The following is a 109,698-nucleotide window of genomic DNA, read 5'->3' on the forward strand; positions in this document are numbered from 1 at the left end:
ATTGTCCATAGTGTTACCAGGAATGTTTCCGTTCTATGGTACAAATTCAAGCTCGATAGTTAACTACGTGAAGCATATGCGATATCCATGAATGGTTTTGCTAGTTGGGTGACTGTAAGTCGGAGAGCGGGAAAAGTCTCCTACGGAAGGGTGAATGGCGTGAAGACAGCCCTCGAAGCTACCCATCGCTAGTCGTGAATTGGATTGAGCGACATCCTGTTCGAGAAAGTCAAAGTGCAAAGCATTGCGAGATGAGTGCAAGTAATATACAGATGAGCCGAAACCACGACTTACATTTGGTTGATAGGTTGTATGGGTCGCTCCCATCAGGGTCACTCGTACCATACATGTCACTGTCAAAAAAGGGAGGGATCAGAACTTCCGAACTCAAGTCCACACTCTTTGTAAAAAGGATGACATAAAGGAGCTCACTGGACTGGACAAGCAGCAATGAATGTAGTAGCCATCATGAAGAACAAGACCATAACTCTTAAAGCTGCCATCTCTCGATCAATTGATTGACAAGACGTAATTCTTAGGAATGGGAACAATGGGTTTAACTACGAGTGTCGATGGATAGGAAGGAAAAGAAATGTTCTTGATTGACCAGTCAAGGTCATGTGCGTCTAACGCTGACTTTATATACTCCAAATTTCCTCAAGTCCAGACACTATGTAATACCACATGCCGGTTTCCTAGGTCAAGATGACAAAGGTAGTCTTTACATCATCACAGCTTTCGACCTCGACGCTGTCACAGTCCATGGACTGAAATCTAGGAGTCATTTCACAGTAGCTTAGTTGCCGATGGCGACGCTTTTGTCAATGTTGAGCGTAGGTACGATCAAACTCAACTCAGTCCTCTCGCTGGAGCAGTTGGTACGGTCCAGTGAGAGGAACTGCAAGTTAGGCTTGAGGTACGATCGATCTTGGTTGATGTGATCTTGACTTTAAGCGCAAGTTGCCGGCGTATGTACACACATACCCCAACTCTTTTAATTTCTAAGAGCTGTTTTATCAGTGATGACACCGCGGGTATCATCGAGTCTCAGGGTTTCAGGAGGAGGTGGCAGTGGAGCGACTGGGTAGCGTAGATCCACCATGATGACTGTCGACGAACGCTTGAGCAGCACCGGTGTCGAGCATTATACATGCTCGGAAACCACACAGGTCTCAAGTATTGCAGCTTCTGATGATCATGGCAAGGGTCAGGTCAAAGAAAACATACATACACCTCCAATTTCAAGACAGTGTTTGTATTTGCTAGCGCCAGTGTTCAAGCTTGATTGTGAGTATCTACCAACCAAGGTTCGAGTACGACATGGTGATGAGTTCCAGCATCCATGAATGTGTACAGACTTGGAAAGTTATGCTGGTAGCGAGTGGGAGAACTTCGTGAAGAGTTCTCCATATTTATGCAATGCGGAATGCAAACATTTTCCTCATCCACGCAAACCAGGCAAGCCGTCGGCGGCGGTCCTCCCGTAAAAACTTATGCGTGGCATACAAGTGTGCTAGGACAGTCGGACTAAGTCCATTCGTATTGTAAGATGCAGTATATAAATATGTCGAGCTCATAAACTCCACATAGAATGGAAGGTGGAAAATATGTACAACTGAAGTAATGGAGTAATAAGATCAAAACAAAGGTTGTAAACAGGGCTGTTGCGATGGACTTTGTTAAGTTAGGTAAACAGCTATCGAAGAGAATTGTGAATATGGCTGCCGATTTGCCAGGAGTGCTGGTTCACACACAGTTGCCACTGGCATCAGAACAACGCAGGTTTTGTCCGTTCCCCAGGGGAAAGTTCGGCGGTGCACTGATAACTAGTCCATTTGGACCGCATTGAGCTAGTCCTGAGCCAGTGGGTGAAGTAGTACCGGGTGGATATATCAGTTTATCATCGCCGATGTACGCCACAACGCCTTGCGTCGAACAGATTGCATACTGAAATAATATGTATGGTGAGTTCAGGACTAATGATTTCAAGGGTTAGGTAATGTGACTTACTGAGTCCGCATTCACAGCCTGAATGAGCAGTAGTACCAGACCGACAGCCAGTGTACATAAAGTCTTTGTTCGGTGCGAGGTTGACATGAAGTTGGAAGCTTGAATAGTGCTCTGAAAAATGAAAGCAAATGACCATGAAAGATCAGAAGAACCCAAAAAATCTCAGATTATAAACAAGGCGAAAACCAGATGTGGAAAGGATATTCACCAGAGGTAATGTGTTCAATGAGAATGTAAGATGAGTATACCTGCTTGAGAGTAAGACGAATTACCGAGGGGATGGAGAAAACAGCGAAGTGAGATACTTTCAGGATGAAAAAAGCCTCGCCGCAGGCGGGCGTCAGCGTGGGACTTTGTCAAGCTCAGATCACTTGTCAATTTGTTCGAAAGATCGCGCAATTCCAACTCCCAGGCAAAGACCTAGAGGCTGGATGATCTACATCACATCCAGAACTGATGTTGATTTCGAGTGATCAACGCTGATCAGCTCTTTGTTCACAGGAGTTCAGTGGCTCGGTCTACCTCGGTGCATACAATCCCAGTAGGATGATATAGGGTGTGTGATCTTGATTGATCCGATTCCCAAATAGAAAAACGATCAATGGATGGTGAACATCAAAACTTTGCTCAAGTCTTTTACCACCTTGTTTGATTAACTCTTGAACCAATACATAACAAAGATCTCAGTATGGTTTGAGGATCAGTCAAATTACAATCTTGCCCCCCAAAAAATAAACAGACTTTGTTTATCAAGAATAATAAGATCCAACTTCAATTACAAGGAGTAGTATCCTCTCATTCAGTCCTTAAAGATTTCCTTTATTGTTTTGTTTGAGATTTTATGAAATTTACATACTTTTTCTTGTTAAATATATAACTCATAAACCCCCACCAATCCTCTTTCAGATATTGTATATTTCCAAACCTCTTCGTGTCCATATATACCAAATAAAAGGCTATGATTTTCACTGGCAAGGAGAAGCTCATGGAATTATTTCTTTAAGAATAAACTTGATTTGATATAACCTCTTGTATTACTATGTGAATCAGATTGATTCAAGAATTTTTATCTATGTTTTACATGAGTTGTCAAAGGTAGTATATTTAATTGTGTTGTCATGTTCATGGGATTTAGTGATGATGGGTTTGAATTTGATGGGTACAAACAACGGTGGCTCGCTAAGCTAAGCTAAGGATTTTCGCCACCTTGGCTTAGCTTAGCTAGAAGCCGCTAAGGAAAAATCCGCTAACGCTAAGCCATTAGCTTAGCGGGCGTAAAATGACACCCGCTAAGCCAATTAATTGGCCGCTAAACCGCTAATAGCGGCTTAGCAACCCTTTTTTGCACGTAAAACATGTATTTTTTTGATAGCTAAGCTCCCGGCTTAGCTTAGCGCAGACCCGCTAAAGGAAAAATCAAAATCCGATTAGCTTAGCTTGAATGCGCTAAGGATTTAGCGCTAGCTTAGCGACAAAAAATCACTAAGCTAATGCACCGCTAAGCGCTAACTTAGCTTAGCCGTGCCACCGTTGGTACAAATGTAGACATATTCTAGTGATCAACATGGTATTTGCCAAATTTATCATTATGGCATTTCTTCATCGTAAATAAAGCTTTACTATTCATAATATCAAATTATTTACTGTGATAGAAAGTCACTTTGTCTGAGGCTTGTTGGGCTAGAGGTACATAGAGTGAAGCCGCAAAGTGGCCCACATAAAGTGTTTTTTTGTGCATTACTGAACAAGAGACTGAGGAAAGTGAAATAAATCAAGAAACCCAAGTTATCAAAGGAAGATAAGAAAGCAAGGGTTAGAGTTGAGGAATAATTTGAACTACACCACAAGGTAACAGTTGATGGAACAATTTCAATGCAGTTGGAAATCCTTCCCAAATTCAAACCAAGATTGGAGAAGGAATCAGAAAGGATTTCAAGAAATTTAGTTCAAGATAGACAAAGGGACTGTTTGGATCAGATGAAACCAAAATTCCCACTTACTTTGGAAATACGACAATGCTGACATCCGAGAAAGTTTACTTGAGATCAAAATAAATGTGAATCTGAGGTTGAAGGTAGTGAAAACTGTCCTGTGCTTACAACCAAATGCCATCATTGTATGACATGTATCATGAATAAATTTGGGAAGATGTATACATTAAGGCCAGTTCAAAGGCATGAAGACCAATCAATGATTTCACCAAGCAGTGGGCTTGTTTTTTTTCACTAACCACTTTCCATTTATTATAATTAGGAGGGTTGATGGAGTTAGAAGATATTCAAGATTTGAGTCTTAAGTATACAGCTGACTCCCTCAAAATCCATATCCCTCTGATCCCATACTTTTGGCTAACCCATAGAAATTTGGGTCCATAAAATTTATGGGCAGGTAAAAGTGGGGCAAAACCCATACCTCACACATTTTTTTTTCAGGAAGCCTAGGTCAAAAGCCATAACCAAAATTTGCCAAAGATGAAGATTTGTGAAAAAAACTGCATCCTTGTGTATTTTTCAGCATAATCAGTCTCAAAATGCTTCCAAAATACCTTTCACATTTCAGTGTATCAGATATTGAAACAGATTTCAATGCCCTACAAACAGAGAATAACAAAAGACTCAAGCCTCTCAAGCAACTTATCAGCAAAGGAAAAAATTATCAGAGGCAGATGAAAGATTCATAGACTGTGCTGGAAACTTGATAGATGAAACACTTGTGTTGAGGAAGATCATAGCAGAAGCAAATGTGGCTAAGGCTGCCAGTAAATTCAACAAAAATGAGCTGAAGAGACTTGAACTTTTGGCTTTGAAATCAATCAGACAAAGGAAGCAGTGATTGCCAAAAAACCAAGTAAGTTGTAACCTTCAGCCTGTAATTGAGTTGTTCACTTGTTGAAAAGATGTGTTGTTCAATGTTTTAGGCTCCAAGAAACGTGTAGCTGAGGAAAGTAAAGGAAAAAATAACCCACCAACAAGTAAAAAGAATAAAGCGGCAAAGGCTCAAACAACTCTGGCTCAGTTAATTGAAGTCCTTGATTGGTACAAACGGAATGGTTGTAATCAATTAGGGTATTCAAAGTTGTTCTGGAAATTTCCCAAAGGGTTTTTCCAGAACATCAGAACCCTTCTGGCATTCAGGAAAACACGACTCACAACTCGCAGCCGTCCTGATCAAGTGATCAACTGATACCCCCACCTCCAGCCAACCAAGCAACCCTTGCAAAAATCCAATGATCAGACCTTTCACTTTGGCCTTTCAAAACCTTGGCCCTTCAGATTTGAAGCAAGTTTTTCAAACTGAATTGAAATGATTGTTGTTAGTCTTGTTTTTCTTTTTTGAAACAATCATTTTTAGTCTCATTTTATTTGTAGTTGGCTTTTCAAACTAATGTGAAGGTGAGCGTGATGATGTGATGAAGTAGCTGATGGTGATGTGGTCGGGTGCTGATGTGAGTGGGGATGAGGGTCAAGATGCTTGAGTTGGGCTGTGTAACTCATGGGGTTTCTGGTGGTTTCTGGCATTTTGGAAGTGTGGTGCATTCAAATTTGCTGAATGACAGAATGCCAGAACACACCAAAAAAGAAACTTCTGCTATTCTGGAAAAACTCTTTGGGAAATTTCCAGAACAACTTTGAGTACCCTAAATCTAAGACTGCACAACACTTTGCTGCAATCTATCCCAAGTTGAACATCAAGCAAACACTCATTTCAGAATGGGTCAGAGACAAGACCAAGATTCAAGGGAATCATTGAGCTGGTCACACTGGACAATGGTGGCTCACTAAGCTAAGCTAAGGATTTTTGCCACCTTGGCTTAGCTTAGCTAGAAGCCGCTAAGGAAAAATCTGCTAACGCTAATCTTAGCGGATTTCTGCTAACGCTAAGCCATTAGCTTAGCGGGCGTAAAATGACACCCGCTAAGCCAATTGATTGGCCGCTAAACCGCTAATAGCGGCTTACACTACGCCAGATTTCAAATTTACCGCTGAGTTTAGAAAATTGAGAAGACATGGAAAATTATATACAAGGCAGAAAGGGTCAAAAAAGTATGGAAAAACAAGGGTTGAATTCTCCTGTGTGTGCCCATCATATTGCATATTTTTACACATTTTTACGGCATCAGTGTATATCAGGTCAGAAACTCAGTTTATGGCCAAATCTGGCAGTCATGGAGGCATTAACCTTGCAAGACCAACAAAATTGTCAATTTTGTGTCAAAGTCTGTAATGGCTGCCCATTCTGGAAGCTACATGTTCATTTTACCAGATACAAATTTGAATGAGTGGTGTGTGTCCAAAAATGAATGAGGTACAGCAATCACCGTCCCCATCAGCAAAGCTAAAAGAGCTTCTAAATCTTTTCTGCAAGGGTTTTATTCATCCAGATGAAAATTGTAGATACAGTCTGTGGCTTTCATATTTTGCAACTGTCAAATGGATTGAAAGAAAATTGTTGTATTTGTGATTGTTCAAAAGTTTCTGCCCAAGCCTGGGTAGTTTTGGACAAAATTTGAGTTTCTGACCAAATACAGCCCAAAATAAGTTCTCTTTGGAACATCTTCCAAAGTCGAGGTAAAAATATGCAAAAATATGCAAAATGATGGACATCACAGGCTGATTCAACCATACTTTCTTCAAATTTTTCCAACCTCTCACGCATTTCTGGAAATTTTCTACATCTTTACTTTTCTAAACTCCATGGTAAATTATTGATTTGGTGTAGTGTTAGCAGCCCTTTTTTGCACTTAAAACATGTATTTTTTTGATAGCTAAGCTCCTGGATTAGCTTAGCGACAAAAAATTGCTAAGCTAATGCACCACTAAGCCCTAACTTAGCTTAGCCATGCCACCGTTGCACTGGATCTCAAAAGAACACAGCCCAGCATCCACACGTTGATGAAGCACTTCAAGCCTGGGTTCAACAGGCTGTCATTGCAGGCTTAACAATCACAGGCAATGTGATATGATCCAAGATAATCAAATAAAAAAGAAAACATATCAAAAAACATCACACAGGATGATCATAAAAGACCACAACAATAACAAATACCAAAACATAACAAATGTAACCATAACAGCCATAATGTAATATTTGATAATCTCCCATCTCCAACACAAAGTGACTGGCCATTCTTGTCTCTATTCCAACAAAGAATTTTTGTCCATTCCAAACTGGTTTCTATTCTTTAAACTATGATTAAAAAATACTTGCTGAAAACTACGCCCAACGCACCTAATGGCACCTTAGACCAGTCTTTCCAGGTTGACAAATAGATACAACCCCAGCCAGAGTTCATAAGATGTTTGTGAATACTTTGATCTAATAATACAATTTAGGGTTTCCCAATATTTGTTTATCTTGATCTAATCAAATCTTATTCCAATTCACAGAACCTAAACCTGATGTGGTGAATTCTAATCTGATCTAAACATTTTTGAGTTTCATCAATAGTGGGACTGGCTAGATTCTGATACTAATGGTCCATAGGACCCAGGGACCCCCCAAAAAAAATTTCACTGGCCCAACATTTGGGACCCATACTTACGCCACCTACTTAGGCCCTTAGGTACTTATCTTGTGTGTCTAAGTACCTAGGTTACGTCTCTAAGTACCTAGATTATGTCCTCTAGGTTTTAGCTTAATTCTTTACAGTCTTAGCTTAAGTTCTTATGGTCCTACCTTTCAGCTCCTCAGTGTGAGGGATTAGGGAGCAGAGCAGCTCTTCAAGAAGAACAAAATAAAAATTTGAAAAGATCAGTTAGCAAAAAAAACAATCACAGGGTATAGACAAGAAGTATGAAAAGCAGTGACCAAGTGCAAGCAATTCCAAGAGTGTTTGTGTAGGGTGTGTGGGATGATTGATGGTGAAGAGATTGATAATTGTAAAGAGCATGAGACTGTAAAAACCTAATATAGTAAAGATCAATTTGAGGTAAAGATTGAGTGAAGGTAAAAAAAGGAAAAGATTGAGATGATGTCAAGATCAATACAATCTAACAAATGAGTTGATTTATTCAAAGTGTAACCATATTGAGAGGATGACAAGAATAAGGAAATGTAATGATGAACAGGAAAAAGTCAAGAAATTAAATAGAGCAAGAAAATAACCAAAAAGTGATCTTTACATTTTCCAATTCATGCAAGCTTTGGTGTGGTCTTGTAAGTAAAAAAAACTACCCATAATTCTTTGTGAAGGTTTTCCACTATCCTCTGTATCAGCTATGTTCCGTTCAATGAACTTGATTCTCTCTACCTGATGGTCTTGTCATTTTTTTCTTGGCTCTCTTTTGCTGCTTGTTGAGCTGTCTTTGCTACACTGACTGCCAATCCATAGTATATGTTGAAATGTCAAATGATGCAGTATCTGATGAGAAAATGCGGCAGCATGTCCTTTAAGCTGACAAATCTGGATTTTTCTTTGATTTGACCAACAATTGGAACTAGGGCCAGCCCTGCGTAAAGCTGTAGTTGAAACTAGCCTTTATGCACTGTAATCTCTTGTAACTTGTATAAACCAGTCAAACAAATTCTTTGTTTCCTGTTCTTCAATCATTCTCTAGCTCATCCTAAAGATCCCAAAATCTATAACCACCAAGCTCAGGTGTTATTGACAAAGTAAAGGCAAAAGATCAAGGGGTCAGTACAAAAACAATCACATATATTATCAAATAAGTGTATGTACTTAACAGAACCATACAATCTTTAAGTTTAACCTTTCAAAGGTATATCACATAATCTAAAACCATATCTGATAAACTTCATTTTTTTTTGGTTAAGAAATCCCCATCACACTTCTTAATTTTTTTTTCCTCTTTTATCTCCAGTTCTTTTTCATTTTTTAATACTTCTTTTTACATCTTTATTTAAAACTTTTAGGAAACCTTTTATTAGTTTACTTTTCTTTACACTTATCTAAAGAAAACAATATCTTATTCTTTATTATTTTTTTAAATCACATTAAATCAGATCAAGTCACATTAAATCAGATCATCTCAAATCACAAAAAAAAAACACAAAATCACAAAAAATCACAAAAAATCACATGAAAACCCACACCAAAAAACCCACACCAAAAAACCCACATGAAAAAAAACCACATGAAAAAAAGTAAAAAGAATCATAAGAAGAATTTCTATACAAGCCATTTAAAAGTAAAGTTTTCAATTTCGGGCATTCTTTCCACAAATCAATAGATTTTCTTCTACTACTACTACTAATTACTACTTCTGATTTCCTTGTTCTATTTATCTTTCCCTTTCCCTTTCCCTTTCCCTTCCTTTCTTTGTTAGTTTACCTTTCGCCTTCAAAAAAATAAATAAATGAAAAAAAATGAAAAAAATAACTCAAAGGAAAAATGACTAAAAGGAAAAATGACTAAAAGAAAAACAGATAACTAAAAGAAAAAAAACTAAAAGAAACACAAATACCTCAAAGAAAAAAAAATGATAAAAAAAACACACAGATCAATAGTGAAACGAAAAAAGAAGAAACGAAATAAGATAATTATAAAAAGTGTGAGAAAAAAAAATCATCATCAAATCTTTTTGACCTATCTATATAATCTTGATTTCTTCTTTTGTTTCAAATCTAATCTTTTATCAAAACCGAATTACAAAAACGAAAAAACTTTTTCAAGACCCAGTCCTTTTCTGATCCCTAGCAGCCTAAACCAAAAAAAAACCAAAAAAAATCAACGCCAAACCTCTCTCAAAACCCCCCTCTCTCAAAGAACCCCTCTCTTTCAAAAAAAAAGTTAAAAGCAAAAAGAGAGACAAACTCTAATCAATGGACCAAGTGATCTTAAATCTTCAGAAACCTTTAAAAACGAATGTTTCAATAAACTCAACCCATCGGGTCTTCTATCCGAATCGACTTCCAAAGTTTCCCACAAAAATGATAATAAAAGTTTTGAATATTTACTTTCATCTAACTTTGGTGTTCCATTAGTTGCAATCAAATATAATGCTCTTAATGGATTATCCGCCAAATCTGATTCAAAAAAAAAACCATCAATCAATCAAAAAAAAACCGTTTTGGGATTCAGTTGATCATCGCTTACATGGTGGTTCTCCTTCTACCATTTCTATACACATGATTCCTAATGACCAAATATCCACTTTCGGTCCATACTCTTTTCGTGTAACAACCTCTGGTGCCATCCAATAAGGTGTTCCAACCATTGTAGTTCGTTTAGCAGATCCTTCATTAATCTGTGCACAGAATCCAAAATCGGCTACCAAAACCCCAACCCAAAAAGACGAAACCATGAATTCTTGATTTTTGATTTCTGATTGGAAATATAGTCAAGATCGACTTACTTAATTTAATATCACCTTTTAATGATAACAAGACATTATCACTCTTAATATCCCGATGAATCACTCCATGAGCATGTAAATGATTCAAACCACAAATCACTTCTCTACAAACCGCTGAGATTTGTCCTTCAGACATGATATTACAAGTCACTACGTCTGTTAAACTACCTCCTTCCATATACTCCATAACGACCCAAAGTTCAATGGATTTCACCAAGAATCCATCAATGAAATTCACAATGTTAGGATGTGATGATGATTTCATCACTACAATCTCATTGATGATTAAATCTTTTTTAGGTTGTTGTGAAAGATTCATTTGTTTGATGGCTACTGATTCATTAGTACCTAACTTATATGCTGTATAAACTCCTCCTGATGCACTGTTAAAAAAAGGTGTTCATTAGCTTTTCAGTTCCACAATTCATACAAGCTTTTTTTCTTATGAGAATCTCTTCAACGAACCCTTGTCCGATCTTCACCAAGTTTCGATACAGTTTAGTAGGATCTGCATCCGTACAGATCGCTCGAAGTCGATCGATGATCTCTTGATCTGAAACCTTTGGAGCTTTTGCTTCTCTTTTCCTTGCAGCAGAAGCCGGAGGATGTGGTTGAGTTTGATGAGAAGTAGTAGTTGGAAGAGGCGCAGATCCGGTGGCTTTCATCGAAGCAGCTTTAGCTAATTTAGATGGAATGATTGAAGATGATGATTTAGGTGTCGGAGGAGCTGCTCGATGTGGATGAGCTGGTAAGTTATGGAGTTTGGCTGGACTAGGACATGCATGTGTGTTGGTGGATTTAGATCGATCGAGTAATGGTTTGGTTAATGGGATCGGACTCGAACTTGCTTCGCTGACTTCTAGTGATGTAGGTCTTGTTCGCGAAACTGGACTGGCGCCTCTTGATGCTTGTCGCGATGGAGTAGTGGATGATTTTCTTGATAAAGTTTTTGTTTTAAGAGGTGGAATAGGTGCAGATCTCTGAAAAAGCAAAAAGAAACAATCAGAACTCCATCAATTTATAAATTCATGATGATAATATAAGACTAACTGGGTTTTCAAAGTTAACTTTTCCATTCTTTTCAATAGGTGATGGTTGATCAATCTCAACTTGTTGATGACCAAACTTATGCCAAACATCATCAAATTGAACTTCACCATCACCTTTAGTTGCATCTTGATAAAACGCTACAATATCTTTCACAGCTTGAGGATGAGCTTCTTGTTCTTGTTTTGAAATCCCAGATTCTTGTAATCTAACTTGCCATTCTTTTGGTAAACCCGTAAACTCTCCTGTATTTGAATTAAATCCTACATGTGTTAGATGAACTGGATCATATGGTGCTGAGACTTCTACTTTTTTTTGATTTGATAATAAATCTATTGGACCATATATGAATCATTAGTGAGTGTGTGTTTTCGATGATTTGAGGATGAGTATGAGAACTTACCATTCATTGAGCTTACTAATCCACCAAAGACAGTCTTGATGGTGTTTTGATTTGATCGAGTTGAATTTTTTCGTATAGTTTTATCTTTATCATTCGAAGAAGTTGAGATTGGATCATGATGATTAAGATTAGAAGAAGGATTAGATTGATTGATAGGATTACTGTTCGGATTAGAATTAGGATGGATCGAATTCGAAGTCTGATTAAGATAATGATTTGTAGTAGGTAAAGCTTTTTGATGATGATGATGATCATGATTGATGATTTGATGATGATTTGAATCTGAGAGATTATCGAGTTGAGAATGATCAGCTAGATAGTAAGCAGCAGCAGCAGCCGTGTTTGGATCTGATAATAAAGAAGTTGAAGTTTTATCATGATTGGTAGTGTTTAGAGTTGAAGATGAATGATCATTCCAAGGAGTGATTGAGATTGAAGAATTGATTGAGTTCTGATTAGGTGATGAAGTGTTGGATGATGAGTTGATGGAAGAAGAAGAAGAAGATGAAAGTGGATTTGATGAAGAAGATGAAGATAAGTGTGGATTAGGAACCATTTTGATTTGATTTGATGGTTGATGGTTAGTTGATAGTGGTTAGTTGATGGTTGTTGTAGTTGTATGCTACTTCAGTCTGTTTACCTTTCTTGGTTAAAATTCCAATTCGATCAATCTTTCACTTTTCAACTTTTCCGATTCTCAATTCATTCATTCTAGAACTTAACTACCCACCCCTAGCTTAAGCTCACATTTCTGACTTCAAACTTAATTCCATTCATCCTTGATCCACCACTCAAAACAGACATCATTGGGATTCATGACAACGCTGATCCTCAACGATTGCTTACTCGCACATAGAAGATATCAAAAAACCAAAACTAACAAAACATCAAATATTTACATGAAGAAGAAATAAAGATGATTGAGAAAATTGATCGGTCTGAGTGATCCTTGAGCTGGGTGTCATACAAAAGGGGTTCTCAAAGTTGGCCCGGTTTCAAGAAAACCCAGTTGACCCGGTTGCTTTTTGGCAGTAACCTTGTGTATCGAGTTGACATTTGTTGACAGATCACAGCCAAAAAGTCAACTGGGTCAACTGGGTTTTTACAAACCGGGCCTACTTTGAGAACCCCTAAAAAGCTTCAAGAAGAAAACTCAATTCACTTTCGACGTAAACTTTTTAACTTATCACTCTACTATCTTGGAAATCTGAATGAAGAGAAACTAAATCCAGTGACAATTTATGTAAAGTATTCCATTCCAAACTATGAAAGTTTAAGATGATAAGCTTTTTGTTTGATATATAGACTACAGTCGCCTCTCAGATAACCGATACACCTCAAAACCGATACTCTTGGAAAACCAATAGTTTTTCGGGCAAATATATTTTATTTGCGGTAAATTTTGTCGAAAAACCAATAAACCTGTCATTTCCGATAACCGATACTTTTTTTTTGGGTTCCCGGGTATAAAACCAATAATTTAGTGGGTCATGTGACTTGTGGTTACGTTTCTTTTGTATTTTTTTTTCTTCATAAGTGGCTCTCAAACCTGCCCCGGTTTTCAAAAAACCCAGTTGACCCAGTTGTTTTTTGGCAGTAACTTTGTGTATCAAGTTGACATTTGTTGACAGCTCCCAGCCAAAAATTCAACTGGGGCAACCGGGTTTTTTGAAACTGGGTCAGGTTTGAGAGCCACTATACTACAGCCATTCCGATATTGCTTGTCGCTCCGTTTTGAAAAAGAAAAGTTGAAACCTAAGTTTTTACTCGATAAAACTTCAAACTCAGCTGTAATTCAAGGCGATACAGCCAAACTTCAGGTTTTAACCGGTTAAAACTTAGGTTTCAAGCTCACAAACTTTTTCTTTTCAAAAAGGTGCAACAAGCAATATCGGAATGGCTGTACATTTTTCATTGCAGAATCTTCACTTCACATCAACATTCATAAGTTCTACAATAATGCTTCCCAAAGACCTTTCCAAGTACACAATCTCTCAGATTGAAAAAGGGTTTAAAACCTTGCAAACCGAGAATGATGCTCGGTTGAAACCTTTGAAAGAACTAATCAGCTCAGGAAAGACACTCACCGAAGCTGATGAACGGTTCATGGATCAATCAGCCAACTTGGTTGACGAGTGGAGGGTGATGAGTCGAATCAAAGAAGTTGGTGATGTTGCTCGCGCCGCCACCAAGTTCAACAAGGAGGAGAAAGCGACATTGGAGGTCCTGATCCTCAAGGCTGACCAGCCTGGTCCAGTGTATTCAAAAGCATTGAATAATACTAGTGAGTCTACATACTTTTAACTTACAGTGTCAACTTCAAGCTCACCCAATGATGGATTGAACTTTGAACTTTCCTTCCAGAAAAGCGTAAATGTACGGACCCTTTACACCCAAAGCCTTCCGCCAAAAAGAAGCCTACAAATACAAACAATAAAGACGTAAAGAAGGTCAACCCGACCCTTTCTCAACGAATTGAGATTATGAATTGGCATCACTCCAATGGGGGGATACAAACCAAGACTGCAAAAAGATTCAAAGAAATCTATCCCAACTTACGATTTGGACAGCCTCGGCTTTCGGAATGGTTGGCTGAAGAGACAAGGATGCGTGCGGATTATAATTCTGGCAGCGGTGTTCATGCCAAGCGAAAAATTCTAACCGAGCATCCCCAAGTGAACCATGCACTTGAGACTTGGGTTACTCAGGCTGAACATTTGGGTCTAATCTTGACTGGCACAATCCTACGTGTGATGTGGCATTGCTTTGCAGACCTCTTCAAGATACCAAATGAGGATCGACTCAATCTTTCTGAGGGATGGTTGACAAGCTTCAAAAGCCGGATAGGACTACGTTCGATTAAACGTCACGGCGAGGCAGCCTCAGCTTCACCTGAAACTGTTTCTGCAGAAAGAGCCCATGTCCGTGCGATCACTGATTCATACAATCTCGCCAACATCTATAACATGGATGAAACCGGCCTTTTTTATGGGTAAGTCTGCAATACCATAGTTTTAAATTTGTTAACAATTGTTGATGTATTTGAAACTTCTGTAGCATGCCTCCCGATAAGGGCTTAGCATTTAATGCAAAGTCCGGGATCAAGTCAGACAAGCGTCGTCTGACGTATGCTTTTGCCACCAATGCTGACGGATCCGATAAACGCCAACCTCTTATCATAGGAAAAGCTAACAAACCTGTATGCTTTCATGGGAAGTCGGGCGAGCAGCTTGGATTTTACTACCGGAACAATACAAAAGCTTGGATGCAGACGAGCCTTTTTATAGAATGGATCGAGTCCTGTGACCAAGAGCTCAAAATAGAGGGCCGCAAGATTCTACTCCTTGTCGACAACTTTTCTGGTCATACAGTCAACCCAGACAAACCTCTAACAAACATTCAACTTGAATTCTTTTCTCCAAATCTCACATCTCACGTACAACCACTTGATGCGGGCATTATTGCCAACTTCAAGTGTTATTATCGGTCTGAATTCATTAATTATGCAATTGATCGTTACGAGCTTGACACCCCAGTTGGCGAGATCTACAAAATCCATCAACTGGACGCTATGAAACTCGCTTCCGAGGCCTGGTATAGGGTCACCAATACAACAATCGCAAACTGCTGGAAAAAGTCCGGCATTCTGTCAGATCAAAATCTAGACGGATCAGTCAAGATCAGCGATGATAATCCACCTTCTGAAGACTTCGATTCAGACCCAATCATTGACGACAAAGCTAGAGAAGCTTTAATTGCTGACTTGGACAGCCTTGAAACTATGAAGATTGTTCATACACCAAACCGCATGTCAATTTCAAATCTCCTTAATCCAATTGGTGAACACTCGAGTGGGTTAGAAGAATGGACTCCTGAAGAGATCGTTGAAAGCATTCAAGAAGAGATGAAAGAGAAGGCTTTAATTGAAAACACACCACCACCGCCTCGACCAACTCATCAAGCATTTCTGAAAGCTTCTGAGATCATGATGGGCTATTTGGCCTATGAGGATACCAAGGTAGTGAAAGGATACGAGCGGGCTATTAGGGCATCTGTGAGATATTGTCGTGTAGTCCGTGTCAAAGCTGCCAAGCAGCAAACCCTCACAAATTTCCTTTCTCAACCTCGTTTGTAATCGCTCACTCACAAATATATCTTTGTCATAAGCAATAGTTTCAGTGCAATTTAAAATCTATCGGTTTTGACAGAGAATTGACAAAACAGATACTTGGTCAAAACCGATAGCTTTGGTCCCAAATAAATGGGTATCGGTTATCACAGAGGCGACTGTAAACTCCTTCTTGATTGATTAAAGACATCTTTTCTTGAGATCTAGTTTAGGCTCCGTTCGGCTGCGCCATCTCATCTGACATCCAACTAGGCCTTCTGCCCAGTCGGGGTCGGGCAAAGAGATTGTCATCCTGATTTTTGGTGACAGATAATGGTCAGATGGTCTCCAGATGTGCAGCCAAACGGACCCTTAGATATGATCAATTGTAGCACGATTTGTTTCTTATTGTTTTCACTCTCATGGCCTTAGAGGAAAACATCCAATTTGACTTCATAAGTATGTAAAGGGGTTCTAACAAATAAATAAAAAATTGTTCAAACCAAATGAGAAAGAGTAATGAAAAGATGAGATAAAGTATAAAAACAAAAAGAGATTAGTATATGGTTGAATTCACAAGAATATAGAATTTCAAGAATGATGCACTTAAAGGAAACCAGATAAAGATAGTTTAGAAAAAGTTAATCTTTTCATGAAGAATAAGGTTCATATTCTTTTTGATTTTTCAAAACAAGGTTAAGATCATACAACTGATCTCATATGATTCAATTTAATAAAATGAAATGACAAAAAATTGTACATATATCTTTTTTTCTTATTTTCTAAAGATCTTGATCCTTTTCCACATTAGTCTTTTTATAACATCATCAATTCACCATATATCAACTTTTTAAACATCTGATAAATAATCCATTCATCATAAATCTTGAAAACTCTGTCTGTCTTTTGGATTGATCTTATCTTGTAATCATCATAAAGAATTCAAAACCAATCAAAAAGAAATGGATGTTTGGTAAAAAGGTAAACAAATCAATTGGTTCTACATTATTGATTGAGAGTCCAACTTGGATACAGGGTTTCTACAACACCCATCCCAAAGCATAACCAGTATGTATGTACAAACTCCTGTGGTCTGTTTATTTTTGCACATTATCCCACCAAAAAATTTAACCTGCAGCACATGTTGATGGTACCCCACAGAATATATGAAGAGGAGCAGCTGTATTGAGTAAAGTTGGTCTGAAGCAGAGCTTGGACCAGGAGCCAGTTTGGGTCAATGGTCCGTATGGATATATGTAGTTGACCTGACATGATTCCCAAAACCTTTCCTGGTTTTGATAGTTGTGTCACTGTCAGTGTGATAGGATTCAAAGGCTTGGCTTTCATTGGGTTTTGTATACTTCTTTTGGTATGCTTAAAAATACTTAAAACCTCTTTGAGATTGGGCTTCACTATCATGTGTGTCAAGGACCATTTGTCTAGAGCTTAGTGGGCTGGTAGTCGTAGTGGATAGAAAAATGATTGGGGCACCACTCATGTCCATGTACATGAGATCTTCCATTGAACCCATGATGTTGACCATAGCTTCCATCCTCTGTAAAAACAAACTTAACAATCTTGAACCTACAAACATCTTGTTTATGAATTTTAGTGCATGTGAAGTTATGATGGTGGATTTTTTCAGTTTCAATAAAAGCATTGATTATATTTAGAAAATCACTTTTGTTTCCAACATATAAGCTTACCTTCAAAGTTCATTCTGATAATGATATTTTGGCTCCCGTATTTCCAATCCCTGTTCTTGAAATCTTTGCTCCAAAAAAATTGTTTGATAAAGTTCTGTGAAATCAGATCTCTTCTTTTTCTGAGTATATGACACATGAATTCTGATTACTAGATGATTTAAGTAAGAATTGACAAAGAAACAAAAGTAAAAAAATTCTATGTAAAAAATACAAAAAATTGGTCTGAGGTTCAAGAAAGAAATTTTTAAGTTAAATTTGTAAGGAATTAAGCAAGAAGTTTTGTTTACTAAACACCAAAAAGAATGAAGATAACACTGTTGTGAGGGTAGGTGCTCAGGAAGAGGACTCTATGCTCACTAATTGGGCAAAAGGTGGGTAGGATTTCAAGAATTCTTATTCTCTATTTCATGTATGTGGTATCTACAAGTGAAATAAAGAAAAGAAAGGAGAGAAAGGGAATAGAACTAGTAGTCTGTAGGAACAAACCCAGACTGACTACAGTTAAGTGACTCCTTAAAAGGAGATTACAAAATAATAACTAGTATTATTATTAATGAATGAGGGTTGGATCCAAGACCCTCCTTTAATCTTCTGTTGACTGAGTTAAAGGGTGAGATAAAGATCACCAAACTAGTTGTTCTTATGGTCACTAACCTAGGGTTGTTCTTATGGTCACCAACCTGAAAGTTTTTCTTAAGGTCACTAACCTGGGGCTGTTAGAGGTCACCAACCTAGTTTGATTTCTACTTGGGGGAAGTAGAGGATCCAGAGGGATGTGAAGGAATGTATTACTTACTTTTAATCAGGAAGCTGATTAAAGTTGTAAGAAGTTTATCACTAGTCTTATCTTTGTAAGACTCTTGATATTTACTTCTGTAGAACTTTAATATTGTTCTTTAAAAGTGTAGTGTAATAATTGCTTGGGGAAATTCTCTGAAGGCTGAGAGAGGAGGGGTTTATATACCTTCCTCTCTAAACCTAACTGTGGTGATATTTGTGATTATCACTACATTGGTTCAGGGTTGATCATTAATATATGTTAATGATTATTACTAGTAATGCTTAATTACATATACATGTTATGTATAATATGTAATATAAGCATTTTAACTCTTGACACTGAGTTTTGAGGTGTAAATGGTGTTTTGTTACATATTACATGTTGTTTTAAGTGTACATGTGTATGTAATGAGTGTTTTGGTACATTGTATTACATGTTACATATAGTCTAAACTCAATATGTACATGTAATTTAATTTATACATAATATTTTTAATGTTACAAGTTAGTTTTGGGTACATGTATATGTACTCAGGGCTGACAACTGTAAACATGGGAAAATGATGATTAGTGTAGTTTGTCATCAAAAGATCTATCACTGCACACCTGAGCCATAACACCCAAACTACATTATATATGTGCAACAAGTTGGGTAAATTGTTAGCTATCATGTACATACAGTTCTACTCAGTTCCCTGCTCATCTGAATGGTGGATCATATGTAATACCTCCTGTAATTTTTTTCAGTTTGACAAAAGCATTCAAAGAATTCACTACATACACTGACTCATAGTTTTGGTGTGATTCTATTAACTAAACCTCATGTAACACCCTTTTTGTTACTTTTGAATGGCTTTCAGAGTATTACACAAGTAGCTATGGAGGTATATGTAGTCAATTTTTGGGACTGTTTTGTCAAACTGGAAAAAGTTACATGATGTATCACATGTGACTTACTTCTTCAGACAAGCAGGGAACTGAGCCAACCTGTATGTACATGATAGCCAATAGTTTACTCAGCTTGTTCCACATATGTAGTGTGGGTGTTATGGATCAGGCGTGTAGTGATAGATCTTTTGATGACAAACTACAATAATCATCATTTTCCCAGTTCCACTTGGGGATAGTGTATAATGTTTATGGTGTAACTTATTACACTCTGATGAACCATCAATTAACACACTTACTTGAGATTACATGATACTTATTTCTATCCCTGAAGTTCACATGCTGTCCACAATCAATCAATCAAGCAGATTCAAGAAATTGGAAGCTTGCACAAATTCTGAATGTCTTATTACATAAATATTTAGGATAATACTAAACCCAGCCTGGTCCTTGTACTACCTCTGACCACCTGGATTTCATCTGTATCTAATCTTGATCTCACACTATCCCATGGGGCTTGACATTTGGGGTGGTCTGTTGAAATTTTGTCAATTTCATGTTGTGACCGTCTGCTTGTCAATTTGTTGATTTGAGATTTTGTGTCCATGAGAGGCCTGAATCATTTGTACTCCCCTCTAGGGAGGAAGCGTGGTATTAGGGAAAGTTGTAAGTTTAGAAGATTGGGTGGGTCGCCTGTGTGTGTCAATCATGATCCAGCAACAGACAACACCAGCTACGTACCATTGCAAGTCATGAGCAAAATCAAAAAAAGACCCAGTAAAACAAGCAGCTTTGAGAGAGCAAGAGACAAAGCACTCAAACTTTGACAACAAGAGATGGAAGAGATGCACCCACCAAGCCTCAGCAATGTTCAATGTCTATGATGTAGTACATAGCCTATGGACTGATGATGTAAACACACGCACATGGCGGATGCGCAAAAACTTACAACAAACCAATATCTTGATTGAGCTCAACCTGAAGATGGCAAATGTCAGACGTCTGCTAAAGGCAACAAAGCATTAGCCAATGTTGATGTCTTCACAAAGAAATGGTAGTAAGGCCATTTATCAGATGATGAATCATGTCTTTGAGCATATTGAAGTTCATGAACTTCAGACACTTTAATTTCTAACAAGAGAGTCAATGAGAGGTTTTTTATTTAACTAGAGGACAGAAGGATGCTGAATTTCAGTATTAGGAGCCCATTGCTTTTTGACTGATTGCAGACTGGCTAGAAGTCAACTTTCCTAGAAATCAAAAGGGAGGCACTAAAACCCATGGGGTTTGTATAGCAATGGCAAAAATAATGCAAGATTCAACACAGTATGCTGTGCACAACATACCAACCTCATCAGCTGTGATTTCATCCTTGTCTGAATCATGAACAGGACCAGAATCTGGGGAGGTTATGTGTTCAAAACCCTGTGGAGGCTGAGCTGGCATGTTTTTCTTTGCCTGCTAGTTGTTTGGTTTGGTTTGAAGTCTTGGCTTTCATTTGATTTCCCTAGCTCTTTCTTGGATGATTCACACTTCTTATTATAAAGTCTTTGAGCATCTACATCACAGATGTTAAGATTCAAGTGGCTCAATTTGATTGGGCTGGTAGTAATGGATAAATATATTCTTGGGGTCACAGCTTCCCTGGCAGACCAGAGATTACATATATCAGACTGATTGCCTGCTCAATCACCCATGCCCAGTGATCACTCAATGGATCTGACACATGCTCTATCACTTCAGTTCAAGCTAAATTGTAAAATGACAAGAGGTATAACTATCAGGTTGATCACGGCTTTGATGACAGGATCCATATGGAAAGACAAAAGAAAGGCTATAAAACTTTGGAAAGCAAGTATATATCTGTAGATATATCAAGCAACATACATCAAATCACAAATTGATCTACACTTCAAATATACACATATGCAAGTAAAGAAACTCCCAACCTCTCCCATACCCTACTCCATTCTCTTCCTCCTTTCTAAAACATAAAAAAGCCAACATGAGGTTTTGTGTACAAATGATAATTTTGAAAAAAAAAGTTTTCAATGTAAGTCTGCATCAAGTCCTAGGGTTTCTAACTGCTTCTTCAAAAAGGTATTCCATGTATCAACTAGGTTGAAGTGGTAGAGAGCTGCCAGTCTTTGTGGTCGAAGATCAGTCTCTTCCTTACGTGCGAGCTTCTTTCTCATCACTTCCAGTTTGGAGGTCTCCTTCGAAACTTTCAGACGCAATTTTCCACTTTGAAATATCGGAAGAAGCGCATCATATGCCTCTTTGGCACTAACACTCTCATTCACTATAAATTCTCGATGTACCTGTTGGATCTTTTCCAATTCTGTTTCTTTCAATTGTGACATCAATAGAAGTAGCTGAATCACTGTAGCTCTTCCGAATCCAAGGGCTGTGATCAATCCTGAGACTTGTTCAAAGTTGACGCTTCCCCCGATCTTGTGCATAATTTCTCTGGAGACTAATTCAGCACATCTCAAAACTAACAATTCATCTTCGTCACTCATACTACCTCGATATCCTTTAACACCATTCAGCCTCAAAGTTTCTGGTACAACCCTTAATGACTCCTTATCTTTTATAGCCAATAGCATAACCAACCACTCCTTTCTAGAGACAAAGTCGCTCCTCTCCTGAGCTTCGCTCAGTACGTATATTTCACCTATGGTCAAACAGTTTCTGCTTAATCTATAGTAAAGAGAGCTTTGCTCATTGGAGGATGACATCTCGAATAACGCCAGTTCAAGTTTATTCATTCGACCTATGATTTTATAAAGGTAATCTTGCGCAATTGAATGAACAGTTAGGGCTTCTAAAGGGCTGAGTTTTTCATCTTTTAATAGTTTTGCAAGGAGATCTTTAGATCCCTTCCTGATAGGAATCATAAAGTCCTTTGACCTGGCAATTTGAAGCATCTCGATCGCAAGCTGATTGTCTTCCATAGCTTTGATCTTGTCACTTGCCTTCTCTACAAAACCTTGAATCTCTTGTCTCTCCCTTTCAGTTAAAGCAAATCGGTATTTAGTCACTTTGTCCTTCATTCTACTTCTTACATTGCGCATAGTAGCAACCATGGCCTTCGTCAGTGTTGCTGCCGGTGCTGGTTTCAGTGCGCTTCCCGATGCTTGAAGAGGTGAGGGTTCAAATTTCACTTTCCGTGCTCTCTGTCTGCGTAATCGCATCATTTTCAGTTGATCTAAGCCTTCGAGGTCTTTTCTGAGCCTTTCCACAGAGGTCTTCATCACAATGATTGCATCTTCATCGGTACGTTTATCAACTCTTCTGACAAGCTCCTTTACCAAATCTTCAGATCCATCCTTATAGACCCACGGTCTGGAACTGTAAATGTATCCAACGACTTCATCCAAAAAGTCACGCGAGTCGTCATCAAAATCAGGACCCGAATCGTTCTTATTTTTGATCAGATAGAGTTCAGCTTTTTGTAAGTTGATGAAGGTCTCATTGAACCCAACTTTTTCCAAAACTTTTTTCAAATTTTCTCTTTGTATGTCAGATAATTCAATGGAAGTTCTGGCCATATTTTGAAGATCTTCCAACATACCCCAAACAGTGAAAGTCTCATCCTGATTTAAATCTAAATTCCTTTCAACTTTTTTAAGAATCCAATTAGTCTTTGCCAATCTTTTCTCCATCCAATGGGACAAATATTCTTTTGATTTGAGTAAACCAAATCTCTTTCTGCCTTTTGTATCAAGTAATTCTAGTATTATATCAATTGTTGGTTCAAGTGCCACAGAATCAATCACAGAGACTTCAATTTCGTTCCTTGGAGAAAAATTGAGGTTCAGGAGGCTTTGCTCTAAAAGCCGTTTGTGAGAGCGGATGATGGTTTTTGCGTCTTCTGGTAAAATATTTCGACGCATTTGGGCTCTTTTGGTTAGCTCTGTGACTATAGGGTCTTTAAAATCAATGGTGAACTTCTTATATAACGAGATGATAAAGCTGTTGAATCTGTCTTCGAGTCTCAAACCCTCGTCGTTCATGTCCATGAGCTCTTTAAGAGCGATACAGATCGGGGAGCTTCCCTTGTATGTACCCATAAGCTCCAGCTTGTCGAGGTATTGCAAAGCCTTCTTCCGACGAAAATTGGCTGGAGAGAATATCTTCAGCGTCTTCCAATAAATGAATCTTAAGAATCGCGACCAATGAGACAGACCCCCATTTCTCTCGTCGTAGGGAGTATTTGCAAGCCTGACTTTTTTAACAATCTTGTTCCAAATTTTCTGACTCATTTCGTCAGTGAGTTCAACCTGTGTCGCCGCCTTCAAGAACTTTTTCTTGATGTCTTTCTTATTGTTTGCTTCTTTTAAGACTATGGACTCGAATTTACGAGATAATCTCTGATATTCTTCCAATATATCAAGATTGAGTTTCTCATAACTGTTCCGCTCCTTCTCCAGTGCTTCTAAATCAACTCCTATGGTTTCCAGTTCATCAAACCAGCTTTGATGATCCAAACTCATCCAATCTTTTACCATTTCGATCTCGCTCTGATGAGTGAATTCTGCCGTTCGGTCTATCGCTACCCCCGTTTCCGATTTTGTTGAATGTGATTGAAAGAGATGATCCGCGTGATCCTGTTTAAAAAATTGTTTGGAAAACTGGCTATTCGGTGAATCTATATTGTTCGCTTGATCATGCATCAATTGCTCAGAGATCTCTTGTGCCCTGATTCTGCTGTCAGGAATCTTGATGTTGAGCTTAGGTTGTGCGAGGATCAGGGGAAGGCTTAGAAGGAAAAGAGCGTAGAAATGACGATAGCCCAGCATCTCCATCTTGGTAGAAGAAACCATCATGATGAATGATTTGCAAGTGATCAAAAGAGAATGATTGGGGAATTGGATGGATGACTAGATTATTTCATGTGTGCCGCGATGTATGTTTCCTGTGTGCCGCGATGTATGGAGATGACTTACAAAGTTCAAGTTTCCATCAGACATGTATGTATTTCATCATGTGCCATTCCATTCATACGCAGCTACAAACCGGGCGTGAGGAGCATATTTGCCATTGAGCACTTGAACGTAAAGCACAATTGAGCTGGGTTCCTTCCGACCTTGTATTCAACATATATAGGAGTACGAATCTCCGCTATGATCAGTACTCGCAGCCTGCTCTCCAGGCTGCCTTTATTCAAGATCCTGAACAGTCTGGTTCCTCACTGCCAGTGCCAACGAGCGCATCAAAGCCCCTTGCTCCTCGCTAGGCCCCGGCTAGGCCCCGGATAGGGATGAGTGATGACAAATGTAAACTGTGGTGTATATGTAAAATTTGTTTGTTGTACCAACATACATTGGAATTTGTATTACTTTTGCTAAAAACCTTGGCCCGATCAAGAAAAAATAAAACAGAATTAGACCCAGAATTCACCGCAGCAGAGAGAAAAAAGTTTGAGGGTGCTGTCACACGTGGTGCGACCTCCATTCCATTCCACTGGCCCGTCACTCATCTCTTGGGTCTAGTTCACCCTCACATGGCCATCTCTTTTGTCGCACACTCTGGCAAGATGAGCTTGTCAAACTTTTGGTAAGTCACTCTACGTGCTACATTATAAATAACATCTTATTCATCATCTATTGGGGTACTTTCTAACAACCTTCCATATCGTTTGATTCAGATGACCGTCCTCGCAACACAGTCTGATATCAGTGATTGGTCCACCTAGCTTTGTCTCACCATCACCTCACCAGCTCTTCCTTCCCACACTCTTTTGCGATGGGTTTGAGGTGTTGGATTGATTTGTGAAACCTCTCTGTCTGTACTACTCCTCATATGTTGATAACGAGCAGAATTTTTGTTAACAGATGAAAATAAGAGATGAGATGAAGATAAGAGATGACAAGCTTTTATGAAGAAGGGCAAGTTGATTGAGAGGTATCTTACATATCTCCAACCTGTCCGGTGCGAGCTCTGCTGAATACCAAAAGTCTGAGATGAAATAATTTATGAAAGATATCCAAAACGTGAGTGATTTTTCAACGTAGTCGAGATTGTCAGAATCATCGATTGGTCATGAAAAATATCACAGCCAATCAATTCCGATTGATTCTCCTATGAGGCAATCCTATGATTGCAAGCTGAGAACCATCTCAGATCTCTTATGAGGGCAATAAAAGATATCATCGGGCTTCAAGTTATCCAAACCCATTCGATTCGTCTATGGTCCTATGAACAGGATCAAAAACCATTTCAGTTTTCTTGAAGACATTCAAAGTCAAAAATCGATTGGCTTTGCTTAGTCAAAACCAATTGACCTTCCTATCTTCCTATGAGGAAGATTTTGAACAATCTCAGCTCTCTTGTGTCATCTAGAGACTGATGTTTTTGAACAAGACCAAAACTGATCGATCCGCTTGTAATCCTATGAAGAAGATTGAAACAATTTCAATTTTCACACCACTCTTATCTACAATTCATCGATTCTAATTCCTATACAATCACAATCTTTGATAACTACAATTCATTGATTCTAAATGATCAAGCGTATCTTCAAATATCTGAAAACTACAACGATGGTACAATTTGTGTGTTAATTCCGTTTGATTGGATTTGACCTAGTAATTAAAAGATGTGATCTCCAGACATCAAACTTTGACATATTGAATCCAAACTCGAAAGGGTTGAACTTGGGACAGTATGATGGTAGTTATTGGAGAAGATACCTAGAAATGTTGTTGGGGATTATCAGCAAGTTGAATGAAATGCACTGAAAAGACAAATGGAGGGATTAATGCAAAAAAGCGTACCTTTTTCCTTACAGAGACCAGCCATCAATTGTCCACACTGGATAGGACACATTTCCAGGATGCGAGAAGCAGCGGGGGATTGAGTTTGGTGAGGAAAACGAAGTGCTGGCAGGGATTTTGAGAATATGAACAAATTTTGGCGGCAACGGGGGAATCAAAAGGACCGAATAGGAGGGAGATCACACCACATGTGACAGCACCCTCAAACTTTTTTCACTACACCAAATGTAATCTTTACCGGGCGGTAAAGAAAACTACTGACATAGAAAAGTCCTGAGGCAACAGGAAGAGAGCTAAAAATCTGAAAAAATATGCACCTTGTTCCTAGATGTTGGGGCGTCATGATGAGTATTTTTTTGTATTTTACACACAGATATTGGTTTATGTACTAACAACAAACGCTGAAAATCATCAAAAACGCACATGTAACAATACCTGAAATTTGGGTCATGAGTATGAAGACAATATTTTGTGGTCTAAAAACTTCAATAACTTTTGCAATTCTGCTCCAAATAACTCGATTTTTGGTTCATTCAAAAGCTGAACTATTCTCCTTCACACTTCATAATGTCAGTAAGGTTCTATCTAGTCATTTAAACACTCTACATATGTTCAAACAGTTCTGCATGAATAGCTCTGTAGGATCTTTTTTAGACCAGCTACAGATGTGATGTCCCAATGAAAAATGTAGAGGAAAGGCTCACCTTTTTAATGCACTTCAAGTCGAGTGATTTGATTCAGAACTGCGAAAGTTATTGATGTTTGAAGATTCCAAAATCCTGTCTTCAAAATCAAGGGCCAAATTTCAGGTATTGTTACAGGTGGGTTTTTGATGATTCTCAGCCTTTATTGTTAGTACATTAACCAATATCCGTGTGTAAAATACAAAAAAATACTCATCATGACGCCCCAACATCTAGGAACAAGGTGCATATTTTTTCAGATTTTTAGCCCTCTTCCTGTTGCCTCAGGACTTTTCTATGTCAGTAGTTTTCTTTACCGCCCGGTAAAGATTACATTTGGTGTAGTGTTTCTCTCTGCTGCGTTGTGGCTGCTGCGGTGAATTCTGGGTCTAATTCTGTTTTATTTTTTCTTGATCGGGCCAAGGTTTTTAGCAAAAGTAATATCAGAAGTCATGACCAAGCGACCAATCCATTTGTTAAGTTTGCCAATCCATGGTCTCTCTATATAGCTTCAACTTCGGTGCGACCTCTTCGTGGCTGACTAACAGGCCCGCCAGCAACTCCAGTGACGGAAACATCACGGTCGATTCCAAAAAAAAACTTTGACCGGAATGCCCCGACATCCTGCTCGAATTCCGCGAACAAATTTAGCCAAGCGATGTGACATCGACTGTTGCGTTTTCAATTTTGTACAAAGCTACGGAAATCCCCACATACGGTTCATAAGAAGGGTTCTAGAGAGCGCAAGAGGGCTGCGTAAGGTGATGCTCACCTTTTGTACTCTTTGCGAAGTTTTGAAACGCGGCAGAAAGCCTGTTTTCAAGCCGCATATCATATATATCAAGCAACCGAAGTCCATTATAAATGATCAGATCCTACTGCATATAGCCCTCGAGGCTCGACTGCGGGTGAGCTCTGGCTCAGCCGTATCCTCAGCCTATGTAACCCGACAAGTTTTATAGACTACGCAAGGATTTTTGATGGTGAACGCTGTACTGGATCTGGACGCTTTCTTGCATTGCTGCGTGGAGCCTTAGACTGTATCCCTGTCTTTGCCGTAAATTTTGATCATAAACCTTTCGGTTTCTACAGAAGTTTTCTTTTCCGTCTCTCCATCAAAAAGCATTTATCGTTCGAAATCTTTTCATATACTCGTCCTTTATTTCTGGCCTCCCCCCAAGTGCTTTTCTTCCTTCAATCATCATAAAAATTACTCTCACAAGAGTGGTTCACACTTCAGTCATTCATCAATCGAAGATTGAGACCCACTTCAGTGAAGGATTCTACATCTGAGTGAAAATAGGTGCGAATTGCTGGCGTCACTATCATTACCTCAAACCGTCAAGCTGATTGTTTTCCTTGAAAAAGATGATGTTTCCAATCCTCAGACAATGGCAGCACCAAGGGGTCCTCATGACTTTTTTACTTCTGATGATCATCAAAAGGAGATGTGTCATGGGGCTCCCAGCGGACATAGGCGAAATCGCTGCTGGGGAGGAGATGGCGAAAAATTTGGGAGAAATAACTGGCGCCCACGAAGGGACGCATAGCGACGTTCTTCACCACCTACAAAACTCGGATCACCAGCAGGACTTGAACTTCGACTCGCAGACAAGAGATCATGGAAAGGCTTCGAATCACGAAGATGACTCTTCCTCATCTTCTCATGAAGATGACGATACTTCATCGTTAGGTGCAGACACAGCTTGGTTCGATGGAGACTTGCCATCTGTTTCTGCTGGAGAGCATGACCAACACATGGAAGAAGCCATCAAGAACTGGAGATCAGTAGATCACCAGCAAGCCGATCAAGAAATCAACGACAAGACCAACGAATTGATCAAACTAAGAAATAAACTCCAACACTTCCAAACAGAAGAAAAGGCGAATCTGGTCAGAGTAGATGATATACATCGTAAGGCATCTGAGAAGCTTATAGAAGAATTGAAAAGAGATCCTAGTTTGAAGAAAAAGCTGTCCACACAAGAGGGCAATTTGAAGGATAGCGAGGATCCTTCGGTACAATCATGGTTAGATATAGTAGCAAGGGTAAAACTATTCAAGAAACCTTCGGAAAAACCAGCTTTTGTGAAGTGGTTGATCAGATCCTTCTGGGAAAACCCACGTGACCTTGTTATGAAAGTCTTTGGAGGTAAATACTATCGAAGTTGGGCGGCATGGAGATACCTAAACAGTATGGTTTCTGATAAAACTTTCAGGAGTCGTGAAGATATTCAAGAAGCTCTCGAGATATTTCAAAAATTGGGAAAATCAAGATTGACCGACAATCAGAACAAACTAATCATTCTGTTAAAGGAAGAAGGAATACAAGCGGTTGAAGAGAAACATAAAACACTTATTGCTGAGGCCTCTCGACTTGGTTTCGAAGAAAACATGATAATTCCGAAAGATGCCAGGGAAATTGTACAGCGACATATGAAATACTTAATCAACATGGTCCATAGTGCTCATTTCTCGGATGATGATAAACTGGAGTTAGCACGTCTGACTATCGAACCATCGCCTACAAAGAACATAGAAAAGTTAGAAATTCTACAGGCCAAAGAGGGTGTCTCAAAAATGATCTACGATGAATTGGAGAAAGCAGCGTATATACAGGAAAAGTTGGTCGGTCATCATGAGTTGACACCTGATCAAAAGATACTTTTGAAGCATATTTACAACCATCCTGAATCGTTTCATATCGTCCCAGAAGAACTATCGGAAGCGGAAAGCAACCTTCTATCGGAAATTTCACATTTGTATGAAACACGTCGTCGATGCATTAATGAACAAAAGGCGGAAGTACAGCTTTTGAAGGAGAGGATGAAAAACCAGGATCATTTCGCTTCCCGAAAAGCTGGACGCTTGGCACAAATAAAAACAAATCACGGTGATAGAAATGGACCCGTACTGATGGATGATTCAGATATTGAGGTGATGGAAGGATTAGCTCAACAAGCAGATGAAGAAAGTCGTAAGATCAAGATTCCGTCTACAGAAATCACAAAGAGCGGCGAAATTTTGGTGGATCGATCCAAAGAAAACATCGTCGTTTTGGAACCGAAAGTAACCAGCCAAAATCAAGACGTGAAGGCTATAGAGATTTTGGAAGGTCTCGGTGCGGAAGGTGCTTTGAAGACCGAAGTGGACTTGATTGTTCGAAAGCTCGAAAACCGACCGTTTGTCTTGACAAAAGGCGAACAAGATCGCGTTCTTTATGCAGCTGAAGAGGCCAAGAAAAACGTGGGCAAAGAACCGGATGTCGAACTTGCGCGGGATATGCTTGAGCTCAGTTCAAAGAATCATTTCTTCCCTGATGCATTTAACACCCCAGGACTTAATCAGAAAGGTACTCTTCAGAAGATACTACGGGGAGAGCCCCTGTCGCTAAGAGAGTCTGTAATGGCGAACTCACTGGCAGCCGCATATCGTCAACACATAGTTGACCGGATGACTGAACCTGAACTGGCTCTTCTATCGGTTCGCAAATTCAAGCACACGATGCAGCATCTATCTGAAGGAGAGACGAACGCCCTGTTAGAACGGATAGAGCGATATTCTCTTGGTCCAGACGAATATTTTACAATTTTGATGGCGCTGGAAAAGAAAAAATACTTTACCTCAGATCAATGGTTCCTGTCCTTCGTGAGCCACGCAGAGAGTTCCGGTACGGAAATTTCTCCAGAGCTTGCGGAAGTCAAGAGTGGGTTGGAAAATTCGATTCACCTGAGCCCTCACCTACAAGAAGTGCTTGATCACTTCAATGTAAACGTGAAACTGGCAATTGTGAAACAACTTGAGGAAGAGGGTTCTGAAGAAGGGCGTTTCCTCGATGAAGCTATGGGTATTATTGGCTCTGCCGCGATTGGTACCACAGATCTTGAAAGGTTGCAGCTGATCTCACAAATGAATGCACAAGAAATTCGAGCATTATTCGAACATCAAGACAAGTATGAAGACTTGGACAAGTTAGTCAAGGAGGCTCAACGCAAACTGTCCTTGGTAAAAGAGTATGATCAAAGAATGCACATATTTAGTAAAGAACAGCAATCACTTGAAGAAAAAGTAGACGCTCAACGTTCACTGTCAGAACTAAGCTTTCAAAACTTGGAACAAACAAAGCACATCTTCAATGAAAAGCTGAAGTCTCTGGGTATTGATCATCATTTCTAGCGTGACATATCCATCGGTCTGCTTAGGTTGTGACAAGTCTTTTCATACCTTTCCATTGAATTCCGAGGATGTGATCTTATACTCAGATTGAAGCTTGGCCTCATATCTATCCGCTGCTCCAGAGTTTGTTGATAGATTGTAGGAAGATATGTAGTTCCTTTCATTGTTTTTTCCTCATCTCTACAGAAGAATGATTATGTGATCATGTTATGTAAAGATTCCATCACTAGGTCAAGATCATTCATTTTGAGATCAAATCTCTAAAATAGCATTTTGTTCTATGCATTCTTTCCACAAACCCCCAAAGGTCTAGGAAATTAATTGTGGCTGTCCATAGGGTCACTGTAATAAACAGAACATACCAAAAACAAGACTCATTCCAAATTGTGTGATTTTTGAAAGGTCCAAGTTGGACAATTTGTGTTTTTGAGCCATTCCTGGATTATGTACTCAGTACAAAAGCTGAGAATCAGATGACTGTGAATAAGTAAAATGTCTGTTTGATGGCCAAACTTTGAGTCTGGGGTGGAGTAGTTTTTAGTACCTGCTCATTTAATTTGATCGCCTCTTGCACAAGGGACGAAGTGCTAGATACGTCCATGGATGAGTAACGTTGTGTGAAGGAAATGACCAATGGGGGGAAGTTTCCATTAAAGGACGAATCCGGGTTAAATTACTACACTAGACATATGTGAGAACAGGCTTGAGTCCGCAAGTCTTACACCTACCTAAGAGGTGGCATACCCGGATTCCCAAAGACTTCCCTCTGCCCATTCGGAAACTTAGTTCCAAATTTCCAGAGGAAGTCGAAAGACTATCCTAATCTCATCACTTGAGGAGAACAAGCGTTACAATCAATTCTTATCATTTATTAACTAACTAACTAATAATTTTTTCTCCAGCCCACCCACCCTCAAGAATTCATCAAACACACGAATATTACAACAAATGGAGGAGAGCAAAACCAGACTTCCTAAGTTTCAGAGAGAGTTCTCCTAAAAGTCAGGAGAGATCTCGGGAGCAAGTCTCTCGCGCTCCTCCGTCGCGACCAGGCGTCAAGAAGGAGAGTTCCTAAGGATTTCTCCTCTGTGAGGCGCCTAACTCCCATTGTACTACCTTACCTCACCTAGGATTAAACCTAGGCAAGGTAAGGCTTTGCCCTAATTGTTAATAAAAAATGATAATGTTATAAGATTAAATGGAACACTACGGTATAAAGTTTCTCACTGTCCATTCTAGCAATCAATGCTTATCTTCTACAAATGTTCATGATCCACTGTGAACATTATTCAACTTCCCCAAGTGGAAATGGGAAAACAATTAGGAGTTGGAGTATGGTTTAGCATAAAAGGATCCATCACTTCACACCTGAGCCATAACACCCACACTACATATGTGCATCAGACTTAGTGAATAGGTGGCTATCATGTACATACATGTCTGCTCAGTTTTATGCTCAACTGGATATGTGAATCATATGTAATACATGCTGTAATCTTTTTCAGCTGGGCAAGCCCATTGAAAAAGTCACCACATACACTGACTCAAAGTTTTGGTGTAATTTAATCAAGGCTGTGACCCAGCCCTGGCCCCGGCTGGCTCAGTCTGCCCAAAATCTTTCTGGAGGCACATGGTACGTGCCCTGACACACATGCTTGGGGTGATGAAAGCCCTGTGGGCAGCTCAGGTGGGGCCGGGACACTCAAGACCCGCTGTCTTTTTGCTGTGTTGACAAAATCTTTCTTTCTAAATTTCCTCCTATAGCTTTTTGATTTTGATGTAGGCTCATATAGCTTCCACAAAGCATCACACACACACAAACTTGCAATAAAGTTCACAATAATCACTGTATTGCCCAGTTTTAGCACCTATAATCAGGTGTGCCCTGGTTGGCCCTGAGCACTTTCTGAAGGCCCTTGGGTCTAGTCAGGGTCAGGCAAAACTCAGGGCCGGGTCACAGCCCCACTTTGGACTATGTTGTGTTTAGCTCTCATTTTGGAACACAAAGATTTCTCATTTTATAACACTTATCCTTAGTTTACAGTGGCTCTAAAGTTCCACTTGAGTCACATTGTCAAAACTGTCAAGATTGACCTTCCAGACACCAAAAAAGGTCTGCTGACCAAGTGCCAACCCTGGCCAACCCTGTTTGGTCAAATAATTGGATTCTCCATTGCCATCTCATCATTGACTTCAGCAGAGTAAGGAAAAAGATTGTTAGACTTGTTGAAGTACGATGAGCTCTAAAATCAAGACAATAGGGGGTTTCAAGTCAGAAATTTTTTGTGAAACTTTTTGAAAAACGGACAAGTTTTTTAACCTTCCAGTGTTTTTTTCTGCAAATTTACGGTCAACAGCATCCAGGACACCTAAAAAGGTGTCCCAATCTTTCTTCAAATTTACAGTATATTTTGCAACATTGGACAACTTGTTTGACTTAAAATACCATAAATTTCTTGACTTGAAACCCCCTAATAATGAAGCCCTATAGGAGTAATAAAAACAGACTCTACAGGAATACAACGAATATGAATTGAACGGATTCATTTTCTTTGACAATAGGGGGTCTCAAGTCAAAAAAAATTACAGTATTTTGCAGTACAACAAGTTGTCCAAGACTGTAAAATGTCACGTAAATTCCAAAAATTTGGGACACCTAAAAAGGTGTCACAAATGCTGTTGACTGAATACTTGCAGAAAAAAAACACCGTAAAATTTTGAAAACTTGTCTATTTCATAAAAATTTCCACAAAAGTATCCTTACTTGAATTCCCCTAATTTCATTTCAGGGATCCTTCTACTTCCCTTATCTTTCTCTTGAAAAATGTTGGTCTTCCTAGAACTTGAAGGTATCCCATCTCTTTCAGCTCATAAACATACCATACCTTACTTGGAAATCACTCATTGAGACAATTTAGCTGGATGTCCGGCAAGAAATCAAACATTCACTGCATTTTTGTCAATGTCCAACTTACTTGAACAAGATGTTCAGATACTTAAATTACTTATTCTCTCATTTTAATCTCTCAATCCTTGAAATTTTTGAATATTGACAAAATAATGTGCTGATAAGATCAAAGGGATCCTTGATGAGATTGAGGATTGCCACGGGGCTGGTAAGCACCTGTTCACCAGGGCTTATTTTGGGACAGGAAGGTCATTTTTGTCAATTTTGACAATGTGACTCAAGTGGCACTATAGATATAAAGCATCCCCAGTGGTGCTCGTATTCTGCGGGCTCTCAACAATACAGGCAATGAAAACCTCAAAAAACACTGCAGCGGACCTCACAAAATGTGAGGTGGGACGTCAAGAGTCTCCAAATTTTCATCGAGAGTCTCCACACTTAGGGGGCAATCAAGAATCTCAATGACACATGCACCCCCAGTATTGCAGTTGAGTAGATATGTCTTTGAGTACAAGCATATAAAAAGACTCCAATTGCAGGATTTGCATAAATTTAAGTGCTCCGTTGTACAGACACACTTTTTTGACTCCCTACATTTGAAAATTATTTTGGGGGGTCTGTTTGGGAGCCCCCAAGACATGAGCTCTGTTGGAGATTCTCTTAGAGCCATCATATTATTTCTCATTCTATGGTATTTATTTGTAGTTCACACTTTCCCATTCATCCTTTCTTTTTCAAACAATCTCATCTTAGGTCTCTTCCTTTATTCAAGACTTTGACCTGGTGTGTGGGTGTGTAGGCTGTGGACTGCCTGTCACAGAAAGGTTTTAGCCGTGTCTCTACTCCCATGATTGTCTCTCTGACCTATGCTCATCTTGTGCTTTCTAGTTTGTTGCCATTGGACCATATCTGATTCTGTTTTTTAGCTTACATACTCTACTATTCCTGCCCATCTATTGTAAGGGTTGGAGGCACGGTTCTTGAAAATTCAAACTTGAGGTATGTGTGATGAGGCGCACAGAGATTGTGAAGATGAAAAGTTTCACAGTCTGTATCTTCTCTCATGTCAGGGCTGGGGGCTCCGGGTTCCTCCCGGCCCCGTCTTCTTGTTCTCATCCACCTCGTCTCGGGTCCTGATGGGCCTCACCAATGTTGTCGTTCCTTTGGCCACCAGCGCCAATTCCACTCTAGCTCACACTGTTCCTGAGATCAGCTTCTTTTTCTGAAACTTTTCAAGCATTAAAGCCTCTTGAAATCCTATTTCAAAATCCTCAATACAGTACATTCCCTCTGCCAAACCTCTGTAGTTTGACCATTTTCACTCAGAGATAAATTATAATTTCCCCCTAATTTGTCCATAGGCAAACAGTTTTTTTGTTTATTTAAACACTTTTCAAGAAGTAGAAGAAAAAAATAAAAGAACAGGATCACAGACTAGAAGTATGAGGTATGAGTATATCTGATGTTACAAGAGGATCGATCACATACAAAGAAGAAACAAATCATTGAAAAAATAACTGATCATCAAACTAAACTAAACTAAACTCAATCACCTTCAATACCCATAACCAAAAAAAATCCAAAAAACAACAAACAAAAGATATCGGAAAATCCCACAATGCTAAAAATTAATTCAAGCCAAATAAAACCATGAAATCTGAGCTCCAGAGTAACTTGATCAGTTCGATTCGTTTTTGTTGAGTGCCGATGGTGGATCAAGGCACGTTAGCTAATAGGATCCCAAGTCGTAGAGTGACAATTGCATAAGTACCTGTTGAGTGCCGATGGTGGATCAAGGCACGTTAGCTAATAGGATCCCAAGTCGTAGAGTGACGAGGGATCTAGCTACTCCGCCATCGGCACTGAGCTAAACACTAACTACTACATGTCACATAGGTGTATCCTAGTGAAAGCCACACACAAGTTCGCACACACATAAGTAGAAAATAGACAGAACATCAACACCCCCCCCTTTCACTAGCGATGCACATCACCCATTCATACAAAGTAAAGGTTTGAAAAAATTAAAAAGAACATGTCCAAGCGGTTTCGTCATGATATCCGCCTTCTGATTCCTCCCATCAATCCATAAAACTTCCACAATACCATCAAAAACTAACTCATTCACATAATGAAATTCACGCGCCACATGATGAGACCTTTTTGTCATATGTAAATCTTTTGCTACTTTAACTGCCGCCGTATTATCACACAACATCTTTCCTTTGATACGTTTCCCCAACATTTCCTCCACCACATTCAATATCCACACTAATTCCCGTGCTGTAGTACCTAATGCCATATATTCAGCGTGACATGTAGATGTTGCAACACAACTCTGCCTCCTCGATGCCCAAGCCACCGGACAACCAAATAAGAAAATAACATATCCATGCGTAGATCTCGAAAACTCCCCCCCCCAATTCGCATCACAGTATGCTTCTATGAATTCGTTTGGATCTTTCCTGCTGAAAAACAAACCATTTGTTCTCGTACCCGATACATATTGCAGTAAATGTTTCAATGCTGTCCAGTGAGACGATAATGGTTTTGCCGAGAATCGTGCTAAATAATTGACAGTGAACGCTATATCTGGACGTGTTCCAACAGCTAAATAACTCAGTGACCCAATTAAAGACAAGTACTTGCTAGCTTCTAATGCTACTTCATCATCCTTTGCTGATTCGAGACTCAAACCTGCCACCATAGGTGTTTCCGCACTCGACATCAAAAATCCAGCCTCCGTCACGATCTGAGTCGCTAAAACTTCTTGAGTTAAAAATAAACCATCATCCTTCTTAACCAATTTCACACCTACTATCTGCTCTACTTCATCTTGCCACACCAGTTCAAAAAATTTCTCGAGAGATTCTCGCAAATAATTAATCATCTTGTCACTTGATGAACAAACCAACCCGTCATCCACATGAATCCACACAATCGCCACATCTCCTTCTGATTTCAACACATAGATCGACTGATCATTAACACAGTATTTGCAACCAACCTTCGAGAGTACATTTGAAAAGAATTTCCACCAACACCTCGCCGCTTGTTTAGTTCCATACAATGCACGTCTTAACTTCAAAACATCTCCTTCTCTCAAACACGGATAACCTTCAGGTGCCAAAATGTAAATTTCTTCATCAATTGGACTATGCGGATACGCTGAAACCACATCAAACCCCTTCACTATCCATCCTCTACACACCGATATTGCTAAAATGATCAATAGAGATGCAAATCTAGCAGTAGGCGCAAACGTCTCATGAAAATCCACACCTTGTTCTTGATTGAAACCCCTGACCACAAATCTTGCTTTATACTTCTTCACTTCACCATCTCCATCCAACTTTTTAGCAAACACCCACTTCGTAGACACAGCTCTCTTCCCTTCAGGTAACGCCACTTCAACCCACACATTCATTCTTTTCAACATCTCAATCTCCTTATCACACGCCTGCTTCCACTGATCTTTCTCAGAACTCTTCATAGCCGTCTTGAAACCAGATGGTATCTTATGCGCAATACCTGCTGCGAGCATTTGAATGTGCTGAACCAATACATCTTGTTCTCGGACTCCTTCAGTTATCTTACTATCATCTAATTCAAACGCTACTTCAAGTACACTAAGCAATTCTTCTTCTTCATGACTGATATTTAAATCATTGAGTAAATGCTGAATCCCTGAAGTCTTATCTGGAATCGGCCATTCATCGGTAGAGTGTTTTACGAATTCATTACTAGCTTCTTCCTCCAACCACTCAGCATGAGCTGACTCCAAAAACATATTCGTTTTAGGGTCCCAGAATTTCCATCCTTTCGATCCAGATGGATAACCTATGAATCTACACTTGACAGCCCGATGATCCAGCTTTTTACGAATTTCTTGAGGTACATGAACAAATGCCCAAGATCCAAAAACACACAAATGATCAGCTTGTGGTTTTTCCTTGAATAGTATCTCTTGAGGTGATTTCCCATTCGTGTTAGAGTTTGGTGTTCGATTGTGTAAATACGCTGCTGCTGCCACCGCAAAACCCCAAAATGACTTCGGAATGTCTTCCTGAAATAGCAAACATCTCATGATTGACTGAATTGTTCTTTGCGATTGTTCAGATGTTCCATTTTGTTCATGATGATAACGCATAGTCTTCTCTAGTACAATTCCTAGACTTGCTAGATAGGTTTCCAGTGCTTGATTCATAAATTCTTTACCACCATCATTTCTCCATCTCTTAACTTTTAATCCGGTCAATCTTTCTACCTCAGCAATGTACCTCTTAACGCAAGCTATCGTGTCCAATTTTTGATTAAGCGGATAAACCTTGATGAAAGTTGAATGTACATCCCTGATGTTCAAAAAATACGACGCCCCCCCCACAGATTTCGTTTGAAAAGGTCCACACAGGTCCGCTACAATTAAACTGAGAGGCTGATCATGAGACATAAATGATGGTCCTATCCGATTTGTTTTTGTAGACTTCGCATCAGCACAAACTTCACATCTTTCAGTCGGACCAAGCTTCATTGGCAGTCCGTGGCATGCTCCATCAGCAATCATCTTACGGAGCACTCGTTCGTTCGGGTGTCCTAACCTCTCATGCCACAACTTATAAGAACCAATCGCCATCGTTTCTACACTTGATTTCAGAACTTTAAAAATCCACCTCTGACCAACTCTCTTAGCTTTCATCATCACTCCATCTTTCATTCTCAATTTAAGTCCAGTCTTGTCAGATTCAAAATTTATTCCCTGATCGTGAATTGCAATACCAGAAACAAGATTATGACGCAAACCCTCACACAGATAAACGGGTTCTAATACACAATTTAACAAAGGATTATCCATATCTGATATCCTAACACTTCCAACACCTGTAATCACCGCCTTAGTAGACCCATCAGCAACCATCACATTAGAGCATCTCCTATCGTTCGAGTAAATTTTCTGTAAATTTTCTGTACATACTGACTCGGTACGGTATCACTTGATACAGAACGGTGGAAATCCACTATCGTTGCATTATATCAAACAAAGTACAGTACATACTGTACAGAAACACCTCATTGCCACTATCGTATGTTCGGTAAAAAAAACTGCAAATCTCATGTTCTATCACGCAACAATCCATCCGAGCACAATCAGTTTGCAAAGACAATTGATCTGATGACAATTGATTTCAGAACAATCACTTTGAAAACAAGATGATTGACTTCATAACAATTGACTTGAAAACAATCGAGCTGAAAACAATCGAGCTGAAATCAAACGAGCTGAAAACAAACGATTGAAAAAAGTCAATCAAAAAACGATCGATTAGAAAAAGATCAATTAGAAAAAGATCAATTAGAGAACAGCCAAGTTATCTATATGACCATTTGAAAACCATTGATCACAGAAAACGGAGAATTTACAAGATGAAATTGGTGTTTGATGGTGATACAGGTGTAGTGGGATAGAGTGGGACTGATTTGAGGATGAGTTGTAGGATCGTCTCGGTAGAAGTCGAGCAGATTTGCAGATACCGACCTCTGCAGAATTGGTAGAGGTCCAGCAAATTTACTGGACCTCTACAGAATTTCTACAGATTCTGTGGGTACCGATGCATGATTTTGACACGATTGGGAGTTTTGACCCTTGGTACGGTAAAATTTACCGTACCGAAGCCGTTTACCGAGACGATAGGAGATGCTCTTAATCGGTGATATCTTCTTGAGATTCATGAATGTTTCTGGTGAATTAAAAATGTGGTGGGTAGCCCCGGTATCAAAAATAGCATCATCAACTGAAGTATTCAGGCGAACGTCACTAACAGTAACATCTTTAGGATCATCCCAAGGTTGAAGATCCAATTCAGCCATTTCTAACTCGACTTCATTAGTCTTGACAGATCCGCTGGTAGATGCCTTCTCACGAGATTGAAATTGACGTTTGCGTCTACACTGATTCGCAAAATGATTAAATCCGTTACAGTTGTAACATCTTTGTGGCCTGTACGTGTTGAACGAAGTGGATGCTGACGAGTTACCACTTGTCGGAGGAATACGAGTCGTGACCTTCAAAGCCTCTGGACCTTTAACTCTTCGATATTGAATATCAGCCGCCGTAATCGCCTTCTGTACATCACTAGTTGTGATTACAGTTGCCGGATTTTGCGCAATACGGTCTTCAAAAGCTGCATCTACATTTGGAAAGTCTGCTGGCATTGAATTCCTGACGATAATAGCAAACATCTCATCCGATAAATCCAATCCAATCATTTTCAAATCTTCTTTCTTCTTCCTTAACACATTCAAATGACTTTCTAAACTTCCTACACCACTATCATATTTCAAGTCATTGAGTTCAATCAACTTAGCACATCTTCCGGCAAACGAAACTTTTGAAAATTGTTTCCTAAGCTCAGCTAAACGCCCACACGGATGCTCAATACTGTCCACCATCCTAGACAGCTCGTCATGCATCGTCCAGTACAAGATACTGTTTACCACTTCAGCATATTTGGGCCTGTAATTCTCATCCCCCGGAATCATAGTAGGTTCAAGATAGTCGGCAACATCGGGAATCAAAGCTAAGAGCATCCGCACTCGTTTGCGGTTGTTAACTTGGTCATGTGCGGTAACAACCTCTACATTAAGTAAAAAATTACTTAACGTGACCAAATTTCACACTCGTGCCAAAATTACCTGCACGGTAGTTAACTAACTTGAGAGGTAATTTGAGTTTCCACACTGATGCAGAGTTTACAGACTCAAAATATACCAAACAAAAAAATCAATCGACTTTTCAGTCAATCAGTGCATTTCAAGCGATCCCTGCCAGGGAAGAAGAGCTTTGGGACAGGGAAGTTCATTTGAGAGTAACTTGAGATCTCATCACCACTGGATGGTTGGCACAGAGAGGTTTGTAGACAAGCAAACAAAAATTCATTGCACCATCAATTAAAAGTTGTCATGTTGAAGACCATTGAGAATTTGAAAAGAAATGCAGATAATGAAGACCCTTTTGCATAGTTCCCCTCTACAGTTGAATGTGATATCTATTTTTCAAATCCTTTTGAAGTCAATCCAAACGACAAGACATGTTCAAAACCTTCTAAAATCAAAACAAACGATCAGAAATTGATCCACTTTGATCTAAAACCCTTTTAAACCCAATTCGATATTGATAAATCTAAAATCTCAATGAACATATATATAATCACATGTAAAGTAGAACAATCTTAATCAATGTTGGATAAAGAGAATCATACAGTAAGAAACCAGACATACCCATTAGTTTGATGAATTAGAAGACAGTCGGGTCTCCATTGATTCTTAAGTCGGGTGTTTTGAGTCGAGAGGAATCAAGAGGAGTTGAGTCGGAGTTGAGTCAAGTTGGCAAGTTGGCAAGTTGGTGTGCTTGAGAAGTGAAGAGGGGGCTGGTAATTTGGCTACCACATGCGTTAGCCAATCGGTAAATTTACCGATTCGCTAACGCAAATCGATCAAAAGTTAACTACCGCGGGCCTAATTTCTCACCAGTGTGGGAAAGGCCCCGCAGTTGCGGTAAATTTTACCTTACCGCACGCGATTTACCGCACGAGTGCGGATGCTCTAAGTAATTTGTAATATTACGTTCCCATGTTGTAAAGTTTGAACCGTCGACTTCCAGTTTCGCGATGCTGCTTAACTTAATCGGCAGATCTTTAGTCATTGATGCAAACCTATTGGCGAATGCCTTTGCAGCTGCACGAGTCATCTTCGGTTTAGATTCCAGGTCGAATATCCGATTTAAGTTTGATTGATCGGGTGGTCACTCTATTAATAAAAATGAATTTTCAAGATTAAGTTTGAAGAATCTAGAATATCTGGGAATTTCAATGCAGCTATTTTAGACGCAGGCTCATAACCTGTTGAGTGCCGATGGTGGATCAAGGCACGTTAGCTAATAGGATCCCAAGTCGTAGAGTGACAATTGCATAAGTACCTGTTGAGTGCCGATGGTGGATCAAGGCACGTTAGCTAATAGGATCCCAAGTCGTAGAGTGACGAGGGATCTAGCTACTCCGCCATCGGCACTGAGCTAAACACTAACTACTACATGTCACATAGGTGTATCCTAGTGAAAGCCACACACAAGTTCGCACACACATAAGTAGAAAATAGACACAACATCAACAGTTTTGATCTATTGCACTAATTTCATTCTTGATCAAAACTTCCACAACTTTCGATCGAGCTTAAATGTCTCTTAGTATGCCTTCGAGCATTAGAAAGGATGTTGAAGGTTTGTTTACAGTTTTCAACTTCACATTTATACGCTGTGATATGGCACACAAACATACCCAACATGGATAGCAGATACCAAACATCAAGACAGTGACTTTAGTATCATTCATTCCTTGTTTTTGGTAAGAAGATTTCAGTGAGGGATAGTCCTGAACTTACGTCTTTCTCCTGTATGAACACCTGTTTTGGTCGTATGAATTGAATATATCAATGAAACAATGAGCAAATCAGTCATGCTGTTCAGATCATTGATACGTCGTGTACTTTGGAAGATCATTGAGATTTTTCAACGTACGATTATGCTGGAAGAGGTAAATGATTGATGATCAGATCAGTCAAGGTTTCATATAGTTTTGTTTAAAAATGATAGATCAAGAATGAAAACTTACTTGAAGTAAAGTAGAAGGTCTTGCAAAAAGTTTGTTGCCTTTGATGATATGCAGAAAAAAACAGAGGAAAATAAAAGATTCAATCTATCAAACTTCTGATTTCCCTACTACTTCTTGGAAATTGTTCGGGTTCGTATCTTAATCCCAAAGATATGGATGGATACGTAAAGTGATCAAAGCAGCTTACAAAATTGACATCTATGTAAACCTCAATGTCAGTTACAATCAAATCAGATACATATGCAAACAAATCTAAATCTCAACTAACGGATATTCTCGATATTTCCTTCCACAAACCGTTCGACTATGTCCAATGATCTCAGCATGATCTCGTGCATAGACTAAATTGTTAGTGATTTGAGTTTGATTAGTGATCGAATGAATGTCTTCTTCAACTAAAACAAGTTTTTCATGATTTTGATGTTTTGACCATTGTTTTCTTTGATCTTCTTGAGTTTTGTGTTGATCAATCAAAGTGAGAGATTTTAAAGATTCATCTGAATATGATGGTTTTGATGGTTGAACGGAGGTTTGTTCTGAATGGTTATGTTGATGTCTAGTTGATTTGTAATTGGTTGGATGGATTCTGTTCCAATTTGGGTCCAGCTGAAGGACGGAATTCTGTTTTTGTTCGTGGTTTATAGCCACAGGGGTAGATGATTGATAGCTAAGTTGAAAATGAGTTTGAGGCATTGGCGGTGATTGGGAACTGACTATTGAAATTGAATGATGAATCAACATCAGAATATCTTCTATTTCGAAGATCAAAGTAAAGATTGATGGCCAGTGGCAATAGCTTTCAACTTGTTAAACTTACAGCGAGTCCCCTGATCTGAAGAGAAATGAGATGACAATGGAGATAAAGATGCAACTGAATGGCTCGAGTCCGAGAGAGAATTGGTTGTGATTGGTAGTCTAGCGTGAAGACTGTTATGATGGCTTACGTCTGAGAGGGGTGAAACCGCATTTGCGTAATTATAAGATGGATTGAAACTGAGTAATTCGGTGGTCAGAGTAGCATTGGATTCAGATAGTGAGTGGTTAAGATGGAGACCAAGGAAACATGACTGAGATGGATTATGATGATGATGATGATTTTGATTAAGAGAAGAATGATGATTTGGATGATAATAATCATCAAGGTGATGACTAGTATTATTGAGACTGCTCGACGTCGGACTCATGATAGATGTATGAAGACGAGTAGAAAAGGACACTTTGAAGCACAAAAAGATTCGCATCAGATCCAGCGACAAAACCCTTTAGATCTATTGAAGGCTCACTCATTTACAAGATCACCTCGACGATTTCCACCGTCAGACTCACCGCCACTGATCTTCAAGCTAGATTTTTTTAATCCCGAGAATCAAGAAATCCTGTGAGCTCGCAAAAAATCATCAGCAAGATTAGACAACTTGAGCAACAAAAAGAATCCACTCAACCTAGATACAACAGATTCCTACTTTGAACTCGGATATAATAAATATGACACTTGCAAACGGAAGAATACGAAAGATACGGATTTTATCAATCAATTTGATAAACCTAGAACAGACACGAAACACCTTCAGGTGAAGGGTGATTATGTGATGGCAAATGGAAATAGATAGGGTATATAATTTTTATAGTGGAACAGTAATAGTATAAAGTGAAGAGGTTAAAGGAATAAGTTTGATATGTAGAAATCAATCATATGCGCATCGATGATATAACTTGGAATGATAAAGTGATTGATTGATTTTGAAGTGATTGATATGATTGATATGTTGACCTTCCACGATTGACTTGAGATTCAAAAAAAAATCTCAAGTCTTCAATGTACACTATCTCTTTCAATCAACCACTTTCCACGGCCACTGTTTCCTTGCTCGTACATATATTACATGATAAGGTTTGAAGTGAGGCGGAGTTGAGTGTGGGTCTGAAGATATCTCAATATGTGTGTTGGACGAGCATGGTAAGCTTAACTGACGAGTGGACTCAAACCCAGTTAGAAACTCTGGATTCTTGTTTTGGAATTCGTTTCGTTCTGTTCTTTTCTTTCTTGGTTCTTCTTGCGCATTCTCGAATCACAGCTATCACAGCTCATCCGCTTTGCAAAGACTCAAAGTAAAACCTTCAAGTTGGTATCACCTCATTCTGATCATGACCGGTGATGGGTTGGGTTGAATTTAAATATGTACAAGTTCAACTGATATACTTTCTTTCGAGTCATGATGAGTTCTATCCAAGCAAGATCCGAAACTTCAATGATCATTCGCCCTTTAAAATTCTCTCCGCGGCGAGTTGACTGTTGCAGGATGGATAGAGTTTGAATTTAACCACGCCTGTTTGATATTCTTTTTCATAACTGAATTCCAAAACCTCAAACACGTTCCTTCAAGTTGAGATGATTGTTTAAACCGATGAAAAGATTCTAACAAGGCAGTCTCTGAGTTCATCCATCATGATCGTGAGACTCAAATTACATGGGTGCAAATTGAAAAAAAAAACCTTGAAATTGACTTTAAGACCATCTTCCAGATCACTTTCGAAGAAGATGACGTCGAACAGTATTCTAAAGGGCGAAGGATGAAGTTAAGACTGAGAATGGTCCCAAATAATTACATATTCATCAGTCTATATTTCCTTCCTGCTTGTAATTAGGTCACCCTCACTGATCTTTACCGCTCATTGACCATCCTGACGATGAAGATGGCTCGAGCTTACTATTTATTTGGATAAAGTATCCACAAGAATGTTCAGATAATACGTTATATGTGAGATTGGATGTGGGTGTAGGGTCATGATCAGTTTCAGTGTTTCCATATGATTTCCTTCCATCTATCAATCAGTTCTCCAATGGAAATCGATCAGTGTGAGGATTTTGATTTTAATCTTGCCTATGCATTTTGGAAAGTAGGGTAACTATAGAATGAGATATGAAGGCTTCAACATTCAAATTCGGTTGATGAATATGCCAGCCCAGCCATCACAAACTCCCTTATAAACTCCGCACTTCCCTCGGCTTAAGTTCTTCTACATCCACCAATTCCAATTCATCGTTCTACAACTTATTCTAAAAGAATTTCTAGTGCCACTCAATTGAAACCTCGTCACCACTTCAGCCTGCCCAAGATCACGTACGTAAATAAAAAAGCCCCCCCTTCCCCGCGGGAGTCACAACCCATACCGCCGATCAAGTGTTCAAATTGTACAGATGACCAACATGCCAGCAGCCAAAATTGTTAACTCCAAACCTTGAAAGCGGGCAAGTTCAGAGGATTCCCGCAGCGAGGTGACATCATCGGTACATCTTTTAATGGAAACTCGCTCCGTTTGATCGGTCCTCGGACCATGTGCGAGATGATTTCTCTTGATTTTTTTGGACTGGTGATTGAATGTTCCTGCAATTTGATGCCAGTGGGTCAATCAAGTTGATAGTTCAAATGGGCTACAAAGTTAACAGGAGGCACGACTTATTCTGCATTTGGTGGTATTGTTTGAAATAAGCCTATCAGAAGTAGGCTCCCCTTTCTGTGAGGCATCAAAGCAGTACTTGTTGCTTTTTCAGTCAAGTTTTGTATATGTACCAAGCTGTTTTCATAAGCACAATCAAAATCTTCTCTTTGCTTTCAAATTCTCTTTCAAAGTGAGAATTCCAAGGGCAATACAATAAGACAGAAAAGATGGATTTCAATACCAAGGATATTGGATTCCACAAACAAAGCATCTTCATGAGTCATAGCCGGAGTTGAGTTGAAGAAGTAGTCTTGTGCATCTGAAAGTTGAATCTTACTGAACCTAATCAATGATTTATCAATGACTTATAACCTCTTCTTAAATTCTTCAAAATCATAAACCAAATCTTGAAAGAATCTAAACAATTTGCATGCAATTCAATTACATATTTTTGGGTCCAATAATTATGTTAATAACAAACAAATTAAATTAAATTAAACATCAACAACAACAAAAGAAACTTCAAATCTCATTTGGTTTTTTTCTCTTTATTTTTGTTTTTGCTATTTATTCATCTTCATCATCTTCATCCATTTCGAATTCGATTTTTTCATTTTCAATCAAATCTTCATGATTCTCTTCATCATCCGATTCGTTTGAACCTTTGACCATTTCTTTTAAAAGTGTAATACTCTTACATTCCAATGTAGAAGGTTTAATTAAAACGATGATACCCGTTTTTGAAAACCTTGGTACCAGAATCACTCTGGTTTGTTTTACATCTAATCGAAACAAATCCAAATCGAACTTCGAGTCAGCATTCTTTAATCGTATGGTTATCAACATATAGCAAAGTTGACTGACTTTTAGTTTGATCATCTGATGGAAAAGTGACTAATTCGGTTTCAAACTTGGGTTGATTTCCAATAAAGAACACTTTAGGTAATTCTTCTAAAATAAATGGATCATGATCTTTAAAAGGATAACACCCTAAGAACCTCCCAAAAAACAAGACCCCATCAATTCTTAAAACCGGTATAAAATCAAAGTGAAGAAAGTGGTTTAGATTCGATCGGATTGAAAACTTACAAAGTGTATCAGGTGAAGTGGGTGAGATATGATTCCATTCTAACATTTGAATAGCTAGTTTCAATCGATCTTCATGTGTTACATATCTATAAACATCATCTAGATTTTGGCCTGATGTACCTAAGAACCTAAGTGTGAATCATATCTTCCAAATCAGAATCCTTCATTCTTTAAAAACAAAACCACTTAAGAACTCACTCACGTTTGTCCACCAATCTTCGCCCACCAAGGATTAGGACCATTCACAAGATTATTATTCTGTTTTTCAAAATTCGATTTAGGTAATAAACATTGATGTAAAGGTTGTTGTGGTAAAGCTTGAGTAGTCGGATCATTTGAACCAGGAATCAAATCGATTGGTAAATCGATTTCAGCTAAAACTTGATCTAATCTTTCGATAGGTAAAGCCGTATAACTTGAAGGATCATAACCGTAACGTTTCTAACGAAAAGAACCCAATCAACTTTCTTGAAAAACGAGAATAAATCAAACCAAAACCGTCAAAGGAAATCTATCAGACTTACAGGTTTTTTACTATCTTTAACTTTAATCGGATTAGAACTTGAACTAGAAGCTCTCACTGAATTTCCAGCAATAATCAGCCTACTCACACTTAATCCTAAAGACTTTTCTTCTTCAGATCCGATTTGACCATTTAACCAATCTGATAAAACTTCACATCGATGATCTAATCTGATAGCTTCGATTCCATCTAAATCTAAACCTGAAATGATTCCGACCCATGCTTCTTTTTCTTCTTCTTTGAGGTCGGATCGAATGCTTTGTTTCGGTACTCCTGCATTCACTATCTCATGTACTTTGAAATCTCCATTCTCAGTTTCTTCTCCTAAAACTGCCATCACTGTACCTATTTTAATTCAAATCAAACGGTTTGAGTGTCGTTTAGGATTAGAAATTCCAGAAGACGCGTTTGGTTCGGTTTGGAAAGGACTTACCAGTGACGAAATTAAACTCTTCTGGATGATCAAATAATAGTTTGATCCTACCAGATTCGTCTTCTAACATGACCGTGATCTGTTGATCATCTTTAGAAACCCATTTCTTCAAACTACTAGTAGTACCTAAATGATGCTATCCAAAACCCAAATCAACATTCAACATTCTTTGGGAAACTTTTTAAAAGATCCATGACTTACTTCTCTCGAAAGGTCATCTAAAACATTAGGTTTAAATTTCAAATCACAATAAACAGTTCCAATAACGACCATCTTTTGACCAACAAGAATATCCAAGATCCTAACAGATTTAAATTCATCTTTCCATTTAACTTTTGAAGATGATTGTAAATTTGATTTTAATTTTAATAATCTTTGATAATATAAATTTGAAAATTGTGATGAGAATTGACGTGAGTTTGATTTGATTATAAATTCTGATCGTAATTGGTTTAAGGGATCGTATGATAATGTTAATCTAGTTTGAGGGTTTGAAGTCATCCTATTCACTTCTTGGTTGTTGTTGTTGTTGAGTTGAAATCGAACAAGCTTAACAGTCAAAGTACAAGTCTCACTTATGGCGACGTAATCTGGACGTACGCAGGGCCAAGTCGCGCATTCGAAAATCCTTGCCGCGTATCATAAACCTACTCACGTCTCATACCAATTCGGGTAAACTCTTTGAAACTCATTCATAATGCCAGCTTCAAATGAGTATCAGAGGCCATATGATTTTCTGAACAAGATTCCAAACCTTCATCAAATTCCTTCAAGTCATCTGGACCCAAAAATCTTTTGATTGATTGGTTTTCAACATCTTCAATTCAAATCACTTTGATTTAATTTGTTTGAAGTTGATTGGATCTTCTGTAGAGTTGTTTTTTGGTGTTACCATCCACGACATGGTCACAATAGGTGCATCTCTCCTCGCCTGTGTCAGCTGAGTGGTCACACTCTTTGGCGGTGAGAAAGCAGGGAAAAGCCAATTCAGCAGGATCTGGAGGATTTTGACAGCAAAATACATTCAATTGGCTCTTCATTCCACTTGGACCAGTTGTTGCCTTGGGATCTGTGCTTGATCTTTCTCAATGACATAATAGTGAGAGTTTGTGTGACCAGTGAACACAACCAAGTAAGCAGCACTCACTACAGTAGTTTTGGGTGCGCCTACATACCTACTTTCTGGTTTTGGGAGCGCGCCTTTTGACGCAATTTTTTCAGATTCGCCCCCGGCCTAAGTGGGGTTCTTTGTGAATAACCAGTGAGACATTTTACGCTCATTATAATAATTATTATTAGTAGTAGTAGTATTATCTTTTATAATTATCGAAATACATTTATAAGATATTCCAAAGATGTATATGTGAGGTTTTTTGCTAACAAAAAGAGTAACAGAAAAAGATCATTAAAAAAAGATAATGCAAAAAACAACGAAGATAATGATAATGATAAAATTCCAAAAAAAAATGCTAATCTACCTAAAGAAAATAAAAATCCAAAAAAGAAGATAGATCTAAACTTAAAAGGAAAGAAATCTAAACTTTTGAATCTTTAGAAGAAGCAGAAGAAGAAGAAGCTAAAGAAGTTAAGTGTCTAAGATCTACAGGTAATCTCATCCCTCTAGAAGAATTATTCTCAAAGAATGTATTGTTAGTTGAAGATCTTCTTGGAAAATTCATAGGATCAGTAGTAGAAGTAGAAGAGTTAGGTTGAGATTGATGATGATGATGAGTATTCAAAGGTTTTAAGATGTTTAAGAATGGTAAATGAGTTTCAATACTTGACAATTTTATTCGTTTGGATGATGAGTTAGGTTGTTGTTCTACTTCTGATTCCGAAGAAGATTCTTCCCCTTCCCCTTCTAATTCCTCTTCCTCTTCCTCTTCTTCTTCTTCACTTTTGTTTATTTCTTCTGGTTTATGAAAAGATGATGGTAATGAGTTAATTTTGGGTTTCGGGTTGGAAGAATTAGTTGGTTGATTTCCTGATGAACTGGGTCGATTTGATGACTTTGATTTCCCATTATTCGCTTTAAACTCTTTTACATATACTTGATAATTCACGTACTATCAAGAAAAATCAAATTAATTTTAACGTTTTGTATTTTATACTTCTGGGAAACGCTTACCTCTGGTGTTTTTTTGTATTGATCCATTTGAAGTGACCAAACGTTTTTAGCTTCAGCTGCTCGATTAATGATCGACTAAAAGTACAAAACCATCAAGTATCAGATTCTTGAATCTCTTTTACTATCATTATTCAAGAGTTACAATTAGTCACTTACATCTTTTAATCGAGGACATAAATTTTTCCATCGATCACCAACAAGTCGAGCACTATAAAGAAGATAATAATTTCAAAATAAGTTTCTGATCAATCCTCAATGTTTTTTTCAAAAATATGATCGGATTTTTATGACTTACATTTCAGTGAAAGAGATTTGTTGACCTTTTAATTCTTCTCTTACTTGATTACTAAACATCACATATGCAGACAATGGTTTTTCCTAATCAAATAAAATTTCAAAAAATAATTAGTGATCAAAACATTATTGAATTATAAACAAACAAGATATAAGAACAGATTTCCAAAAGAAAGTAAACTCACAGGTGCATTAAGGCTAAGTAACGGTAAAAAAAATGAACAAAAATATGTATCAGTTTAATTAATAAAAAAAATTATCAAAAGAAAATTAACATACTCAGGTTTAGGATGTCTTTGATATTTACGTTTAGGATTTGAATTTTGAAAATTAGGAGTAGAGACGATCAAAGTTTTAGGGAATGGTCGAGAATGAGATCCAATAGAATCCGTCCAATTCTCTTGATCTAAGTTTTTGGTTTGAGTAGATTCAGATGAAACACTTCTTGGTCTTAAAAGAGTTTGTTGTTGATGTACTGAGAATTGATGACTTGGAAATTCAACCACTACATAAGATTAAGAAGTGAAAGTCAGATATATGAAATCTTTTGATTATGCATGTGGGGGGTTTGGATGCAGGATTACTTACGTGAATTGATGGGAGCAGAAGTGTTAGAGTTGAGCGTCACTGATCCTGATTCGCTTTCCCTCTCAGAAGGAGTATGAGATGATTGATTAAGATGACCTGGAAGTTCAAAACAAATCACTCTAATAAGTTTCCAAGATATACAAAGCCAAAGCGACAAGGTTTTTGGTTGGTGACTTACTAGGATGTACTGAGAAGAGCGGCTGAGATGGAAGAGTTTGATCAATCTTAGTACCTCTTGCCGACAAAGCTCTTTGTAGAACACGTCTATGACCACGTTTCATTGACATGTGCTCCATATCATCCTCAGTGATGGCTTCGATTGAACTGTCAAGACAACAAAAAAGGTAAGGTAACAAGTAGCATGAGTTGATGTTTTCTCTTCTCCAAACTTTTTTGTTCATACAGCCGATTGGGCATTTTAAAATGATCAATTAAACTTACATCATTGTGTCAAAACCTTCTGCCAAAAATCTAAAAAGAAAGGTTAGAAATACCAAGATGAGTAAGCGATAAGGAAATCAAGAAAATAATATCTGATCAAAATGAAATAAACTTACATATGAATATATTCCGAAAGCCCAAGGTTCTTAAGGAATTTTTCAACTTGATGTTGAGAATTGATAGAAGCACGAGAAGAAGAAACAGAAGAAGAAGAGGGAGAAGGCGAAGCAGGAGAAGAAGAAGAAGAGAGAGGAGGAGATTTTTCGGAATGTTGATGATGATGAATTAAAGAATGTTGTTGTAAATTAGAATGATGAGATGAAGCAGATGACCATGATTGAGGTGATTGTTTTGTTAAGTTTGGTATGTCAGTTTGTTCAGCCGAATTCCATGCTGGTGTTGTCAAAGTTGTGGGTGAAGTTCTTTGAGTCATTTTTCGGATTTCTTTTTGATGAAAAATTGATCGACTTGGCTTGACGAACAGAATTAGCCGTCTTTATTAAATGTGCACGTGTTAGGTGAAGATTGATTAATTTTATGGGTTGATAATTGATAAATATGAGGTTGATGGATGAGTATTAAAGATTACCCGAGTTGAGGTAGACCTTCAATCGTTTAACATCAATAGTTTTGAGTATTCAGAATTGAGGAGGGAAATGAATTATAGCTCGTGTAATGATCAACCACGGGTTAATATAAGAATTCCTTGAAGAAAACAAAAGTATTTGGTTTTATAAAATTAAAGAAAGCTCATGGAACTAGGTTTGAAGTATAGCTTATGTCAGCGGGAGATATTATGGAGGATGTAGATGGCAAAAGACTTGGTAGGACTGATGATTAAGAAGGAAAGATGGTAAATTGAGAGAAACTGATGCAGTGCTGGATTTGTTTGGATGTGATTTGATATAGAGAATGTTAAACAGAACTGAATTTGACTAGTGGTGGTCTCTAGTGGTTCTATATAGTCTAATACGTAAAACTCTATAGAGTCAACTTTGAAAGCTATCAAAACTTCAATCCTAAGATTACCATGGCATGGCATACAACTTCACACATTTAAAGAATCGCAGTGGAGGCCTATGGAATTCAAACATGTAATCGTAAATTGGTAGCCCATTGAAAGTTATTTTCACAACATATTTAACCATATTCTCAATTCATCTCAATCTAACTCGTTTTCTCCTTGTTTTCTTCAACACACAGTTAAACCTTTTGCAATCTTTCTGACTTGACTTTATCAAATCGGTCAGTTTATCCCAAGTTAAACCATCAAAGTAAAATGAAATTCTATGAAATTTTGACCGGTTTGATTGCCACAGGAATCATTCGACCCAAGCTTCGAATTGGATTTACCGCAAGCCGTAAATTATAAATAAGGTTTGCTGAGACAGCTGTGCGCGAGCGTCACGGCGAGCGTCAAGAGTACTGAATGAGGAGTTTCAAATTGCTGATCGGGACACGTACGAAAACAGATTTGGAGTGATAGGTTCCATTATCGAGAGTCTCACATTGCTCAAAGTGTTTTTTCTTTCTTGAACATTTTTATCAAAAAATCAAAATAGTCACCAACTGGTGCACCAAATAGTACACGATGACGTAAAGGAGGATGTGAATTTGGAGGATCCGCAGAAGCACCTACATAAAATGACAAGCAATGTGAAAGTCACGTTCAGAACCACCATTGGAAATTTGAGAAAGTGAAGGTGAACCTTTGAATTTATAATCATATCAAACTCAACGTTTGTCATGAATGCTCAGATTCTTTTCTTAGAAACACAGCTTCACATCCACCTTTTGAGCCTTTTATACCTTGCGTGACTGTAATGAGTAGAGGATACCATGACAAACTATGCACAAAAATTGACGTGATGAAAAGAAATATTGACATGCATATGATTCAAGAAGTATTAATAATTTAGAAAGAAGACCAAGAGAGGAGGTACGTTGGAATTACAATAGCAAATCATTCAAACCAAGTACGAACTAGTAAGATTTATAAGCTGCTTCAAACGTTAGATATTGTAAAAAAAACTTACCAAAGCTTTTGCAGGAGTTCAATTCAAGAAATTTATTCACAGGTAGATCTATACTGGAAAAAGAAACTACGATCTTGTGACACGAACATAGGAAGATCAATTCAGAAATGAGAAAAATAAAGGTACTATAGAAACAAAACCTCAATCTGACAAGAATTCGTCATCTTCATTAATTAAAGATTTCATCAAATTCAAAAAAGCGTAAATTGGAAATCCAACCTATCAAAATGAAAAAGAAAAGAAAATTTGTGTAAGTTTTTAATTAGAAATTCAAATAATAGTTTTAGGTATCGAAAAAAAGCAAAAAAAAAGTGACTGAACTACATTATTATAATCACCATGAATCCTTTTAATAAATTGAGACCCGATACCTTGTATAGCAAATCCACCAGCTTTATCAATCCCTTCACCATTTTCAATACTAATCAAACAAAAAAAATCAGTTCAAGATAATAATCAAAAGAAAAAGATGAAGGACAACTAAACTAAGCTAAAAGATCTTCATCATTCAAATCACCAAACCAAATCCTAGTTTTTTCAGATAAATGTTTAAGTTTAAACCCAGGAGAAAGTAAAGAAGGAAAAACCAGGGTAACTGAAGTGATCACTTCAATAATCTTATCTTCATCAGCCGTTACCAAATCTTTTAAAATCTTGAATTGGTCTGATTTTGATGTAGGTTTTTCTAAAATGATGGATGCTTGATTTGATTTTGGAATATAACTTTGAATAATTGTATCTGATCCAATAACTAAATCAGGTGCATTTTCTGGTGATTCTTCCTGAAATCAACAAAAAATCACAACAATTTTCTTCATCAATTGGTTTGCGTTTGTTTTCCTTGAGATGGAATAAGGGTCTATGAAGCTATGAAAGAAACTCAACTACTAATCTTGTATAAACTTCGATAGCTTTTTCAGTTGAGTTGGTTAATGAATATTTGATACCTTTTAAATCGATTTCTTCAAATTCATTAAACGTTTCATGATCTAAATCTTCTTTGAATGTACTTGGTACAACTTCAGGATTGATTCCCTAAAAATAACGCAGCAAAAAAGTATCATACGTCAATAGTTGTTTCTTGGGAGAAGGGGACGATGATAAGGCCTGAGGGTTGACTTTACTATTGATTTTAAAAGGTTTATTCTTCTTTCTGACGAAGAAGCTAAGATGACTCGTTTGTTTCTCAATTTATTATAGATTGGTAACTTCAATGCATTCTTTGAATCGATTAGATTTGCCATTCGCTTTGAAGTTCCTTGGTTTTCTTGTACTTTTCTGTCTTTTCGATCGTCCTATCTTCAGGTTGTGATGTGAATACCCGGAATCAGTTGACTGGTATCATGGGATTGACAATCGTTACACATGGTATATGGCTTTTCACCTACACATAAGCATATTATAATACACACATATAAGCATATATCCTCTTTTGGCCTCGTCTTCCCCGCCAAAAAAAGTAGGATCCCACTATTTAGCGCCCGGTGTCCGATATCCGGCGCCCGTAACCGGGTCGGACACCAGGCGCCACCCATTGGTACAGCCCGTTTTCATACAAACCGGGCAAACCGGGCAATTTGTTTTTTTTTACTCTTTCGTCATCTCACCTCACAAAGTCTTTTATGACCTATGATCACGTATCGACTCTGACTCTGATACTCGGTTGTCCTCTCTTGTCTACTGTTTGGGACTTGTAATGCATGGCATAACGCATAAGTATCATAATTTCAGGCGGCATAGAGCATAGAGCGCATAGAGCATAGACAAAAGTAGAAAAAAAACATAGTAAAGACACAAAAGAACCAAAACAAGCAACGCGCACAGAACCAACAACAAGCAGAACAATATCGTTCATGTACAACATAAACAAAACAACAAGACAGAGAGAGAAATTTACTGCGTATCAATGTGGTGTCGACTGATCCACATGTCTAATTGGCCTTGATACTTTAAAACCCACTGAGGTATATAGGTGGTGCCAATTGATATCGAGAGGGCTTGGCCGTAAAGACCAGGCAAGGGAACTGCCTTGCCATTCATTCCAAGATAGACGAAATGATCCCCATTGACGAAGGCGAGGACAATTGGATCCTTGTCGTTTGGCGGCGTGCGATAAGGGAAATAAGTGAAACAGTTGGCTTCTACCGGGTCAAAAACTACAAGGGGACGGTCAAAAGCACTGTCAATAACATAGCCCAAGAAATGCATACGTAACCAGTACTCGCGCTCGCAAGTGATCCCTTGTGGTTGCAGTCTAACTTGCAAATCGTCGATGACTTCCGCGGCAAATGATTTGCATTGCGTAGTGCGCCTAGTCTTCACTCCGGCCTTCAACGCAGCAGTTGATGATATCAAGTTTTGATGGTCGTCTTTGTGGGCCAGCAGCTCTTCTAGCAGTTCCCGCCGGACTGTGACATAACTGTCACAATTCTTCAGATTGAGTGCAGAAGCAATAGCGAGGTAACCACAATTTCCTAAGGCAGGTGGATTGAAAATTGATTTGACAAAAGGGACAATTGATCCAGGTAGTTGCTTCAATACGTTTACTTCAACCGGAGATTTAAGCACACTCTTATGTGCAGCTGATGATTTACGAGTTGCAGGGCATGTTTTCGTGTTCGAGGTTTTGGGCGTGATGATGATTACATCATCATTAGTGGAATCATCTGGACTCGGAAACATTACAGTGCCAAAGGAGCGGCTAGCCTCCAAAGTTGACCGGACCTCAGGATCATTCCGTTCAAGTTTTAAATCTTCGGCTATTAAACATGTGGCGATTTCGGGAATAAGTACTTGATGCAAATATAGTTCAGGTCCAAGGGGGGCTGCCTTTGAAGGAGTTAGATGCGCTTCAGAGGTAATGTCTTTGATGAATGCTGACTCGAGTGACCTAACAATGATTTCATAGCCTTGATACCCGTAACTGAGAAACACACAGGCATCAAGTTCACAAACAAAGTGCTAAAGGTTGAGAAGAAAGGAATCGACTCACTAGCCTGGTTGTTCAACCTCAAAATTGCTAAACTGGGCATTGATTCGCCGCAAACAAGGGCCACTAGTGATTAAACGCTTCTTGCAATCTTGAAGGTAAGGGGACAATTCAACTTGGTTAATTATGTTGATCAAGACAGACAAATGTTTTTCAATACGCCTGTGGAATTGATTCATATGTAAGTGTCCTAATTGAATAGAGGAACGACAAAATGAAATGAGAAAACATACCTTGGCAATTCCTCAAAATTTATGGAGGTCGGCCATCCCTTGCTGACAACCATGGGAATAATCTTGGATTCGGCATGATGTAGATGGCAGAAGTCTGCTGTTTGAGTGAACTTTGGACACAATCAAAGGAAAAAAAACGAATAAGAGACCTATACAAACAAAAGAGATAGACAAAAGGTATAGAAACTCACTGGCAGTGACATGGCTCCTATACGTCCAAAACCTTTGCGGATGTTTGGAATCACAAGTAATGTAGCCTTCATTTGAGTCAGCTTCCCCAATGGTTCTTTTGGAAGCACATCGTCACAAAACGGACATAGGTCACCCTCTTCTTCTGAATCGTGTTCAGATGATGAGTTGCTGAAGGGCAGATCTTGTGAGCTTGCAGTTGAATGTGACAGTTTGGATACTTCTGCTGTCTCGTCAAAGAATAAATCATTCTTCTTGTCGAATTCATCCAGTTCAGAATCGCCGGCGAAAATTGAATCCAAACGCAAACCAGACTCGCCAGAACCTGAGGCCATGGCGGTCTGAGAAGCACGTGAAGGACAGGTGGTGATTTTATGTCCACCAATTTTGCAGTAACTACATTTGCTGAGACAAGGTTTTTTGTTTGACTCTTTGATTTCATGTTGAGACTGCCATCTTCCGGATTTGGTAGCTTTGGGACGTCCTTGATTGTTGTTCTTGACAACAGCGTTCCAAATAGGTATCAGAGCGTATTGACCAGTTTCAAGCTGGCTGATCTCCCCGTAGAGTTTTCGCAATGTTTGTTCAGGTAAATCTAGGATAAGGTCAAATTTGGATTGTGCTGCTGTTACAAGGCCTTCGTGGTTATCAGGAGGTACCTCCATGTACAACTTCCACTGGTTGTGAATCAGTTGAGGCAAAAGGAGCTGACTGGTGTCACGGGTGGTTGCGAGGTCGTGAGAACAAGGGAGACCCCATGCACCTCGGAACGTGTTAGTGCAAGGCTTTTGAAGCAAATCTGGTAGTAATTTGTACTGCTCCTTGAGTTTTTTCAATGCGAAATGTGAAACAACACCGTTAAGTTCTTTGAAAAAGATTGGAAGATCCTCAAGAGTTTTGGTCATTTCAATGCCAACCGAAATGGTGATTTTGCTGATTTGATGTTCTTCAAAACGCCTGAAAGAATTGAAACACGTTACAAAATCATTATTTCGTCCATCAAGAAATTGTTTGGCCCAAAAGTGACTCCCTTCCACTCAAGATGTTGATGAGTTACCAAAATGAGGTGACTTAGAAGTGTACAATGTAACAAATTTTTCGGGTCTATGTAACCAGGTGTTTTGCAGATAATCGAAGACATTGTGAGCTTGAGCCATCTTGGTAAGCGCCTCAAGGTTGGCATCATAATCCTCGGTAGTCGAAGATGCCACATACAAGTTCCATAGTTTCATAAATTCAGACCATTCAGTGTCGGTGAACTTTCCCTTACAATTCTTAGCAACGTTCATATTGATGTGCCACACACATAGGATGTGTGTGGCTTCAGGAAAGACAGTGCCAATTGCGTTGATTAAGGCTGGTTCTGCATCAGTAGCAAAATTTTGAGGGAGAAGGACCTCCTGCGCTGAATCGTCTTTGTTGTTGAATATGATGTTCTTGAGACATGGCCACAGTGAATGATTTACAGTCAAACCCGCGCTAATGCATAAATTGGGGAGACAATTTTTGCTATGCATTATTGCGGGTTATGCAAATAGGCATAAACCCCCATAATGCATATTTGTATGCATATTGGCCTAAATGCATTGAAATATGCATTATGACGGGTTTTTGTTGAAATTGTATAAGTTTATGCAATAGTACGTTTGTATTTTGCGCGGGTACAAGGACAAGATATTTTTTTGACACCGAAAAAAACACCACTAGGGGTCGGTTTGACCCCATAGAGGGCTCATTGCTGCCTGATGTTGCCAAAATCCTACTTGCAAAGGATTTGATCAGAGTTCAATGGAAAAAAAACACATCCTGGGGCGCTTTGTAGGCATGCATTATGACTTTGGGGACTTGAAAAGAAGTATGCATTATGGTTTTTGACATAATTATGCAATTAATGACAAAATTGGCCCGCACCAGCTGGGTGGAAACCAAAACTTATGCATTTTGGCTGGTTATGCATGTGCGCGGGTATGCATGTGCGCGGGTTTGACTGTATGTGTATTTGTTGTTCCTACTATGTGTAACAGAGGTAGATTAAAGCGATTTGTCTTAAAAGTACAATCCAAGCTGAGCACTGTCGGAAATCTTTGAGCAAGAGCTATAGCGGACGGGCTGGCAAAAAAGAGGTTTTTCAAAGTCCCAGTCTCTGAAGTCAGTGTTCGATGAGCCCACTTGCTCTTGGAGATCAAGTCAAATAATCCTTGAACTGGACTTCGACTGTTGAGCCAGTTGTGTCAAAGTCGCGATCAAACATTGTGCATGTCCCGCACTAGAGGTCGAGAACTGGGGTCAGCACTGATGAGGGACCCAATTTGGGTGGCATGACAATTCAATACCGCAACCGCTCCGCTCGAATGAGCGTGAGCGGAGCGGTTTTGGCATCCGCTCAAACCTCCGCTACCCAGAGCGGAGGCTGCGCACCGCGCTCCGAGGAGAGGAAAGTCCTGAGCGAAGCATATTGCTCCGCTCAGAGCCAGGGCTCGAGTCTCTTTTTTATGGTTTTTTTAGACTTTTCAGGTCTTTTGTAGTGATGAGCGCCGCACACTGGTGTTGCACTACGCACACCAAAGTAAGAAAAAAAATAAAAAAGAGCGATATTGTGCGTAGTGAGATTGAGCGCAGCACTGCGCTCCGCTCCCAAAATAGGTCGAAAACCTGAGCGGAGCGTAGCGGTTGCGGTGTTGATGACATCCAGCAGAAGATAATAAGCGTATTTGTTCATTTTGATCCGTGGTGAATCTGCGGTAAATTGACATATTGTAAGTTTGATCAAAAGGCTCATGGTTGTGACGATGTTTGAATGGATTCTTCCTGTCCTGAGTGACAGTCCAATGATCCCTTCCAGCGCGGTAATTAAGAGAGACTTCGAACAAGCAGCCTGTCCTCTTGGACAAGGAAGACCTTTTAGAAGCTTTTGATGGCAGTTTATGACCACTCTTCTTGTAACCAAGGGAGCATTGCAAGTAAATCCGGATGGTTGTCTGGTTTTTGGTTTTATGACTTTTGATTGAAAAAGCGTAGCCTTGATGTTGTGCTACCACGTACATGTACATCAAACCATTCTGCATTTCGAGGAACTCTTTGCCCATTTTCGGGCCTCTAAGCAAACGAATAGGAGGTGCACCTAAATTCATAGCAAATGAAAAGACGGACAAAGACAAATGGAATTTCAGTATTAATGTTCTACGCTCAATTCCAATTGTACGTACCTATTTCAGGCCAGTCCGAGTCTCTTTCATTTGGAACTTGCTCCTCTTCCTCAATCGTGATTACGATATCTTCGATAACATTAGGAACAGGTGTTACAATTACGTTAGGTACAGGTTCCGTGGAAGTTGGTTGATTGGTTGTAATAGAGAGTTGGTTGCGGGTTGTTGCAGCGGGGGTTGCAGAAGACGCCTGAATCGAAGTGGTTACAGGAGTAGTTATAGTGGTAGTAGGAGGAGTAGGAGTTGTAGTTGTAATAGGATATGGAGTCAAGAAAGGGCCAGGGTATGTAGTATGACAAGACGTCAAGGGAGGCTGATGATGACAAGATAAGTTGTAAGAGGGATCATTTGTATTGGGGAACATTGGAGCTGGCAGATACGGCGGTGGCCAAGGATGTTGTTCGAACATCATTGGGCCCATTATTGGAGCTTGTCCAGAACAACTAGGCGAGGAGTACCCAAAAGATGGATGAGGGTACGAAAAGCCAGGAGGAGGATACCAGTAGGCACTGGTGGGATGTTGTACATAGGGGTTATGAGTGGGTCCGTTGAATATGATAGGTGAGTGTGCGTAATTATTGGTATGGGGATGTGGGGTATTTGGATGAGGAGGAGGGTGAATGTGGTTGGGAGGAGGGTTTGTCGAACCCTCCTGATGAGTTTGGTTGTTGTTGGACATGCTGTGTTGAAAACGTGCTACTGTATAAAGTATGTTTGTGAAGGTTTCAGAATGAATTACTGTATGTAGTTGTAGTGGGATCAGTGTGGAGGTTGTTTTGAGTTTGAAGGTTTGTAAGGTTTGTGGGGTTTGTATCGGATTGTGTATTTGATGGAGGGAGTGTGAAAAAACTAGAAAGTGAAAATCGGACAAAGGAAGGAAGGAAATGGGGTGGGGAGGCAGGCCCTTCCTTAAGGAGGTTTGATTTGGGAGGGGTTCCCCCTTGGTATACTTTGACATGTTGTGATTGCATCACATCGGGCTCAAAAGGGGATAGGGGCTCAATGTAGGTATATGGGGCTCATAACGTGGGAATGTGTTATGAGAGGGAGCCCTGCAGGAGCCCTGCAGGTCCGAACGCGCCAAAACTTGGCTGGGGACAACGGTGGCACAGCTAAGCTAAGTTGGCGCTTAGCGGTGCATTAGCTTAGCAATTTTTTGTTGCTAAGCTAGCGCTAAATCCTTAGTGCATTCAAGCTAAGCTAATCAAATTTCGATTTTTCCTTTAGCGGGTCTGCGCTAAGCTAAGCCGGGAGCTTAGCTATCAAAAAAATACATGTTTTACGTGCAAAAAAGGGCCGCTAAGCCGCTATTAGCGGTTTAGCGGCCAATTAATTGGCTTAGCGGGCGTCATTTTACGTCCGCTAAGCTAATGGCTTAGCATTAGCGGAAATCCGCTAAGATTAGCGTTAGCGGATTTTTCCTTAGCGGCTTCTAGCTAAGCTAAGCCAAGGTGGCAAAAATCCTTAGCTTAGCTTAGCAAGCCACCGTTGCTGGGGATGTTGGGTTGTGTCGGACACCTCGGGCAATACCCCAAAAAAAGCGGGCGTCGGGTTTTCCCTAAGGGGGCGCTAAATAGTGGGATCCAAAAAGTATATAGCAAAAAGTGTGTACACGTACATACTTACTTTGAGTACCCTTATTGTTATTTGGTATTAGATCAGCTTATAACATAAATACTCTCAATATTTGAATGTGATATCAAACAGGTCACATTTTTACAAGGCCAAAAACTGGCACGGGTGGGCTTAAATTCTCATATGTATCAAAAAGTGATGGTTGGGCTTAGATTCTTATGTATCTTTGGTATGAAAAAAGTCAAAGGGCTGCTTCATTTATTTCATCAAACACATTTTTCTTCTTATTTATTTTGCAAGAATTGATAAAGTATTACAAATCATATTACATCATCACATCATTGCTTCATGGACATCCTCCCATTCCAGATCAATGTCCTCAACACTCAAGTCATCACTTGAATCACCATCAGTATTAGTAATACCCTCACTATCAATTTGGATATTGTTATTTGCTTGATTATCCGTCTGAATAACATCCTCCACCCCCTCCAAAATAGTTACAAAACCTGTGTTCAATGAGAGCATCTTCTTGACATACATGTTTTGAATTTTTTGAATTTGATTGTACCATGAGATCTTGAGTTCGTTATCGCCTTCTTGCGATGGTGTGCAATGAAGAATCTCTCTCAGACCCGTATTCCAGTCTGCTTGTAAATTGAATATCCGCACTAGCTTTTGATTTATGATCATTCTTGCAGCTGATATCTTACCCAGACCACTAAGCAAGCTCAAAGCTGGATGATTTATCAACGGCAGATCAATTGGCTGTGCGTCTTCAACTAGAATGTGTGTTTGAAGTTGATAAAGATAAGTTGAAAGCAACCTGTGGGAATCAATGTCCCACCGCATCACTCTTCTAGCTTCCCATCCCAAGCGGCGGATTTCTTCTTTGGCTTGATCGTAATAGGCAATTTGACGCATTCCATGTTGTGTATTAGCATTGATTGCCCAAGGTTCGCGTCTGTCGGTGAAGAGACCATCATTCCAAAACAAGTGATCAAAGTCGGTTTCAAGAAGCTTGGTGTAGGTAATGTTTGTTGGCTGTGATGGATGGGGAGAAGTAGTTGAATATTTCAATAAAAGCTTTTGATATGTTTCCAGTTTGGTTTTTAATTTAGCAGTTTGGTCGCGGAGTGACTTGAGTAGGTGTGTTTTGTCATTGTATCCTGTGCACATGAAAAATTTGATCGGTCGACAAGGGATAATTGTGTTAAAGAGAATATTTTTGACTTGCCAATACTTGAATTCTTTCCATCTCGTCGACTCACATCCAAAGGCCGTTTCTGCTCGTGAATGGCCACAAACTGATTCTGTACATCTTGTTTAGCAAACCATATTTTCAAAATTTGATCCTGTTCTAGCACTAAAGTAAAGTGGATACAGAGCTGTATGTCAGCCTATTATTTATGGAAACAATGACATAAAGTACATTACATACCATTCAAGTCGTTCAAGATACTGTCAGATCCAACCTTGGTGCGTTGTTTTCCAATCTTTTTTTGTATTTCATTGTGCTTGGCTAGCCTGATAGCCGCATCTTCAATATTTTATGCATCTTGAGCCCTTAATAGAAAGATGGAAGTCAAATATAAGACTTCTTTTTTGAAAAAAAGGAGTCACACTTACCATATCACTGCCAGCATTAAAGAGGTTCCCAGATGGGAATATGGGTCCTAGTGATCACATTCCCATCCTGCTACTGTTACACAGCTCCATGAATATTTCCTGAGTAGCCATTGTGATATATGTAGTCAATATTTTGAGATGTGTGGCTCAATCTGAACAAACTTACAGCATGTATTACACATGAACTTCTTATCTAGATGAGCAGATAACTGAGCGGACCTGTATGTAGCTGATAGCTGAGCATTTACTCAGATGTTTGCACATATGTAGTGTATGCTTTATGGCTCAGATGTGCAGTGCAAGATGATTTGATGCACCATTCTTCTCTCAATGATATTCCCAGACTAGGTCATGTTCCGACCAGGGAACATATTTAATGCTGGCAGTGTATTGTTTGAGCTGTCTCTTCTAACAATAGTAATCGACCAAGTTCAATCTTCTGTTGTTCCTGAACATGAGATCTTTTTTCTTGAGAGTGACGCTCCAACTCCCATTGTTGGCGCAGGAATTTGTGAGTGTAGCGGATGGTCGGGAACATAGAGCTCCTTGTGCTCATCAAAGTGTCAAGAGCACCACTTGATTGTCTTAATATGGTTTTGGCATTGTGTAGCCTGCAAACAAGCCATTTGGCTAAGTCAATCCAAAATTAGCATCTGAAGAAAAAAAACAAAAGTACCACACATGTACCTGTTGAATTCAAAGTAATTTCCACAAAGTAATCAGCCCGCCAATTGATTGATAGTAGTCGATGAATCCGTGTTGATATTTGATTGACTGCCACCAACAATGACAGGAAGGACCAGAACCGTTCCAGTCCTTCACCATCCGACAATCCCCAGAATTTGTTGAATCGAGGGTTGTAAAGGACTTGACAAGCCCAGTTGTGCACGTAAGCATGGAATACGGATGTTCCAAAGTTGAGCCAATGTGCAATAGCTTCAAAGAACTTTTGCTGTTGATATGATGATGTTAGTATTGAATTTTGAGATAAAATTTGAGACTAACTACCTTTTTTGTATGTGCTTCAAGCTGACAACCAATGTCATATAGAACTCCAACTTGAATATCGGGCAAATCTAGCAAGAGCTGCTCAAGGATACTTAATGGATAATAAAGCCTATGCGTAAATAGAAAATCATGTTGAGTTACTTGATTAGGTCGAGCCAAGGTGAAAGACTTACTTTTCGCCAGTTTTGTAAATATTAGCGAGTTTAAGAGGTACATTGTGCCGGCAAGTACACCCAAAGAGGCCGGTGTCGTCACTTCTTTTCCATGAAGTCGAGTTCCTCACATCATTTGCCGCGGTATGAGAGTCAGAACAAGGGTTCTAGATTAAGAACAAGTCAGTTTAATGATACTGATATCACACTATATCATGTCGAGCGACCTACTTTCACATCCTTGGCTTGGGCTTCAGTGGAGTTCTGGATAATCTTGTTCTTTTTCATAAATGACGGTTTAACAAATATTTCTGGATACTCTGCTTCAGTAGGATTGTCCTTGCTTGATCAAGTGTAATGTCTGTGTTGAAAATTGCCATCTAAGAATCACATGTGGCTCTTCATTGATTGCTGGACCAAAACAGCGACCACAACGGTCTACCAATAACTGAGCATTTGAAAGCTTGAGACCCTCATTATAAATCTTTCTCATACATAGCACAATGGTTCGATACATGTTGACCGAGCTGGTGAATTGTCTTCTGAGATCACGATCATGAATGAGTGATCTGTATTGATGAGTTCAAGGTTTCAGATTAGTTTTGATTTGTAAATTAAGGAACAAGATCAATCCATTGACAAATCCAGTACTAGATATGACAGTCGTATTCCACATTTGATGGTGAAATTGAAGGAGTTGTACTGAAAATGCTGTCTGTGGATTTTGAGGCAAGCTTGAGGTATACCCATAGTGTAAAAGTTGTACAGGTTTTGGCATACAAGCGCAGACAAGGATTTGATGCTTGCTGTGAAAGCCTAAGATGTCAATAAGGTTGACTGTTTGCATTGTGAGTTTGGAATTCAAGCACTGGCAGTTGATATCCACACCGAGGTACGAGGCTTCAGAAGTCCAATTTCATGTTTTGTCCTGAAGATAAAGGTAGGTAGCAGTATTTGAAATTTGATTGCATTCCACTGCAGCTTAAGAATTCTTCAATCCTCTGCATTCCACCAATCACGACTTTCTTGAGCAAACTGATGGGCGGCGTCAGTTATTGAAGAAGCAGGGGCTTCTGGTTCGTCGGGTAAAGGCAAGAACTGATTCAATTCAAGGTTATCAAGTGAGTCACCGTCAAGATCTTCATTGGTACCTGGAACTGGATGGATAGCAATTCCAAGTGAAGCCGAGATCGATTGTGCTTTTTGAGGAGTCATCTTAGCGGGGGCAGTAGTTCTTCGACTCCGTTTCGACCGGAAGCCCATATTCCCCATCAGATTTTTTGGTTTGTCGTTCCGTACCATGCTGGTGAGGTGTATCTGAGGTGTCAACGGTGAAAAACTACAACTTGAGGATCTTCGTAGTGGTAAGTGAAGGGATGTCTCACCTGCTGAATGGTCAGCTTGAGCGTTGACTTTAGACTTGATGGGCCACCGTGATCGGGCTACAGTGACTGGTACCGCAGGGCTTCTCAATTGGGATTTTGCTACTTTTGGGTCAGGATTACGATTTTTTTTTTGGTGAAGTTCAGGCCTGTATCAAGGCCAAATCTCAGGTGCTCTCTGAGATTACCTGAGAACGCAGGGACTCGACTACGAGTCACTTTCAAATCTTCCCTCGACTTGACTACAAGTCGAAGGAAGAAGGGTTCCGCGGTGGCAAGACTCCTGAGGCTCCTGGCCTGGTCATGGCTTCGGATTCTCTGCCCCTTCCCATCCCACATTTGTATTATACAGTTATACTTTTCTTTTCCCCGGCTAATGTAAATTTTACGCAATTGGGAAAAGTTTTTTGCGATAAAAGTAGTAAAATTTTTTGACCTGAACCCCCCTAATATGCAGTTTGATGCTGATGGTGGTTATGGCCTGCAGAGGCTGGATTCCTACCTCAGGTGTAAGCAACATAATTTTTTTCCCTTGACTTTTTGACATATTCCTACAAGTTAAAAGTATAACGAATAGGACGATCGGCCGGTCAGTTCTCTCTCCAAGGAGTTGGCTTCCACACAGATGGTGATGTAATTACCTATAACGAATAGGACAATCGGCCGGTCAGTTCTCTCTCCAAGGAGTTGGCTTCCACACAGATGGTGATGTGGAAGCTTCCGCCGAGGAGCAGAGACTAGATCTACTATGTCTGTACAACTGTCACGTGACTGGCTGAGGCGCAGTCGTGCACGCACACCCCTCTCTACAACACCCCCCCCACAACAAGCCTCAGACAACCTCATACAAAACAAACAACCAACAAAAGAAACAAAAAAAACTCAAACAAAAAAATAACAAAATATAATTGAAATGAAAAAAATAAAATGAAATTAGGCCGTCAACATCAAGTTCTTCTTCCCAGCTTCAAAAAGTATCGGACCTAGTGCTTTTGTCAGAATGTCCGCCTTTTGATGCTTTGATTCCACCCAATGTAGAGTTACCGTGCCTTTAAATAATTGCTCATTTACATAATAAAACTCCCTATCTGTATGTCTTGTCCTTTTGTTTGACAAATTATCCTTTGATACATGAATTGCCGCCGTATTGTCACAGAACATCTTCACCGGTCCCATTGCACCCAACACATCCCCAACTAAATTCCTCAACCAGACTGCCTCCCTTGCCGCCGTACCCAGTGCCATATATTCGGCATGACAAGTTGATGTCGCAACACAACCTTGTCTTTTAGAAGTCCAATCCAAAGGACAACCTAAGAAAAAAGTCGCATATCCGTGTACTGATTTGGAATATTCTCCACCCCAGTTTGTGTCAACGTAAGTATGTAGGCCTGTCTTGACTTCATTCATTAAAGGTTTTAGATGTAGTTTCACACAGCCTGATGTCTTCAGATAACGCAGTACGCCTTGAATTGCCGCCCAGTGTTGAGTTGTCGGTCGAGCAGAGAATCGTGCCAGGAAATTCGTAGCGTATGTTAAGTCTGGTCTTGTAGCCACTGCTAGATAGTTTAAACAACCAATCACCGATAGGAACTTTGTCTTGTCGATGTCGTCCTCTTCCTCCGTTGGCGACGTTGGTAAGGAGGAGGAATTCAACGACATGGATAACTTGCCTGGTGTCTCAAGAAAGGAGTTGATAATCTTGTTTGTGAGTCCTTCTTGCAAAAGTTGAAATGAACCATTGTCAAGTTGTTTAACATCGATGCCAATGATGCAGTCTAGGGTTTCCGACCACCTGATCTTCAGATCCTCCGTAAGTGCCTTCGCCACCTCCCTTAATAATTCTACACTACTACCCGTCACTGCCCCATCGTCAACATGAGCCCAGATGATACAAATACCGTCACCCCTCTTACAAAAATATGATGATTGATCGAATTGACAAGGATTGAAACCTAACTTGCGTAATATCTTTGCAAAATGCTTCCACCAACAGCGTGCACCCTGCTTCGTCCCATACAAAGCCTTTACTGCCTCCAGAATTTTGTTTGCCCTTCTCGCCTCTTCCATAGCACCTGGAGGTAGTTTAAAATAAACTTTCCCTGTGATGTCACTATGTAAGTACGCCGCCGTCACGTCAAATGAGTGCACCTCCCATCCCATCCTTGCTGCCAGTACTAGCAGGAAACGTAGTGATGCCATGCACGCCGTAGGAGCAAAAGTCTCGTCGTAGTCGATGCCTTCCTTCTGGGAGAAACCTTGAGCAACAAGCCGTGCTTTGAATTTAATTGGCTTGCCACTTGAGTCGAGTTGTTTATGTTTGTAGACCCATTTCAAACCCAGAGCGTTGACGTTATCAGGACGATCCACAATCTTCCAAACACCCATCTCCTCCATTGCATTCAGCTCAGCCTCCATAGCCTTATTCCATTCCCTCGCAACTTCATCCTTCATCGCAGCAGAGTACGTCAGTGGTTCTTTGGCGCCAGACGATAAGTCTATGGTGCTTGTTAAAGATTCAACCAAAGCGTCCTCGGCTTCTGCTTTCATTTCGCCGGAGAAGTCACCAAGTCGTAGAGCGTGAACAATGAAATCCAAACGACCTTTGTTTGGTGGCAGGTCGAGTAACTTATTCAGTGATGTAGATGATGTCGGTTTGGTCGGATCATGTTCAATAACGTCCTGAGAAAATTTGTCTTCATATGGGAATGTTGCTATGCCTGTCTTCAGCAGAACTTTAGATCCTGAAGCATAAAATATCCATCCCTTACTCCCCTCGAGATAACCAACCATGACACACTTTTTACCTCTTTCGTCTAGCTTGCCTTGTTGTTGTGCGTCATGACGATGTACAAAAGCCGTCGCTCCGAAGGTGCGAATAATGTCGAGCTGTGGTTTCCGTCCGTAAAACAATTTGTAAGGGGTTTTGTTCCCGGTCAAGGTATTTGGGAGCCTGTTATGGAGATAACATGCTGCTACATACGCAAACGACCAAAATGACTGCGGTAGGTGCAAAGCCGCCAGCATCGTCCTACCCATGTCGCTGATTGTGCGGTTGAGTCGTTCGGCGACTCCGTTCTGCTCGGGTTCATAGGGATTAGAGTGTTCATGAACAATACCCTTTCCTTTTAACCAGTTGCTGAAAGTTGTCTTAACATATTCACCTCCTCCATCCGTTCTTACGTGTTTCACCTTGTATCCCGTCTCTCGTTCCCACTTGTTGATTACTCGTGTGAAGGTGTCAGGTACATCAGATTTGTTCTTTATGATTAAAATGTTGGAATAAGTAGTTGCTACGTCCCTAAAGGTGACAGTGAATCGGTTACCATTCACATCCTCAGGAAACGGGCCCATGACGTCAGAGACTATGACATCAAGTAAGCCGTATTCCCTACCGGTTCGTCCCAGTTTGCGTTGTCGTGTACTTTTGCATGTCAAACAATCTTCACAAGTGAATTCGCCCAATGGGATGGAAGAAGGTAGTCCCAAACCCATCTGCTCCGCACATAGTTTTTGTATACGTTTCATATCTACGTGACCAAAACGATGATGCCACAAATATGCAACATCCTCTGCCTTCTGCTGGCTGCTCATGACTTTGATTTGTCCGACTCTCTCTGGGATGGTTCTTGGAATAACAGTTTGTTTCATTGCGTGTATGATCCAATGACAATCAGAATAGGAAGCCACAATTGATTGTTTACTAGGCATCCGGATTACAACATGATTACCCCAAAACCAAAGTTTTGCACCATCCTCCACCAATGCCGCTTGAGAGATAAGCGTACTGGTTGCTTGCGGACTGTAGTAGACGTTTTTGATGATGTAGTTGGTTCCGTCTTCCGTCTTCACTCTTAGTGATCCTCTTCCTACTATGGAAGCAGAATCCCCATGAGCCGTGGTTTTCATCTTTATGGGGTTGGGTAAAGGAGAGTAATTGATTAGTGACTGGATGGCATTGCTCACATGGTGCGTGGCGCCACTGTCCAAAAGGTACTCTGGATAATTTTCGTCCAGCTCGTTTCCTTCAGCGCTCCATGCCACCGTTGATGCCGAGATTTGAGTGGGAGCGGCTGAAGACGATTCGGGTGCTGACTCCTCGATTTCTGCTACACGAGTCGCGATTTGCGGGGGGTAAAGTCCGAGAGAAAGAATGCTATACCATCTACCATTGGTACATTTTCGCCAGTCGTAAAAATGAGGAGCAGTACGTGGAGCACCACGTTTAGCCAAAGAGCAAGTATCCTTCCCATGACCAAAAGCCGCACAGTGAAAGCATTGATAGATATTGTCGTGAATCTCTTTCGCCGCGCGTTTCCCTGGAACAATTTGCTTCTTTTCCAATTCAGTTCTTTCCGCTAACGTTGTGATTGGACCGGGAGGTGGTTGGCGTGGAGTACCAAAAGATTGATGGGGAGGAGGAGATCTAAGATTAGGAGTCTGATAGTTCGGAGCAGGTGAAGGTCGATAGTTGTTCGAGCAATCCGGTGTCCAATTGGATGGCTTCATATTGCGGTTGAATGAAGCCGTCAACGCCTGAACCTCTTCGTTCTCGTTAACAGTTTTGCGAGTCAGGATAAGATTTGACAAAGCGCTTTGGATTTCAGCAGATGAGAAGGGCTTCTTGTCGGTCCGATATCGTGCGTCAAGAGTTGCGTTGAGTATATCCATTCCAAATTCACCGGTAGTCGGAGAGCAAAGTTGATAAATCATCCCCTTCACCGTATCTTCATCCCAGGTAAAACCAACAGATTTAAGACGTTCAAAATCCTTGTTAACTTGATTAACAAAAGTCATGAGATCCATAGAGTTTGCATCAAATTTTCTTAACATGATTGATCTAAAAACCACATATTGAGCCGTGCGACCACCTTGTTGAAATAAATCTTCCAAAATTGCCATCGCATCGTGAGCTAAAGTCTTGCCCAAGATCATGTCTTGAAGTTCCGCGTCGATAGTTGAGTTAATTACACGGCCGGCACATTTATCAATTGCCATTTCAATAGCAGAGTTCTCATCAGGTCTATCTTTGTTCCAGTAGTCAAGAATGTCAGTCATTTCGTAGATTGCTCTTGACGTGCGTAACTTCCATATTGCAAGATTCGTGCCGTTCAGATCAAGTTTATCGATTCCCGTGATAAATTTATTGATGTCTTTATGATTATCGAGTAGAGATTTTAAGCGGTCCGGTGCGTGATTGGATTCTGACATCGTTAGCGTTTTTTCGATTTTGTTTTCTTCGCTCAGTTGGCGGTCTTGAGTACGAGTGTGAGATGGATTACGTGTTGTGATATTTGATTTGACTTGTTGAGTAAAGAAAGGATCTGCAGGGGGTTGAGTTAAAAGAAAATTTGAAGGAGGGGGTTGGATGAATATATTCTTGGGTGTATTCGGGTTTGATTCTGGAGTATTTTCTCGAGTTAAAATCTGTTGTTCTTCAGGGGCGATTGATTCCAATCTAGAACAAGACTGTGTTCGAGTTTGTGCTCCGATCTGTGACGTGGATTGCAACTTCTTTGGTGGAGTTCGAGGTATTGACATAAGTTCGGAAGCCGATGGCGGTCGGTCTTACTCTATGAGCTTCAGCGAGACGAGGACGAAACGATTAAAGCGTAGCGCTGCTCATAACCTATAACGAATAGGACGATCGGCCGGTCAGTTCTCTCTCCAAGGAGTTGGCTTCCACACATATGGTGATGTAATTACCTATAACGAATAGGACGATCGGCCGGTCAGTTCTCTCTCCAAGGAGTTGGCTTCCACACAGATGGTGATGTGGAAGCTTCCGCCGAGGAGCAGAGACTAGATCTACTACGTCTGTACAACTGTCACGTGACTGGCTGAGGCGCAGTCGTGCACGCACACCCCGCTCTACAACAAAAAGTGGGATTTTTTTCCCAGTTTCCCAGCTTCCCAAATACCGCCAAAAACGCAAACTGGGAAACTGGGAGAACGTGGGAAAGTTCCAAACACAGCCAAAAACAAAAACCGGGAAACTGGGAAAAAATCCCAGTTTTAACTTTGTATCCCACAAATAAGGCACATTTACTAGATTTTTTTGAAATTTTCTCAAATTCCTACCCAGAAGATTAGGACCCTTTTTGCCCAAAAAGGCCAATTCCTACGTACCCAATAAGCCGGGTATATAGGGGCTCTCCAGGGTCCTGTCAAGCCTCACAAGGGGGGGCTAAACTCAACAAAGTCCCACGCTGCGTCTCGCACGCTTCGAGCGCAGCGAGGGACTTATGACAAACTCGTAACTTTTTGCCTGTGAGGGGAACCAGTTTTTGCAGGAGAAATTTGCCTTCCTTATAAAACTTTTTCCCCTATTTGTGAAAAATCGAGATGCAAAGAAACTAAATGTTTGCCTCTATGAGTTGCATTGATTGATCCAAAAGAATCCCGAGGAAGCCGAGGAATGTCCTTTCAGATTCCTTCTGAAGTTCAGCATTTTGGAGTGTTTTCGAGTGTTTTGACCTGTATTTGACCCTTGAGAGTGGTTTATACATACGAATACGAGGCAATTTCAGCAAAAACTTCGAGCTTCAGAAGCCAGTAGAGGAGGGATTCCTCGGCTTCCTCGGGATTTTGTTTGATCAATCGATTCGCCTCAGAGAGGCGAAAATTTCATTTCTTTGCATCTCGATTTTTCACAAATAGGGGAAAAAGTTTTATAAGGAAGGCAAATTTCTCCTGCAAAAACTGGTTCCCCTCACAGGCAAAAAGTTACGAGTTTGTCATAAGTCCCTCGCTGCGCTTGAAGCGTGCGAGACGCAGCGTGGGACTTTGTTGAGTTTAGAGCATCTCCAACGCACCCGGCATCTGTAAACATCGTACAGACCCCAAAGCGGGTGACTCAAGCCGTACAGGCTGCTGTATCAGTTATTGAGTTTGAGCCGCACCCACCGCGCTCTTCAGGCAGACCCTGCAAACGTTGTGTGTCTGCCCGAACTGCCAAAGATAAACGTATTCTGACATCATGATGTCAAATCATGATATTCATGATTTCTCATCTTCTCTTCTTCATATCATATGTGATCGATCGCGAGGTGATACGTTGACCAAGCTTGTCTTTGCCGTGGTTATACACGGTTTTAAACCACATCAAGTGCCTTTGATGTGCTTGAAAGTTATATAATATATATCGCTTGGTTCTACTGCTTGACGGTTTCATCAGTGTCTCTTCATTCATCTTGTCTTTCTAAACTATTGCACCCTCTACATATTTTACTTACTTTTTCCTTTCAACCAACCTAAAGATGAACTCGAATGCTATCATATCTCCAGCTTTCTTAGCACAATATGTCGTATGCGCTGGCCTTCAAAGACAATTTATCGCTGCTCTTGCTACGTATGACCAAGACCTCCAGGCCCACATCATGGTTTCACACATACCACGTGGACCTGGGGGCTCTTATCCTGGTAGATCACCAAATCTACCTCGAAACTGTGAGGCTGGGCACCTCGGCTTGATGAATGATTACTTTGACATCATCCCGGTTTATAGTGAATTGATGTTTCGAAGACGATTTCAAATGAGTCGTCGGCTCTTTGTACACATTGCAAAGACTTTAGGTGACCTCGATCCTTACTTCACACAAAGACGGGATGCTTTAGGTATGTTCAATTTTTTTATTTACCTCCTATCATGTTTACTTGCTTGCGACTAATGATGCCCATTTCGTTACCTCGCAGGTAAACTTGGCCTATCCCCGTTCCAGAAGTGCGCGGCTGCCCTTCGGCAACTTGCTTATGGAACCTCTGCCGATTCTCAAGACGAGTATCTTCGTATTGGCGAATCAACTGCCATCGAATCTCTCAAACGATTTTGCAAGGGTGTCATAATGGCTTTTAAATATCAGTATCAACGTAAACCAAACCCTGAGGATGTGCAAAAGATCCTCGCCGAAAACGCTGAACGCGGTTTCCCCGGTATGCTCGGCTCCCTCGACTGTATGCACTGGGAATGGAAAAATTGTCCAAAGGCGCTCAAGGGTCATTATTCTGGAAAGGAAGGTACTCCGACTTTGGTGCTCGAGGTAGTGGCTACGCAAGATCTACATATCTGGCACTCATTCTTCGGCCTACCTGGCAGTCTGAATGATATCAATGTGCTCGAACGCTCCCATTTATTTCAGGATTTAGCCTTAGGCCACGCTCCGCCTTGCCATTACACTGTGAATGGAACGGTGTACACCGTTCCTTACTATCTGGCCAATGGTATCTACCCGAAGTGGTCAACCCTGATCCAAACGATCAGTTGTCCTCAGGATGATAAACCCAGAGTATGTAGTATTTCATTCGTGGTTGGTGTTATCATAACTTAACTGACGATACATGTTGTATATAAGCTGTTTTCCCAGTTCCAAGAAGCAACTCGAAAAGACGTAGAACGTACCTTTGGCGTTCTTCAAGCTCGATTTGCCATCATCAAAGGCCCGTGTTGAATGTGGCAGCCGGCAGTTCTTGAACTTATCATGAATTGCTGTATAATCCTACACAACATGATAGTAGCCGATCAGGCTGCAGAACCACGAGGCGCCAATGATGTCCATATCTTCAAACCACCACCACCACCTCCAGTTCGACTTCCTAGACCTGCAGGTGCGTTTGTTCGCTTCATGGAAGGCCGCAACTTCCGGAACCCTCAAGCTCATCGGGAATTACGCGATGACTTGGTTGAACACATATGGCAAAAGTATGGCGGCGTTGACCCAGAGTGAGTTCGATTTCATTCATCAGGTGTAGGTGTATCTTTATCAACTATGAAACTCATCGATTTTTGATTTTATAGTGTTGACGTTTGATTGCCAAGCTCTCTTTAGTTCCTGTTCATATTTTTGTTACGCTTCTTAGTCACGCTCTCCTTGATCCTGATGACCTCTTACTATTATTGGTTTCTAGCGCTGTTTAGTTCCGGTTCATAATTTGTTTACACTTCTTAGTTACACTCCTCTCATTCTCTCTTTTAAATTTCTTGTCATATATCGATGTGTTTATGTGATTATTCAATCAAATATCTTCTATGTACAAAGTTAACATACATACGAGAGACTGCTGAGCTGACCAGTAACATATTGAATCCATCCACATCAAAATATACAGAGCATAGAAATGGCATAGTAAGTAAGTAAGTAAGTAAGTAAGTAAGAGAGAGAGAGAGCAAATAGAAACGTAGTAGTAGTAAGAGAGTCATCCACTAATGACTTATAAAGGGCATCAACCCTCATTTGAAGCCATAGCCACTTCGCTTCGTTATCGAAGAGTTCAACAAATTCTTTCGCGAGCCCACCGGCACGTAACAAGGCACCTGCAGCTGCCTTTTGGCCTGGAGCCTGCAGGTAGCGTCCGTGATAGTTGTGGACCTGCTGAAGAGCTTCACGTAGTAGACGGAAATCATCTCTACGCTTATCTTGAATTATCTTGATAATGTGGCGTATAGCCTGTCTTGAATGGCGATGGCGATTGTATTCAGCCAATTGTTGTAATTCCCGCTGGGCTCGAGGACTCAGATTCGCAACTCGAGCCAGAGTGGGTGAACTTCCTGTTATGTTATAATCATGAGCAATCATGATAATGTTAGCAAGATCATCATGACATTAAACATTATAATATATAATGATAATGAATCCAATCTCACGTGGATCATCATCTGGGCGGTTCGCACGAAGGCGAGGATCGACGTGTTCCTGTCCTTCAGGAGTTTGTTGAATTTCGGGTGAGGTGTCACGTTGTGGAAGTTCGTCCAAATGCTTCAAGTATCGAAGCATTTCTTGAGGCAAAAAGCCGGTCGCATGGGCTGAGCCTAACCAGGTCACTGAAAGCAGGCCAGTTTAAATCATTAAAAGCATTGTCAAATAAGAACCTTAGAACTTACCATCTTGGGATGAGTCACATGAAGAGCTACGGTTTGACTCAGGTGAGGAAGACATTATTGATTTTAAGCGATGATAAAATTGATAGCAATATTGACACGAATAATATTTGCACAGTAAAAGGAATATGAACTAGGTAATATAAGACACTTTATACAACTGGTGGTAACGAGTGAATAGTAAAGTAAATTGAGGCAGGAACTTTATACTAAAACAAGAAACACATCACATATCACGAATGACATATTCATTCATCAAAGGATACAACAGGTAGTCCGCAGAAAGATCCTTCATGACAACGCAGACTAACCTAGCTGAAAAGGAAAAATCAAACACCGCGTTGAGCTTCATGCTTGCGGTTGATCATCTCTTTCGCGGCCTCAATACCTGCGCGTGTCCTTTCATCTACTTTGGACGTGTCAGTCATGAGCACAGATAACTCAAACATCCTTTCGAGAGCGACAGTTTGCCTTTCGCCTTGTTCGGCGATCCTCTCAGTAACCCGAAGACCAGCTGCTTGATTCGTAATGAACTGAGGTTGTACATCATCCACTTTGGAGTTTCAATTTCTCTTCGCCTTCTTATTTCCTTCGGGTCAATCCATTGAAGGCAGGCCACTTACATCCGTTGCAGAAGTAGACGTAGATGTAGAAGGACTTGCCGTCAAAGACAAATTACCCAAGCCGGCCAGTACGTGAGGCATCACGAAGTCATCGTCCACACCACCTGTACCACAGTAGTCCAGCACAGTCGAATTGGTCTTCCATTTAGGAGAGTTTTTAACAATATTGTAACAAGCCATGTCCTTGAACTCCGAACCTACATCTGATTGGTACATAACCAACGCATCCACCACCTGATCCGCAGCACATTTTCCTGTTTCGCGAAGCATCTGGACCTGTTGATAGCAGCCAGCAAACTTTGCCATTGCTGCATTGAGAGTAGACCAGCGAGAACTAAGGGACTTGAGGGTGCGTTGATTGGCAGGAGTAACTCGGCTGTTGAAGTCCTCGGTTATTTTGACCCAAAAGGTGGAACCTTTTTGATCGGTTCCAACGAGTGCATCCTCAGAAACATTCAGCCAAGATTTACATAACTGTTCGAGAGAAGGCTTGTTGAATTTCGAACCACGACCACCGCCAGAAGTGTTAGGGGATTGCGAAGACGGAAAGGATGATGCAAAAGATGACTCCAGATCTTCTAACGGGCGCTTCGAGGTGACAGAAGTCTGGGTGGATTGTTAAGCTTAACTAAGCCCCTCTCGGACGAGCGAGTAGTCGAGAGAGGGGCTTAAATGGGACTCGCGTTTCATGGCGGGAGAGCTCCAGAAATTAAGTACCTTTATGTACTTTTCTGGAGCTCTCCTCAAATACTCATTGTGGGATTTCTCAAGGTTCAGATATGTGTAGCTTCATGAGAAGCTACACAACCTCGTACCACTTTCAGCAAGATTTGTTGGAAGTAAGGGTATTCAAAACGGATTTCCAGTTTGTTGCAATGTGTAGCTGGCTATTTCAGACCAGGAGGCTGAAATGGCAGCTTCGTCGGAAACTACCAATTTCTTGACAAAACACCACAAGGGTTTCGTCTTCGTAAAAACAATAAAGGACCTCGCGCCACCGGGATAAGTGTCCCTCGATATCCAAGGGTTTTGATGAATATCTTAAGGGTTTTGGCTTTTATCCATTTCGGCGGCAGTTTCGGCGAAGGACCAAACATCCAAATCTCGGTGAAGGCCAGTACAGGCCTGTACTGGCATGCTTAGGCTGTTACAGGAGGATGTAAGAAACCATTTGCGCAATGTTTCCTGAAAGCATCACAGCTCTCAGTTGTTGATGAAAGTGGTACGAGGTTGTGTAGCTCCTCATGAAGGAGAACATACCTGAACCTTGAGAAATCCTACGGTGAGGAATTGAGGAGAGCTCCAGAAAAGTACATAAAGGCACTTAATTTCTGGAGCTCTCCCGCCATGAAACGCGAGTCCGATATAAGCCCCTCTGCGAGGGCGCGGCAAACGCGCTAGAGGGGCTTAGTTAAGCTTAGTGGATTGTGGAGGACTGTTGTAATGAAACACTTTCATTATTGAATCTTGTCGCATAGGAGGTACAGAGTCGAGAGGTCCATGATGGTCATTGTTGAAACAATGGTGATGAGGTGCAGCTGAAGCCAATTCGGCACGAGGTAATGCGCCCGGCGTTCCATGGTGATAGTTGTTCATACGATGTTGAGGTGCAGCTGACACGGTACAAGTCAAAGTTCCATTACCAGAGGCTCCACGGTGACGGTGCTCACTGAAAGCAGGTTTGATAGAACCACCTGGAAATGACAACGAGATACATTAGAACCATTCAAGTAATGTTGCTGACATGAAAAACACTCACGTTCTCCAGCACCCGGACTGTCTCCAGTAAAGTTCATCTGGTGGCTCATAGGCCTAGCGTGATGACCAGGCAATCGATGACCAATCATTTGAGGACTACGGGCAGCCCCTGAAAGTCAAAAGCGTACATTAGTTTCTGATGACAAGTACGAGTACATCAGTCACTTACAATAGTTAGCAGGAGCAGGAGCAGGAGCAGGAGCAGGACTCGACTGGGGTGGGGTAGTAGTGGAATGTTGCATGACAACTAAATATTCAAGTGAGGAAAGTGACAGAAATTGAGAAATTGAGCAGAGTAGCAATTAACAAAGACAAAGAATTTAGAATTGATTCAAAGTGATATAAGTAATCGTGATGCGTCAAAATGAACACATAAGAAAGAAAGACATTGGGGTAATGATTACACGAGAATAAGCAAAGAAACTTAACTTAAATACCCATCCTACAGGCCATATCACACTTGGTATGTGGTTAAATTATTCTCATAAACAAACGCTAAAGGGAGGGTTTCATTTGCCTCAAGCCTCAAAGCGCCCTCTATTTCCTCCGATTAAACCCTTGGTCGATCAATCAATCATTCATTTGCGGTTGGATTGGAACCTTCAGAGTATTTCTGAAGGTTCCAGCGTGTTTATCAGTGACCCAAAGGGGTGGTAAAATCACCACAAGTGTCCTATAGGTCAGAGATCAGTCATTCTGCAAACGTCAATTTTCTCCTCAGGATATGAAGAACTTGACATGGGAGAACCTCGATTCTGAAAAATAGGGCTCACACGTATGGCCAAATGTGAGATTCCTGAAGCGCGGTGGAGGATGGTTTTTGGACCAAAACCGGCAAACGTAAAATACACATTACGTGTATCTACGTATTGAGTACGTTTTCAGGGGCGCGTTGGAGATGCTCTTAGGGGGGGCTGCCTTTAGTAAAATCCTAAAATAGAAGAAAAACTCCGGTTTTCAAATCCTGGAAACTCGCGATCCAAAGAGTCAATTCATATCTCGCACGAACGTCCACCATCAGCTCATCGGTGCGTCACTCTAGTAAGTCTTGGGGATACATAAGTAATTAATGCCAGGGCTCACTTAGTAGGGATTGGGCGAAAAACCGACCAACAGGTTTCCAAACCCCATTCAATCGCTGTTCAAATTTTTGGGAACGTTTGCGAGATGGCTCGAAATCAATATCAAAGCCACACAAAACCAACAACAATTTTTATCCAACTTTTTGCTTTGCAGAATTGTTGACCGGTATGCTTGGTTGCGTGATCACGTCCATGCTTTGACCGTTCAAAAGCTCTTACAGGTAAAGTAATTTGCGGCGCCTCAAGCCTCGCAAACGCCCTTTTTGCACCTTTTACAGATCTGTGAAAGGTGCAAAAGCTTATCAAAAAATAACATCAGATCAGTTATGTTCAATTACTTGGAAGGATCAGACCCACCCGAGAGCTCAATTTGGGGATGCAGGTTCTGTGAAACCTGCGTCCAGTGGTTTTCCGCCATCTTCAACTCTTTTCGGGTAACTTCTCAATGGCGCAAAACCTGTTGGTCGGTTTTTCGCCCAACCCCTAGTTCATGTGGCGGGCGCGTTTTTTCAAAAAAGAAGCGCCCGGGCGCGCCCAGGGGGGGTCGGGCGCGCCCAGTTTTTGGCTGAGGACGCGAACGGGCGCAAGAGCCGTGTTTTTTTTTCAAATAAGTGGCAACTAAAAAAAACCTTCGATATCGATTGCCTGGGTTAAAACAACTACTCATCACAAAGGTCCTCCGCACTCCAGGAATCTCCATCGCTTTCTTCATCTGTGTCTTCTGTACGTAACTGAACAATATTACCAGCTGTCTGAGTATCAAAATTATTGAAATTGAAGAGGGTATCAATGAAACCAGTCTCGAGTTCAACATCTAGATCATTGTCTGCATCATGCTCATGTTGAGCAAAAATACCATCCTCAAACTCCTGAAGATCATCGACTCCTGTGAATAGTCCGGAGTTTAATTCATCATCATAAGTGAGTTCGGTGATATCTTTATCGTCCACCTTTTGAGGAGAATCCTCGGCTTGGATTTGGAGTTCGATTTGTGTGACCATCTTCAAATTTGTCACCGACATTCGATTCCGAGACTTAGTTTTTGTGGCTCCCATCTTGGTGAACACACTTTCCACGCCTGCAGCGTGTGGAACCAGTTCAAGAACTTTCATTGCAAAGTTCTTGAGCACAGTTGTGTGTGGGGTTGATGGAATACCGAGCCAGTATTTGAGGGGTACAGAAACTATAGTGTGATCGATGTCAGCTCCTGAAAAGTGGAGAACTGAAAAAAGTCCTGAAGATAAAAGGAAACATTACCTGTCCCAAACGATCGGAAAGCACCACCACTACTAAAATATTGTAGTGCTTGTGTTTTAAGATTAACTGCTTCGGTTTTTTTGTAGTTCCACTCCTTAGCAATTGATAACATGTTCTTCATCATGGTGTTGATCGGGAATGCTTGTGAGACAGCCACTTGACGATAATTGGGATTGAGAAAGAAACCAACTACGTAGATTGGCTCAGCAAAGATTTTTGCTTGTTTATGCAAGACATCGAGACAATGTGCTCGGTAAGAATGGAATCGAGGGTAGCTGGATAGATCGACCGTACGAATTTGATCGTAAACCGTCCCAATTTCCTTCCAGATATCTCCAACTGAAGTGTTAGCCCGTTCTAGTCGACCAATCGCATCAACAACCGGTCGAAGAAGCTTAACCAAGATGGAATTTGAGGTGAAGTGATCTCGATTATCAATGATTGTTCGAACATTCTTGCTGATGTCTGGAGTCGATATCGATTTATCCTTGAACATTGACATACACATCTGAAATCCTTGCTCATGTGATTCAACGGATAATGCGACCTTTGACATCGAGAACCACCGAGTCTCACAAAAGGTTCTAATACCGTGTGTTATACCCTCTTTAACACGCCATTTAAAAAGCTTGACACCCCAGAAATGTGAAGCACTGAAAAAGTTAACAAGTGTCTTGTCATTTGAAACCGTATCCTTCATATCGGGGTGTTCGACACATTTCTTGGCAACAAGATTGAAAACATGTAAACAACATGCTAAGGGAATGACATGAGAAAACTCGGATTTCACAAGTTTCTACAAGAATAAACGCAGTATGATGAGTCAAAGAGGAACATGAAAAAGCATGAGATCAAGAGATACTTACACGCAACTTGACCATAGAGCTTGGCGAATTGGTCACAATACCACCAATTTGCTCCCAGGTAACACCATGGCCATCCAGAGCTTTTTTTAGAGCAACTAGCGTGTTTTCAGATGTGTGTCGAAAATTGTCCAAGTCAAGCACATCAATTTACTTTTTAACATCAGTACTACGTAGGAGCAAGACCGCATAGACACTGTTCTTTGAGCAGTCTGTCCATCCATCTAGTGAAATAGTTAGATTAGTATGCTGTTTGAGCTCGGATTTTGTGACTTTTGAGTATTGTGCATGAAGTCGAGGAAGGACAGTGTCCATCATAATGTTCCGCGAAGCCGGAGTGTAAGATACAATCGAGAGTTTTTCTTGAAAGGCACGGAAGAATTTGTTTTGGAGGAAACGGAAAGGAATATGGCCCAATATCAGAGCCTTAAGAAGATCTTCGTAAGTATCCATTGTGCTCTCTTTGGTACGAGGCACAAAGCGGCTGAAATTGCTTTGTGTGAAGTCGTGAGTTATCTTAGGACGTTTGGTGGAAAGTGCTGATGATCCGTTGGATTCCGGTGGATTGACATTGTTGATGGCATCATTTGTTGATTTGGGTCCGCGTTTCATATTGATTTCTTCGTAAGCTGAACGATCTGATATCGAGATTGATTTACAGTCTTGCGTCATGTGGCGATAAAGTTTTGCAGGTTTTCCATCCATCTCGCCATTGCAATGCTTGCACTTAGCGCGACGGCGACCATGCTTCCGTTCAACATCCGCTTTGAATCCCATCCACGTCGGGCCGCTATTAGCAGTAGGCTCAATCCATTTGGTAGGCATTGTTGAAAAGGTTGGGTTTTAGGTGGGGTTTCTTGAATACACGTGCCTGTGTATATAAAAGAAAGTTCAGAAGCAATACAATTCTCATCAAATCAAGTCTCATTCAACTAGGATTCAGATAGGGCGCGTCCCCCCCTGAATTCAGAAAAAAAGAAGCGCCCGGGCGCGCCTGCGCCAGGCGCGCCCAAGGGCGCAAAAAACGCGCCGCGCCCGCCACATGACCCCTAGTACAACGTGTGCGCTTCTTCTCCCAGAGAACGATTTCCAAATTACATGTCAGAAGTCATGTATGGCCGCCTCGCAATGATTGATCCAACAAAAATCGCGGTAAAAAATCGCGGTCGTTTCACGTTGTCTCGCGTGAAGACTGATACAGCTACTGTCCGGAAGTTATGAAACTCGATCATCCTCATCTGAGTCGACATTTCAAGTGAATTTCTAGGGGAGTACATCCATAGAAGGCATCGGTGAGAGAAAGCTCACCTGCAAGATCTTGACGTACAATTCTTTGTGTTCTATAAATGATGATGCACGCAGCTGAGAGTGAGATCCTGGTTTGACGAGTATGTATATCATAATTACCAGAGGATCTCTATAAAAGACCAGGCTTCAGTTGCCCTTTGGTTTCCTCACTGCCACTTTTTCACCCCGTCGCACTTCTGATATCTCCCCGATCTCTTAACAATCTTACCTTTCACCACTTCTGAGGTCAATTTTCTTTCTTCGTTGAACTTTTTGCGGTTGCTTCTGAGAGTTCAACAACATCATACTGAGTCCTTGTTTATCACTTGCTCTTGCTTTCATTGCCGATTGATTTCATCCTCAGACAACTATTCGAATCAAACACCATGTCAGCCTTATCCAGATCGATGAATTTGAGTGCACTGGCCGTCGGTGTAGTGCTTGTCCTCATTGCTCAAGTCCACGGGGCCAACCCTCCAGCCCAAACAACGGTAAGTGTTATGCTATCTCAAGTTGAATTGCTATTCTTCACTTTCACATCCGACCTGACAATCATCGATGTTATCTTATCATTTCAGGCAAGAATATGTTCAGGTCCAAGCATTGTGGCCTACATTGCTGGCCCTAATAACATGATTTATCCCGCCAATGGTCAGGGGTCTCCATCCGGGCAAGCCAGATGCACTGGAACTGCTACCTACCCGGACCTACAAATTGATTCAGTTCCAAGTTTCCCTCTTGGTTCCAACCCTTATTGCGCTGCGGCCAATGGTGACTGTGTGAAACCTCCACCCCAAGTAACGGTAAGTGTTGTGTTATCTCAAGTTGAATTGCTATTTTTGATTTTCACATCTGGCCTGATGATAATCGACGTTCTTATCATTTCAGTCGAGAATATGTTCAGGTCAAGGCGTTGTGGCCTACATTGCTGGCCCCAACAACAGGATTTATCCCGCCAATGGTAAGGGGACTCCATCTGGGCAAGCCAGATGCACCCCGAGCCTACAAATCGATTCAAACCCAAGTTTCCCTCTGGGTGACAACCCTTATTGCGCTGCGGCCAATGGTGCCTGTACGCAAGTCGCCTGAGTCGTCCCCTGTGTTGTTTGCAACTCTTGTTCTCGGAGCTTTTCTCGATTTTCCATTCTTTTCTTTCTCCTTTACAGACATGCCTTCTACTGCATTCTCATGAGATTGTTAGGATCTACATTGAAGTTTGTCCTAGTGCCTTTGTATTGCGAATCTTTCCCTTCACCCTTGGACAATTCTGTCAGACAATTAGCCATAGCCCTCTGAATTGTTTCGGGCTTCCTCTTTCCTGAAGCTTGCAGTTCTTGTAATTCAAATCTTGGAGCTGTCTACTGTCAAGGAACCCACCAATTTAACGGACATACCGAGCTCGTGTCAGTCAAACAAAGCAGTCCACTATTGCGCATCACATTGATGATATCGCTGAGTGATGGGCTACACGGTCACCTCAGCTTACAGATTTTTACCAGTCTTGACATAGTGTGGTTTGAACTATCACAATTCATCATCATGACTAAACCTTTCATCTCCTCAGTGTCACGCTGACTCACGCAGTATGGTTTTTTTTGCGCGACATAACACATTAAACACCCCTCAACCTTTTGCCATTGAATACCACATAATTTTGTTTTATGACCAACTATCAAAACAATCGAAATCCGAACTTCAAAAAATACAAACCAAAGATTCTTTTTCATCTCATCAACAATTCATTTGAACCACGTAAATTGATCATAACAACATATTTCCTACTAATTTATATTTGTAAAATAACACAAAAACAAATGTAATATAAAATGCCCAATTCTATTTCCTACACCAGATTTTTTTTTCTTTAACACGTTTCAAAATAGAAAAAGAAATGCACATTCTCGATCTTTTAATAATTCAGTAGGTGGTCCATTCTCAATAACTTGTCCATTTCCTAAAACAATCACTGGATCCCAATCCATGATCTTACCATTGAACAAAGTAAATCAATCAGATCAGAGGAAGTGTCAAAGAAAGAGACTGATTGTTTCCGGATACTTGTTTTGATCTCATATTGTAAGAAGGCGTAATGTTCCTAAGTAGATAAGGCCTGTGTCAACCTTCTAAACCTTGTAGGTTAAAATCCATCATTTTTGAAGGAAATCACGATGCTCAAAGAATCAAAATGGTTTATGAAAAACAACAAATTGAACCAATCTATTGCCTTCTCCTTATATTTTTTTTAAAAAACTTTCTTTTAATAATCGATGTAATCACACAATTTTGAATACCAAGAAACCCTCAAAGAAAACCAAATCAGAAAAATCAAACCCTCTCCTGCAAAAAAACACAAACAAAAAACTAACGAAAAAAACAACTAAACAAACTCAACGAAAAGAAGTCTCGGAGGATCTATACTCCTCTTGAAATGTCTCATGTTCTATCATCTAAAAAAAATCTGGGTCTTTCTACTTAGAAGCAGATCCACGTTTCTTACCAGTAATATCGATTTCTCCCTTTTTCTTCTTTCCTTTTTTACCACTTACATCATTCATAGGTAAATAAGCAAAAGGTGAAACACCTTTCTTTTGAATCATATCACCTCCAGCCTTCTATAAAAAAGAAAAACAAAACAAAATCAATCAGTTTTCAATCCGTATAAATAAGAAGTTCTAATGCGTTTTTTCAAAAAAAACGAACCTTTGATTTGAATTCAGCACCTAATTTTTCTTTTTTAGCTTTCTTTTTCTTATTCTTAGAGTTCAAATCCAATCCATTCACCAAATCCTTTAAATTCTCTTCATTTTCTACATCTGATAAATCATCTAATCTTCGTTTTGAATCACTAGGTTTTTTGAATTTCATTTTACCTTTCTCATCTCTATACATTCCATCTTCTCCTTCAATGGCTTCTAAATAAGCATTAAACCCTTCGTTTTCTTCTACTTTTTTACTTTTACTTTTCTTGGTTTCTTCGACTTCTACTTCTTCTTCTATTTTCATTTTTCCACTTTCAGTATCTTTTTCAAATTTCTTTGCATGATTCGATAATTGATTTTTCCTTTTTTCAAGTTTAGCTAATTTTCCAGCTACGGTTCAAGAAAGTTTTCCATTAGAAAGACGTTTTTGGAGACTTTTAGTAGGAATGATTTTGACTTACCAATAGCTCTTTTAGTGATCCTGGTAGGATCTAATAAATCAATCACTTCATCTTCACCTTCATCAATCATCATTTCAATCCCTTTAGGTTGTTGTTTTCCTTTTCCTTTTCCTTTCTTTTGTTGATCTTCATCTTCACTATCACTATCATCACTACCATACAAAGCTTGTTCATATGCATCATTCAAGTTCTTCTTAACCACACCTCCTCCAACTTTTTCTTCATCTTCATCTTCATCATCATCTTCATCCTAAAAATCAAACCAAAATCACAACCAAAATCAATTCTGTATTTCCAATGCAAAACTTGTCAAGAAACATCAACTGTACCATTTCATCTCCATTCAATTCTCTTTCCTTCCTTCTCTTAACACTTTCTTTCTTCTTCTTTTTCTCCCTCTCATAATTCTTCTTAACAGACCCCAACAACTTCTTACCACCCTCTAGATCAATTCCTTCACCTTCATCTTCATCTTCATCTCCATTAGAAGATTCTAAAGCTTTAATCAATAAATTAAATTCAAACTTCTTAATTAATCTTTCTAATAAGAATTTCACATTCTTTTTAATCTCATTTTTATGTTCATCTCCCCATTTAATCAAACCTTTGACGATCGAATTTAGGTTTTCTTTGATGGTTAAAGTAGGTAAACAGATTATACACACTTTGATTAATGAGATGGTAGTTTTTATGATTTCTCGATTGTTTGATGAATTTAAAAAAATTAAAACGATCCTCAAGATTTCTTGAATTGAATCATTTGATAAATCATCTATAAAGATCAAAAAGAAAAAAAGAAACATTCGAAAAGTCAGTTTCCATTCTTATTGTATTATCAGATATCAAAGAAGAGAAAAAGAGATGAAGTACTCAACTATGGAATTCAAAGATCACTCTTGATAAAGCCATCATAGTAGCAGCAATCATATGAGGAGAACCACCAGCAAGTCCAGCACTAACGATTTTCAAAAACTCATCAATCGAAGCTTTCACCACCACTGCTTCTCCCATATCATTCTCATCTACAAAACCAAACTTATCAGAAACTCATCAAGTTTTGATTTCGAAAAGAAATATTACATACCTTCAAGTAATTTCTGGTTGATGATCGCATGCGGTTCATCTTTCATTCGGTTTCCCATCCTAACCAATGTCTTGTAAGCGATCTCACGAGTCTCTGAATTAGTTTCTTTACAACCTAAAACTACTTCTGAAATCATCAAAACCATCAAGTCAAATCGATTCGAATTGATCTTAGTCATCAACTCTAACAACAAATTCGCTCGATCCTTTTTTTTATCAAAATGCAAGAGATATCCAAATCAGTCTTTTCATATTTTTTACAAGATGGAATTTGATGAAAAAGATCAAGACTTACAGGTTTAGCACCACCTGAGATTTCTTTAGAATGATCTCTCCCAATCAAAACCACTCTCTTCATCAAACCTTCGATTCCATCTTGACTGAATTTACCAAACTCGATTGCCAAACATAAAATCCTATAAGCTTTTTTCTGAGCGAATCCCATCAAGAACGTATCAGACCCAATAAACTCTAAAGATTCAACCGCAATCGGGCTAGGTAATCTGGGTAAAAGGATCGAATAAATGTCTAACATGATCTCTAGTGTTGTGGGTAGTTTGTTGTTGGGGTCTTGAGATTGAGTTGAAGATCTTTTTAAACTTGAACTAATCATTGACCAAATCTGACTAAAATCCTATGAACCAAAAAATCAACCACAATTAATTCAGAAAAAAGGTTTCTCCCCCCCCAAAAAAGAAACAAATCAAGAAGAATTTCTTACATTTTCAGATAAAACTTTAATCCAAGATCCAATAGTTTCCACCAATAAACTTCTAACCGGATCTTTTCTTTCAAGTTTAGAAAGTAAATTAAACATCACTTTTGACATATTAGAAGCTAAACTAGACAAATGTTGAATATTTTCTTGTGCATCTTTAGATGAGATTCCAAAGTTTCTAATTAATTGTAGATCAGCTGGTTCAGGTACTGGTTTAGACAATGATAAGTTTCGGTCTACCAAGTTTCGTAAGGCTCGAAGCACTGAAGATCTTAGGCTTGGTTGGGTGTATAGAATTTGTGATAAAAGCTCTGCAAATGGTTTAGTGAAAGCCTTCAAAACAAGAAAAAGTGAGTATGAAATCACAAATATGAATGAATCTTTGAATCAACTAACCTTCAAAAGATCTCTAGGTAAATCACAATAACCAGGTAAAAGGGACCAAATCTGATTGACGAGAATCTCACATTTCTTAGCTTCTAGGACCATTTCTTCTTTCAAAGCGTTCCTTCTCCTTTCAAACAATCCTTCACTCAACGGAACCAAGACCTCCACAAAATGCGTTAATTCTGTATTCAGAACGTAACCTGGTTTACCTAATAAAGCTAATACCCAACTATTCGTATCATCTTCTAAGATGTTCAATGGTAATTCTTTGAAAACGATTTCAGGTCCACAAACCGAACTGATCTTTCCAATCACCGATTCGATTCCAGTTCTTTCTCTATTTTGAGATAATGGTTTTAAAAGGTTTTGAAGTAATGGTATAGCTGCTGGTATCCCATTAACAGGTTCTCTTAATCTAGAAACCAACGCTTCGATCACACTAGATAATTCTTCAGTTGAAGTAGTCCATTCATCTAACTTGATTAAAATCTCTTCAAAACTTTCAATCATCTGTTGGATTCCAGTGTTCGATTTCGTACCAAACTCTACAGTCTTTTGAATCAATTGATCTGTAAAACAAGTTCTGATGATCGATTCTAATGTACTTCTAACCGCATTCCTAACAGGTGACGAATCATGATTCAATAGTAAAATCAATTTAGGTAACCTTTGATTCACACTTAAAGCTTGTTCAACAGACTGAGGAGAAAGTCGAGACCAAGCCTCCCAAGCACGTTCAAGTGTTGCTAACCATCCTACTAATGCTCTATCATCTTCTGGAGCTTTGTCTACTAATGCTAACAAAAGTAATTGAGGTTCGCAAAGTGATCCGACTAATTTATCGAGTAAATCAAATAACCTTTCAGCCACAAATGGATGATTAGAGAAATGAGGTTGTTGGAATAAGTTCAATAAAACTTTCACGGTGGGTTCGGGTGATAATAAATGAATAGATTCGATCGATAATGAAAGTAAAGATAAAGCTTGATGAGTATCTAATGAGCTTGATGAAAATTGTGTTAAGATGTGATTTGATAATTCTTGACTGTATGGATGTTCGATGGTCAAAGAAGATAAAGTTAAATGAACTTGTCTTCTTAACTTAGGATTAGTTGGAAAACTAATCAAAGGTAACAAACAAGTTTTAAATAACTCTTTAGGTTCGTTTTGTTGTGACAAAATTGAATTTGATAAATTATTTAAAAGATATTGGATGATGATTATCATAGATTTGGTTGGTGGAAATGGTTGAGATAATAATTGTTTGAATAATGATTTTGAGTTTTGAATCAAGATTGGTTTTGATAAGAATGGTAAGATGATTGATAGAATTGTAATTAAATCTGATTGAGTTGATGGATCTTGAGTGAGTTCTAAGGTTGAGATGATAGCCATAAAATATGAAGTAGGTTGTCTTTCTGTTTTAGATTGATCTAATACTAATTCGATGGCATTTAAGATCTTAGCTTGAGATTGTTGATTTCCTTTTGGTCTATCTCTTATTCTAGATAGTGCGATATCCATCTTGAAGTTAGTCTGCTTTGATTCACTTTTATGCACTTTTTGTTTTGTGAGTTTGATTGATATCGTGTTCCAGATGACTGCTATAAGTTGATTTGATCTTTCTCGTTGCTAGTTCGTTGTTGTTAGTTTCGTTCTGTTCTTGATTCCTTCCTTGGTTGGTGTCAGTGATAGTTTGATACTGCAAATTGAAAAAATGTTGACAAACTGTAAATTCAAATTCCAAAAGTTAGAACTGTGGTTGCCAAACATCAATGGTTAGGTTTAACTTTCATATTACACATTCAATCACTCAACTCAACACCACTCAACTCACCAACTCCTCCTGGTACAACATTTCAAGAGAACTCTTAAAGCATGTAAAGTCTTGCTTCTTTCTGCAATTTCCGCGCTGTTTTTGGGCGGAATGAAACCTTTGACCATAAGTATTTTGACAGCCTGCAGCTACATTTTCAGAGTCTGGTCAGAAGGATTGTGTTGCCCATAAAGAAAAACCTAAAACATATGTGTGAAATAAATCCTCTGCACATTTTTTGATTTAAATGTATGTCACATGACAAAGTAGAGAACCTAATCAGTGCATCATCTTTGTCGACCCTGTCTCTAGTACCACACAGATCTTCATTCAAGAAGTGCCCATTTCTCATTGTTCAAAAGCTGAAGAAACATGCCATTGGAATTCCACACTCATACCCTCATATATTATTAAACACTTGAACAAGATCAACCCAATTCAAGAATAAAGGAACTTTTACAACAATCAAATGAATGACAATCAATTCAAATTCAGCCAAGGTGAGCACTGAGGACTATCATGAAGAAAATATTATAAATCAGCAGACAGTTCTGATTTTATAATACCTTTCTTTCTAAATGAATTGAATTCTACAAATTCATTCCAATGCTCAACCTTATGGGTGAGTTGAAAAAAATGATTCATGGTGAATTGATCATACAACCTGATTATAAATCAACCGCAGCAAGTACTTCTGGTTCATTGGGCTGAAGACCTCAAAATACACTTGAGCTCAAGATCTCCTCAGCAACCCTTCTGGACAAAGGAATTCTTTGGCCAAAGATGGGACCATGCTGGGAAGAAGCAAGATCCTTCACCTTCTGATCACACAAAAAAATCAATAGGCAGAACAGTCATATTTGATTAGAGGTACAAAAATATACAAGATGATGGATCCAATAAAGAAGAGAGAATATTGACCAATGAAAAACTCTAGGATTGAAAATCAAGAAAAAACTTGGAGACTCAGAAATGACACAACAAATCCAGGTGGTTCTCAAAACTTTGAAACTGATCTGCCTGTGATGATATCAAAAGTCATGTATCCATACAATTGAATCATCATTGTTGATAGTGATACTTTTGGTGAGAATAGGCAGGACAGAAAAATTCAAAGAGCTTCCCTTTTTGAATGTCATTGAGGTACATTTTATCAAATGAGTTCTAGATGCTTTGAGGTTCTTAATGATTTCCTGTCAAGTAGAGTTGATTCTTTTAATAAGTTAACAATCCTTAGCTCCATTTTTCCAGGTGATTTTGGTACTGCAGGAAACCACTTTCATCACAGTTTTCTGGTAGTTGTGCACTGATGGTTCCCAAGGGGTTGGTTGTATGAGCTTCTTGACATTCAGTATCTAGTCTTTGGGCCAAATACATTCATAGATTGACAGAGCATTAATACTTGTAGTACCAGGCAAGCCAGTCAACTTCATGTAGCCACCATACTTTATGCTGAGACACTCTGGACAGATTGACCAATGGTGGATCTGTTGTTTAGCTGAAGTTACTTTAAAACAAGAAAACATCTCAAAGCAGAGAGGCATCCAAAAACCTATAAGGAACAATGATTCTATGCAATATCCATAATTGGCATTTTAGAAACTTTATGTTGGCTTACAACATGAGATGGGTCTACCATACTTTGTCTGTTTGACAGTAAATCACAACAACAAATACTTGGTGGTTCCAATCATACTCAATACTCTCCTGTAAACCATACAATCAAAAGAAAACTCAACAAATCCTCTTTCTCCTTACATCTGTCAAGTTCAACCTTAAGCCTAAGGGAAGAAACCCCATTTTGAAAACTGACTTGACCGTCCACTATGGTCTACAAAGAAGAGAAATGAATAAACTATTGTAGATAAGAACTCCATCAGAGTATATATGTACCTTTTTGAAATACTTGTGTTAATTGATCACTTTTCAAGTATTCCCACATTTTAGACTTCTGATACAGATACTCACAAAACCCATAAACAACTTCTCAATCCCATAAACTTAATGGACCTTACACCTCACACCCACCTCTAAAATGTAGTAAGACCTGTGTGTGTCAGTGTGTGTGAAAAAAATGAAGAAAATTCATCACATATCATACATACATGCATCATGAGTCTCAGGTTTGGTTTCTGGAAATTTATAGACAAGTTTTTTTCAATTGTTTTTTCAATATCTTTACAAGACAAGAAAAAAAACAATACTAACATATCATATCAAAATCTATATAAACAAACCACATAACAACTTTTTTTTGCAACCCAGAAAAAACACTTGAAATTGGACTCCTTTAAAAAAACTGATCTTGAATTTTCAAAACTCCAGATTCCTCAATTTCAAAACCAATTTCAAAACCAATTTCAAGACCAAAACCAAAACCAAGAAGAAAAACCAAAAACCAAAAAAATCATACAAACAAACCATTTTCCAATTTTCACAAACCTCATTTTTTTCATTTTTTTGCTAAATTAAATAAATAAATAAATAAACAAAAGAAAAAATCCAAAAAAAAATCCATGTGTATTTGTACCATAAGAATAATAATCATAAAAAAACCCTCAACACATTTTGTTTTTTTTACTTCATTTTTTTTGAAGTTCTTTACAAGACGATTTTTTAGCCAATCTACTCAAGTTAACCCATTTTTCAAATATCTTAATACAAACCTTTAACAAACCTTTTGATAAACCAAGCAAAAGAAACCAAGAAAAAGAAACCAAGAAAAAGAAACCAAGCAAAAGAAACCAAGAAGAAGAAAAACCAAGAAAATAAACCAAGAAAATAAAGAAGACGAATCCAAAAATCTTACACTCTTAATAATTTGTTATTTAGTTTTAGTTCAAAAGAAATCACCCGTCATAACGATCCCCGTAAGTTTAAGTTTCCTAGCACACTCTTTCCATTCGCCAACCATCATATCATTCCAACCCATCCCATCTCCCAATCCTAAAAAACCCAAAACCCAAACCCCCCAAAAAAGAAATCAAAATCAATAATCCTATCCTGAGACTCCAAAAAAAAGATTATAAATAGGTCTTACCTTCTTCTTTTCTAGTCACAATAAAATACCTACTCAAATTAGATCTTCTAAAAGTAGGATCCCAAAACTTCTCAAAATACTTTGAAGGATCAAATCCAACATTGATATGTAAAGTCATACTGATCAAACTAGCTGGACAGTTTCTATCCATTTGATCATCACATGTGATCCCTCCAATCGTAAGATGTCTAAGTTTTCCCAGTCCACTCACAGCCTAAAAAAACCCCCGTTAAAGCCATCCCAAAAAAACCGTTAAAGTCATACCAAAGAAATAGGTAGAAAAAAATGACTGACTTGGTTTAAGAATGGATAAGTGACATTTGGCCAGATGATTACTAATTCTTCGAGTTCTCCACCTGATTGAATTAAAGCTTCTGAAACATCTTCTTCAGTTAGTTGACTTTCATCAGGAGCCGAGTCACCGAAATCGATTGACAATTTCTTAAGTGTAGGTCTTGTATAACTCAAAAGAAAGTTCAAATCTTCACCTAAACCCAAACCCAAACCCAAACCCAAAAAACCCAAATCCAAAAAACCCATGAAATCAGAACCCATGCGAATCAGAACCCATGCGAATCAAGAGAGAGTGGAAAAGTGATTGGGTCTTTGGTAAACGTACCAGGTAAATCAGGATTCACTAAGACTAATTCAGTCAAGTTTGAAGTAGAAGGCCATTCCTCAGCCAAAGTTTCTAGATCACCAAGTTCACCAAGTCTAACGAGTTGTAGGTAAGTGATCTGAGGAAACCTCATTGAAGCTTGAACATGTCTTCTACCTATCCCTTCTTCTGCAGATAACAAGACTTCTTTAATTGGAGCAGCTGATAATTCTTCACACAATGAATCATACAATTCACCACCTTCGAAAGAAAAAAAACCCAAAAAGGTTTAGTGGATGAAATGGGGTAAGGAAAGGGGTTTTCATTCACTCAACTTGCATAAGGTACAGTGACTTCAAACCTTTCAAGTCCGGTTAAAGATTCCATTGAAGTGAAAACTGCATCTGCATCTAAACAAGCTAAATATTCGGGTTCGTCAGTCGAAAAGTTTAATCTTCGAGATAGTTTTGCTAAGTCTGGTCGAAGTTTTGATGCTTCTGCAAAACATGTGACACATTCTACATTAGGAAATCTTAAGTATTTCCATAACCTAAACCCAACAAAAATTCGAGAAAGAGATTAGTTGATTGAACGGATTTGACTTGAGGGAACAGGTTTGGGGATTGAGGAATTTTTGGATATATGGTGTATTCGGAGGTTTGAGTAAGTTTTCGGATGGATGCTTACACCGATTGGGCTGGAGCTCTCCATTTTCGACAAACTAATGAAACTGAAAGCAGATCGAGAGATTCATCCAAAGAAGGCAACAACTTGAAGATCTCGACCAACAATTCGTTTGGTAAAGCATCAATCCAAGCCTGATGAAGATCCGATCTACACAACGGATTAGGATGATGGAATGTAATAGGAAGTGGTCTAGAAAGATGAACCGAATAAAGATGTGAAGAAGGGTTATGGTGAGCAAAAGCGATCGGGTTGGAGTAGTTGGTGATATTGTTCATTGGGTTGTGAAGAGATTGGTTTATTTTTTGGTTCGAGTTCAGGTTTAGACACAAGTTAGTAGTACTAGTAGTAGTAGTAGTAGCGGTAGTGGGAGTAGGATTGGTTGATGATGGTTTCGTGGTGTTGGTTGGATTGCTTGGATCAATAAATCGAGTAAGAAGTGGATCGGATCTCATTGACATCAGCTTTTGAGTTTGTATAAAACAATCGATCGAAGACTTCAAGCAAACTTGTACACGGTTTCTTGAATGGTTTCCTTTTTTTCAGCTTATATGATAGTAGTGATTGATTTTGATTTTGAACTGAACAAGATCTATGGTGACTTTAAATTAGTTGAATCATAAAGATATACGATATAGTTTCTAGAAAATAAGAATCGGATATCATCAAATCATCATCATCAAGAACCTTGAAAGAAAAAAAATGAATTATTTAAAGCTTTTTTTTTGTCAGATAAATTGGAATTGTAGCAAACTAATTTCACAAAAATCAAAACAAAGCTTTTCAGTGTGTAGTAGTGACTCATAGACTGTGAAGAAATCTAATCCGATCTTGATTTTCTCGTGGTGATAATAAGGTTCTAGAGGGACAAGATCAAAAAAGTAAATATCAAGAAGATCAAGGAAAGGGCAAGGAGAAGATCGAAGGTTTTTTTTTTTTTTTTTGCTTAAGCGAAGTAGTTTTTTGGGTAAGGGTGTTGTATACTGGCTGCAGTCAAAGTTTCTAAAACGGTTTTATCTCAAAACTTTAAGAATGGGTTTTTAGATTTCCGATTTGGTAAACAGACAATCAGACTGTAATCAGAGTCTGAAGTTGATTTTAAGAGTTATTCAAACTTATCAAGGAAAGAATGATCATCGATTGAGAATTAATGCAGAACCAGGTATCGGTACGTAATTGTTGAATCTGATGAATGGTTTGGGTATAATGTTTTATAAATCTGACTCTACCACCAAGTTAAATATGTTCTTTTTCATGAATTGTTAGGCATTTTCATTCAATTTGTTCGAACTTCGATCAAGGTGATGTTACATTTACAAAGTTTCAAACTTATCAATCTAAACTTAACCTTCACAATTCATTAAACTTTCTCTTCAAAAACAAATCGTGATGAGAAAATTGATTTAAAGACTACCAAAATATTAATGTTGTAACCTCATTAAATCCACTTTCTTAAATTTCTTCAAATCATAAATCACGCTTGATGAGCAGTGATATTAATCTTTACGCAAAAAATAATTGTACATTCGATTTCTCCTCATCGACCGATTCTTAAACCTGTATCTTATACTTCAATTCAATTCAATCCACCCACAGCTTATAGATCCACCTGATCAATTCAAGATTCCAATCCTGCAGGTCTTACATACATAAGTGAAATAACACTGAGATAAAAGCCGACCTTTATCCACTCTAGATTCTAGAACGATTTCTGTTTCGATTCTTACATTCCCTTTATGAATACTTTGAAATCTCACAAGGCGTTCAAAGCAAAAAGTATGTAGGGTTCAAAAAGATTCTAGAAGCTGGAATCATAAACTTCATTTTCTGCTCAAATCGTAGTTCAAATCAAAATCACTAATGAAACTTTTCGTTCACCGATCGTCATCTTTTTCGAATTGTGTAAAGCAAGAAGAAAAGTGATCTACGTGCGCCGATCTTTGCCGATCTGTTTTAAATTGGGTATATATAATTTCATACAGGTTCGAATATTTCTGACATCTTCTGATGTTTTGAGCGGGAAGATCTGGGAACATTCAGCATGAGCCCCGTTTCCCGCGGGCTCGGGGATCTCCGGCTTCCGTACCGTCGGTACGGTGCCTCGGGCTAGGTATCTCAGCCCCCCGGCACCGTACCGACTCCGACGGAGCGGGGACCGGGCAAGAGTATGAGGATCCCCGGTTTTTATCGGGGAACCGAGCTATAGCAGAGAGCTGTAGAATCGAGGGCAGATAGGGAGAAATGAAAGGTGAGGAAGGCCTCGTAACAACTCATACATCAGTATAAGGAATCAAATACAATGAAATACCTGTACGAAACAGTAGAATATCAGCCGGAACTTGCTCGTGAAGCAGATTTATGAATTTTTTTGATCTAGCAAGCTCTACCGACTAACACTCGACGGGGAACCAACGGGGAACCAATATTTCGGTAGGCCCCCAATTTTCGGTGGCGGGGGACGGTCTGAAGACGTACATGAACATCCCCGACGGGGAGGGGTCGGCTCGGAAGCCAGGATGCATTTCCAAAAAGTGCTCGGGGTGGATTTTCGCCGGTCCCCGCTCCCGAGCGAGCGGGGCTCATGCTGAGGGAACATAGTTTTATGTACATACTACATATTATGTACGTATGTACGAGGTTGATCAAACAGGATTAAACCCTTAAGGACATAGACATAAGATATGTTAAGTGCAACCAGGTGCAACTTATTTTGTATTTAGCTAATTCAAGGAAAAAAAAACATCTAGACCTTATCAACACTTATAGAAAATTCTGGGCCCTGGGGTGTTCATAATCCCAAAGAGTAGCTATAGTCAACCCCTCAATCACTATCAGTAAGCTATGGTTCAGTGTATCATGAGATTGACTAGATATTATTGTAACAAAGTCCCTTGCAGGCAGTAAAAGTTAAACCCAAAGCCTGTGTAGGGACTTATGAAAAATGTGGCCTTCCTGGTGTGAGAGGTTGTGAGATCTACATAGTAGGAAGAAAATAGACCAAAGGAAAACCTTCTGGCACAGCATAGATTTTTGAAATTCTTCTAGAACAATGAGAAGTTCTACAACCCTTGATTTGTATCATCTATATCTATTATCTTGAGCCATTCTCAGGTTTTCATTGTGATCCAATTTGTGGCTTTTCAAGTTTGACATACATTCATGTTCTTGTGTAACACTGTCCTCTTTAGTTAAAAATTGAATATAAGATTGTTGAGCATCAAAAAAATCTTGAGAATGGTGAAAGGTGTGAAGGATCTGAGCAGAGTGTGTTGCTTGGAACCAGCAAAATTTGATTTCCCCAAACGGCATGTAATAACCTTACATTTTGTGACAGGGTTTCCCTACTACATAAATCTCACAACCTCTCACACCAGTAGAGCTACATTTTGTGTAAGTCCCTACACAGGCTTTGGGTTTGACCACCTGCAAGAGACTATGTTAAATGTCCATTGTCAATATTGACAAAATTCTTGTTTCTCACTAGTTGGGCATCATACTCAGGGAAAGTGGTGATGTAGAAGAGGGGCCTTAATATATTGTATATCACACTAAGAATACATTACATAGTTCCTCATATGTATTAACCTTCAGAGAGTAGCTCAAGTTGCTACTCCCTCAGGCCACACAGAGTTCTACATTGAGGGGTTTCAAGTCTGTTTTTTTTTGCATAATCTTTGAAATTTGGACAAATTGTTCATCAAAAAAAATTATGCATATTTTACTTTTACAACAAAAGGCAAGTTGTTGTAGCATAAAAATATGCAAAAAAAGAACTGACTTGAAACCCCTTAATGCTTTTGTGCTGAGATTGTTGTGACCTGGACGGCGTGATGTCGACAAGGAGGCAAGGATGGTGATGGCTTGATAACTGGATTGCAACGTGAAGACTAACAGCTCAGTGAGAGCGTGCGCAGACTAATAGTCAACTGTGCGAGTACAAGCATATGCTACTAAAGGGACCATAACACCATTCCCCCTTTATACCTCCACTCCCTCTTGACGAGTTAGGTATCTTTCCACGGGTTGGCATTAAAAACCCAGTGGGAAAAAAGCTCACCCTCTCTCTCATCTTCTCCTCGTCCTAAAGTATTTCTTTTCAGCTTGCGGATATTTGATATTGAATTCTTTTACTAATTCTTTTGAGTTGATTAAGTTTTCTTCTGGTTCCCACGAGTCATGATTTGTTCCATAGCCTTTCCAGCTAACTAAGTATTCAATTCTTTTGCGTAATTTTCTCTTGTTTAATATTTCATCTACTTCATATTCATCATGGTTGCCAGATGATCGGAATGCACCAAAGGGCCCGATCAATATTTTTTCATATTTTTCTGACCCCTCCCAGCTTTTCCATAATTTTCTATGTCTGCTCAATTTTCTAAACTCAGCGGTAAATTTTCAATTTGGCGTAGTGTTTCTTTCTTTAAAAACTTACTATGAAAGAAATTCATTGAAGCTCTCTTTATATACATACTATAATCAAGAACTTCATCCCTTATAAACGTCTTTCAGTGTACTGCAAGATATTATAGACTGGGATTTTTGTTTGGGTTTGTTTCTGATCTGGATTCTCTGAATCATTGAGTTAATCTGCTTTTTAGGCCCTTTGATTCACACATCTCATTCTTTAGGTGTTTCTGTAGGGTCTCACCATTGATGGCTCAACTTGTGCCATCCAACTTTGCCATTGCCAGTACCACAGCCTGGTGAGGTTTTTGATTTGTCTATGACCATTCATCGTTTCATTGACTCTCTTTGTGTAAGATTTCTTGCGCCTCTTCAATTTCCATGCAGTACAATTAATGTATAGTACAAGTATGGTTCTGGAAATTTCCAGAAGGGTTTTCCCAGAACACCAGATGTTTTTTATTTGGATTGTTCTGACCTTACACTGGGCAAATGTAGTATTTTTCCCAAGTGAAAAATGATTGACCTGAAGGACAAACAAAATTGAAAAAGGTGGAATTCTGCATTCATTCTTCATGTGCATTAACACTGCATTTTTCTGCATTGATGCTGCATTTTTTTTCATTAATGGTGCATTAATGGTGCATTTTTATGCATTAACATAGCATTTTTAATCATTTTTGACATTAATTCTAATCATTTTGCATAGCCGAAAAATACTACATCTGTGCAGTGTTATGGTGTTCTGAAGCTTTGAATGATCAACACTGTGTGTTTTCCAGAACACCAGGAGGCTTCTGTTGTTCTGGAAAAAGTTGTCTGGAAATTTCCAGAATGTTATTTGTATACCTGTAGTGTTCCCCAGTCCAGACACCCCCCCTTATGGACCATCTAACACAATTGAAACCTTGGTCAACTATGCATTGAGCTGTAGTCTACCACACTATGCTCTTTCCAGAAGCTCACAATCTTCCTTGGTCTATGTCTCCTCTCTCAATCCTGATATCAACACTTTCATCCTTACCTCCTCCCCCTCATTTCAATCCACACCACTGTCCACCTTGAACCCTGCCTTATCATCAGAATCTCATGCGGCCCAAAGATCTCCTCTCAAGAGACCGGCTACTGAAATGGATTCTTGTTACAACAAGGACAAGATGGGATATATGACCAATGGTAAGCATTGACTGTGTCTGAATTGAGGATGATTTCCCTACTGATACCACTTTTTATTATGTTTTTAGAGGTTGCCCTTTAGGTTTCTGATGAACCAAGCTTTTCTGGACCTTCTGCTCCTACTCCTTCCCCTCCTAACTCCTGCACCGCCCCTCACCATGTCCGTGTGCTCTCGTCGTCGGGCAACTGCCACAAGGACACGGTGCCTTCAACTGTTGACCCTGATGAAGAACAAACCTTTGCGGGCTGATTCAAAATTTGGCAACTTGTGGTAACCAAGCTTGACAATCCTGAACTACAGTCCAAAAATATTGACCAAACTTACTCCCCAAGCCAAACATATTGCCATTGTAGTTTTCAACCGGTCAATTTTCCTCTCTTGCTATTTGTTTTTGCCTGTATATCTGAAGCTCTCTAGTGTGGCAAGCCAGCAAACATGCCATCCAGGGTTTCATCAACATGTCTAAGAACCATAAAGGAAAGGACAAGGTGTCCATTACTGACCATGAGTTCAAGTCAATCCTTCTCTTATACTGCAAGATGTACTGACACAGTTCTTTCACAGTCTGTCATTCTTAGCTCTGGTGAAGATAAACTTTGGACTTGCATGCAGTGGTTTCAAAATGACTTCAAGTCCATGGATAATTTCAGCTCAGTCATCAATCCCAAAGATGCAAACCAAGTATTCCTCTGCAATACTTTGAGCATACACATGTGGGCTACTAGCTAGGCCAGGCTCATTCATGCTCTATCTTTTACTTTGTTTCTCAATAATCTGTATGATACTTCCTACATGATGCTGACTTAAGATTTGCCAATTTAGTTTTAGTGCAATGGGTTACCTGGTGTGAACACGGTGAATTCAACAATGGCTCACTGTAAGGAACTTCTGAAAGCCCTTCACCTGAATGATCTTGATAGCACTTGTAAACGTGAGCGGAGTGAACTGGATACCACAGAGTGGTCCTGACTGATTATAATGCCAATAAAAATTATAATTCAAAAGCTGGCTCCAAAGGAGATGAATATAAATCAGTCAAAGATTCCCTAGGGAGCCAGTTATGTGCGTGAAGACTTTGAAAAGATATAATAGCTGCTTAGGTCTATTTATGATTACACTGAATATATGTTTATGGTTTTTGTAATGGTGTTTTGAAACATTAAACTCACCCTGGATTTACCTGGATCAATATATGCAAATAAAAGCCCAAGAAAAATCAATGCATGAGTGTGCCAAAGACACCCCTGAGTCTTCTCAATGATCAAGTCTACTCTCTCTCCAATTGGGGTTTTGATGAGGCTTTGGGTTCTTCAAAAGTGAGACTTGAGGACTGAGAAATCTTTCACCATGGGATTGAGGTCAAGTGAGTATGGTGGAAGGGGAATTATTTGTATACCTTCCTCTTCAGCTAGCTCAGCCAATTGTCCTCCATCCATCAACCGGAGTCTCACATTTCTTTGTGGGGCAGGTTTTTCTTTTGTATGTTCTTATCTCATTTTCCTCTTTCTGTTTTATTTCTAATATTTCATTGTTTTACTATTATATCATTACTTTTTATTCACGTACTTAACTACCATAATCAGATTACCATTAGTGATGAAACTTAGACACATCTAAGTCTCTTCACGTGTGTGGGGGGGGCCGACAGGCCGCTGGTTTTCTGACCGGGTAGGCTCTCTGCGAGGTAGGGTGCAGGGGCGGGTGGGAGGAAAAGAATTTTTTTTTTAAAGAAATAGTGAGACTTCTTACTCTTGCTTCTTGCAATGTGATGATCTGAGTGAGTAAGTGTGAGGAAGTAATTTTGGTAAACGAGAGAGTCCTCTTTACCAAAATTAGTTTCCGTTGGGGAAATTCCTTTCCCCATTCTCCCTCGGTACTTCGTTCCTCTAGTACCAAGTCTGCCCGAGCTCTGCGTTCCTATTTCCTTTTTCATGGAACACGCAGGTGCCGTCGTGCCTTTGGGCACCTGCTACATTGATGGATTCAACAATTGTGGAATACTAATACTGAGTTTGCTTGTGGATATGAATTCATGGCTAGCAACTGATCATCTCCACACATCAACACATCAAACAACTTGAAACAGGCCAGAAAAAAAGGAACATACCAGCCAATGCTTGAGAAAGACCTCAAAGTCCTTGTGGACATAGCTGCCTTCTTGGAAGTTCACAGCCAAAAATCCACCCCTGAAGATGGCCAGTAGGAGATAGGACTGTTTACCACTGCGCCTTCAAGGAACTTGTTTGGTAAACTTCTTGCAAACTGCATGTCCATCTTCTCCTCTGAGAAATTGCTCTTGAATTGATGTTCATCCATGTGGGAGATAAATTTAGTGTTTGGCTACTGGGGCATAGATACAAAGAAATAGGAGATACTCAGCTGATCACCTAGAAACACAAGCATATTGGGTGTAAGGCCTTCCACCACATGTAGATATTTAGCATGCTTCAAATCACTTTGACTTGGGTACACATTCCAAGACTCCTTGACAGTAAAATTGAAGGGTCTTAAGGTCCTTGGCAATGGTTGTGAGTCAGAGCCAAGTTCTGGTCCAATAATACACAGTGTGCCAATATTTGTCCAAGTCAGGTCCAGGACCACAATTAACATTAAGCAGATCAAGAATAGAGTCTTGATCTTTGTCTGTGAGAGCACTCTCCCTCCAGAGGGTTTCATAGTTTTTGGGTTTGCAAACAACCAAGTAAGTTGATTGGTATAAAGTGTGCCATTGGGAAATTGTGCATGTGATGACTGGCAACCTCAATAGGTATTGAAATTGAGCAATTGTTTTCCCTTTGTACAGGTAATCTACTGATAGGACTAGGTGGTTGTATCTACCAAGACACACTGGCCTGTCTGGGGTCACAGCCGCACAAAAGAGATGAGAAAAGGGAATTTTGTCTCACATGAAGAGGCAATTTATCTGGGGATGTAGTCGAGGGGATGAAAAAAGACTCGCAATTCAGCGACATTTGTGACACTGGTGGTTGGTGATGTAGAGACCATCTAATGTGACAATTGAAAGCACAGTGGTGGATGGGGTCCTCTGGTTATTGGGTGTGGGAGTATCCTACTTGTCTGCTTTGAACATGTTTCATCTTTTATATTTCATGTTCATTTATCTTTACCTTTTAGGCCTTCTAGCAACTAATCCCAATGTGGTGCATAAAATTCATGATCATATATGTTTGCTTGATCCATGTTTAGAGAATTCATCCACTATGTCAAGACTCTTTTTTGGTGTGCTTCATTTGTTTTTCTTTTCTCAATTATCTTATCCTTTTAAATGTGTAACCTTACAACAGGTGCCCGTTTCTCTCTATCACTTCTTAGTGATTTATAGCTGTAGCACTTTTATATATCACTAATATGTGCTTCATACCAGCTGCCCATGTCTCTCTATCACTTCTTAGTGATCAATAGTCATAGCACCTTTATATATCACTAATATGTGCTTCCTACCAGCTGCCTATGTCTCTCTATCACTTTTTAGTGATCTATAGCCGTAGCACTTCCATATATCACTAATATGTGCTTCCTACCAGCTGCCTATGTCTCTCTATCACTTCTTAGTGATCTATAGACGTAGCACTTCCATATATCACTAATATGTGATTGCTACCAGTCACCTAGCCTTTTCTATTTCATTACTATGTGAAGAAGCACTTTGAGGTAGGCATAGAGTTTGAACACCAGGGTTGAAATAGTCTGAAAGATGAATATTGGAAGAGGGCTGAGCAAGTTTGATAACAAGATTGTTGATTCTGAAAATGTGACAAAGACAGCAAGTGATAACCAATTGTGGCATGAACTTCAAGGTTTGAAGTTCCACACAGGATTCTCTGAATAAGTAACACAGAGGCACATGATTTCTTGTTTGACACACAACATCACCTATCAAATTAAAAGCACAAGGCTAGGCCAAAATCCCACCTAAACATTCCGGTGTGTGTATTTACCTGTCTTCAGACATTTGTCACAGCCTGAAAAGATTGTTGGAACATCAGCATTTTTTTTTTGGAAATGTGTCTCTGCCAAATTACGAAGCTGAAAAGTCGTAAAACTTTATAGCGCATGTAGTGAACTTGCTCAAACACGCTGAGAAGAAGAGTAAACCTCTGAAAAGAACCGGAATTATCACTCACTTCGACTGTGGATATAATTCATATCAAAATCGTGTATTTTGTTGAAGCATTCATCAGCTTGGAAGTAGATTTTGCAGATTATGTAGTGGATTGAGACGTACATTGTTCCTGCGTTGAGAGCATTGCACCAATGAGTTGGAGCCAAGTTTTCTTTTAGGGAACAAGCTGAAAAGGAAACTTTGAATGAGATGTTTTGCAAACACAATGGTGATCTATATATCTATATATAGCTTACCAAATCCAATACTTTTACCCCCACGGTAAACTCTTTTGTAATTGGCGCAAGCTACATTTGGTTTGGAGCGTTCACCGCGAAAAACCGTGCTCTCATTGGGGATGCCTATGTTCGGAAACGCTCCATTGGTGAACAGGCACCATTGTCCCGCTAATTTCCAGGAGATCATAATAATTCAGTCAAGGAATTGCTGATAGCTAGTTTGAGACTTACTAGGTGGAACACCATGACAATCAGAACAATGATAATTGATTTCAGTGCCTGGAATGCCACCAGAAACGCATCCTATTCCAAGATGCAAGGCACTGTTAGATTTTACATCTTAATAAAGTGGTTGCTCCTTGCAGCAATCTTACTCACGAGCGTTCTTGAGAGTCCCTGAAAACAATTCGTGACATGTACTTGAACTCAGGGTGTTTGCGGAGTTGACTTCAGCAATCATCGTGGACTCAAATCCCAGGGTAAGCAACACAAAAGCAATTTTGGCAAGCATTATCTTGAAAGATTAGAGATACGTGAGGAGAGGATGATTGAGAAGAATTCAGGAAGTGTATCAAGCGTATTGTTATGCAGAATTATTTCAAGCTAATTGGTCAGGATGGCAAATGAAATTAGGAGTTTAGATATCAAAGACAAAACGAGACAGGCAGCATTTATAGGAAGAAGGGCTCCTTTCCAAACATCACTTGCTCTATGATATCGGAGTCGGACGCCGACCGCCGGTGATCCTGCTCACGAGTTCACTGCCTACCTACACACCTCGGCGCAACATCACGCACATGCTCAGCCTCGCATCAGTAGAAGAGCTCTCATTTGACGACAACAGTTGCCGACAGAAGCTTGCTCATGGCCAGGAAAGAGATTGAGTCTTTGAGTATGAAATTCCCGGTACCAAACACTACACCAAAGTGCATCTTTTCCGTACGGTTTAGAAAATTCTGACTGACATAGAAAACTATCACCTGTGGCGCCTTAAGCCTTCGGGACCTACCCGGAGTTAAATGTGCGACTACCTACGGATAGCTTCCGAAACGCATCATGGCAGATACGCCAGATAAGCCAGACAGATCCTGGTTGTACATTTTGTCTCAAGGTAGAAATTTTTTTGAATTTGCACCATCAAGAAACACATTTTTGTGCATTTGAAACTACATTAGGCCTATGAGAAATTTAAAAAAAAATCCTTCCAAGACTTGAAATTTTCGAAAAAAAAAAAGCCAGACCTGTCTGACACACTTTGAGTGCGTCAGACAAGTCTGGTGGTCTTCCACAACAACACAAAAGTCCAGACATGTCTTGCATCCAGATCCGTCTGGGACATGTCTATACAGCCAGACAGCTCTGAGCAGACCTGTCCAAGGATGATGGACATACAGCAGACAGGTCTGGACCTTCAGACAGGTCTGGTGATACCCAAATTACCAGACTTGTCTGATTGAAGAAAACCAGACCCAGGCTGTCCAATCAAGATATACAGACCTGTCTGACTGCTTCTCATTCTATCAAACTTTGAGCAATCCAATATCAAAAATGCGCTCAGCACAATAGTTGAAATCCCACACCGGATCAAGATACTTGTCACAGCCAACAAAAAACAACTCAATTTCAAAGTGAGCCAATTTCAAGAAAAAATCAAATTCAAAAAATCAATTCAATACATTTAAATAAATTTGTTCCAATTTCAATAATATCACTTTATAAAAAACAACTTCAACATAGAAGAACATGGACACAAGAGAAATAATCAAACATCTTGCCCCTCTTCCTCCATATTATGGTCTTCACTATCACTACCACCAGTTTTTTCTTTTTCGTTCATATTGTGATCTTCATCCATTGATTTCTCAATCTCTGCCAAATCTTCGGCATTAAGAGCCACTCCCTCAGAGTCTGATTCTTCAACTCCTTCGATGTTTTTCAAACGAAAAAGGCCAGCCTTGATGTCTTCCACCCACTTTTCTCGATCCTCGGTCCGCATTTTCTTAAAACCTAAAATGAGGGCCTCCTCAGACAAAGTAACACCTTCTAAACAAACCATTTCAACAGGGACTTTTCGTTTTATCAAAGCACTCTTGGGGTCTTAATCAGGGGGAAAGATTGAGTCGGTTTTCGGCCAAGAGCCTTGACTGTGACAAAAATAAACGTCAATACGACAAAACTACATGTCAATACATATTCATGCCAACGAAACAGAGAGGTAAAGTGAAATCAAATCAGAATATACCGGTCAGTTGAACAAGCATTCTCCCAAGTCGGACCTTGACAATGTCACTGCGTTGAGGCTTCTCACTGCGTTGCCTCTTGAGTTTTTTTACCGGTCCTTGTGTAGCTTCTGCAATGGCATCAGCCATCGCAGAACCTTGCGCGTAAGTAGCGAAAACCCGAGCCAAACCGCTGGTCTTGTTGGCCCATCGTGCAACTTGTCGGTGGGTAGTAAACTCCTTTGTCCATCCCAATTCATTCGATTTATCTGGAGTGAGGGTGCTTGATCCCACAAGATAATACGCAAAATTGAGGCGATTTGCTAGACATGCAAGCTAAGTAAAAAGAAACGTCACAAGCATATTAGACAAGTTGATGATCAGGCATTGGTAAGGACAAACAAATATGAAAAGATGTGTTTGACAAACGATACTCACCTCATGTGCATGCTTTTGAAATGCTCGCAGTGACTTCCTTTGAAGGAGCCCATCCGAGGGGCCTGCCTTTGGCTTTGAGATGTTAGCTGAAACACGTTCATTGTCCACCATCTTCTCATATATAGGTCAATATTTTGCCTCTTCTTCCACAGTTAATCGTCTAACCTTTGGTAATGGTACAAAAATATCTCCAACATCCTCATCTTCATCATCAAGATCTTTGCTCTCACTCGGTGCAAACGGGTTGGGCGCTCCAGCTAAGGCATAGAATAGTGACGGGGAGAAAATTGCTTTGTGATCGTCGTCTAGAGCTTTCCAGCAATCAGAGTTGATTCGGTTTCTTTCGCCTAACTGAACACCCCCATCTTCCTGGCCTTTTCCGGGCACTTTTGCACATGTCAGAAACTCAAAACTAAAGCTAGAATCCAGAAAAACTTACTAGACAAGGATAGAGCGTCTTTTGCATACGCTAGGTACATGTCAAGGTTCCTAGAAGGCTTCTTGGGTGCGACTTCGTCACTGGATCAAATCGGAAACATCATCAATCAGCATGCCATGTGAATGAATTAATAAACAAAATAAATGAATCACATTGCTTTCTTGATAATCCGTAGTTGCACTTTATCAACCAGTGCTAACATCAACAACTCATGCTCGTATTTTAAATGGGCAAGTTGTGCCTTAGCTTGAACTTCGCTGCTTGCTCGAGTCCCAGTGGAAGATTTGTACTTTTTGATAGCAGTGCGGATACGACCAGCAGGCCAGGCGTCCATATGTTGTGTGTAATTGTCAACTGTGAGATTATTGGCTTCATCTAAATCTGAATTGTCTTGGTTGATTGTTGAATCGTGGTTTTGGTTGGTGTGTGTTTCATCTTCATTCTCCTCACGATGAGTTTCAGTTTGAGTTTCAGTTTGAGTGACACGTTTAGATTTTTTGCTTGACTTCTTTTTGCTTCCGGACTGAGCATTAGTGGTAGCTGTGGAACCTGTGTTAAGTTGTGAGGCAGTTTGTTCGGCAGGACCATTCGTGCGAGAAGAGGTACGAGTCAAACGAGGCATTGAGATAGTCGGTGGTTTAGAGGGGCAAGATTCAAGTGAGGTGATAATTAATGGAGACAGAAGGGAAGACAGCACCAAGGATGAGTTCGTTGAGGAATAACAGAAGGGCAATGGATTTCACGTGCTGACGCAAGCACTGTGTGTACATTGTCACTTGTATTTCACAAAGGATCCTGGATATCTTGCTTGATTTACCCCACACGAGTATCAGGTCACATGTTATTGCATGTCACAGATATGACACTGATTTAACTCGTTAAACCAGTCAAGACTCAAAGGTGTAAACATAAAAGCAATATCATTAATCAAAACCTATTGAAACCGGATCCGTCTGAGCGGCAGTCGGTACCGTTTACCCAAAGCTATGTCCAACTCAGAACCCTGCCAAACAACCGGTCCTTCAAGTATGAGCTCCCTGAGCCCTGAAACCAACACTTTAATCCCTTTCGAACTCCTTATCTCGTTCCCTTTTTTATCTTTCATTCGCTCGCTTTGTGTGGTGCAGGACTGACAGGTTCAGGCTGCTCAAGATCCACAGTTTTCCTCAGCAAGGATGGGGATTGACAGGTTCAAACCCATCCCTTGCTCGCTTCTTTCGTTTTCAATGTTGTTCGCTCTCTCCTTTGACACTTCTAGTCAAATTTTAAGATCATGAACGCTGATGCATTTGTTTTACTGTTTGTTTGTTTGTAGATACCAAAGATAGATCAGTAGCTTGGTGATCGATTGCTTCAATCTCCAATTTTCTCTGATCCATCTCTATCTCAAAGTGATTCAATCAATCGTTCACTTCATAGCTGATTCAATTGGCCATCTGTAAGTTTATCTTGGATTTGTTTCGTCAAATGGTTCACATCATATTTCTAATCACCTTTTTACCTTTAATTGTAGATCGAAGTGCCGAAACCAGAAGAATTTACAACTTTCAAAGAAAAATCCAAAGAAAAGAAAGCATAATCAACACTCAAAAAACAACTAACTGGTCCGAAATGATCGAAAGTGGTAGGATCCAAGGAATTGATTTTGTTTGAAAGTAAATCAAATGTTAATAAAGACCCATATAAAATCAAATACACCGATTTCATCTTCTCTTCTCTATTCATCTTTCGTCTTTAATGACTTTGGACTAATTGTTTTTTTAAGTTTGCTAACATAGTTAAAAATTGATTTCTCAAGTTTTGTTTTTGTTTATGACCAATGACAAATTTAAATCTTCATGTTGTAGAATGTTATTTGTTTTCTTTCATATTAACATCAATTATAAACTATTGAAGAGGAATATCCATCAACAAGAACCAAATCAATACCCAAAAAAACCAAAAAGAACAAAAACCATCTCCTATATGTATATCCATGTTTATCATGTTACTTTTTACCATTAGTCTTACTTCATTTATGTTCTGATTATAGGTACCTGTGACCGACCAAAAAAATTGTTTTACAACAACACTGTTGGTTTTCACATTACACCAATGAGTTCACATTTAAATAAAATTTGAGATGATTCTATGATGAAAGGATACTCTGTGCTTGCCTAATTACCTTACGGTTTGACACAAGATGATATGATGTTCAGAAGATGAACATTGACTTTGTATCCAAGGCCTTAAGTAAAAGAAACCCATCCTATGATGCTTGTTATGGTGGGATCTGTGCCCTCAGAGCTCACATTACATTCATTTTTTCATAAGGAATGTGACCTTATCACACTACACAAAATGTCATCTTTACCGGGCGGTAAAGAAAACTACTGACATAGAAAAGTCCTGAGGCAACAGGAAGAGAGCTAAAAATCTGAAAAAATATGCACCTTGTTCCTAGATGTTGTGGCGTCATGACGAGTATTTTTTTGTATTTTACACACAGATATTGGTTAATGTACTAACAATAAAGGCTGAGAATCATCAAAAACCCAGCTGTAACAATACCTGAAATTTGGCCCTTGACTTTGAAGACAGGATTTTGGAATCTTCAAACATTCATAACTTTTGCAGTTCTGAAT

The 109,698-nt window shown here is 39.6% G+C and overlaps 18 protein-coding genes across 18 annotated transcripts; 3 read left to right on the plus strand and 15 right to left on the minus strand.

Annotated features, from left to right (window-relative positions):
* Positions 1 to 1,412: 1,412 nt before the first annotated feature.
* MELLADRAFT_105220 (uncharacterized protein) lies at positions 1,413 to 2,097 on the minus strand (the record flags this gene model as incomplete). Its single annotated transcript, XM_007408435.1, has 3 exons — positions 1,413 to 1,615; positions 1,755 to 1,947; positions 2,011 to 2,097. 3 exons carry the CDS (start codon positions 2,095 to 2,097, stop codon positions 1,413 to 1,415), a joined length of 483 nt encoding a protein of 160 aa, XP_007408497.1.
* Positions 2,098 to 9,638: 7,541 nt separating this feature from the next.
* MELLADRAFT_124624 (putative serine/threonine protein kinase) lies at positions 9,639 to 12,331 on the minus strand (the record flags this gene model as incomplete). The annotated part of the gene is made up of 7 exons (XM_007408434.1): positions 9,639 to 9,671; positions 9,785 to 9,996; positions 10,067 to 10,240; positions 10,326 to 10,708; positions 10,791 to 11,305; positions 11,376 to 11,704; positions 11,776 to 12,331. The coding sequence occupies 7 exons, from the start codon at positions 12,329 to 12,331 to the stop codon at positions 9,639 to 9,641; spliced, it is 2,202 nt and encodes a 733-aa protein (XP_007408496.1).
* An 8,974-nt stretch (positions 12,332 to 21,305) lies between these two features.
* Positions 21,306 to 24,068, minus strand: MELLADRAFT_105222 (uncharacterized protein; the record flags this gene model as incomplete). The annotated part of the gene is made up of 1 exon (XM_007408433.1): positions 21,306 to 24,068. The coding sequence occupies one exon, from the start codon at positions 24,066 to 24,068 to the stop codon at positions 21,306 to 21,308; it is 2,763 nt and encodes a 920-aa protein (XP_007408495.1).
* A 4,022-nt stretch (positions 24,069 to 28,090) lies between these two features.
* MELLADRAFT_62059 (uncharacterized protein) lies at positions 28,091 to 30,898 on the plus strand (the record flags this gene model as incomplete). Its single annotated transcript, XM_007408369.1, has 1 exon — positions 28,091 to 30,898. The coding sequence occupies one exon, from the start codon at positions 28,091 to 28,093 to the stop codon at positions 30,896 to 30,898; it is 2,808 nt and encodes a 935-aa protein (XP_007408431.1).
* An 11,095-nt stretch (positions 30,899 to 41,993) lies between these two features.
* MELLADRAFT_105224 (uncharacterized protein) lies at positions 41,994 to 43,653 on the minus strand (the record flags this gene model as incomplete). Its single annotated transcript, XM_007408432.1, has 7 exons — positions 41,994 to 42,112; positions 42,240 to 42,260; positions 42,376 to 42,382; positions 42,470 to 42,507; positions 42,657 to 42,667; positions 42,738 to 43,182; positions 43,287 to 43,653. The coding sequence occupies 7 exons, from the start codon at positions 43,651 to 43,653 to the stop codon at positions 41,994 to 41,996; spliced, it is 1,008 nt and encodes a 335-aa protein (XP_007408494.1).
* A 2,824-nt stretch (positions 43,654 to 46,477) lies between these two features.
* Positions 46,478 to 48,456, minus strand: MELLADRAFT_35023 (uncharacterized protein; the record flags this gene model as incomplete). The annotated part of the gene is made up of 7 exons (XM_007408431.1): positions 46,478 to 46,674; positions 46,775 to 46,900; positions 47,000 to 47,127; positions 47,202 to 47,440; positions 47,545 to 47,867; positions 47,956 to 48,081; positions 48,153 to 48,456. 7 exons carry the CDS (start codon positions 48,454 to 48,456, stop codon positions 46,478 to 46,480), a joined length of 1,443 nt encoding a protein of 480 aa, XP_007408493.1.
* Positions 48,457 to 49,490: 1,034 nt separating this feature from the next.
* MELLADRAFT_85039 (uncharacterized protein) lies at positions 49,491 to 51,839 on the minus strand (the record flags this gene model as incomplete). The annotated part of the gene is made up of 10 exons (XM_007408430.1): positions 49,491 to 50,021; positions 50,084 to 50,158; positions 50,240 to 50,291; positions 50,379 to 50,461; positions 50,563 to 50,575; positions 50,657 to 50,882; positions 50,966 to 51,061; positions 51,144 to 51,289; positions 51,407 to 51,436; positions 51,523 to 51,839. The coding sequence occupies 10 exons, from the start codon at positions 51,837 to 51,839 to the stop codon at positions 49,491 to 49,493; spliced, it is 1,569 nt and encodes a 522-aa protein (XP_007408492.1).
* Positions 51,840 to 53,583: 1,744 nt separating this feature from the next.
* Positions 53,584 to 54,686, minus strand: MELLADRAFT_85040 (uncharacterized protein; the record flags this gene model as incomplete). Its single annotated transcript, XM_007408429.1, has 5 exons — positions 53,584 to 53,661; positions 53,764 to 53,863; positions 53,929 to 54,224; positions 54,328 to 54,477; positions 54,567 to 54,686. The coding sequence occupies 5 exons, from the start codon at positions 54,684 to 54,686 to the stop codon at positions 53,584 to 53,586; spliced, it is 744 nt and encodes a 247-aa protein (XP_007408491.1).
* A 7,281-nt stretch (positions 54,687 to 61,967) lies between these two features.
* MELLADRAFT_62062 (uncharacterized protein) lies at positions 61,968 to 63,078 on the minus strand (the record flags this gene model as incomplete). Its single annotated transcript, XM_007408428.1, has 3 exons — positions 61,968 to 62,774; positions 62,906 to 63,022; positions 63,076 to 63,078. 3 exons carry the CDS (start codon positions 63,076 to 63,078, stop codon positions 61,968 to 61,970), a joined length of 927 nt encoding a protein of 308 aa, XP_007408490.1.
* A 1,670-nt stretch (positions 63,079 to 64,748) lies between these two features.
* MELLADRAFT_105229 (uncharacterized protein) lies at positions 64,749 to 65,638 on the minus strand (the record flags this gene model as incomplete). Its single annotated transcript, XM_007408427.1, has 2 exons — positions 64,749 to 64,992; positions 65,460 to 65,638. The coding sequence occupies 2 exons, from the start codon at positions 65,636 to 65,638 to the stop codon at positions 64,749 to 64,751; spliced, it is 423 nt and encodes a 140-aa protein (XP_007408489.1).
* Positions 65,639 to 72,784: 7,146 nt separating this feature from the next.
* On the plus strand, positions 72,785 to 72,943 carry MELLADRAFT_85041 (uncharacterized protein; the record flags this gene model as incomplete). Its single annotated transcript, XM_007408370.1, has 1 exon — positions 72,785 to 72,943. One exon carries the CDS (start codon positions 72,785 to 72,787, stop codon positions 72,941 to 72,943), a length of 159 nt encoding a protein of 52 aa, XP_007408432.1.
* A 1,954-nt stretch (positions 72,944 to 74,897) lies between these two features.
* Positions 74,898 to 75,737, minus strand: MELLADRAFT_105230 (uncharacterized protein; the record flags this gene model as incomplete). Its single annotated transcript, XM_007408426.1, has 3 exons — positions 74,898 to 75,349; positions 75,446 to 75,622; positions 75,683 to 75,737. The coding sequence occupies 3 exons, from the start codon at positions 75,735 to 75,737 to the stop codon at positions 74,898 to 74,900; spliced, it is 684 nt and encodes a 227-aa protein (XP_007408488.1).
* A 271-nt stretch (positions 75,738 to 76,008) lies between these two features.
* On the minus strand, positions 76,009 to 78,302 carry MELLADRAFT_105231 (uncharacterized protein; the record flags this gene model as incomplete). Its single annotated transcript, XM_007408425.1, has 5 exons — positions 76,009 to 76,212; positions 76,303 to 76,406; positions 77,739 to 77,996; positions 78,062 to 78,169; positions 78,230 to 78,302. The coding sequence occupies 5 exons, from the start codon at positions 78,300 to 78,302 to the stop codon at positions 76,009 to 76,011; spliced, it is 747 nt and encodes a 248-aa protein (XP_007408487.1).
* A 4,462-nt stretch (positions 78,303 to 82,764) lies between these two features.
* On the plus strand, positions 82,765 to 83,825 carry MELLADRAFT_55690 (uncharacterized protein; the record flags this gene model as incomplete). The annotated part of the gene is made up of 4 exons (XM_007408371.1): positions 82,765 to 82,795; positions 82,914 to 83,040; positions 83,128 to 83,352; positions 83,438 to 83,825. 3 exons carry the CDS (start codon positions 82,936 to 82,938, stop codon positions 83,636 to 83,638), a joined length of 531 nt encoding a protein of 176 aa, XP_007408433.1.
* A 1,192-nt stretch (positions 83,826 to 85,017) lies between these two features.
* MELLADRAFT_85044 (uncharacterized protein) lies at positions 85,018 to 88,407 on the minus strand (the record flags this gene model as incomplete). The annotated part of the gene is made up of 9 exons (XM_007408424.1): positions 85,018 to 85,161; positions 85,250 to 85,638; positions 85,710 to 85,959; positions 86,039 to 86,481; positions 86,585 to 86,731; positions 86,794 to 86,962; positions 87,088 to 87,426; positions 87,514 to 87,843; positions 87,907 to 88,407. 9 exons carry the CDS (start codon positions 88,405 to 88,407, stop codon positions 85,018 to 85,020), a joined length of 2,712 nt encoding a protein of 903 aa, XP_007408486.1.
* A 4,145-nt stretch (positions 88,408 to 92,552) lies between these two features.
* Positions 92,553 to 94,496, minus strand: MELLADRAFT_105234 (uncharacterized protein; the record flags this gene model as incomplete). Its single annotated transcript, XM_007408423.1, has 6 exons — positions 92,553 to 92,659; positions 92,754 to 92,967; positions 93,048 to 93,241; positions 93,373 to 93,612; positions 93,687 to 93,901; positions 94,039 to 94,496. The coding sequence occupies 6 exons, from the start codon at positions 94,494 to 94,496 to the stop codon at positions 92,553 to 92,555; spliced, it is 1,428 nt and encodes a 475-aa protein (XP_007408485.1).
* A 9,159-nt stretch (positions 94,497 to 103,655) lies between these two features.
* On the minus strand, positions 103,656 to 104,489 carry MELLADRAFT_124036 (uncharacterized protein; the record flags this gene model as incomplete). Its single annotated transcript, XM_007408422.1, has 6 exons — positions 103,656 to 103,663; positions 103,762 to 103,766; positions 103,863 to 103,926; positions 103,997 to 104,146; positions 104,210 to 104,281; positions 104,357 to 104,489. 6 exons carry the CDS (start codon positions 104,487 to 104,489, stop codon positions 103,656 to 103,658), a joined length of 432 nt encoding a protein of 143 aa, XP_007408484.1.
* Positions 104,490 to 105,740: 1,251 nt separating this feature from the next.
* MELLADRAFT_85046 (uncharacterized protein) lies at positions 105,741 to 107,696 on the minus strand (the record flags this gene model as incomplete). Its single annotated transcript, XM_007408421.1, has 6 exons — positions 105,741 to 106,075; positions 106,221 to 106,533; positions 106,636 to 106,749; positions 106,801 to 107,021; positions 107,075 to 107,154; positions 107,227 to 107,696. The coding sequence occupies 6 exons, from the start codon at positions 107,694 to 107,696 to the stop codon at positions 105,741 to 105,743; spliced, it is 1,533 nt and encodes a 510-aa protein (XP_007408483.1).
* Positions 107,697 to 109,698: the final 2,002 nt, after the last annotated feature.

The sequence above is a fragment of the Melampsora larici-populina genome (genome assembly GCF_000204055.1).
Source record: "Melampsora larici-populina 98AG31 unplaced genomic scaffold MELLAscaffold_12, whole genome shotgun sequence".
Classification (NCBI taxonomy): domain Eukaryota; kingdom Fungi; phylum Basidiomycota; class Pucciniomycetes; order Pucciniales; family Melampsoraceae; genus Melampsora; species Melampsora laricis-populina.